Genomic DNA, 144,179 nt, shown 5'->3' with positions numbered 1-144,179 from the left:
CACGCTGTCTTAATCAACTTCCCAAACTGATAGCTGTTTCTCAGTTATTTTCCTCTGTAGTTTGATCTTAAAAACTGGCAACCGAGTCCAAAAGTTAAGAGGGTTATGCAGGCAGGGGCTTTCTTCTGAAGACAGTGGCCCGCCGTCCAAGGGTGAAGAGGAAAAAAGAACACAAATAGACCCCCATCAAAAAAACTTCATGTTGCATCCAACTGGGGACCCTTCTGTAGCTTAGTCAATGTAGAAAGTGATTACTTAGTCATGGGCAGACATTTGAATTCCGAAATACTCGTCTTAAACTTGGGTCATTTGGGAGAGTTCTGTTTCTTGATGAAAAGCTGCAAATTTCTAGGAAAAGAAAAATATGTTTTATGGGGTTTTTTTAGACAAAAGTAGATTTCTACCAAAACACACTTTCAATAAAATGCCCTAATAATGGAAAGATTAGTAACATATACTTTTCTGGACAGAGTTTAAAACATATTTTTTTAATATATAGACAAGAATATAATATTAAGGAAGTGGATAAACTTTGGTATGAAGCAGGGTAACATAAATTTTGAGAAAGCTTGTGGAGAAATTATAAGGAAACTGGGGAAAACTGAGTAACGGAGTCAAAGTAATACCACTTGCAGAGTAGTGGGGCTAGGAAACCTGATAAGATGTAAGATTTATTATTTAATAATTGGGATAAAAATATTGAAGAGTACAAAATAAGAATGGTGAGTTGTAAACTGTGCTGAGTGATTAATGCCACTCATGGAAGGATTTAAAAGGTGAAAATAGTAAGTTTTGAAAATAACATTAATAGTATTTTGAACAGATTTATATAAGGCCAAGAGGCAACTGCAGTGATAACAGTGCATAAGGATCAGAATAAGAGTCAGGCAATTAGGTAAATTTAGATACTGGAAATAAATTATTGGAAAAGTCCCTAAGTTTTCTATAAAACCTAGTTCTATAGCAAAGAAAAAAAATTGCTTAAATAAAGATATGTGTGAATCCAAGAACAGCAGTATTGCCAACAGCTACAGAGAAAAAGAAGTGAAAAAGGGCTTAGAAAGACACATAAACATATAGCTTTGCCTATGTTACTTTAAAACTGAGCATGTGGACATTAAACAAGAGAAGAAATCAGCATTATTGCTGATAGAACAGAGATCACAGAACAATAAAGAGGAATTCAAGGGTGTGTTCATATTGAACTAGGAAGGAAAAGTGAGGAGAGGAAATCTTGCAAATTAAAAATAATGAAAAGTGTTATCTGTGGTTGATCAGATTTATTTTTTTTTTTAATCCACGATAAACTGCTTTGGTTTTGAAAGTTTTTTTCACTTCCTCCCCCCCCAACCCCCCCCAATCCTTAAAACACTTTAGTGATTCTTCCTTAGAGGAGGTCAGTTTTGAAATGAAAACCACTATTTAGCACAGATATGTAAGTTCTCCGCCTGTAGATTTCCTATCACATTTCTGTTTTCTCTTGCTATGAGTTAGACTTAGGTGCCACCCAATTTTCCTTATCAGGTCAAAATGGGTACAATACACCCTTTTTTTGGTGAGCTACATCTAGTTAACATGTAAACTGGTATAATTGCCACAATAATCCAGAAGATGTTTGCTGAGTTCTTGATACTGGAGTGGAAAGATTTTCCTTCCAAGTTACCTTTAGCATATCACACTATACTTATAATTTTTTTTTTTTTTTAAGTTATGCAAGAATTTTATTCTTTCCATTTGTCTACATAAATACATTTCAAAAAGCCAATTAAAGATATAGCCTAGATAGGTGCAATATGTTCTTTATTACATTTTTAAAAGGTATTCACTACCTCTTAACATTTTGTTTGTATTCACTTCACAGATGTGTAAAGTCACATTTGTACCAGCTGATGGCTGCAGTTGTTAGCAGTAGGTGCTCGCGTACGAGGGATGAGGATGGGATACCTATTGGAGTTGATGGGATAAGATTTATTACTGGTACAGCAGAAAATAATTTAAAGGCAGAGGTTTGAAAAATACTTTCCAAATCGGTTTGCAAAATGCATTGCAAGACACGGCATCTAAGTCAAATAAGAACACAGAAGAGGCGTTGCTGGATGGGAATGTAATGACGGTGTTTCTAGCATGCGTGGGAATGCAGACACGGGACTATTGGCCAAGAGAAATATTTTAATGTCCTTTGATCAAAATGAAAAAGGAAAACAGTTAAATAAAATTTGAATTTAAAATACTAATAAAGCTAAAGTGTCACGAAGATGTGGGGTGAGAATTCCCTGTGCTACAAATGGATTACCTTGTTATCCATAATCATAGGCAACTCTTCATTACTTTGCCAGTCTGCACTCTTAATTTGGTTGAAAGAGTCTGAGATTTTGCATTTATACCCTGGAGAGCTAATTTTCTCTGCAGGATGCCCCAAAAGTTTTGGCAGTTGCTAGTGCTTTTCCTGCCCCTCCAGGAAATGAACGAGTTGATGAGGACTGATAAGAACAACTCTGTGCTGTTCCCTTGAAGACTGACTGGGCTGAAAGCTGGTTGTTTTCCTGGATGGGACAGGAAGATGCGCCATCCTATGGTACCAGCGCCTGTCCCACAGCCAGCTCGTTAGAGCTCAGCAGCTCAATCTTTCTGGAGAAGCTTTCAACTCCCTTTCTAACTTCACATCCAGGCCAGAGCTAGCACGCCTCCTTTAACGTGACAAAACGTCCCCAAATGCAAGGCATTGCTCGTCAAGTCTTTCCTCAAGTATCTTCAATCCAGCCATTTCTACCGACAAGAAAATGAATACTGTATGGAGTTTGCCTTAGTGACTCATCTTGATCTTGGGAGACAGATCTGGCAGTTGAGATTCACAAGTGGGGCTCTTAAACAAGACACCTTACGTGTTCAGCCATTATAATCCTCTGTACAGATATCTAAAGGTCAGTTGATTCCCATTGCTACATTAGAAAAAATGCTGCTTACACAGCAATGCTGTAAGTATTAGACTATTTGCATATGATCCTCTTGAAAACTGACATTAAAAAACAAGCTTATATCCTTTCACACGTTTAAACAATTAACGCTAAAAGGCTTACATTTGAAAACAGATTTGCTAACTAAATGCAAAAAAGTAAATTAGAAAGTAAAGAAAACTTAGACGATATCCATTTTGGCAAGTGAAGTTTTAGACTGCATTGCTAGAAATCATTTTCAACACTAATACTTCTAAAATAGTCCATAAGAGCTCAACAGAGGCTTTATTTCTTTTCTTAATGAGAAAAGCTAGGCTTGGATGGCCTTGACTAACCAGGTGTTGCCTTTCAGATTACAGAAAAATATTCTCAGTGGTTTTTAACAAACCCTCCTGATGATTTAAAACAATTGCTAAAATTACAATTTACTTTCATTCCTTATCTATAAATAGCAATTCAAACGACAACAAAACACTTTATCAAACACCAAATTGTTAAAAAAGTAGCAACTATCTAGATATTTCTTACACAGTATACGGTTACACAGATTATTAAAGCAAAACATCTGTTCAGTGGAGCCTTGACAAAAACTGGCCTGCGAGATATTCCTTATATTACTGCCTCCCTTGAAGCATCAAACCAGTAAACTTTTTTCCCTACCGATTACAAACTAGGTCCATTAAACCAAATAAACCCATAAGCGCTCAACTCTTGCAACTTTCGTAGAATTTCCCCAGGAACTTTTTTACATTTCAAAGGATATTATTACACTAGAAAATGATCTGAAGCAAGGTCACAGAAGTATGGTCTTCCAATTTAGACCTTTGCTGCACCCCTTCTTAACACTATTGAAGTTCCACTAGCATTAGGGATAACAACAGTATTATCGTATTATGCTGAAAACTGTGGGATCAGTGTGGTATTTTAAAATCAGTTTTAGAAAATTATGTTTTCTAAATTATATTATCTACTTAAATGCCTAAAACCCCTAAGCTATAGGTCTTCTGTGCAAGCGAATCTACATTAGAGGTCATAATTTTAGAGATAAGAATTCTACAACAGACAAGACTGGAAAGAATATCTCCTGGATGGTAATTAATGAAAACATTTAATTGAATGATATAAGCAACTTCAATGAAGACCTTAATGCTACCTTGCATTAAGGCACAATCTTGAGCAAACACCAACCACCCTTTTAAAATAAAGATTCACTTAACATCCTGAATCTGTAGTACATGAGTCCATTAAAAGGGAAAAACGCCTAAAGGAAATTGCTTAGCACTAACAGAAGGACGTAAGATACTCTGGCTCAGAAAATCACAAATCAAAAGGAGTTAATTAGGCAGACAGATGAAGTATTTACAACTGAGTACTACAGGTGCCCAAACAGGAGGTATTTTTCAAAAACAAAAAAATCAAGGAAATTTACACAACTCTGATTTCAAGGTGAATAGCTGATCATTAGTTGCACTGCAAGATAGCAGCACAAATTTTAAATTCATAAGTGGAAACGAAGCTGCTTCTGTTTACCAGAAACACCATAGGAGCAACAGGAGGTTGAAGAGCAAATCTTGCTCTCACACCTGCTTTTGCATTGATTTTATGAGGTTTACATGGGAGTAAGGAGAAAGTTGCTTTCTTTTGCTTTTCTGTTTTGCAAAAAAATTGAAGTCTTAGGTTACTTGATACAGACTCATGAAAAGGTACTAATTGCTCTCTCATTTAATCAAAAATATTTTTCATCTTACATGACTTCATACTACTACATACTTCAAATTCAAGTGTAGTAGCCATCATATTGTGAACAAATGCATTAGAAAACTAGAAAATTAAAGACATGAGCAGACAATCAGGTTCTCCCAGGGTACACCAATGTTCAAATCTTTGCTACTTCAGTTTCTACTCATATGCAATTTTCTTACCCTGAGGCACATGCTGGTAAATGCTAGGGATGTTACTCCTCTCTCTCCAATGGATATGCTCTCTCAAGTTTCCACAGAGTGAGAATATGCAGACTGTTTCTGTGGAGAGGCCCTGTTGTAAATTAGAATATAACTTCACTTGAAAAAAAAAAAAAAAAAAAGCCCACCCATGTTCTTAGAATTAAAGTATCAAATAGACTTTTCCCAGTAGAGAAGAGAACTGATATAGAAAACCACAAGTATTGCAGATGAATTCATGTCTGTCTGCTAAAAGAATGATACCTCGATCATCGTGTCATATGGAAATGACTGGGTCACGTAGAAAACTGCAGTGATCAGCAATAAATACTTGAGATCATTGTACGTTTCCTACAGAAATATTTACTTCAGTTACAAAAAGAAACGAAATGCTACAATCTTATTAGATCAATGAGTCCTACCTCCTGTATAATACAGACTGCAGAACTTAATCTAGTCATTCCATTACAGATATCATAACTGGCATTTATCCTGACTATAATCAATAAAGGCATTCAGTTTTTGTAATAAAAACTCTAAGAGCGGAAGGATTTTTAATGGTTCATTGCACTATATTTTAAAAACATAAGCCTTATTCTTACTTAGAAAATATATCACTTCAAGTTTCAGTAAGAGGCATAGTATGAACCAGTCTCTCCCATGTGAGGGAAGTCTTATCAAGTCATTGCTTGATCTCATTTTTAATAATGTGAACAGACTAAGCTTCTCGGTATAGGATGGTTTTCTGATAGTAGAATATTTTTTGTGTTTTGCTTCTATGCCTTCTCTAATTTTTACAGTATATTAAAATTATTTTTTTAAATATATAACAAGACCTAATATGCTACTCCATTATGGGGCACAACTCTTCTGTAAACATAATTTCTTCTTCAACTCATTACTGCTTTATTTATATAGTCTTTACATCTAGCTATAGACTTTTTCCCCTAACATTCATGCTGGCAACTCATTCCAGAATGTCTGTCTAGCCTTTTTTTTGCATACAGCAAAAGAGAATTTGGAGGAGAACTGAGAAGAGGAAGAATTAGTTGGATATTCAGAAATTTCAGAGAAGCAATTCATGTGTGTGTGACCGGCCAAGAAAAATAGAAGTACTTCTTCAAAAATTAGCAACTGCCGTGGAGGCTGGCAGCATGAACTGATCAGAGTGAAGAACCAGGTTTTCAGGACTAAATGAGATATGACAGACAAAGTGAGGGTAGCCCATGCAGAGCTTTGGCCAGCATTTGGGCCTTCTTCTATGCCATATTGATAACCATCTATCAATATGATGCAGGACAAGAAAGCTGTAAAATGTACAAAGACGAAATATAAATATGATCAGAGTGGCTAGGAAAATATTCTTTACATGTGCTTAGAGCAAAAAAAAAAGGGTTCCACAAAGACTAAGCTGGGAGAAGATGGGAGGATAGAAAGACATATGGGGGAGAATACACAAGTAGCATCAATGGGCTGTACAGAAATGAGTTGTTGGCGTTTGTCCAGTTTCCCATTCCACAGCAGAAAAGTGTCAGAACTTCAACCTTGTTTGAGCAACACTTTCATGGTTTCACAGGAAAAGATCAGCTGGGTAGATGTGGAGCAGGCACTACGACTCTCTTATAAGGATGAAGGATTTGTGGAACTTTAATAACAAGTTCAAACTACTTGTACCATCATACATGCCATCTTCTCTCCAGAGGTATCAAGCCTTTCATCTACAAGGTTATTAAGCTTTCCGACACACTTAAGATCCAGTCAAAGGTGAAAAAGAAGTTTCATCCTGAATAATAAAAATAAAGTTAGACATCCTGCAAAGTAATTAATACCTTCCCATTAGGCCTCTGTGGTGGTTTAACCCCAGCCGGCAACTCAGCCCCACGCAGCCGCTCGCTCACTTCTCCCCGGTGGGATGGGGGAGAGAATCGGAAGGGTAAATGTGAGAAAACTCCTGGGTTGAGATAAGAACACTTTAATAATTGAAATATCATAATAATAACAGCAACAATAATAACAACAACAGCAACAATATTACAAATAAATTGTAATGAAAAGGAAAATAACAGAGAAAGAAAACCCAAGAAAGGCAAGTGATGCAGATGAAAAAAAATTGCTCACTCCCAACTGACCGATGCGCAGTCAGTCCCCAAGCAGTGGTCCCCCGGCCAACCTTCCCTTTAGTTTTATTGCTGAGCGTGACGTCCCATGGGCTGGAATATCCCTGGGGTCAGCTGGGGTCAGCTGTCCCGGCTCTGTCCCCTCCCGACTCCTCGTGCCCCCCTCGCCGGTGGGGGGAGAAGCAGAAAAGCCCTCGACGCTGTGTGAGCACGGCTCAGCAGGAACGAAAACATCCCTGGGTTATCAGCACTGCTTCCAGCACGAAGCCAAACACAGCCCCGTACCGGCTGCTGTGGAGAAAATTAACTCTACCCCAGCCAGAACCAGCACAAGCCTCCCACCTCACAGAGAGCATGTTATTGCCCAGAAGGTGGATTTGTGTGTTTAACTCATTATTTTTATGAGGAAGACTGATGGCAGAGCCTTTGTTGCTTAGATTATTATGTACTCATAGACTTACACTTTTGATTAAGTTAAAATAGGTAAGACAACTATGGGAATTATATTCTTCAAATACCAAAGATATTTTCACTTTATTTTTCTGTAAAAATACTTTTGATCTGTTTCATGAAAATCACACTATACACAGCAAGTTGAGACATATTGTAGACTTCATGTAGCTCAGTCTACAGTGAACTCTCTAGGTTTAATTTAACATATTTCCACCATAGCAGAATTTTCAGTATAATGCTTACTTGCTATAAAACAAATCAATTACCTTTTTATATGTGTTTGTTATTAGCACAGGTAGATTTTTTTTAAAAGATCACGTTGACAATCTTTTAATAGTCATTGCTTAACGCTGTTCTACATTTACTTATGCAGTGATTTCTGTAACCTATTTATTTTTTCAGCCTATATTTAATTGTGTTCCCTTCATGAATTTAGGTCAGTCTAGAGCCTCTGTAGCTATGAGACGATCTCAGTTAGAAAGTTGACAATGTACTTAGATTTCCATTGTAACTATACAGAAATATCATTTTCTACAGGGATGAGAGTCTGGCAGTCACTAATGTATTTCAGAATTGACTAGGTCATTTGTTCTATCCATCTAAAAGCATTGGAATACAGGGCTAAGCATTTAGTGAGAGGAAACCATTAAAATGAATGGGAAATCTTATTTTACAAAAACAATAAGGAGATGCTTTCCAGATTCCTACTGCAATTCCTTTCATTTCATTCTAAGACAAAACCTTTAATAAATTATTTAACTATTAATCTTAGCATTTTCTTTTCTGGGCTTTTTTTTTTTTTTTTTTTTTTCTTCTTTAAATACATGCATGCAACTGTTCTAGCATAAAAGGAGAGACAAAAAATCAATGAAAACATGCATCAGATATTTTTAGATTTTCTTCTGTGGGGTAAGAGTTCTAATCTGTGGCGTTTGAATAAAAAAATGGGGGGGGCTGAACCAGTGTTTTTCTTTTAAACAAAAGAATATATTTCCTGTTTCCTTTTTAAAATCAAATTATCAAAAGACAGAAAATGTAATTCACTGAACATCTGCTGTTCTTCTCTTAGATCAAATTGTTTAAATAGAGAAAGTGATTCTGTATGAGGCAAAGCAGGGGGAGCAGGTGCTGATCAGCAGGAATGGTTTTTCAAGAAAAATGTATTTCAAGATAGGCAACACTTCTTGCCTCACTCTCCTCTGTTTGTCACCTTCGATAGGAGAGCAGATTATTTGCTGGACTCAACCTTGTACCAAATTTGGGCTGGATTGGGCTTTAAAGCATAGGCCAGGACTCTGCACTTCAGAAATTCCTTGCTTAAGGACAATGCCAGTGCTCTTTACTCAATAGTCGTTGTAACTAGAAACTCATTTAACACATTCTAAACCAAATATATGGGAATTATACTTCATGTATACTCATTCACAAATATGAAAACAACTAATTTTACAGGCCTGCTTATGTTTTCTTTTTTACAGCAGTTTATAATGGAAATATTTACGCTGCTGACCTTTAAATACCTAACCCTGGTACCTAATTTCATAGGCTAATCTCCCTGGGGTATCTGTCCAGCAAACCAAAAGAATTTGTGTGGAAACCTTAGCTTAAAGCTCCCTAACTTAATCCAGCCGCAAAAGGGGCAGGTGTTGCAGTCCCTGCTTTGGGGATGTTACTGCAGTCCAGACATACCGTGGACGATGAAGGGGATGCCACCCCAGGCCAACAGCATTGCTCTACAGTGCCCAGCGTGACATGAGAAAAAGCCACATGTACCGGAGTTTCAAGGTCACTCTGTCTCCGTGTCTCTCTCAGCGTTTGTATTTGGAGTGTTCTGATTTAGTCTGTTCCTACCAGAAGGAGAACCATCTACTTTCCATCATGATAATATTCCTTGGCAGAGTAGTAGACAACACATTAGTGCATTAATATTTATATTTGAGGGTCTCATTTAAAGTAAATCTCTGTGAATGCTGTTCAGACTTGCATCCAGAAAATATTTTTAATTTAAATCTAGTTCTTTCTTAGAATATAAAACACTTCTCTTCCTGCAATGCCCATAAGCTACATAAATACAAGACCTTTTTCACCTCTGACATTTCTTGTTTTAATGCCTTTCTCATCATTATTAAAGAAAATTAAATATGGCTTAGTATATGCTAGCTGCTAGCTATAGACTGAGAAATGCCCTCATGTCCCGCACAGACATACTTAAAAAAGATGGGAGAACCTTGCAGGCTGTAGACCCGAGGCTCACCGTGTTCATCACTGACCCTCCCAGCTGAAAGCTAGCCCTGTCTTTACTGAACACCACGAATGAGGCCCTGGTGTTGCTTTATATCACCTTTGTCCAGTTCGCAAAACTATATGCCTGATTTTCACGATGAGCTTTTTCTCCTCAAATAAGCAAGAACTAGTTAAAAATGAAAGCAGGGTTGCTGCAGGGCAGGATAGAGACTGTTGTATCAAACAAGTGAGATGAGGCTTTAGCTGTGCCTATTCATATCATACTTTAATGAAATTTATGTCACAAGTCTTCTACTTCTTCAGATATTAAAGCCAAAGAAGTTGAAAAAATGATTTTTCAAATAAAAATAATTTTTAGTTTATGTGCTCCTTACTCCAGATACTACATACAGAGGCTAATAAATGCTGTTGTGTTTTAATATTTTCTTCTTGGGAAAGTGTTAGATATATGATAACAGTAATAGTTAGCATCAAAAGTATATGCTTAATAAACACTGAGCTAATTTTCAAACACATAAAAATCCTTGCAGTGTTTTGTCCCTCGTTAGTTATTTCATCTTCTTCAGTTTAGCTAATTGTAGATGTCCAGAGGCTTATACAAGCTTATTGACTTCTTTATCAAAGGTTCTGCAAGAACTTGTTTAAACGGGGTGTTGGTATTATACACTTTAAAGCTTTTTCTCATTTAATAATCCTGAACAAGACAGCCGGCTTTGGTTATGCAAACAAAACTCAGAGCTTTGTTTCGTAATATTTTACTCTGGTTATTATTGATAGCAAATAGTAACTGCTTCTCAAATAATTTTTCTACCCTTTATTTTGCTACGTGTTTCACTGCTAAATGACTTTATTACCTTTTGCCTCTTTTCATGTTGCAGTGACACAAGGACTTGGTCTTTCTGGAAGGAATCAGTGTTCTTAGCTGCTCCCTGCTAGTACCGTTTAATCCTGTGTAAATAAAATAATGCTAAAATAAAGACCAAAACTATGTTTTTTCTTGCGTACATTGTATTTAGAATAGGAAGACAGATATAAAAGAAACAAGAGCAAGGACCCCTGAAGCATCATCTAATTCAGTCCCCTATCCCACGGCTGAACCAACCATGCTTAAAAACATTCTTGACGTATATTCTTCTAAGCTGTTGGGGGGGAATTGCAAATGACATAAATTTTACCTTTGCTAGCAAACAGTCCCATTTTTTAGGTATTTCTAACAATTAACGAATCACCCTGCTTCCCGACTTGTTGCTCTTTAATTCTTGTACACTCCCAGCTGGTCTCTGGGATTGAGTAAGGACTGTAATTTGTTCATGGTGGAAGTGCAGATGGAGTAGGGAACGTCACTACTCTTTTAGAAAACCAGACATAAACCCTGAACGCTTGCACCGGGGCAGCCCGCACCACCACCCCTGTCCCTTTACTGACAACTTGCTAAAATCCTGTTTGTCCTCTTCCCACCCGCTCTGCAGTAAGACCAGTGGATGTGACGTGAGAAAGGATTAAGGACACCAGGGATGGGCTTTCCTCACCGCCTGCACGCTGGGATGACCGAAGGGGTCGAGCCCTTCCACTACTCCGTTCTCAAGAACGCGTTGAGGTTAAGTAGGACAGTGCAGATACATGGGACTCTGGCAAAACAAGTTTTGGTGAGTGCATTGCAGTAAGTACTCTTGTACTGGGGCAAAAAGGTATTAGGAGCTGTAAAAGCTGATGGCGTGAAAAGCTTTCCTCGGGGGACACCCACTGAATGAGTCATTGGACAGGTCTGGCAGCCGGGAGATGAAAAACAGCAACGTTCTGGCAGAGGGAGAAAGCTTCAGGTTAGACCTCGCTCCCCTCCGCCTCTCCGCACCGCTCCCTCCTTCCCACCAGCTCCAAAGGGGAAATCCAGGCCCGGCCCGAGAGGGACCGGGGCACAGGCACCGCCTGGCTCTTCCTCCCGGTAGCTCAACACACCGCAACCCCAACCGCCGCGGGCCACGCCGTCCACACACCAGGGACGCTGGCGAAGGGTGCTCGGGCAGCGGTCGGCCGCTCGCCCCCTCAACGGCCGCCCACGTCCACGCCACGTCCCGTTGGCACTGGGTGTAACCACACTGTGTGTTCTCCAAACCGGCAAATTCTCCAAATTGCTGTTTATTACGATGATGCTACACCCTGGTGATAGTAAACCCCGTCCTTTCCCAGCACGGTCCTCGTGCGTGTCCGTCTCTCCCTCTTCTCAGAAAAGCAAGCGGCTGACTGAAGCGCGCGACCTCCCTTCCCTCACCAGGAAATATTTGCCCATAGTCCTGGACACGCTCTGGAATTTTTCCCCACTCCACAGCAGTCTGTTTACAGGATTCAGGACAGGGGTGACTTGGATCACCAAATGGCTGCCACTCCAATGGGCAGCAAGAGCACTTCCAGCCACGCTCTGGACCAAAACCATGCCAAGGACCTTCCAAATTTCACAGAGGAGGCGACTGGGTCCCTGTGTCCCGGAGCACCCCGGCACTGTTCAGTTTACTAATAATGGCACAGGCTGATTTTCTAGGAAGTACCCCTTCCACAGCAAATGTCTTGAAGTTATACACAAACACCAAGTCTTAGGTTTGCTACACAGAGACACACAAAGACCTTCTGAAATTGGGGATGTGTGGTAGAAGTTCTGAGCATGAGTATGCCTGTTTTCCTCTCCATTGACCAATATCCAGAGATTTTCAACAATCTATTTCTCAATATATACAAGCTCTAGAATGGGCCCACGTCCACCTCATGAGGTTCAATAAGGCCAAGTGCAAGGTCCTGCGCCTGGGTCAGGGCAACCCCCAATATCAGTACAGGCTGGGGGATGAAGCAGCCCTGCGGATGAAAGCAGCCCTGCGGACAAAGACCTGGGGGTACTGGTGGTGAAAAGCTGGACGTGAGCCGGCAACGTGTGCGCTCACAGCCCAGAAAGCCAACCGTATCCTGGGCTGCGTCAAAAGGAGCGTGACCAGCAGGTCGAGGGAGGGGATTCTGCCCCTCTGGTGAGTCCCCCCCTGCAGTACTGCCTCCAGATCTGGGGTCCCCAACGTAAGAAGGACATGGACCTGTTGGAGCGGGTCCCTAAAAATGATCAGAGGGATGGAACACCTCTCCTGTGAGGACAGGCTGAGAGAGTTGGGGCTGGTCAGCCTGGAGAAGAGAAGGCTCTGGTGACACCTTATTGTGGCTGTCAAGTACTTAAAGGGGGGCTTGTAAGAAAGATGGGAACAGACTTTTTAGTAGGGCCTAAGATAAGACAAAGGTTAATAGTTTTAAATTAAAAGAGGGTAGATTTAGACTAGATATAAGGAAGAAATTTTTTACGATGAGGGTGGTGAAGCACTGGCACAGGTTGCCCAGAGAGGTTGTAGATGCCCCATCCCTGGAAACACTCAAGTCAGATTGGATGGTGCTCCAAGCAACCTGATCCAGTTGCAGGGGGGTTGGACTAGATGACCTTTAAAGGTCCCTTCCAGTGCAAACTGTCCTATGATTCTGTGTTTCTATATTTCACGCCTCAGAGAAAATAGTTCAGAAGTGACATATCTCCCCTCTGTTTCCTTGTAAAGAGTCCTTATACAAGCTGTACTCATATTTATATTATTGTAGTCATGTAAGACATTCCAACTGTCTTTTTTCTTGGTCAATTAAATAATAAAAAGCCTAATGTATCAAGCTCCCCAAACCCTCTTGTTTACTGCCTGTGCTGCTTGAACACTGAGGATATTTCAGATTCTCATGCCGTTTCCCTCTTTGTGTCTTCTATGACCTTACTATGAGTATCCACAGGTCCCCTCCTTCTTAGTCCTGTTTACACATTTGCCTAGTTAATATTGACTGATGTGGTGTTATTGGAAACCACTAATCTTAGCTTAAAGCCATCCTCACAAGTTTACCTGATCTGTGTTCAAAGGTGTTCTTCCTCTTCTTCATGGCATGACCTCCGTCTCTGCTCCTTTTTTTAGAATTTCACTCTTGACTGAGAAAACCAAAATGTCTCCCAGTACCATAATCTAAGAAGTCATACATTCACGGTTTAGGTTGTGCTTGTCTGCTGCTGGGCCTTTTTCACCTGTCACCAGGGATGGTGACTAGTAAATGGTGACCAGTAACTAGTCCCTCCCTGTCAAGAAGCTGGTTCACCTTCTGAGGTTGTGCAGCAATGGTCCTTCTCACCATTTATCCTCGTTACCGCTTTGCCATCATTTATACTTTGTTGATTATGTCACATACTCTTGAATGCTTTCCAGTCTAACTTATGCTATTGGTATTTTTACCCCTGCTTCCTGAGATATTTGAGTAGGAGGCATGCTAGACAGCTTTCTATTCCCAGCTTTCACTGAGAGAAACCTTTGGTTACAGGGTCCAAAAGCAGATGGAAGACCAGGATTGGGAATGGATGGGGAGAAAGAGGGAGGAAGCACTCAGGATCTTTGTGTGGATGCAGTATTCATGCTAGGAAAATCTTTTTTCACCACTGGCTGTGATGCTAAACATGTGGTTTGGCTTTTTTTCATCTCTGCAGACTTTTTTTACACTCTTCCCAAAAGCTCCCTTGTTGCTCATAGTTTATCTCCCACTGTCCGCTAATCTGGTAATTTTTAAGCTCATTTTTGCTTATATCAAGCCCTGTCCTTTTGTTAGGTATCACCAGTAACCAAAACCAGTGATGACAGGACAACCAGTTACACCTTCTCCTTCTCCATCTCCCTGTGACACCCACTCCAGCAGCTGGCCTGGCACTGCCGATCACCCCCACTCTTCAATAGCTTTTTGTCCTCAACTAATTTTGCAGCACAAATTACAAATTTCTTACACTATTCCAAGAAATTTTAGGCATGCTAATACTGCTTTAGTTTTTCATTCCCTCAGTAAAGGACTGTTTTCTGCCTCGCTAAAATTCCAGAAATCCTTACATCTGGCTAACAAGCAGCAGCAGAAGAAAAAAGGCGTGCTGTTCTACAAGTGAATCTTATGTCATAACATGCAGTCATAAGGGGAGAGAAGGGTGAATTAAATTTCACAGGAATGCTTGCATCTATAATTTCATAACTTTTGAGCACTGACTTTGTCACCTTAGCTCTTCTTAAAACAAAATTTTTAACAAATTTTATTAGTCCAACTGAAACCACTGCTCTCTTAAAAAAGTCGTGCTCTTTTACTGCACAGTGGCTTCAATTACCTTAGAGAAGAAAGTTTTTATTTATTCTTGAATGCACAGAGATTTGTTCAAATCTTCATCTCTGAACTTGTTTACTCAAACACGCATCCTTTCCTTTTGAATTTTCTGACACCTACCCTGCTCAGTCGACTCTAAACACAGACACATATTTTTTTCTACCATTCTGACCTTCCTATGCCTACTCTGAATTCTCCGTTGAAGACAATTCAAGCTACTGCTTCTCAGCATCAAGGGGTTTACTCTCTGTCTTGAAAGTTATTCAGCCATACCTTAAGACACCTCCTGCTCTTCCAGAAATGCAACACTTGATTATAGGCATCTTTCTGTTTTCTACCATTCCAGTTTAAAAAAAAAAGAATTCTTTTAAATTCATTTAACTCATTACAACACCCAAATATGCTTTAAAGTATCCATCAACAGTTTCCTTGAGACTCCTCATGATATATTTAATAAAATGGACAACTTAGAAGTGCTTAAAGGGCATATAATTATTTTGTCATGTACTCATAAAGACAACATATAAGAATATATAATCATACATCTATTAATTTATCTGTATTCTCTAGCTTTTGTGTATTACATCCTCCTCAGTCTTTTGAGCTCTCTGCAAATATAATTTACTGGAATATCAGAAATATATAAAAGCTAAAATACAAGAGTCACAGGTTTTACTCACTTAGGAATTCCAACACATTTGAGAATAACGGATAACTATAAAGTCCTGAGTAAGGGTAAAACCATGGATAGAGCATATCAAGAAACAGACTTAGACTTTCTTACATTGAATATCATCTTACATTACTGCCAAACTTGCTGAAATAAAATGCCAATTGTTTCAGCTTTGTTAGAACTATCAGAATCTGATCCAAATGCAAATAACTACAATAAATTTTGGAGAAGAAAATATAAAGACAAGATACTTGTCGAGATGTGGTATATGTCTGAAAGTCACCATGTTCAACAAATTAAATGTGAGAGATTTGGCAGCAAAAATGCTAGCACAATTTAGGTTTTACATAGAGAAGAATCAAATCACATTACAGGGAAATAAAAGTTACTTTCTCTATTACTGTGGTGACATGACATGTGGAATAAAATGTATGTCAGAAAAATAAAAACATGGACAAACTGGAAAGTGTTCAGAGAACCACAAATTTTTCAAGTGCTTAAAGGAGAAAGACTTGCAAGAAGAAATTAATGGAGCTTTTTTTATTATTATTAATATATGGTTAGAGAAAAACACTATTATTCACAGTTACTATTTATGTCCAAATGCTTGGAAACAAAACCTCACCTAGTATAAATCTGTGCAGTTTATCTGAGAACAGAATAGCTATGATGATTTACATTAGTGGAGGATAAGGCACTAAGAACAGAAGAAAAAATTAAGTTGATAGGAGGATGTAATAAGAGAATTTTAGTCGAGTATAATGAAAAAACCCCTGTAAAGCACCGTTACATATTAGAGCAGACTCCCCAAAGGACTGGAACAACAGAGACCACTATGACCAAGAAAGTGAAAAGTGTTATAAATTGTAATTCTTAATGGCACAGATGAAGACCACCATCGATATGACTGTGGCTTTTTCTTTTCCTGTTTCAGACTTGTGGGATCAAACAAAAAGACTGAATTAGAAGATTTTAAGGCTGTGATGTGTTTTTCTTACTTTTACACACATTTTTAGATGGCAATAAACACCACGGATTTGTGGTCTCTGGAGTTATTATTCTGACATTTATACAAACAATAGCAGATGATCATGCTTTAGAAAACCACAGTGAAAATATTGTAAAAGCTCACTAGACTGCATTGTCTGATACCTGAAAGAAGTGTTCTGCAGCGGCACTGTCATTTGCAACCATCTGAATTCTGACACGTACTAAAAGGAGGGCATTCTCCCCTTGTGACAGTCATGTCATTTAGTCATTTTTATTGTGTTGCATATGTATTATGTTCTTTTTGATATGCTGCCACTCCAGCTGGCAGACTCACAAGTTTGGAACACATTCTCTCTTTCCCTTTCTTCCCTCTCTGCCCTTGTAAAATATAACTGTTCCCTACAAAATGGAACAAGACACAAGAGGAGAGACTGAGAGGGTACCTGTATGCTGTCATGCTAGCACAGGCTTCCAGCTCGCATTTGCGTTCAAGTTCTCCCATCGTGCTCACTGTTCATGCGTTGAATCAAACCATGAGCTCGAGGCTAGCGTTAGCCAACTGGAGGAGAGCCTGACCCAAAATTTTTAACCGGCGGGTGATGCTTGTTATGTGACTACTGGGAGAGCATCTGGGCAAGTACTCACGTTTTTTGTGAGCCTCTAGGTGAGTAAAAGAGGGAAAACTGGAAGCAGGACCTACGGAGTGTTGGAAGTCTGGCACTGGGACAGGTTGGGATCTACAGTTGCCGTCGGGGGAGTGTGGCACGGAGAGAGGGGAAGGTTTGAGAGCCTGGAAATGAGAGAAAGACACCTCTCTCAAAGCAGCGGGGACAAGGCAAGGTCATCTGAGGAGTTGAAGAAGGGTTGGTGGGGAGGAATGTGGAGTGCAGAAAGAGTATAAGCAGAAGACAATTGTAAGCAAGAGATATGTAGACGAGAAGAAAGCCAGAAAGAAGGAAATAGAGCTGTCTGTGCCAGAAAAATGGGACTAGGAAGAGAAATCAAGGGTGGGAAAGAGATAGGAACAGCCCTGGGTTCAAGTTAGAGAACATACAAAAAAGAAAAGAGACCGTGCTTTGAATGAATGGGCAGAAACATAGGTACTCACAAGAGACATCTTTTCTGAAAGCCTGCAGTGGAGCTGGCACGGCCTGAGTCTCACTCAACTTAATCCTGGTAATGTTTAGAATTAGAATGTTTAGGTTTAATCTTTCAAGTTTCCCATAATCAGAATTCCTAAAAGTCACTAACGAAACAGATGTATAAATTCTTGTTTGTTATTAATAAATGAGTGTATCGTGAAGTTCTTATTAAAAATCTATTTAATATGTTTACACAGAAACCGTAAAAACAGAATGTTGCACAATCTGCTTTGCTATACTCTTGGCCAGAGTTAAATAAAATCCCATAATGAAATGGTTCATTTCTACCAACACAGCTCTGGTGGCTATACAATAAATGCTAGTGTACATCTTGAAGGTTTCCTTTAGTTTTGCTACAAAATGCAAGGCTCTGTGTGAGGAGCATGGTAACAGAGGCAGAACTAAACATTGTTTTAATGTCTCAGATGGCCAAAGGAGAGATCCGCAGAGTCATAAGTACTTTTACAGTTTTCTGTCCCTGAAGTCATTTCCAGGGAGGAAAAGCCAAGGATGATTTTGTTATTCTTCACACTAGTAATAGGTGTAACTTCCTCCTCCTCTGATATCTGGAGGTTATATATAATATTTTTGTCATTCCTGTCTTAGGAGGAAGGAACTGAAGTAATTCCCTACACTGACAACATCAGGAATCTTAGTCTACCCTCCCCAAAAGAAAGTTAAGGGCAGAAGCTGTTAAAATGCACCTCAGACATCTGCACATATCTGAAAGGACAGACCTATTTTTATTCCTACCTATTCATTAAGGTGGATCTTTGGATCTTAAAAGTATGAGTCTGTTCTTAAAAAATAAATTGTGGAACTGGCATTATGCTTCTAATTTTTTGTGTTGTATCTGTTCAGTTTACAAATAATAAATGTTCTTGTAATTGTGCCAGCCCTGCATACTAATTCTGAAATGTCACACTGTGGGCTTTCTCATGTGTATGTCAAAGAACTGGCGCAAACGTGATTTGAAGTTAGTAGAAATATATACACCGAAATATATCCAACAGGCTTAAGACTATCAGATCGTTTCCAATAATAAAATTTACATCTAAATCCCAGTGTTTTCAGTGGAATATATAGGTTTAAATAATCCCAGAATTTCACAGTGGAACATGAATTAATTTTTGTTGTCATGATGCACAAGATAAATATTAAATGTGTGTGTGTGTATCCCCTTAGGACCCAATTAGACCTCAACAAGCTGTCCAAGTGTCCAGAATAAACACAGAAAAATAGCCTGACGTACAACACAGATGGCAGCGTATTGGTGTGATCCATGAGCTAGCTGTAAACAAGAAGCAGAACATACCTCGCCACAGTCACAAGATCGAGGGCAAACCGCTGTACTTTGTATGTCAGAGATTTAACCACCCTGAGTGCCACGCCAGATTGCCGCTGGTGTTCGTTAGAGCTGTCTGGGCTGTCCTCACACAGCGCTGCAGCGTGGGGTGCAATCCAATCCGTAGCCCCTCTGCAGAAGTGCTTACAGTCATAGGAAAACAATATGGGAAGGGTAGAGGAAATGACAAAATGCTAGTATAATGTATGATTTTATCTTCAGAAATTTCCATCACTGAATTTACCAACCAGAAACTTAATTTGCACGGCAACAGTTATAAAAAAAACGTAAAAAATTGGCTTTGACATTAAAATAAACATTAGCTCCTAATATGCAGAGGTCAGATGCATGGAGTAAGTGTGCTGTTTTTACAGCCTAATTTTCATTACAAATCTCTCCAGCACCAGTCTCCAGGACTCGGTATTCCCGTGAGTTACACAAAATAGTAAAATATACAATTATGAATATCATAGATATTGTTACGTAAAACAACATAACCAATGTCAGTGTAATTCTACAGTACCATTAGGAAATCCAGAACCGAAATTTAAGAACAAGCTTTTAAGCTTCATCAGAAACCCCCTCCCCACGATGATCAGTTTGGAATGCCGCACCTCATTAGTTATGGTCACAGCGCCATTCATTTTTAATTAAATTTTCAGTGCTCTCTATCCCTCTCTGTCTATGACGATAGAGATGGATCGCTAGCTATGACATCATCAAACTAAAAACCAAGCCCAGCTCACTGGCAAGATCGGTCTTACAGGTAGGTGGCTGTACAAATGCTTCTCACAAGAACTGAGCTCTCCTCTTTCGTCCCTTTCTCACTCCCCGCGGTGTCGGGAGTCACTCTTCTAATCTACCGGGCTCCCACCTCTCAGGTCTGCCCCAGGCTCTGTCTGCAGCCCCCTTCTTCTCAAGCTCTTCCCTCCAAATCCCCATGCCGCTTCCTCGATTCCTCCTGCCTGCCGCCTAAATCCCACTCGCCGTGCCCTTCCTGGGAAGGTCTCCACTTGTCCTCACCTCCAGCAGAGATGTGTCCCATGAAACCTCTGAAACCAAGCGTGCAGCTCCCAGCGGCGGAGGAGAAGGGCTTCTTAGGAGAGCACCAAGGACCTGCTCCCTCCTGCAGGGTGCTTGGCCAGGCCAGGGAATCGCAGGATGCGAAAAGATTCGTTCTTCTCAGGGGAAACAGACAAAGAAATTCCTTGTGAGGTCACTGGTATTAATGCAACAACATGAGAGAAATGTGATCACTGCCTAGTATCTCATGTAAAAAAAAAAAAAAATAAAATAAAAAAAAAAAAATTAGTCCTTTTTTTAACTGATTGAAATGTAAGAAAACTTAGTGTTCATTAGAATTCAGAATTCCTTTGTGTGTTTTGTAAAATACTGTTCCTCTTTCTGTCAGTTTTGCCCCGCTTCCAAAATGAAACTAAATCTAATCATGCTAAGAGATTTGAAGTTTTTTAATGTATCTCCTCATTAGCTTCTTTCATTTCACATCGTCAGACTCCGTGCATTGCAGTCATTAAAGAAGTACCAGGAAGGTAGCTTAGCTGAAAACTAAAGAGCTTTCATTTCTGGCACCATGCCGCAAACTAAAGTTGTAGAACACTACGATATATTTGGGGGAAGCAATCAAGCTAATCAAACTAAAATGTTTCAGATGTTTCTCACAGACATCTTGACAGCAAACTGATCTCTTCTGTGAATTTCAAATCCTAAAAACAAGAGGCTAAAGCAAGCTGGTTTATTATACAGAAGACGAGAAGGAAGGAAGATACCAGTGGAACCAAAGTTCTATATTCTCTTTTCACCGCACACAAAGATCCAACCCAAAATGTTCGAGAGTGGGAGCAGCCAAAATCAAAGAGCAGTCATCGAGACACACACATTACAAACCAGCAGTTAATGAGCTTGTACATAGCCTTATTATTTAACGGCTCCATAATTCAGCGAGGGACACTGTACAGCGAACAGCGCTTTGAATGCAACCAGCTTACGTCCTTTTCTTCAGTCGCTGGAGTGTTCTTCAGCTGAAGCCCCGTTCATCAAGAAAGTCAAAGGAATCGTCCACTAAGAGCAGGGCAACGTGTGCTACTACTCCTTAAGTGTTGAGGGAATAGTAGGAAGAAGGAAGTTTGGGTAAATTCTTCTCTCAAACCCTGCTCTGCTGTTGGTAAGTAGCTGCAGCTGCAGAAGGCTCTGATCCAATGTGGTCCAGCCACTGAAACTGGGAACATAAAAAAATTAACCAGGTTTGGGTTTGGTTTTGGTTTTTTCTGAAAGGAGAAGGGAGAGATTCAATAGGCAATAAGTTGAAGTAAAACTCAGAGAATTGTCATACGCAATTACGAAGATAGTACATGACGGGAAATAAGAGAGATTTGATATTTACTTGCTGAGCGTCCCATCTTGGCTAGCAGCATTTGTAGACCATACAATCTTGCTTTGGCTCCATTTTCTGAAGTAACTTGCGGGAGAGACTCTGTGGTAAACAGGGAGTTAGCCTACTGTGACACAAAAAGACATGACTTCCAGACTTGGCAGCTAGATACATCACATCCTGGGCAAAAATGTGAAGATTTCATAATCATCTGAATTGCACAACTTCTGGTGGTTTTCTCATAGCTTGCCCTTTCATTGAAAGAAAATGTTTTTATTTTTTCTTTCCTAAAAACATAATACTCAGTGTAAACACTGTAGTGCCAATCCCTTCACCCAGATTTATTTTAAAATGTCTTCTGCCAACTGCAGATACAGGGAAAATAACTGTGGCGTCCCAGCGAATATATCAATTCCAGCAAGGTTGTGAGAGAATGTGGAAACTGGGGAAAATTCCAGTTTTATTAAGAGGTAGGAAAAACCGTAACTGAAGGCAAGGTGCTTTTGAAAACTCTTGCTTAGTCCTCTCCCTTTTTTGCAAAAAAAGCTCTTTCTCCACCCTTCAAACCACAATTTTCTACCACGGTCACTACAGCAAATACTTCTCCTGTTCACCCCAGCTATTTTTTATTGTTTCAGGTTCTCTTCCTTTGCAGCAATTGCCATTAAAGATGGGTAGATGGTGCCTTGGAAGATGGCAGTAAGCAATCTGAAAGGTTTTACTAATTCCCGTTGTCACAAGGATCTAGTGAAGGGTGAAGTCAAAGTCTATATATGTCAGATATAGCTTCAGAAACTTCTGCTTTTGCTGTTTCCTCCTCCGCCCTTACCACCAGTTTCCACTCTTTTCTAACTCCATGGTGATCTGAAAGCCAGCCCGGAAGAAAATTAACTCATTTTAAAAAAAAAAAAGAAAAGTGAAATATCCTCTCATCAGTGTAGCTTTTTGAAGTGACTCTTTTTTTCCAGAGTCAGATGACTGCAGGTGCTGATGTGAGGGATGTGGACTATGGAGCTGGAGAGGATGAACAGCAAGATTCTGGCAATCCCAGTAAAAATTAGCTTAAAAGTTACATTGCAGCCTTATGCTCCTGCTTGAAGTCTTCTGAATGAAATATCTGAAACAGCTTAACTTAGACTAAACACTCTATCTTTTTTCCCTTTCTGGGGCTATACAGCATTATCTAAGCAAGGGCTCCAGCTGGGCTGAAGAAGACTTGTTAAAAATGTGCAGTCATATTTTGATTAGCTGAAGAAGCAGCTTTTTAGAGCAACAGGACTAGGGGAGTATTAACATACCTATGTGGATTTATTTTACTGTGCTATGCACTTGGAATGTATTTGGGAAAAAGATGAAGCTGTGCAGCTTATTTTTAAAGAAAAATAACAGAGGTTGTTAGTTCTATAAGAAACATCAAGCAAAATGAGTTGATGTAGTCTGTACCTTATGTTCAGTCACCATGAATCACATCCCATATTAATAAAAATAGTCAGAGGTGGCCAGCACCACTAACACAACTGTTCTCTGGTTAATTAGAGACAATGGTGAAAATTGCTATTTTGGCAGATATCACAGTGCTTCCCAGAGTAAATTCAGCAGGTTATTTCACCAAGACTATTATGAAAGATAAGAGAAAATTTATAGAGAGGGTGAAGGTAGATATAATGAATCCATTTGAAAAATCTACACTCTATTTTATATATTTTGAATATACATTACTAATTATATTAAAATAAAATTAGTCAGATTGAATGCAGTGAAACAAAAGGGCTATAATTGTGTTTTAAAGAGTCTCATGAAGATTCCTCCAGGTTAGGTGAATCCCTAGGGTCCAAGCAGCCTGTTTTATTCTGCTCTTCTGACATTTATTAGCATGTGACTGTGCCAAGACATAGGCGGGATGCTTCTGCAACAGAGTCTAACCAGATATACTAAAGCATATTTAAAATAATTGCCTGTATGCTTCACTCCCACTCTTAAACAGATAGACACTGATGCAGTAGATTGCACTGCACAGAATTATTTAGCCTGTCTTCAGCCTGGAGCTTAGAGGGAAGCTCGATTCCAAAATGAAGAACACTAGGAAAGCATTTAGGGGAAATAATGGTACTTAAGAAACTGGACAAAAATTGTGTGTTTTTGCACTCTGGATATATGTTCTATTTTAATTCAACTCTGTTGTCTTCATCATGATTTACCAGCAAAGAACAACTCTGTGAAAGTGACCGCAATATACTTTAAACATTGGCGGCAGCAACAACAACGACAAAAAAACATTAAAAAGTAATTATGATTGCAGTCAACTCCTTGAAGAACTACCTAAGAATAATGCAGCTTGTTAAAAATATGCTAAAAAGGGTAGCTAAAAGATGATTAAATGCTGACTAAAAGAGTTAAATCTCCGCCAGCAGCATGAGCACAATTTAGAGACTATACAGAAGGTAAAAAGGATGTGCATGCTTCCTGTCATGAAAGATTTGAGAAAAGCAAAAGGAAGCCAGCATGGCTAAACAACAGTGCAAGAAAGATTAGTAAATGCAAGAAGGCAAGTTTGAAAACGTTGAAGTGGTGTCCAAATATGGAAACTAGAGAGGATGAAACTTTGGCAGGTTAAATATAAAAACACAGTAAGGCAAACGAGAAGACCACTTGAAGAAAGTTTGCAAAAACCAACAATAAATAATTTTTCAAAGGTATCGGGCACAGGAAGTCTGTCAGGGAGTCCAGAGAGCCAGCAGATATTCAGAGGATAAAAGGAGCACTCAGGGAAGACATGGCCATAAAAAAGAAACAAAATTAATTCTCTATTTTGGCGTTCACTGTGATACATGTGAAAAGAGTCTCAGGCCAGAAACCTTCTTTAGTGGGAACTCGTTACAGGAGCTGTAATTTAAACGTTGGTAGAAGAGGCTATGGAAGAAATAGATAAAATTAATGATAATAGCCAGGACCAGATGTCATTCACCAAAAAACTCAAGGACAAAACAGCTTAGCTAGTAAGTGTGATGTGCAACCTTTGAATTAGAAGTGCCTAAGCACCTGTGGACTGGGAGGGGGCAGTTGTGATGCCTGTTTTTAAAAATGGGTTCCAGGACAGACCCAATGAGCTAGAGACTAGTAAGCTTACCGTCTGCACTGGACAAATGGCTGGTAATTACAGCAAAGACCAGAATCAGGAGACACACAAACAAATACAATATACTGCAGAAGAGCTCAAGGCGTTATTGGGAAGGGAGGCTTTGCCTTACCGGCCTCCTGGCATTCTTCGAAGGAGGCAACAAGCTTGTTCTTATCTCAACCCAGGAGTTTTCTCACTTTTACCCCTCCAATTCTCTTTTCCTCCTATCCTGCTGGAGGCAGGCAGTGAGCGAGCGGCTGCGTGGGGCTCAGTTGCTGGCTGGGGTTAAACCACGACACAGCTGCTGCAGTCCACCCGGATTTCCAAAAAGCATCCAACGAGGTGTTTCCTCAAAAGCTCTTGTGGGGACTTAGAATAAGAGCAAATATTTGCTCATGTAATAAAGACAGGATAAAGAGAGGAAACACCAGGTAGGATTAATTTGATCCCTGGAAGAAGGTCTACATGTTTGCATGCTGGGACTGTGCTGCTCAAAATTTCAGAAAATAGCAAGGTGACAGTGCTTCCTGTGACTATTACATTATTCAAGGATAGTAAAGAGAAGCATCAGCTATGAAAGCATAGAAGGAAAGCATGAGACGTAGTGACTGGATGTAAAATGGCAGATATGATTCAGTGAAGATAAAGTGCTGCACAAGAGAAAACAAAAAATGCTAATGGACCTGTACCCCACAGGAATGAGTTCAAGGATTATAGTAGAAGTTTCTATGCTCAGTATTCAGTAACTATCAGAAAAACAATGTTGAAAGTATTAAGAAGAAAACATTATGCCACTGAATAGACTGTACCCTCTTTCTTCGAATAGAAGAAGTTGGATTCATCAAATAAAACTAGTGATTGGCTGCTCAAAACAAGGTAAGATAGCTGAGCTATGAAGCTTTTTGCCACAAAATTTTCAAAGAGTTAATGAAAGACAAGATGATCAAAGGCTATTAAAATGATTATCATCCCTGACACAGAAATTTAGGAACCAAGCCACAAATTCTTGGAAGTCAGGAAAGTATTCTGGGGAAGTAATACTGTGGGTAGTCTCTACTTCTGTATTTGTTGTCCTGGAGAAGAGAAGACGTAGGACGGACCTAATAGTTGTCTTCCAAAACCTAAGAAGAGGCTACTGAGAAGATGGAATAAAGATCTTCTGATGTTCCCTCCAACCTGAATGATTTTGTAATTCTATGATTCATTAAGTTTCAGCACTGCTGGAGACAGGCTGCCAGGCTAGCTGGGCTTTGGTTCAATCCAGTATACCAATTCTCACCTTATACACATGTATGCATTAGAACACTGTTAGAAACTCAAGGTCAAGCTCAAGGTCAGTAGCAATTCACCATCTCTGCAAGCTGAATGATGCCAAGTGTCACTTATATTTGCAGCTTCAAGAAATAAAACTGGCTTTCTGAGTTTTACCTTCATGCTTTCAAAAAGAAAAAAATATTGAAGTTCTCACAAATAATATAGATTTGAATATAATATTTGAGTCCTCTAAGAGAAAATCAGTATCAGAGAGAAACTCATGGATAAAATGAACGTTTATCCATTTTTGGTAAATAATGAAGATAGCAGCTTAATTGGCAATTTAAAAGCTAGGCACAGGACTGACATATTGCTGCCAAAAATGTGACGTTCAGGAAGAACAAGCAAGGAAAAACGGGAGAAGGCACTCTACTGTAAATTAAGACTGATATATGTTGTAATGGATGTACAACATACTAGATGTATAAAATATATTACCTGATATACAGGAAGAGCTGAGAAGCTCAATGGAAGACTGTCCACAAATGAAAGTAAAAGTGAAAAAAGAATATGTATTTTGTCAGGACATGAGACTGCTATGGTTATGTCCATTTGAAATAAGTTTTTTTCCCCAGACTCCCCAGTAACATATTGCAGTACACTCAGGCTCACTGTTTTATCCTAGAGGTAGAGGGAATTATTAGGGGGCTACTGATTTAGAAGACTCTAACAGATAGAGGAAGCAGTTGAGAAGAGGAAAATGGACAATCATTTGTCCGCAACTCATCAGAAATACGGCAGTACCACTCTAAAAAGAGCAAGGAAGGGAAGGAGTGAAAGCAAGAGAATAATGACAATAAAACAGATGTGTTAAAATCCAATTCCGGAATGTGTGGTTTTGATCTCCTGGGAAGGTACCGGAAGGGAAAAGAAAAGTAGGAAAGCAAGAACTTACTGAAAGAAATCTTATCAAACACACAATTAGTCTGAGACACAAAGAAGAGAGGAGGAATGGCTTTTGCTTCATTAGGCACAACTGAAGCAGAAACGAATCACGCAAGAGGTGGAACGCGACAAAAGGCGCATCAGAAAGAATCGGTATAAAGGAACAGCAGAAGTGCACAGGGTAAATCAAGTGATATTGTTAAGACATTTAGAAGTAGCAAGTGAAGAGAGCTGGATGAGAACAGAAAGCAGTTAGCAGGAGTGCTAAAACACAAAGCAGCCTGGCGTCAAAGGGAGGCCAACAGGGGACTGTCCGGGTTTGAAACCCATAACTCCCAACCTACAGAAATTTGGCTGTGCAGAATAAGAGCTGGGATGGGCAAATACTCAGGAGCTGTGTAGAAACTGCAGGCCTGGGCTATACTAAGGATATGACATTTTCCTGCCATTTCAGGATTTCTGCCATTTTGTGCAGAAAGAGAATCCAGTCAGACTTGACAGCTGTAAGGCACAGTAAATTAAATAATCTGGCTTGGGTTCTCTTGAATAGTGTGCTGGTTTTGGCTGGGGTAGAGTTAATTTTCTCCACAGTAGCTGGTATGGGGCTGTGTTTGGCTTCGTGCTGGAAGCAGTGCTGATAACCCAGGGATGTTTTCGTTCCTGCTGAGCAGTGCTCACACAGCGTCGAGGGCTTTTCTGCTTCTCCCCCCACCGGCGAGGGGGGCACGAGGAGTCGGGAGGGGACAGAGCCGGGACAGCTGACCCCAGCTGACCCCAGGGATATTCCAGCCCATTCCAGGGACGTCCCGGGGGAAGACGAAGGAAGGGGGGACGTTGGGAGTGATGGCGTTTGTCTGCCCAAGTGACCGCTTTGCGTGCTGGAGCCCCGCTGTCCTGGAGATGGCCGAACGCCGGCCTGCCCGTGGGAAGGGGTGGACGGATTCCTTGCTTTTCTTCTGCGCACGGCTTTTGCTTTCCCTGTTCAACTGTCTTTATCTCAACCCATGAGTTTTCTCACTTTTACCCTTTTGATTCTCTCCCCCATCCCACTGGGGGGGAACGAGTGGCTGCGTGGGGCTGAGTTGCCGACTGGGGTTAAATCATGACAAATAGTCACTGCTCAAAGTAGCCGGGGCTGGTGAGTGCCTAGAAGGACATGTTTGTCACAGAAATTATTGCACTGACTGATGAGCCTTTTGGACCTCTCCTGGCTGAAGGCTGGAGCACCAGGAATGACAGCAGCATAGCTTGGGTACTCTGCGGTAGGGGCGATAACGTGATTTGCACTGACATCTTGAACATATGTACTGTCACATCGCAGCAGAAAGTAGACATTTCTGTACACATATATGGCTTCTATGCGAAGGCAACGCAACAGAGTTACTCAGAAGTATTGCATCCAGAGTTACCAATACAGGAATGACTCAATGAAAATCCAATTTTGTTTGTATCTGCAGTGCTATTAATTAGGGGACTTTTTTTGTAGACTGATAGTCATATCCATGAATATGATTCAGTGATCTGTGGCTCACTTCATGGGCACATACAAGTCTTTCGTTCACATTTGTTTTACAGAAGTTAAGTGTTTTCTGAAATCTTGAATACCTCCTTCATATGTATGAAACTAGCTATTAAAATGTTTCAGAGTGCAAAATCTTAACGTATTTTGTAAAGACTGCCTTATAGGGTCTCATTTAAATATAAAATATGCAGTACTGTAAACAGCAGTACCATATACACTTGTTTAGGAAAAGAAAGGCTTCTGGTCTTGTCAGTAAACACAGCACTCTTACTCCTTGCTCTTTATAAGCCCTTTAATGACATTTAAAAATGCAGGAATCAGTGCCTTGTCAAAAACTTAGGTCAACATTTACGTCCCAAGTTTGTAGCTATTTCTCCTTTTTCTCTATGCTAATTATGAGTAATTATCCTGATTCAATGCTTTTTAAAAAAAAAACATGAAGCTTTTACAAAATCTATCAAATCTAAGTTCATGTAAAAAACCAATTCTACATAAAGGAAAATCAAAGTATTAAGCTATTCCATTTAGTTTTTTAAAGGAAAGCTCTATAGTACCTTTTCTATAATATAATTTCTCTGCAGTCTTTCTAATAGTCTAGTGATAGTTTAAAAATTTAAAAAGTTGTCTTAGCTCTCAGCTAGAACTCTATTGAGAATGAAAATGTGCAACAAGTAAGACTCCAGCAGGCTCACCCTCCTTCTTAATGTGGCCCTCATGACTGCATATCCAGTTCTGGGAGATACTGGTACCACTCTTACTAATATATGCATGTCTCCAACATCAAAGAGTGCTTCCCTTCAAATAGGGAAGGGAAAGTATTCACCATGACTGAAAACCAAAGCTTTATCCATAAGGAGTTTACATTGAGGCTCATGCTTGCACTGAGTGGACAAGTGATGGGGAATGTTACCAGTAAATTGATCAGCTTCTTCATGAACTCAAAAATTACATTACTTGGGATAAATCTGCACAATTAAGGTTCAAACAGGCAAAGCAATAATGCATTGGAATACATCTCTCTCACTTCCAGTAAGTTAGTTAGGTGTTCGTAGATAACATTCATGTTCTCTTGTGCGTTTTATAAAAAACGCAGGATGCCAAGTCAAACACTATGAAGAACATGCAAGAGCAAAATCTCTTTCCCCCAAATGATAGACTGTTCTGGGGACACAGTGTGATTTTTCTACTGAAATAGATTACAAAAGGCTTCTGATTCTCTGATTTTCAAATCACTATGAAGTTGTTATTGAAAAGATCCATTTAGATGAAACAGAATTTGCTGGGCTATAGTCATGTCACCGGTTGAAATTTTATACCATATGTGTTACATGACATTACAGTATGAGATTCCCTTCTCATGTGTGCAGACTGTAATGATGAAAATTATATAAAATATTGTCTATATAAAATAAATATAAAATATATAATGTATAACATATACAACCTATAACATATAATATGCAATATTTAATATGTACTATGATATGTATTTATATAATCATATGATATCTATCATATAATCAAAAAACAGATCCAAAAGGAGAAAACCTTTCAAACACAGCAAACATTGCCTAATTAAATACTTAGCATAGTATGAGAAATAAGTGGGAAGACTATGAAAACATCTGGAATTCATTCACTGGATACAACAGAAAATCAAAACAAACACACATACACACACAAAAAAGTTAAAAAGTAAGAATAAGTTTATTCTTTCCCTATCTGGGTTTTTGGGTTTGGGGTTGGGATTTTTTTGGTCTTATATGGGCTATGTTATCAGAATTTTTAAAAAGAATTACATTATAACAGAAATAATGTAAGCAAAAAATTCTGTTTGTTCAGCATATGTTTAATACATTTGTATAACATTAAATATAATTACTTTCTAGATAAGAATAGATAGATGGCATTATTCATACAACTATTCAGGAGTGCAGCACCAGAGCTGTTCAGGAACCGAGCAGCAGAGCTTAATTATCCAGTCAATAAAGATACTGTCTTAGAACTTAATGCCTTTTATATTCTGCGACATGGATTTTTTCACTTTCATCCCTTTGAACTCAACCAATAAACAAGATCCAAAGGGTACATAAACTCTATACCTCTGAGCTTTTTATGCCCACTGGCAAGTTCAAGAACTGATCAAAGTTAGAGCTCCAATCGTGCAATGAAGCAAGAGTGTCTAAAAATGCATGTTTTGTGGAGTGCTTTTTGCTTCCCAGGAAATGATGGCACGAAGCATGCGTTCCCACCAAACAACTCTATAAAATATAAGCCTCTAGGTGTTCCCAGAGACATCATCTGCCACAGACTATTTACCCTTTCCTCCTTCTAGCTGTGGGCTAGTTCCATGGAAAGTCTTAAGAGCCTATAAATCTCTCTTCGGGCAGCTAAGGCTACATCTACGTTATCACGTAATTCGGCAAACAAAAGCAGATTGGCAGACTGAAGCTGCTGATGCCCCTACACCCACCTCATGTATGTTCCACGGCTTGTCCTCCAGACTAGATCTGCTCTGATGCCTTGTGAACGTCCCCATCACGGACATGATTCACAGCTGCGCCAAGGACAGGTCAGTGGTTCGGACCACCCCTAAGGGTTAGAGCACATCTGTAAGTTCCTGGAGAAAAGCTTCTTGTTTAATTTCACACAGATGGAAAGGAGCATGCATGCACAAAACTTGCTCTAGAAACCAAGCCAAGGTGCCTTAAGTGGGGATGACTAAGAGTTAGTTTCAAAACAACACCACTGCACTGAATCAACACATCCGTGCACACGAAGCCTATATCCAATACAGGAGCGTCAATGGTCTTTTCATCTGACTGCATACAGTATAATTTCTGTCGGCAAAAACCTAGTTTAAAACTTTAGTTGTGCAAGCAAAACCGAATTCTACCTTCATCCTCAGAGCAGCAAAATTTGCCTTCCTATGAGAAATGGACATACTCCATTGACACCACCCTCCTGGAGGGTGAAGGTAAAGCCCTGCCGAGAGGGCTGGTGTGGCTGCAGCACAGCCATCTGCAGGGGAGGAGGAGAGGAGAGGGCTTATGGCCAGGAATCACCTGCCCTGCCGTGCCTCCCGTTCCTCCTCCCGTTGCCGGAGCTCCCCACTATTTGCACGGCCTCCCCTCCAGCCCAGAGGGGACAGGGCAGAAGTGAGTGATCAGAGAAGCGCGGAATCATCCCTGCAACAGCAGGGCTATGGCTGCCTGTTACTGGAACCAGAAAAGTCGACCGGTGCTGTCTAAGGAGGATAATGTCTGGAGAATCACTCCACTGTAGCAAGCCATGATAGTTTTGCTCCTGTTAGCTCCAGGCACCTACCCCTAAAACAACTGGAAGGGTGTTACCTGTTCTCCTTAACTTACTGTGTGGTATAATTCTGTGCTTCTTGGACTGCAGAAGTCACCCTGCAGAGAGCCGCCTGTGCTGTGGAAACAAGGCACCGGCAGAACTAACGCGAGGTGCGCCTGATCCTGGCCAAGCAGGGTTGACTTGGAAACCGGGTGGACACTTTAAATGCTGTACAAGGTAATGAAGTGAAAGCCCCAAATCTCCAAGTCACGCAACTCAATTTGTGTTAACGGGCAATAAAAATTGTCGGATGCGTATCGCTGTCACCATCAAGGAAGACAGGCGAGTGCTAAAGGCCAGCTGGGTGATAAAATGATTGTAACTGGAAGACTTGGTGGAATGAAAGCTAGGAGAGGGAAAGACAGCCTGGTTGTAGAGCAGTTTCGCTTCTCAGGTTGAGTGCAATGATTAGATAAATCTACAGTTTATCTGTGAATCTTTTTCCAGGTCAACTGCTGTAATGTTTCTTTCACTCACAGCCTTATTTAGACAGTAATACGGCAAACACCAAAATGCCTCTCAGTATTTAACTTCCTCTATTCCCCAGTGCAAAGTTAGCTTAGCACTTACAGGTCTAACCTTGGCCAAAATTAAATTGGAGAAGGTTTCAGAAAAAAAAAGAAAAAAAGTGAGAATGTTGTTAGTCCCATCAAAGTGCTTAATGTTGGCCTAAACTATTTTTAAAGCACTTGTTTAAATTTTAAAGCAGTAAGGGATTAAGAACAAACACAGGCATTTCTGTCTCCCTTGTGTGTAAGTAATTTTAAAGGTCAAGCAGAGCTTTTTTGTTCCCTGAAAAAGCCTTCTGCATTTTTGAAAGTTAAAAACCATAGGCCAGATAATCAGCTAATCTAAATTAGCAGAGCTCTGTCATGGTCAATATAGGAGGCCAGTTTACACTGGCTGAGGTTCTGGCTGCTGTTTTGTAAAATTCCAGGAAAAAAGGATTACAGTATTTTTAAAGAAATACATCTTGAAAGAGGAGATGCAGATTTCCCTGTCTGAGTCTCTGCCAGGGGGAATGAACTTCTAAGTACCGTAAATCAAGACCATGAAAACAGGCAGTTAAAGTCCAGTTCTTATGATAACAGGTATACTGGTTCTTTAGATTTGCAATAGAAAACCAGGCTGTGCATGCATCTGGGTAGGAGCCTTCTATGGAGGCAAAAAAAAAAAAAAAAAAAGCACCATAGCTGGAGGATGCCATTCCGTTAATTCCAAAAAGCGTCCTGATTTAACAATCATTAGAAAAGAATTACATGTGCGTCTGACACAATAGTTCTCTCAAAGGACTTCTGAAGCCCCGTTGGTGTCCCTTGGACAGAAGCAGCAAGTCAGCAGCTTGGAGTTCTGCAGAACTGAATCAGGAGTTTCCTAAAGCTGACTTTAAATTATGACACTAATTACACTGTTTTCATCGTAACGTGTACAAAGTGTTTCTCTTGGGGTATCAGAGAGGAATTTTGTCAGCTTTTAAAAAGAGTTATAATTCACCTCTGAAATGTCTTTTTGCTGATTCTTGTCATAATGACGAAAAAAGAACATAGTGGTATTCCAGAGCTCTCCTTCAGATCTGCAGCTAGTGCAGATCTGAAAGCTGTTTGAGACCTGATACAAAGGCCAATTAAATCAATGACATACCTGATCACTAGAGGAAACAAAATCGTCACTATCAATCTAAACCTGCTTCCATGGAAGTCAAGGAAGTAAATTTTCAATGGGAACAGCAACAAATATTTAGGCTTCTTTTTAGTCCTTAACTGAATATTTTTAAGTAATTTCAGTAGGTACTATTTAACTTAAAATTCCTCATGAATAAAGCATCTTGAAAGACTTAGTATGAACAAATGAGTAGCTCCTTATTATAAAATTTTGCTATTAAAATCAGGCTCTTAAACATTTTCCCAGTGCTTCACAAGAAGATGTTTGCAGATCTAGGAGAAGGATTTCTGAATCTGCCTTTTCTTCTCCGTTCCCATGCTGTCTGTAATCACTGCACAGTTTAAAGAGCATATTCATGTGAGAACACTTTATTTTCCAAGTATGACAACTGGTATGTTCAGGTGATTATTTTTCCGAGTGAATTTCTGAAAAGACACAATTCTTCTCAGAAGGCCTGGTATTCTAGGCTTAAGTCACAAGAAACATGCTTTCCTTCACTTTTACTTTCCTATTTCAGTGTATGTAAATAATAGCTAGGTTGTAGTAAGTTTTTAACTTACTTCTATACCAGAACTGACTTGTTATCACAATACAAGGATTTAACACAATAAACGCTTATGTGATTACTCCTAACAGAAGCTGAATAGTTAACAGAATAGTTACATAAGGATTATTCCCAATGAATACAAGTTGAAAAGTGTAGGGACAAATTCCCACACCCCATTCCTGGCTGTCTAAGAGGTTTCTAATTCCAAGTTTAACAGCAAGCAGGGCCAAACATTAAGCTGGTCTATACTCCACATGTAATGAATCTTTCCTAGTAGATAAGCACTCTGAGATAAGCATGAGGCTGGGTGCTGGAATTTAGGCCACCTGAATGTAAGCCCTTAATAGAAGTCTTTAAAATGTCACTTTTTTATTATTTTGCATTTTAAAAATTCAAATAATTTCTACACCAGGATCAAAGTATAGGATTCAAAACCAAAGATACAAATATCGACATACAAGCAAGACTTAAAATGCATTGGTTTAATGACCTTTTGCAAAAGAGCACTCTTTCCGTGCACAGGAGGCATTTTAAACTGTATTTGACACACAAGGCAATTAATTCCTTTTGGTGCATTTATGTTATCATATTCTGTTCTTTCACACCCAATGTTGTAAAAATGCTGCTTGTTTCAAAATTTGGAAAATGATTGGGTTTAGCTTTGCTTCCTGGGGATTCCTATTCTAAGGTGACTATTTTCCTCTTCTCCTCTGTTTTTACTCTGTTCAAAAACACTAATAAATCTGTGTGATAATTAACATACTTTAACTTTTTTGTTTGTAGTGAGTGATACATACTTAGAGACTGGATTAAATATTCTAAATACACATACAGGAAGGGAAACTATGCTCTGGACGAAGCATCTTTATTATCTCTGCTCACTCAAAAAACACTAGTAATACAAATTGTCACTATATAAGGAACCTCCAGAATTACAAAGCTTGAGTTATCTTTTTAAACCGTATGCAGAGATTACAGCTGTTCTGGCATGCATTTTTCAGCCTATGAAATACAAAAGCCAATGCTATGCTGCTTTTATTAAAATATTTTTAGGGGGCAAAAGCAAGGACTAAGAATCTGAGGAAATTACAAATTAATGTTTAGTTGTGCATTGGATAGTCAGGACATTTTATCTCTTTATGCATCTGTCCCACACATTAAATGAAAGGAAAAAACAGTAGATGGACATATAATTAGACATTCAGTACAACTAATTCATCAAAGACATGCAAGTGTAGTTTCAACACACACAGTATATTTACCATTTGTTAAATTCTGGAACATTCATACAGTACAGTCTAATGGTCGCACTTTCTATAGAGAATTTCCTATCTTTTTCAAAAAGGGGGAGGGGATGGAGAATATTCTGATTTTAAATTAAGTGACATATCCAGGGAAAAGCCCTAAACTCAATTCTTCAGCATACAAGAAGACCTGAGCCTGAGCTGCCAGTCTCATCTGAATAGCTAGCAGCCAAGGCCGGCTTCTATTCCACAGGGGAAAATGAGCCACCACCACCACCACCATACCAGAAAGCCAAGTCCATCCTGTTTCTTTTCCTTTCCCATCATTAGAAGCTTGCACTTTGCTGAGTCTGGAAAGCAGAAACAGTATACCCATCTTTCTGCTTCACCTTCCACTTCCACTATCATGGCACCGAAAGCTTTAGGGAACTTGCAGTTCTGCATGTACCTCTACAGAGCAGAACAGATTCACTCTCAGGTTGTTCATGTCCAGCTAGTATTTTAGCACATTGCTACGGTTTTCCTGGGGAATACAAGTCCCAGCAAAGAAACTGCATTTTTTGCAGTTTCTAATTTAGACAAACTCAAAGAGAGTTTCATGAGACAAAGGAAAACATGTTTTTTCTGGGCTAAATTGTTGATTTGTAGCAGCCTTAGAGGAGATACTAGAGCATTTAACACAGATACAAGAAAAATGTAAAATGAAAATGGAACATATTAGGCAACCAGGCTGTTTCCAGCTCCCTGTATAATTATTATAAACCTGTTTCCACTCATCCTGTAGATACTCTCTATGTCTGGAGACAGAGTGGAGCCTCCTTCCAGTACGCAAGTTCCCCTTGTATATAATTCCTTTTCTGCCAAGTAAGAAACCTAAAGACCTAAAGTGGTTACTGGATGCTTACGTGGGCCCAGAATTCCAGAAGTGAATGCTGTCATTTGTCTCTTCCTAATTACCATTAATTCTTCCTTTGTGCATTCAATGGAGATTGGATTAATGCAGCTATTCTGTTTAAAAATCAAACTGCGTCGTAGTCACTTGCAGTGCTCTAGTAGCTAAATTTATAGTATCTTATCTTGCTGAGGAATCTTTGCTGTGTTCCAGGACCATTTATTAATGTCACTGCAGCCATTGAAATGGCACAAGTTCATTATATTGTTATTGTACATACAGCATAACAAAAAACTAAACAGAAGGTCAAATTCTGATCATGTGACTATGTATATAAATCAAGAATATTTCCACTGAGTAAAATGAAATTGTTGGAATAGCTGGCCAAAGACCTAATTTATCATTGTGTCACCCACAGAAATAGCAATTAGAAATAAATACATAGACACACATACAGCAAATGGAATATATAATATTTTATCTCTGAACATTTAGATTTCTTTTAAAAAGCAAGTGGGAAAAGATGAAGAATATGAAGGGATTTGCCATTAGTTTACCATACAAGAAAATCCAACATGGAGCCTAAACTGCTTGAAATAAAAACTTCAGTTGGCTAAAGGAATTTTTCAATAGGATGAATATATTTTGCTTTAACCCATTTAGTTTTGCAGCCTTTTTTCACTACTCCACTTACCCCAGGAAAACTGGCAATTGTGAAAACAGATTTCTTAAAATTGAGTGCAGTTTTTTTTAATCCCATGCTTTGGCCAACAGTTAGTGCAGTTTTTGTAAAATGGACGGAGGTGAGACCCATTACTAAATCTGTCCCATAACATTTCCCACTGGGGTGAGAAAGAGGATCAGTTTTCAAGACCATTTTTAGTTCTTCTGTTTCTAGCACCCTTCCACCCTCTCAGGGCATTGAATTAGGCAGGCCTCCTTGAGGATATCTGAACATGCCTGAAACATCCAAAGCCTGACACCCATCATATCTCCCCTAGACAAAAGGAAAGCACAGAGAGAAGGGGTTTAGACTGCTGAGGATCTAGTTTAAATCACAGCACTAGCAGAGGATCAATCTCTCTTATTATAAATGTATGGACACAATCATACATGTTTTGAAAGATCACTTCTTTTTGGCATTATTGTCTTATAAAAAGACAAGTTTAAGATATTCCCAACTCCTTCCAACATAATATATTCCATTTGTAGCTTACTATTACGATGTAATGAAGTCTTTTTCCTGATTCACAACATGGTAACGTATGACTTATGAAGAACTTACTACACCTACTGATCCTTACAGTAATGAAGAGATGTGCCACTACCTTGTGCAGGCTAGGGAAAACTCGCTTTGTCCTCATCTCCTTTGTATCACCCACTACACCCCATATAAAAATCACGCCATGTGTTTCTACTGCTGAAAGAACAAACAGGAGATTATAAAGGACATCGGTGACAACGCCTGAGAGGGAAACGTTCCTCATCATTGCAGAGAGGCATCACATACCTGTCTATAGGGGCATACTTGGATATTAATTTGTTGGGAAAACCAGAGATTAAAGAATTTCATGCACTAAGGATTACTATCCCCCTTCTGACAGGACAGCAAGAGACAGCCTTGGTCTCCAGCTCCTGTCCACTGCTGTGCTCTCCTACAAGCACAACGTATCATCCCCTTCATACACTGACTAAACTGAGTCCTGTGTGGTTTGCTTGTTTCTAGGCTAAGCTGGCTCCTGACCAGTTTCTATCCACACAGCCTTGTGTGAATATTATTACCTTATTGTTCTTGCTTTACCTCTTTATTTCCTTGACCTCCACAGAAAAGTATGTCTTTGCCTTTGGCCTATCAGACCAAGCAAATCAAGATCTTCTTATCGTTTTCCACAAAACAGACTCTCCATTCTCCAAAATAAGCTTTCTTTACTGGTGTTCAAACCTTTTCTTAAGCCAGGGTTAACAGAACTTTTCATACATTATTAAAGGTGAGAGCTTAGGAGGGCCTCATGCCTCGACACTTCTCTAATGCTGCAAGGTATATGATGGACCAACTACCACATCTACCTTTTCCACAGCTACGAATATCTGTGAAATATTAAAAAGCACAGCCAATTTTGCTTTATTTCATTCACAAAGCTTCTTTTCACTGAAAACCTGTTATTTCAAGCACTAAAGAAAACCACTGGTTTCCACATTTGTGATTTCTGCCTTTTAGAACTGGATTTAATATTTCATTTTACAAAGGAAACAAATGTGTTGAGAAAGTAAATGTGTTAGAAAAGATGAAGCAGGCAGCTCGAAGCTGTCTATTTGTCACTAGCTGCAGAGTACAGCTGTAGAGCTCCAGGATCACGCGCTGCCAAGGGAACAGCAACCAATTTCAGGGCCAGGGCCAGGAGGCAAGAAGTTGGCAAGGATACACTCCTCCTCCTCCTCTACAGACAAACGGACATACAGGGAAGGGGGGATGGCTGGGGCTCAGTCGAAGAGAAGAGGAAGAGGGGCCATTCAAGCACAGCGAGCCAAAGCTCCTGGGGAAAGGCTGCCATTAGGGGCAGCAGAATTTGTTGATGGCAATTTTTTTGCAGCTGGCTCCTGTCAGATTTAAGCACATCATTTCCAGTACTGGCCTGAAGTGTGCTGTCCGTATCACTACATAAGCTCAGCTCCTGTCCATCAGAACAAACACACCTTCTTTCAGCCTCTTTTTAACAGGTTAAGCTATGATAAAAGATAGAGAGTCATGGTATGATTTTCCTATAAAAAGGCACTAAAAAGGTTAAATTATTAGCCTAGAGAAAACATAAGCAGATATGTGTTAGATATGTAACGAATAATGAAGCACCAAAAATATACTAAGTGCTCTTTTGTAAATTCTACAATAAATAAAGAACACAAGGTAATTAAATGATATTGAAAGGCAGTTTGTTTAAAATAAAAAAAGTACTTGTATTTTACAAGATGCATAGTTAGCTTGTGAAATTGACAGCAATACCATAATGAGGAATAAGTTCAGAAAATTTCAATAAGACTAAAATTAAATGGATAACAAAAATATCTGCATTACATTTTCTCTCTCTTTCTCTCTCTCACTCACTTTCCTAATGCTTTCTGAAATGAACATTCACTAAATCTAAGACTAAGGGAAAAAATATGGCAAATCACCCTTCTCAAACAGCTGAGGATGATGACTGTTAGACAGTATTGCACAATGCAGAGAAAAAGAAAGAAAATGAAAGTCATTAAGCACAGTCCTCCAGAGCTGGACACTCTGGGGAAAGAGTTGTCACATCAGTCTGTCCTTCTAAAAACAATACTTTGAATTACTTCATAAATGGAAGCAGATTGAACTAAATTTCCTTTTTATAAATACTCTTTAAAATTAGTGAATGACTTCATAGACTGAATATATTAAATGAAAATTGCTACTGTTTACAAAATCTTAAGAAAAAAGAACAGGAAAATACATCATCCTTTCACCATACAGGTGGCACTTTTTTCACATTCAGTAGAAGAGCAATGTAGTGGCTAACCCCACATGAAACATGTCTGAGGAATGACTCAATCTTATGTATGTGTCACAGCTCTCCATTTTGGATTATTTCCAAAACTGTGAAGTGGGGGAAATCTCATCTTCACATTTCTTGATTATCTATCCTGTCAGAGCTCAGGGCTTATGGTGGATTAGTACTGCCATCTTAATGAAACTGAAAATCAAAGCAAAATAGTTTAACTGTATTTTCTTACACAAGTAAACACATAGTAAAGTAAACTGGTCAGTTTGCGGGATTTAAACTATTGTACAAAACTAATTTCAAACATTTCTCATCATTCTAACTGTGTCTCCAGTTCTGAACAGGGCCTCTCTCTACAGCTGCACCAAAACCACCCTAGTCACACTGAGTCCTTTTAAATGGGGAAAAATCATTAACTTTCTACCTTTCCATGGCAAATCCATACCTATTCCAAGCAAATCCATGGTCTCCTCCAAAAGGTCTGGACTCACTGCCTGGTTCTCCCCATCTTCCTTTCTTCAGCAGTTCAAAAGCTTTAGCTGAGTGTTTCCCTGCAGTAATACATAGGGATAACAAGAACAGACAGTTTCTCAGTGCACCACAACCTCTTGTTGGCACAGTGAGATCTCACTCCTTCGGTGAGCTCCAACAGCAGAGGACCTTCTAGTCAAGGAAAGAATACTTCAGCATGAGGTCATTTCTGCATTCTCCCTTTTTTCATGTTAATAGAATGCTTTGATTGCATTTCCAAACTTCAAAAGGGAGGAAATTCCAGAATTAAGGTTGACTTTTACTGCACAGGTGCTGCGGTTGGGAATTTCCTGAACACCTGTTTTACCAAACTTTTTTTTTCCCCCAATATAATTTGCAAATACTATTTTTAGTGCGTGTGTTAAAAGAGGCAATCCAAACCACAGCTTTAGACCTGGACCCATTCTCTGGCCCCAGGGTAAGTGGCACAGAATGGTTTGCATCCATGCAGCAAAACTCTCTTCCTTCCCCAGAACAGGGGGGAACTGCCTGCTGGAAACAGGTCCTGGCTTGTACTCTTCCTCTGGCTGAGCTCAGGCCTGGAGAACACCAGTTGGCTGGACAAAAACCGTGCCAAAGTGAGTACTAAAAATTAAACTCCAGAGACCATTGCATGCCAGTACTTGAGCCCATGCTTCGTCTCTGTTTTGCTTATTAGTGTACACATTGCCAGTAGGTTGGGCAGGAGGATCAAAAAGCAGTAGGGAAAGGAAAGACCTATTTATGGTAAAGGATAACTTTGGCCCAAGAACAAACATGTATAAATTAACAATTAATATATTAAGCTTCAAATTACAAGAAGGTTTCCAACCATGAGGTGAGTCAAATTCTAAAACAACATTCCCATAGAGGAGCTGAGCAAGAAACTTAGCTCTTTTTTTTCTGGAAACAGATGAACTTCCAAAAGGACTGAATTATACAGTTTCTCTTGATGGCAGGGGGCTCAGCCTAGCAAGTCCTTTTACTCCTATCTATGCTATAGTCCTTCCTACACTCATAATACAATCATACTTCATCAAAGAGAAAAGGCATGACATAATATGGCTCTGAAGTCACTGTACCTGATGCTGTACCTCTCTCTTTCTTTAGACTAAATACACTACAAAAAAAACCATAAAAATTCACAAGTTTCCATTGAACAGGAATAGTCTCAGCTTTCCCTGTAAACAGTGACTATTTATATCCAATCCCACTTACACAGCGTTTTGTTTTCAAATGAACCCATTTTATCATGAAACTCCCTAGGGTTGTAATTACTGTGAACAGGATGACATAGACTAATGCAAATTGAGAGATGTAGGCAACAAATCTGGGAACAGAGATATTTATTTCTCATACATGTATCACCTCTAAATTACTGGAATCAAAATACGAATATAACAAGGAGCTACTTAAGTATGGTAAAAATGATAAATTATGTTGTGGGTTTTTTTTTTCCCCTTGGAAATAGAATTGTACAAGCAAAATAACATGGGTTTTTTTGAGCTTGCATAACTATAATTAATGCATTAGGCTACACAAACTGATCTCATGACAGGCAAACAACTGAATTCTAGATACAATAAGCAGCGGTTGTCTTGTCCTGTAATAAACATCTAGTTGCACTGTAGATGTCCAAGATGAGGTATCAGCTTGAGTCTGCCTACGTCCAACACTGCCTGGCTTGGCGACTGCAGCATATAATTGTCTTCTTTTTCTCCCAAAGTGGAAAATAGGGCAAAACGTGAGGAAAGTTAAAAATCCTATGAATGTTGCGGAAATATGATTATTTAATACAGTAACTATAATTCCTTGTAATGCTGTAGGCAGTGTGTTTTACACTGTCCATGAATACGCTCCTTGGAAGCATGAGCTCCAGTACTTTTGAGTAGTCATGCCAATGCCTCCGGTATTCCTGTTTAAGAAGCAATGACAAATCTCCCCGTTCCTTCATGACTGGAAGCCTGTGGATACTGAAATATTCCCTAGTATAAACATGGGGATAGAATTTCATCCCTAGAAGTTGTATCAACTACAGCATCTTGAAGAAATCAGTATCTGTAAGATAAACGACTTCTCTTTTTTTCACCCAACATGTCAGAAGGCATGCCACAGAAGATGGATGGTGGACTTCAGGAAGAGAGTTTTCTTCATAGTTAGGACTACTAACTGCATCTGCCGAGCAGAATTTAGCACTTCTCTCCAATCCTCCAACCAAACCCAGTACAGAAACATCTGCAAATAAGAGAAAATTGTCCTCTTGGGCTGGGTATTCCATCATTTCAGAAACAGGGTGAAGGTGGTGTTTGGACTCTGGTAAATTGAGCCATGCTGAACACTGTTGAACATAACCACTAGCAACTACCACAGCATGATGTACTATGATTACATGCAAACTCGAGGCTTGGAAAACAGCCGATTTGTCTGTCCCAATATATACTCTGGTCTCTTTCTGACTGAGTGCCAAGACAGAGTTGGATGGGCACCATTCATCCCTGCAACCTCCCTCACCATAGAAGGAAACAGAGGCATGCCATCAGAGTAATCACAGTGCACTCCAGCAGGTCTCCCTGATCTGGACAACTGAATAACTTTCAAGATCATGCATGTAATTCCTCAAAAGTAGATGTAGTAGTTGTGAGTGCAATCTGAGATGAAGCAGACTCCTCTTAGCACACATGTGAAAAAAACCGCCATGAGTTAAGACCAAAAAAAAAAAAATCTTCAAATTGCTGTTGTCCTCTGTTCTTCTTGGAACCTAAGTGAATGCAAAACTTTACAAGAGTTTCAAGGAGCTTCACACTTCTATTAATGTCTATTAACATCTAGAGGGCCATCAGAAGCCAAAGGGTGATTGCGAAGGATCACAGAAGTCCCGCAGCATCAGTTTTTCCCAAGTTATGTTCTCCATGTACCAGTTTTTTCTAGCTGAGAATTCCCCCATGCCAGTGAGATCTTCAGATGCTCATTTCGGACTGCTTTAAAACTGCAGTATATTGAAAGAATAGTAAAAAGAAGCTTTCATGTAAATCAGGAAATGGGCATTTACTTTTTAGTAGCTACATTTTTACAGGCTCTAATTGAGTTTTAACAGCATCAGTGCAACTTCCTATTTTGGGCTTGTCTTCCTTGCCAAAAACTTTTCTTAGTAAAACAGGGTATCTTTTGCATGCTAATTATCCTGCTGTAAGATCCTAATGGAAATAAAACTGTCATTTTACTGCAAAGTAAACCACCAAAGACACTAATAGACAGAAGTTCTAGGCTTTCAGTAAAAATCTGTCATTCCTTCTCTCCATCAGTATTTCAGACCAGGATGGTGGTCAGATGAACAAAGCCCACTTTCTTTCCAGTGAAAACAAAGACTACACTCTAGCTTTGTCTACCTGCTTGTCTCCGTAGCTCTTTCTGGGCAAACGAATCTCACACACAACCATATAACTGTAGCTTCCTTCACTGGCACTTCTTGAACAGATTTCCAATAGTCTGCATCCACTGCTTGCTGCTTCTTTTTCCTGTATCTAGATGGCTTTTGGAGTGTACATGTTTTTTTAAAGAAGCATCATAATGATGTACTGAGCTACTCATGCTGTCATTTCAATAAATAATTGAATTTCAATTCAATAAATATTTTTTTTTTTTAATTTGGAGATATCTCTATTCACCCAGAATATTGCATTTACCCCCAGCTGGTCTGAATTGAACTGGCCAGTTTGTAATTTTACCATATAGTAATATCATTATCCCTAAAATCCCAGTCTGTACTAATACATTATGGAGAATCAAACAGTTACATGGGAACTGCTTTTTGAAAATTAGAGACAGATCATGTGAATGAAAAAACTGCACCTGAATCCTGTGCTCTTGTGATGCTCAATGAAATAAAAGCGGCTCCATAGTGGTGTAGGTGTCCCCATGGACCTTAGTCTTGATTAACTCACTTACTTGCTGATTAGTAATATTGAATAACCACAAAAATTCTCCCTGTCATTTGTATAAAGCATAAAGGCTGTATGGTGCTTAAAAGAAACCAACAGTCACTTTGGTAACTGTTAAGCATAAGAAGGCTCAATTAAAAATTCAAAATATGTACTTTGATCCAATATTAAAGTATTAATACTCAGTTGTGGTTGTGCTCTGAGATTAGAATATATGAGTTCTCAATCACAGAATAACACCTAGTATATTTTGTGGTATGAAAGATAGGGAAGGTCTCTTAAGGAGATAGTTATCTCAGTGTACTTCCTCTATATCAAAGTAATTCATATAATTTTCTGTAGATCTTGCAAGTTTGCAACATTTTTCTGTTCTGTAGAGAAGTCATTCCTCTATGATCAAGTACTTCTGTAAATAAAACCTGAAGAAGCTTGAGGGCACCTTTTGAATTTCTTGGCTCTATATACCTCAATTTTAACTCTTATTTTTTATTTCTATGTGCCTGAAGTAGATTAAGAAAGCTTGTACTTATTACTTTATGTCCTTAAAAAAGACCCGGGGGAGAGGAGTTAACTGAACCAACGCTACAGACTCTGTGTCCCCAAAGGCCTTCATATGCTCAGAGTCTGTAACAGATTAGATGGGATTAGTGTGTTATCTTTCTAATACGTACTGGTGTTTGGCTTCACAGCTTAGATGGTTTCATAGGAGAATTTTTTCAATTTTTCAGGCTGGTGCAGAGCACTTTTTAACCCAGCAACCTCAGTGGCTGAGGCTGGATCTGATTCTGCATATTCCTGAATTCCATTCCAGCCAGAAGTCAAGCTGTCAAGACACTGAGTGGGGTCATTCTTCTCACGGCTGGAGCTATAGAAAGCACAGCAGATATTCCAAAAAATTCCAGAATAAACAGCACTTAGCAGCCATTTCTCACCTGCAGAAGATGCTGAGACTCCTCCATTCACACTAGACTGGAAAGGCATCATTTATGCTTCAATTGTTGCTATTTAATATACACAGAACAGTATTCCTAGATGAAGGATAATCCTGCTGAGTGGGTGGAACCAAATCCTGTGAAGAGCTGGGATGACCAACACTATTTTCCATAGCTTCCCTGTGAAGAAACAGGTTTTCACAGAACTATGACAGGAGCCTGTGTTCACCCTCAAGCATTTAGAAATGTAAATGAGGTACGCCATAAAAGACTGAATGCGGTTTGCAGTTGTGCTTTGGAAACCTACCACTCAATGTGCTAACGGTCCATGGCTAATGAGTTCGCAACTGGTAAATCGAAAGTTGGTACTATGTTGGAAATGGGCAAGACTAATAAAGACATGCTTTCTTATGGGTTATGGACACACGTTATTAATGAGTTTAAACTATTAAACTCTGAATTTCATAGAAAAGACTTCTCAAACCGTAATGAGGTCAATGTCATCAGCAATACACTTGCAAATTGCCAGCGTAAAGGAAGAGATGAAAAGGGCATTGTTCCACTATAGCTGGGCTTAGTTAAACACAAGGGCAGGTTCAAGAACTCAGATCAGGCATAGAGAGAAAAGGTGCATGATGCCAGGGTGGTAAAGAAACTTAATTAGTCCCAAAAGTCTTATCCTCTCTGCACGACTATCGGTAAGGTAACTGGACGCAGGGCATCCACTAAAGCTTTCCTGTCAAGACTGTGGACTGTGCAGAGCTCAAGGCGGAGAAAGACCAGAAGTGTTTTCCATAAGGTAGGTAACTGCTATGACAGACTGCTCTTTCACACTTTCCAGGGCTTCTCCCCAGGAGACTAAACCTGTCATCTGTTCTAAGGAGGAAATATGCCATAACATTTTAATTTCCTGGCCCTATTTGCTAAACGCTTAGACTGTGGAAGCAGTATTGGTTGATCACCGCTAGGTGATATACAAAATATCCTTTGAGTGAGTGCAGTCCCTGATTTTTTTTTGTTGTTACAGGCTTCCATGCTTTCACTGCTTGTCTGTTGCTTGAATCGCAACCTTTTAGAGGAAAAGACTATTACAATATGCATATAAAACAGTCTGACAAAGCTAACACAAGAATGCCGAGGTAATTCAGCACGGTAATAACCAAGAAATGCAAAAAACTGTAATGGATTCATCAGCAGCGTCATGCTGTAAAAGAAAATTATCAGCCAATTTTTCTGGATTGAAGCTCAAAGAGATTCGATGTTTATCTGCCCTGCCCTGAAACCCAAATACATAGTGGCGTTGGGGATGGGTTCAAAATCTTTTCTATACCTGAACAGCTCACCTTTACTTTGGCAGAAACCTAGTCGTTTGAAAACTTACCATTTAATTTAGGTTAAAACCAGGCAAGCTTTCCTAATGTAATGTCTTACTGTGTACTCCGAGCATATCCCACCTCCCTTAGGAAATGACCATTGACTTGGGCAGACTAATCTTTCTTCATTCCGTGTTAGTGCGGTTTTTAATTTCCACCAAAGATTGCGGTCTCAGGAAATGCTAGTTCCATAAACCGCTCTTCCTTCCATTTAACGCACGCTCGACGTTTAGTCCGTGTTAACCTGCCAGCCGCCTTCTCTGAAGACGACTCAAATTCTGCCGCTACTGCTGGGATGGATTCGCCAGCAGGACTCCACGCAAGTCAAAAAATCAGATGTCGTTTTTCCACACCCAACACCAACCCATTACTGACACAGGATGCGAACTGCAATCGCATGTCAAAAAGACCTGCAAGGATCACCTTGACGCAAGCATTAGGAGGCACTGCTCAACAACTTTTCTCTGGCTGGAGCAGGTAAAAGGAGTTTCCGAGCCCCAGCTGAACTGCTCACCCCAGTGCCCACCTCGTGTCGCCGGTGATGGACAGGCAGAGCAGCACCGACACGGCAATCGCAGACCGGGAGCCGCCTTCTGCCCGGGCGCTGCTCTGAAAACACCGGGCGCTCGCTGCCGGCTCCGCCAGCCCTCCCAGCCCGCTGCCCCGCGGCGGGACCCGGCGGCAGGGAGGGATCCCCCTCTCCTCGGGCTCCTCACGGCCGGGGGTGGTGGGGGGGGGGGGGGGGGGGGAGGAACGGGACCCACGCCAGGGCCCTGGGCTCGGCGCCGGCCGCCGAATCGACCTCGAGTGCCGCGGGCGGCGGGACGCTGCCCTGCCGGAGGAGGCCGGAGCCCTCCCCCCGGCCCCGCTCCGCCGCGGCCGGCCGGGCTCAGCGCCGAGCCGCCGGCATGGGGCGGGAGAAGCCCTCTGCCACCCTGCCCACCCCGGGGGCCCGAGGCCGCGCTCCCCCCCTCCTCACACACACACACACACACACACAAACACCCCACCGCTCTCCCGCGGCGGCCAGCCCGGGCCCCGCCGGCCACGCTCGCTCCCCTGCCGCTCTGGGAAGGGGGGCAAGCTCGGCTTCGCCTCCAGCCTCCACAACTTCCCCGAAGTTACCTCAGGTTTCCCCCCCCCCCCGCGCCGGGTCCGCCCGGGCTCCACCGTCCCTCAGGAGGGAGAGGGCGGGAGAAGGCGGGGAAAGGCGTGTCTTGCTTGGGCTGCCGCCGCCGCCGCTGAGAGGAGGCAGATCGGAGATATAAAAGACCCGGCCGGGGGCCGGCGGTGGTTCCAGTCAGAGCGGGGCGTTCACGCCGTGGGGGGGCGGTAAAAAAAAAAAAAAAAAAAAAAAAAAAAAAAAAAGGGGGCTGGAGCGGGGGGGGGCTGGCCGTGGGCAACCCCAATGCGTGGACTATCCGCCGCTGCGTTATGCTGGAGCTACGGTTCCGCTGAAGGGAGTTTGCACACGGCCGGCTGGGCTGGACTGCAGCGCTGCCGTTCCTTATGAAGAAGGCACAAGTGAGTGAGGGCGGCGGGGGGCTGCCCGGTGGGGAAGGTCGAGCTGCGGACCGGGGAGGGGGTGTTTGTTTGTGTGTGGGGTGGGGGGCTGCTGGGGTCGGGGAGGGGAGTTGCGTGTCCGCGGAGGTTGGTGTAGGGGGGTGGTTGTGGCGGCTGGCGGGCTGCCTCAGAGGTGAGGTGAGGGAGGCGGGGGTGGAAGCTGGTGCCGTTGATGAGGGGAAAAAAATAAAATTAAAAATAAATAAAATTACCGCCCGGTCTTGCCCTCGGCGCCCCGCAGCCCCTTGGAAAAGTTGCAGCAGGCGGCCGGATCGGCGGGTGATCCGAGGGGGGGGATCTAGGGGAGGCTGTGGGGAAAAGCGCCGGAGTGAATCGGTTGCCTGTGTCGGGCTGACGAGCTTGAGTGGGAAAACCTGAACTCGCGGGAGGGAGGACGGGGCGGCGGTGCCGTGGCCGCTGCCCCTCCGCGGCCCCGGGGTCGGCGTGGCGGGGGGTCCCCGGCGTTCCGCCGCGGAGAGCCGCTCGGTACCGGTGGCCGGGGGCGGGGGGGGTCCCCTGCCATCGTTTCTCCGAGTTCTTCAGGGATTGCAATCGCTGTGCTGTGCGTTTGGTAAAAGGCTGGGGACAGACGCGCGTGGGAAGAAGGGTCTCGTAAGAAGAAGCGGCTCGGGGAAGCTCTGAGGAGGAAAAGTTGAAGGCTTGGCTTCGCAAGGTGCCGCCGGGACCCGCCGTCCTGGCTGACCTCGGCGGGAGCCGGGGCTGCTCCTCCGCGCCGCGACCGAGCTCCGGGAGGGAGCGATGCGGGACGCGCACACCGCTCGTCCTGCGCTGGGGGCTTTTGCCTTCCCCCGCCGCTTCTTGGTTCGAAGGTGCTTTTTTTTGCCTTTGTCTGTTTCTTGGCGATTGCGGGGTCGTCCGCACACCAGCAGCCTGAAGACGCTTCAGCATACGGTCATTGGAAAAGATGTAAACTGTGGGTTTTTTTTTTAAAAAAGGGAAGGTCCTTACTCAAGTCTTCGGGGCAGTTAAATAGTTTTTCCAGAGGTGACAGGAATTAGAAATACTTGCTTTTTGAAATATTTAAATCTCAGCTGGCCAAAGCACTGGAGAATGTACCCATGCTTAAGGAGTTATAACTTGGCGACTTAATTTCTGTGATGCTGAAGTACAGTGAGGTGTTATCTTAAATGATCAGTTCTGAACTCTAACAGCACATATTCATTGCTGTTATTCCCTCTAGATGACTAAAGATGCCTTGAACTTCAAGGCTGCTCTTTCAGACCCTATATACAAACTTGGTCAAATACGCTGAATAGATTATTAGTTGGGAAGGGTCTCTTAAAGTGTAAGAGCCATATTTAAGTGTGCTTAGTTTTATGCATTCGTTTAATATTGGAGTGGATAGCAATAAAGTCGCAAGGTGTTGTCCTAGCCCCCAGAAGCATATATGTAGGGCTGTTTCTTCAGAGAAGAAAAAACCGTTTGTCAAACAAACGAGGATTTATGAGTGCAAGCAGTCAAGTGTTTCATTTCATAGGAACTGTAAACTTATAAAACCAACAAAGAACTCTTGCAAATTCAGAGCAAAGCAGGAGCAATCCCTCTCTCCCAATAAACTGGGAAAGACAGGCAGTCTTGGCATTCAGGACCATATGGCTTGACTCAGGGGCTCGTGAGCTGTAGCCTGTGGAACAGCTTCTTGTCATGGTGGTGAAGCATCTGTCAGCCTTCAAGCAGTTATGCTTCCTGCTTTTTGGAGGCAGTGACAGACTCCTAGCTCTCCAAAGGATTGTTTCCTTCATTTTAAGGATTAGCAAACAAATATGATACCAAACCATTAATCATTCTGAGCGGATCGGAGCAGGAGATACTTTGAGAAATACTGTCCACTAAAACCGTGATGACCCTTGTGCAAAGAGAGAGCGAGTGAAGCGGATATGAGAAGGAGGACTTAAGCACATTGGGGCACTCAGCACATTAAAGGAAATTTTAACCTTTATGCTTTCCTGTGGCTACTTTTGCCATTGTCTAGACTGGTAACTGGCATAGTGGAAAAACCAGGATTGGGAAGTCAGGAGAGAAGTTAGCATTTCTTATAATAAAATACTCTGCAATAGACATAGTACAGAAAGTGAGAACCACTACATCACTGAGCCTTGAAAACACTTAGTAATACCTGGATAGTGCTTAAAATAAATCGGGGATCTTGAAGTTTGAGGTAATGTTACACAGGGATAATATATAACTAGTGCAGCTGAAGGAGTAGCTGAGTCATACATCAGTGCAAGGGAAGTGCTGAAAGAGAAGAGTCGTGCTGAATGCTAGACTTGAAGTGAGCAGGTTGGTCAGTTTCTTAAAATCAGTCTTAACCTGAGAAACCACAGGAACTACAGTGTCAGTCCTAGAAGGATTGTTTCTGAAACTATACAGTTAGATAAATATATAACTCCCTGTCTTACACGTACCAACGCCTCCTGGATATCTTTTTTTTTTTTTTTTTTAAGTAATAATGCCTTTAGAAATGTGATTAAGCATTTAGGGTCCAGTCATACAAATCCTTTTTCAATGGGACTACTTCCATGAATTAATCTTATTGAAGGATTACTTGTATGAGAGGATTTGCAGGCTTATATACTTAGTAATTAAAACTATTATCAGAAGTGAGTTTATGTCATTTTGCATGCTAATATTACAACAAATAAAATATCACTGATGTTTGGACAGCCTTTTACATTTTCAGTAAAACAGGATCAGTGGTGCTAGTGTGATACAGTCTTGCAAAAACATGTGGCAGATTTCTGATTTGTTTGTTCTTTGTTTGATTTGAAGACAGTGTAAATAGGATTAAGTTACTAAGAAATGTGCTGCAAGGAGGGGGTCACCCATGGGGCTAGCTCAGAAGGCTGCTGATGTTAAGGTTTCACAGATACTTTGTTCAGGCGCTTCATCTTCAGCAGTGGGTTAGATGCACAACCTCTTAGAAACCTCAGTGTTAGAAGTGTCTGATACCTCAGCTCGGCTTTTTACCTCTGAATGTGCACATTACTGCTGTAGTTAAATGACCTTCTTAGGTTGTCCTGTCTGTAGTGCGTTTGTGTCACTGAAGTGGGAGCCTCTGTAGAAATTATTATGGAGTCATACCTGGAAAGAGGATTAGTACACAAATTGCCTGCTCCAGTCTCATGTTAGCAGGCTAAGTCAGAAACACAAAGCAGGTATCTGGTACCTTGGTGCAAGCTTGCAGAGTCATTATTTTAGGGGAAATAGCTCTGATCTCCAATCTTTCTTGCTCGTTCTGCAAAAAAAATTAACACTAGGCACTGGAAGACATTTGGAGCTCACGGTAGGTATAGGTCTGCTGCTCATCAGATAGAAAAAGAGAACTTGCTGGAGCCAGAAAGATGTTGTGCTATTCACATTGAGAAATGGACTAAGGTATCTTTCTCTTTTCCCCTGGTTTTGAATCTGCTTCAGGGAGGTCAGTTTGTGAGTACTGCAGCTGGAAAGAACAACCTAGAATAAAGTGTTATATGGAGGATAAACAGCAGATGAACTGGAAGACTCTAGGGTGGGGGAGTGTTTTGTAAGGCGTGTTTAGTGATCTTTTTAGTTATTTATTTTTTCTTCGCCTGCTTGTATTGCGTGCCTGTAAGTTTTTATCTCCGCGAACTGTGCAGCACTTCGCTTTGTAGTTTAGACTGAGGCCACTAACCCAGTCTGCTTCTGACCCAGTTCTGCCATCGCACTGAAATCTAGCTTCTCCTTTTGTGCACTGCATGTCAGTCGTTCAGGTACAGTTCTGCAAGCTGACAGTGCCATTCTCCAAGTTTTGTTATGTGACTTAATGGTATGCTGGCTCATGTAATCGCCATATTGTACGAAAGTTAAAGAGTTGGCAAGATGCAGCCCTTGGCTTCGGGTGGGCAATGCTCAGTATGCAGTATGTAAACACAACACCCATTTATTTGAAGGAAGGCAGGAAAAATCTCCCTACGCAATTCCATTTGAGTGGTGTGGGAGCTGGCAGATGAAAACGAAAGCATTTGTTCTTGCCCTGGTCTTTGGTATGCCAAACCTGAGGTTGGTCAGCCTTTTAAACACACTGCAAATCTGCTTGGGTTTTGTTTTGTTGGGTTTTTTTTGTTTGTTTGTGTTCCGTGCACTTGTGGAAAAAGGAGATGGACCAATGTAAGGTGAGTGGAGAGGGGTGCCGCTCCTCTTTATTGTTGTTGATGGGCCCGTGTTTGCATTGTGTACTGAGTCCTATGTAAACCTGCAAAACTGACATTTGTAAATATTACCGATGCTGAAATAGCTGACTGCGGGGAGCATGTAAAATATAGATTTCTTTGCTGGATGGTTTTAGCTATTGACAAATGTAAACAGTATCAGACATTTATGAGAATGAAAATATGTTACAGTTACAGAGAAAACAAAAACAGTGTTAAGTATTTTATTTGAATAAAGCTGGTAGGAGGCATAATAGCTGAGGTCAGTGAAAGTAAATATGCTACTGAAGGCATTCTTTCTACTGTATGTCTAAATAAAAGGCAGTTTAGGAGTTCAGATTAATGAACACTTTGGATCACAATAACGTAGGAAATAAATTATCCTCTAATTTCCTATTGTTATCTAATAACCACTGGGCAAATGACTGGTTGTTGTTTCTGTTTAAATAATGTTTAAATTATACAATGTAGATGGATGCGATAATCATTTTAAATCTGATTAGGAATTTTCTGCTTTATACATATTTTTGTGTTATCGCTACTGCGTGGAGCAGACTTAAGTTTTGGTGCAAGGCGAAAATAGTGTCAGGTCTAAGATGTCACTGCAGGCATGGCCTGAAGGAGGCCCCTGTGGTACTAGCTGCCTTGCAGTCATGCTTTGGAGCCCACAGTTTTGCAAAGTGGGTAAGTCCTGAGCCTCCAGCTCCTCCATCACCACTTGAACCAATGCTAGAAGTGAGACCAGGTGGAGCAGGCTGGGGGGGCTGAGTGCGGGTTTCCCCCCTGCAGGGCCAGCAGTGCTCGTTGGCAGTGGTCAGGGCTCCTGGAAGGCTCTCGCAAGCAGGTCTGCTGGACACCCGCCTTTCAGATCCCTGGTAGCCCTAAACCTTCACTGCTGTTAAAGAGCACTTGTAAGCATGCAGCGACTGCAGCATTTGGGTATTTTTCTTCATTTTTGCTGCCAAACCTACTGGATGGCAAAGATCAGGTTCAGGAATGACACTCAAGGTCACATATAGCCCAAACCTCAAGAGCTACCTCCTCTCCCATCTGTGATTTTGTGCCTCTTTATAACAGCCGTTCACATGGTATTGCTTAATGTTCCAGTGAAGAGTTTCTAGAAGTCAGGCTGAGTATCTTGGTGCTCCTCCACCTTCACTGGCTTCTGACTGATTTTGGGCAGCAGAGCGGGGAAGCCAGAGAGGGGGGTGTGGGGCTGGGCAGCAGAGGTGGGTTGCACACTGCAGCTCAGACTGGTGTTCTGCAAAGCCTGCAGGTTTAGGCTGGGCTGTCACGAGAAGAGCGTATGCTCTACAGAGATGACCTCTGGGTTTGCAAACCGCTTTGATTCGATCCAGATAGAAAAAGGCTAATCTAAAAGAATTTACCTGAGCATACTCAACTGGCATGAAACACAGCTTCACATCTTTTCTTGGGTAGGGACTTAGGTCTCCAGGAAGGGTCTAACCATCTAGTCTGTCTTGTTGAAGCTGTTCTACTTTGCGTGAGTAATTACGCACTGTGCCAGAGGGAAGAAAAGCAAAAAATAAATAAAAAAAAAAATCCAGACTCTGAATCTGAAGTGTAACTTCAGTGTTGCTCCAAATCTGAATCTGGGTCCATGCAGATTAAGAGTTAAGTCATCCTTTAAGACCAAATTAACTGAGCTGCTATGTTTATTTGCTCAGTCTTGAGGGTGGCTGATGCATGAACTAAGAATGTAGAGGGGACTGTATTTCAGGCCACAAGTCCAAATTCACAAATTGCGAATCATGCGAACCTCTGAACCTCCACTCAGAAAGACTTAGGCATCTGCAAATCAGAGTCTGAAAAATCAGTCTGCCAGTCCTATCTATTCATGTAGGTTGGCATTTCCAAGCGTGGCCATCCCATGTGACTGAACCTGGCCTCAGTGTAATTACATTAACTGTCTCAGTGACAGTAAACTCTCATCCAGTGTTTTATTCAGCTGGTCTTCTGCTTTTTGTTTGTTATGCTGCCATCAGCTCTAGGGACATCAGTTCACTGACAGTTAAGGCCAAGGACAAGCATAGTTCACTTCGCTCTACCATCTCTTCTTTAGAAGTACCTTAAGAAGTTTTTAGAAGCACTCTAAAATACAGCTTTAGGAATATGTTAAGTATATGCAGTCTATTGTATGATAAGACCTACATACTGTATTTGCTTTGGCTGGAATCTCTTGACTTGATGTAGGCAGGATCACTTGTACTGACAGTTTTCCAGTGTCTTCTCCTAAACGTACAACACTTATTTATTTATTTTTAGCTTGCAACTAAATGAAAGGTAGGAGGGAATCCAAGTATCTCACCCCATTGAACCAGTGTCCACATACATACAGAGGAACACACACCATGCAAAAACAGCTGTACATATCCAGTATTCTTTATATGGACGCCAGCCTATGTTTGTACACAAACTTGCATGCAGTGAAGGTCGTTAAGTGTGGTGTGCAAGCACTCTGCCCAAGAGATTTGAAAATCTGTATGTAATGTGGGCACAGCTGAGCCCTGGGAATGTCCCATTCCAGCCTAGAATAACGCATGCACAGAAATATGTGCCAATGGTGTATATTTCCTTTACAGGAGAGTCATAATCTGTGTGTGAATTCACACCATGCTTTATCATGACATAAGTAAGGCAGAGGATAGCACAATAGAACCTCCTCGGACTAAAGGCTAATCTGAGTCCTGTACAGGATAATCTTAAACTGCTCTTGTCAAGTAGATCTATAGCTTTTTCTTTGTGTATTTTTGTTCTTTGCTCTGAAACTCAGGATTCAGTGATAGGTAAAGTTAAATTTCTCATTTTTTGAGGAAGAACTTAATAATGCTCAATTATTTTTTTTGAAAGGAGTTTTATGATGATATGTGATAGGCATATACATTTTATATGAATTTGGAAGTATGAGGAAAAACCACAAAATATTCCTTGCTACCATGTGCTTGTTTGGTAGCAGTGGATGAATATGTCTTCCATTTACGTTTGCAGTATGATACATCATGGCTGCATGGATTCTTCAGTCTGTTTAGTAACACATGACCTTTAATTATGTTTGGAAAAAAGTTATTCTGGCAATGTAAGTCAGGCTGTAAAACTAAGTTGTGCATGTCCTGACAATCTATTTCCGTTTAGAACAGAAAATGAACTCTGCAAGTCATACAGCAACTCTTTTTGTAAGAGCTGCTCCTGGACAAAAGAATGAACTTAATGTCTATAGCACATACTGAAAGCTTGGAGCAATACAGTGATATACAAGGTTCATTATTTTAAAGTGGTATTTTTTGGGGACAGTGCCTGTAAATGTGGAGGTTTTCAAGTGTGTAGGGAAGTTTGTTCCTCCATTTCACGTTGATCCAAAAAATTCCTCTCTGTTTATGGAGATTTCAGAATTGTGTCTAAAATGGGAGTAGGATATCAAAGTGTTGACTTTTGTGGTCTAACTGAAGTAATGGACTGAAGTAAGGTAGTGAGGAGTCAGCCATGATACATTTAAATTGATAATATGCTGCATATATGCAAAATAACTAACTAAATTAAAATAAATGCTTAGAAATTTAGGGAGGTTGTAATTTAAACATGGTAATGGTTTATTGTAAAGAAGTCCTAAGTTCCAGCCCTCTAATTTCCAGCCTCTGTTTGCTTGTTTTAAGTGAACTCAGCAAAATTTGTCTTTTACATTAAATGGCAAGCAGACAATATTATGCATTATGCTTTAAACTGATACAGATCTGAATGTCAGTTCTTCCTGAGATTTGTTTTTCTTTTACTACTTTGAAGCATGCAGGAATAGGAACATTAGTCAGCCAAATGAATTTAGGAAGCTTGTATAACACAGCTTGGCACCCTCTTTCATTTGGATTTAAAAATATGCTCCTGAATAAACAGAGCTTTTTTGTGGTTATTTTAAAAAGGAGGGGGGAAAAAAATATATCTCCAATATTCATAATTGCTGTCTTTTTCAAATTAATGTGGTTCTGCAACGTGTGGATTGCATTTCTATTCTAATAGCAAAAACTATCAGCGCTGTATTTGACACCAGTTTAAATGGTTCTGAAGTGTATTGCATTCTTTATTTTCAAGGAAATATGAACCTTATTTATAAACGGTAAGTTTAAACACTGTCACTGAGCTGCTTTGATCTTCTGTATTATAATCCCTGGCAAAAAATGTGCCCTAGATTTACCATGCATTCTCTAAATCCGTGTCCTTTAAAACTTCTGGCCATAATCATAGTCTGTTCCAAATGGTTTTGATAAATTTCTTCAGTATTTGTTCCTTTAATAGTGTAAAGCTGGGCAGTGAAAGCCCTCTTTTCAGGCTACTAAATCCAGTGAAAAATCTTGCTATTTTTTAAAATTAGACTCCATTCCCAAGCAGGGTGGTATTCATAATCCCCATCAATTTTCTTCTGCCATGGATGCAGGAAGATTTTGTTCCTGAAAATTTCTGGATTTTTTTTTCTATCATCACATCTCAAGCCCACATCCAAAAATTATTCTTTGTCCTTTGAGTTTCAATCTCCTCTCCCCATTCAGACAGAAAACTTAACAGTGCTACCCTCATTTCTTTGTGCACATTCCATGGCCTCGGTTGCATTTAAGTCAGCATCCTCACCTCTGACAATAAAACTTAAGTGCTTCTGGCCGCCAAAACACTGAAGGTGTTTCTGTCACCGTACTGTTTCCTTCCACATAGTCTAAGCTTCATCTCTGGTGAGTGTTGTCTACAATTTTTGTAGTAGTCTGTCCAGTGGCCGTTTTATTTCCCACAATTTTTTTGAGGCCTAATTCAAATATTAATCCTCTGAATAACCTGTTTTTGCTGTATTTTCTCTTGTCTGTAAAAACTAGGCATCTCAGAATTAGAATGAATCCACTGTTCTGTGGAATATGTTGTTTATTTATATGATGACACTGGTAAGCTATTAATACAGTTATGAAGAGCCCTCTGAAATATTGGCCTGCCATTTCTAGAAGCAACAATACCTTTTCCTCTGTAACATCAGTAATTTTCTTAATACATATTTAGAAAATACTTGCCTTTTTTCTTTAAGGGTCACATACTTATTGAGACCAAAGGAAATCCTTTTAGAAGTAATTGTTATTGCTTTCTCCTGTATCTCAGCTTTGTTACCTAACCATATTAGAAATATCTGACTTGGTGTTTTTGTTTGGCCTTCAAAAAATTCTGGCCTAAAACCTTTAAATCATCTGGAGTGAATTTCCTGTCTTCCCTTTCTCCTCAGCACATTTTAAAAATCTCTTCTCACACACAGGTTTTAGTGATCAACTAGACATTTGCCAGTAATAGTCAGATTGTCTATAGTGCTTTTGGTCATTTCCCACTGTAACAGAATGTTGTTGACATTTAAAAATGATCTGAGACATATGTGAAGTTAATCTGATTTTAGCCTACTGGTTTATTTCTATTGAAATGAATCCCTCTTGCTTTGCATCCAAGAACATTATTTCAGTTACTGTTGAATTTGTACCTGTTTAAAGTGCTAATTGTCAAACTATGATATGCTTTTTGGCTTTATGCACTGTGGTAGATTCTTCTTCTTAACATACACACTCCATTACTTATTTCAAAGTAAATGGCACAATTCCTGCGAAACTCGGAAGAATTTTTTTTCTGTACAAGTTGACAAGTATCACTTTAGTAAACTTGCTAAGAAACTGCATCGCTTATGAAAATACCTAACTAGTCTTACTGGAGTTTCAGAATGTAGACATTGAAAAGTACATGCTCTGAGGAGATTTGTGCTAATCTTCTCAATGATGGGATATATTTTCTGTGAGATTATTTACAGAAGCCAGAGAAATTTCACGATAGGCCAGGCAACTTAATGTGTCTTCTTTAAGAATAGCAATCCTAGGAAACTTGTGAGAACTAGGTGTATAAATCATCTAAGAAATCATATTATATTGTGTGAGTACTTGCATGAGTTTATCAGCACATCTGTGACAAGGATGCTGATGATGCTGTATCAGAAAAATAGTTTCACTACTGACAACTGGTTCTTTCTAATTCGCATGAATAATTTTCACCAAATGTAGAGTTCTATAGGATGTAAATGCACTACACACAATTTACAACTGCACTTTTTTAGAAGTAACCCCTGTGAAAATAATCAGTAAAATTAAAGTAAAATAGCTGGTTTTTTCCAAGGGTTGTGTTCTGTTGCATTGTTGCAAATGTTGTGAGGATACCTAGTGTTTCTTATCAGTTATGTACTAAAATCAAAGTACTATATTATTGGTGTCGTTAGAATTATATTTTATAGGCATCTGTATTTAATAGGCATTTATATTTCTTCAAATTGTACAGATTTAGGGAGCTTTTTTCTCAGATTATTTTTCTACCAGTTGTATCTGCATCTCGATACCAAGCTGCAAACTGACTGATTCAGCTTCTTTCGGTATGTTTACCCCACAATTTCTGCAATTTTTAAGGAAAGCCGCAAGTGGAGCTTTAGGGTGAAGTTTAGATATTTACAGTTCTCTCCAGTTAACATAACTCAAGCAAAAACATTGAGGCAGCATTTGAATGATATTCGTATTAACTCTCAGTCACAATTCTGTGACAACGAAGTTAGTTGGGATATATCCTGTGTCTCTTTGCTCTAAGCTGAGAGCACTTCCACGTTGATAGAGATTATGGAAATGTGCCTGTTCTTCCTGGAAACACAGGGGAATTGTGGGGAAACACTGAAGTACTAGAAACACTTTGATGGAGTTTGTAGTCGTTAGCCTGTACAAATGCCAATCAAAACCAACTGAAAAATCAAAACAAAAACCCTAAACCCACCCACAAGCCAGCAGGGTATTAGAATTACAGTTTGTGTGGACAGGTCTAAAGTTTGGGGCAGGATATAAATTATAACTCGGGTTAATTTTACGGTAAAAGCATGGTAGAAATGGGTGATCATGGTGTTCCCTCCGTTTTTTTAAATATATAGGAACTCTTAACACATTAACTCTTAATTCTGGTCTTTAGAGTTAATGAGTATGTCCAGCGTTTAAAAAAGATTTTTTCTTAACAGCTTGCCCCTATTGTGTTGTCAGCAGATCTTGGTGTATTTAAATCAGCCAGTAGAAGGAAGGTGGGAACTCTGTATTAATAGATTTCAATGAAAGGAATAGAAAAGCCCAGCTCCTGTAAAAGAAATCCTTTCAATGTACTAAAATTCTTTGTGTGCCAAAATGGGTAAATAAATAGAAAGTATTGAAATTACTTATTTAGATTAAAAAAAAAAAAAAAAACTAAGAAAAAACCCCTAAGTAGCCCTACATTGTTTCCCTTATTGTAACAGTTGAAGGAAAAAATTATTTAGGGACAGAAAGCAAAGTGTAAGAATAAGTCATTAATTTGTAACATGGCAAAAACCTAAGAGGTAATGTTCTTTAATTGTCAGCAACCTCCTATAGTTCAATCTGGTAAGAGGGTTCACAGATTGATGACAACATGTGCAAGCTACATAAATTACTCAGGTTAATTGAAATTAAAAGAGATTCTGAGGAACTTTGTAAAGGTTTAGAGAAGATAGGAGAACAGATGGCATGATGGCAAGTGGAGTTTGTGGTGTTGAAGAGCAAGGGGGATGCATTTTGGAAGGAATGTTTTGAACTAATTGTAACTACATTAATACAGCATTTTTCATTAGTTGTAAAAACTACTTACAAGCTCTTTTTTAATGTTCTTGTAGCAATACTTGGTCAGGAAAAATGGATGAAAAATCCCTGTATTTTACCTGAGATAGAACAAATCAACCAACATACTGGGACACAGTAAGAGCAGGATGAGAAACATAAACTCTAATGCTTTTATGCTAGTGATAGTCAGGTGTCTTGAAAAAAAGTCCTGGTTGCCCTGTCAGAAAAAAAGAATATCACAGAAATAGTGGTCCTAAAATAGGCAAAAGCGTTATTTTCAAACAATGTGCATATGAAGGGAGACTGAAAGCTGAGAGCGAGAAACTACTGAGTGATATGCAAGTAGCAGAGAGAATGATTACTGGACATTACTGATCCTTTCTTGGTACAAGAGCAAAGAAATATTTAACACAATTGAAACTCAGAAGATGCTAAAGCAGGCAGTGCTACCTTCACACATAATTACCAGTCTGGAAAGCTTTTTGACACTAGATATAATATGGCTCGAAATGCAGCTTGATAAATGTCAGAGTGAGCCCAAGAGGTCACTTCCACCAAAGGGGGTAGTCCTGGTCTTCTCATCCTTGCACATCTCTTCTCCTCCTCCACTCATTCCTCAGGGATTAGTTTTCTGTCTCTGAGCTGAATTGGCTAGTCACTGTCTGGATTTACTGATTGCGGAGGGGTCGGGTGAATGTCAGAGCGAGGGAAGCTGGGGAGGAGATGCTGAGAGCCCTCTCTCAGCAGCAGGGAGCTGTTAGATTGCTTCAGACCATCTCATTAACCTCAAGTGAAGGAAAAAAGGATTATACACTTAAGTAGGTAAAAAGCTGTGGTTACTTTAGTTTACACTTTGAGCATGAAAGTTTGCTTATTTTCTAATTCATGCAATTAAGAAGAAATTTGCAAATAGGCAATATATTCTGTAAGTGTGAATGATCAGGCTTCTTCGGTTTTCTGTGGCTACCAGACTGATCATGTACTGATCTGACACTTCATATTTCCCAAATCTTCATTGCCTTAATTGCACAAGTCAGATTTGGCCTAATTATAAACTTAGTTTCATATACAACCATCTGCCAAAATTACCATCTGTAACAATTCAGCCTTTAGTTTTGGGAAAAGGAAAACCCTTTGAAATATATTGTAGCTGAACTCCAATTACATGTGGAAGCAATGACAGCTGAGACGTTTATACTGAAAGATCTTTCTTTTAGCACATGAGTATGAATGGTTAGAACTTGTAAAATTTTATGCAGTGCTGACATGTTGCATAACTCTAACCATTGAAAGACAGTGGAGTTTCCATGGACCATGCCTGAAAGATGCTCTTGTCCAGTACTTCAGCATGAACAGGAAAAGGCACTTAAAAGTATGTCCTCCCCTTTTAGGGGTGCATAGGAATTCAAAATATACTTCAGTTTCTGATGCAGTAATGCAGTCACTGGCTTTTTATGTTACAGGAAACATTTTGATCAGTCCCATCCCATTTTTGCCATCTTCAGCTTGCATTGTCCTGGAACAACCTTATCTATTGCTTCAAAGCTCTAACATGGTCATTCTGGCAATTTGCTTTCTTAAAAAAAAAAAAAAAAAAGGCATAATCATTTCAGAAAGAACTTCTAAAATTAACGATGGCATGAAGCATTTTGGTAAATCATGAAAAAGGAACTGATGTTCATTTTCTGTGGTAAAGATGTGCAGTTGGAATAATAATCACTTAGGTATTTTTGACATATGGAAATGTTTTCAATTTAGATCAAAAACTTTAAAAAATAGTTGATTTGTTCTTAGTAATATACCAACGTAATTGCTTTAAGACAAGGCATAATGTATTTGTAATTCCATCTTGCTGAGGTAAATGGCTTATTGCCTGCCCAGTGCTTATGTTGTCTTGCAAGCATACTTAAATGTTTTGAAGATTAGTTGCTAATTTGATGTGTCAGTTACCTGATTTGTCTGCAGTCCCACAAGCTGTAACTTCTAGGCATTTGAGATTAATCTCATCCATCAGCGTATCACTTTAGATAAATATTCTTTTCACAAAATATATAGATTTGTTCTTAATGTACTTATATTTTAGTAACAGTGTAAATGTAAGATTGTGTTATTCTTTCACAGATCATTACCTTAAAGCTAAATTGTTCACTTTGGGTTTGAGTATGTATAGGAAAGAATCTGATTCAAATTATATAGGAAATTAAATGCTGTCTAAGAGCTTAGATCATTTTTTGGAAGTAAAATTATTTACTGGGTAGCTTACATAAATACATATGAGACAACTGGGGTGAAATCAGGATCTGAAGTGAAAAATTTTTTTTCCAGTCAGAAAATTATTTAAATCTGGCTTTGTTTTACTCTATTATTTGGAAACAGCTGAGAGAAACTAGCATGATTCTCACAAACATTTCTTAGTGCACTACTAATACATACAGCTCAGCATGTCAGGTATAGTGATGAGAAGTACAAGATCTGATGAAATATTGAAAATGAATAGTTTTAAATAGGTCTAGGGAGAATGTAAACCTAGCAATGTTGTTTCTGATGGGCTTATTTGATCATTGACATCAAAAGCCTCATTTGATTATTGACAAATGTGCAGTCATATGCTCCAAGTTTTTGAATGGTAAGATTTAAACTTACACATTTCCCAGGGAAATATCACAACAGACCTTCTGGTTAACTAACTACTGTATCAAGAAATGCTATATAAATGAACAAAGAACAATAGGATTTTTATTGTGACAAATAAGTTCAACATGCTCAAAGTCCTCAGGGTTTTTCCTGCATCTCTGGATAAAGGAAGATGAAAACTTAGCACCAAAGCTAGGAGATGCAGGTTTCATTTTTCACTTTTGTTGTTTTTTTTAGTGTGCTGGCTTTTCAATGGCTTGCCTGTAGGTGCTTTTAATCTTTCCCCCTGAAAAATTATCTTCCAGAAACCTCCTGCAGTTTTTGTAAAAAAAAAAAAAAAAAAAAAAAAAAAAAAAAAAAAGACTATAGATTATTGTTAAAATGTCTGCGGTGGCTCTTCATGGGGCCAGAAGCCAACTTCATTGCCTAACAACATGTGTTTTGTTGGAAACAGAATATGGTGTGGAAAGGGTTATGTATTTGTTTTAAAACTCAAACTGTTTCTAACAAACTAGGCACTGTTATGTTATATTTTCCTCTGAATATTCACTTATGGTACATACTAGGTCTTCTATTGACTTAGCATAGGGTTTTGTATGCAAGATGCTTTTAAAGCACTGCATTAAATCTGTAAAGCCACATTTCTAAATCATGAACGGTATACAGGCACATCATTAATAGACATTATGTCCAATATAGTAAATTTCTTGATGAAATGAGAAATAGTGAGAAGGAGCAGAAACTCAAGCTTCACTATGGAAGACCATGACCCGTCCCCGTTTCTGCAGTTGTGTAATCACACTCTTTCATCCTACAGTAGAGCAGTGTGTGAAGAATACTTTTCATCCTTGTTACTTGCTCCAAGGGAATCATGTAGGTTTAGAATAATGCTTAGAAAAGTATCTTTTGAATTCCAAAAGACTGAGTAACAGCTTTTATGATTATGTTCAAAATTTTAGGTGTCACTACTGATGATGGAAGGAAACCCTTAAGTATTTCCCAAAAGATCTGAGATTTAAAGCAGCTGAAAAGGAGAATTACCTTCTTTCATCAATGTAGCTGGTGTTGAAAACTTTGACCAAAGGTTTCGCTAAATATCTGGTTGGTTTGGGTTTTTTTAATCTCTTCAAAATACAAAATTGCTTTCCTCACCAACATTTTACAAGAGAAAAATACATGTTACATCATAATTTGCAAAGTTACCAACTGAGTTTTTGGGGGATCAAAGTAAAAACTTCTCAGTTCTGATGCACTGAAATGTCCTGTTCCAAGCCTTTTTAAGCTGATGCAGGTGCTACTGTCTGGAATGTATGCAGAGAAGCCAGCTTTTATGTGAGTAAATTGGGAATACCTGTTATGTCAACTGGTATTTATCACTGGGAGAAACTGCTCTGACCAATGAGGACTGATCCATTTAGAAGTTGCATGACTTAATGTCACTCCACTTTAGAAGCAGCCACCTGGCTGGACACTGCATCCATTGCAAAAGCCAAAAGAATGTGCAGTAAGAGGTAGGGTAATCCTCCATTGACATTTGCTGGAGAGGAGAGCCTGTAAAAGCTGAGCTGCTATAGAGAGTAAATAGATGCAGTTTCTAATCTGACAGGAGGTAAGACGGAATGCTTTGTTTGTTTTCCATGAGTCTTTGGTTTTTTATGTTGCTTCTGTGTCATGGAGCACTGGAAGTCAGAAGGGCTTTTTAATTAGGCCTAATGAAGACTCAGATAGCAGGCTTGATCTCCATAAATACAGTAAGAGAACAAATGGGAAAGTTGGGAGTATAAATTCAGAAGCAAAGGAGCAGTGTTGCCATGAGAACACATTGATGTAAACTACTATCAGTAGACTTAAACTGGACAGTACGAGGCAGCATTTAACCATTGGAACATGAAGGTCTGGAACAATTTCCCAAAATTCACTTTGAATACGGTGTTCAGTTTTGGGCCCCTCACTACAAGAAAGACATTGAGGTGCTGGAGCGTGTCCAGAGAAGGGCAACAAAGCTGGCGAAGGGTCGGGAACACAAGTCTGATGAGGAGCGGCTGAGGGAATGGGGCTTGTGTAGTCTGGGGAACAGGAGGCTGAGGGGAGACCTGATCACTTTCTACAACTACCTGAAAGGAGACTGTAGTGAGGTGGGTGCTGGTCTCTTCTCCCCAGTAACAAGTGACAGGACAAGAGGAAACAGCCTCAAGTTGCACCAGGGGAGGTTTAGGTTGGATATTAAGAAAAATTTCTTCACTGAAAGGGTTATCAAGCATTGGAATTGGACGTCCAGGGAAGTGCTTGAGTCACGATCCCTGGAGGTATTTAGAAGACGTGTAGACGTGGTGCTTACGGACATGGTTTAGTGGAGGACTTGGCAGTGTTAGGTTTATGGTTGGGCTCGATGATCTTAAGGGTCTTTTCCAGCCTAAATGACTCTATGATTCAATGATTATTCCCTCCACTCCCACTTGACTCCTCCACTCCTATTTGCTTTTATCCAGTCCTATTACAAATGTAACCTGTCTGCGGTGTCAAAGGTGTGGGATATAACACAACTGTTATCTGGAGCCTACCTACCCCAGGAGTTACCTGAAGCCCCCCAGTGACTTTGAAAACTGATACTTGCTGTGGAATGGGGCAAGTAAGGTCAATCAGGAGATTTATTTTCCAGGAATACCAGTTTTTTCATTGCCTGTTGAGGAGGACTGCCTAGACCTACCCCTGTATGATGGAATTCAGGTTACTGGTATCATTTGCCTTAGTAGTGAATGATACTAGAGCTTTTCTGGATGGACTGCAGAGTACCACATTTGCCTGATATTGGTCATGAGATCTTCACAATGGCAGAGGGACTAGAGAAACCTGCTGGAGCTCGCTCCTGTGATCATGATACAAACCATATCATTTATGCAACCTCTGTTTCTCACCTTACCCTGAGTGCTCTTGTAGACCACCAATACAGACAGCAGCTGTAAAATGTCAGAAAATGAATAGTCTCATGATCTATAGTACAGTACTGATGTGAAAAAATATCATCCTTCAGTGCTGTCAAAGCTTACACTGGTGTTGGCATATCTGAGAGATCCAAACAGTGTTGTTTAATCGCATCTAAGCTCATAATTGTGAGGATGTAATACGATTAAGGTAGGTGGATGAAACACACTTAATCTCGACTGCACTGGCATCCAATTTTAGTCTGTGTTCAGCAATTATCCTTTTGTAATGAGGTCTCTCATATTGAGCAGGTCAGAGAACTTAGTTCTGAATTTATATCCCTATAAAGATCCAGGCCCTATCAGGGATGATACCAAAGAAATTCAGAGTTCGGAAACAGAACAGTGTCTTTCTGAGGACATGTCTTTGGTTTACAACCAAGTGGACCAGTCTGTGATTTGTATTTCAAAAGTCATCCTCTACTTATACAAGAAAGTATAAAAGGATTGAAAAGAAAAAAAATGCCTAAAAACCTTTTAATTTTGTATAAGAATATTTTTTTTCCCTGATGTTCTCTTTCCACAGGCTAAAGCATGAACTGAAAACTCTTCAGATTTATAATACAGTTTACTTTCTAGCAAAGTTTATGTGCATGACAGAAAGAATACACTTAATCTGTTTTAATTCATACTACAAATAAAATACTAGGGAGGACAGAGACATTTTCATCATGTGCATGAGTTTTGTATGCCATTGTATGCCAAGTATCAAAATAGCTGACGATTTCACTGTTCTTGATTTTTTAAAAAAAAAAAATAATAATTTTTTATTTGTCAGCGTAGTAGTTCTCCTAACCCAAATTCCATGTACTTTGTAGCAGATGGTAAGAATTAAAGATCCAGTACAGAATTTCTGTAATTCTTATTCCATTTCCTTTACTGGTGCTTGAAGGTTGATGATTAAGAAGGGTGGCTCTGTATAAATTTTCATTATAACTCAAAAGAATATTCAAGATAGTAGATTTTTTTTTCCCACAAACTTGGCAAACAAGCAAGACCTCTGAAATAGATCTTTAAAAACAATCTTTAATTAAGTATTTTACTTAAGAGAATGTCTTTTCATTCCCTGAGGAAGACAGATCATCCACCTCCATACAGTGTGAGAATCTTGTCCTCCCTGCCAAGATAAACTTGTATCTTACTTTGCCTTCCCCTTTCAATTACTTAAAAATACCTTTGGATTTCTGCTAGAAAACTCTTGTAAGTTCCCAGGAAGATGGGGGGGGGGGGGGGAAGACAACTTCCTATTTGGAGTTTGTGGGAGGTTTTGTTGAGTCAACTGAAGTCTGTACTTCTGCTTATTTCTGTTTTGATTGTGTAGGTATTTTGAATCTCAATGTCTCCATTAAGAGAACAAGTAATATTGGTCTTTATCACTCTAACATGGGATAGAAAAATGTAAAATTTCAGTACCAATCCTGGATGATTGTAATGGAACTTTAAAAGGAGGGGGAAAAAGTATCTCTTGCCAGTACATGCATCCTAAAAAGACTGTGCTAAATGCAGAACCTCTGAAGATCTTCATAATCTCTGATGACTTGAAAGGAAGATGTCTTTCAAAATATATGGGTATTTTTATTTTTAATGTTTCTTCCAATTGGAAACAGTTTTGTCCATAAAACTCCTGGTTCTTTGCAGAACTAGAATGCCACCTGATGGATGATTATCAGTAAATATTTATTTGGCCACTGTTAACACAAGCTCCAGAGGCAACATCCATATGTAATTACCTGTCTCTTGGTAACTCCCCTTCCTGGTGTTTGGGAACTAGACAAACTGGCTGTCATCCAGGACAGATTTAGGACACATGGAAACTGCTTGGATCCTTGATTGTCAAGTGAGATTAAAAAGTGGACAAAATTTATTATGGAACAGATAACATTTTTAGAACAGCCAAATATTTTAAGTTGGTATCCTTACAGTGATGGAAAATAAATACATTAATTTACACATTAAAACCACTGTTTTGTAGTTTACTGAATGTAATGACAAAATACCTGGATTACATTGATTTGCAAGGCAAATCTATATCAATTTATACTTTGTCTTGCTTATCTTGGTCGTTTTGGTTCCAGTTGAAACACACAAACCAAACACACCAGGAGTTTGGTTGCACCTTACTAAGTGCAACAGTAGCATGTTGTCTGGAGCAGCCTGCTGCTTCTGCCTCTGTCAAGGATTGCTGGAAGGGCTAGAGGATGATGGCAATTGGCCTGAGGTTGCATGAACTGAAGTTGGCGTATCTTCTAAGCAGCTTCTAACTTTTCCCAAGATCTGGATGGTGGGAAAGAATACTGTGATTCATCATTTTCTCAGCACAGTAAGACCATATATCTTAAATTTGTATGTCTCAGGAAAAAGATGTGCATAACTTGACAGAACTGGAGAATGGTTTCTCCTTCCAGCTGAAGAAAAAGTAATGAAGAAAAAGGAGCTTGGCATTAGCATTTAACAGATTTGGGGCTATTTTTATCCACTGACCTGAATAGAATTATTTCTGATAGATTAACAGTGTACCTTAGAAGCGAACAAGGTCTGCAAGCATCTGGATACAGCAATTGGCTTTTCTTTTGCACATGAGGCTGGTGGAGTCCAGGAAGTGCCACTTTAGCATTCTACCACCAAATGAGCAATTAGCTGAAAAATCCTGTTCTTGTCAGCTGTCATTAGGCATTCCAGAAGTCCCCCATGGGAAAGCAAGTGAGCATGCAAAGGTTAGGGGGAAGAGGTTTTATGGTTGGGAACATCATGGAAAGGCAAATACAGAATTGTCACAAGATCAAACAGCTGTGAAAGCAGGTTGGCCATTGAACTCATTTGAATGTAGGGAGCAATGACACCTTTCCCTGCTTATGTTTGTAACAATAACTCATTAATTTCCTTCCCGTTTACTCCATGAAGTACCCTTGTATTGTGTATTTTAGATATTATATGCAGAACTGGGTAGAAGAGTATTCTGCAATTTAAATTCTGTGTTTAGTAAAACTGAATATGTGTTCAACTATTTCATGTCTAAAACACTCCAAAACTTAGTCTGAAAAAGTGACCAGCATTTCTGTAGTCTGTGTTTAAATCAGAATCCAAATAAATTACTCTGATACTCCGTGATGAATTTTGTTTACTTTTATCATCATTCTCTGTACTACTCATCATTGTTAAAAAAGTGAAGAATAATATCAGTCACTAGAAGAGCATGCATCTGCTTTTTGTAATCATAACAAAGGATGTAGTTTGCTCCAGAGATTTTTAGGTGTCTCACCCCAGCAGGGTGACTCACTGAGCTGGAGTTAGCCGCTGTTTTGTTCAATGGACTGCCAAAAGGTTGCTCAACAAAACTCACATGTTGACTGGGGAGCTTCCCAGAAGTTAAGGTGCCCAGATGGAGGAGCATGTGTGAGACGAGGATACACACAAACGTTCTGATGCCTGTGTAGTGAACATGTCTTTTTATTTTTTTCTTCTTTTTCTTACATAATGGCTTGCCAGTGTAAAATGCATAAATGCTCTGAAAAATAAGGGTCAGGAATACCAGTGTAGCCCCATGTTGCCCCTTCTGGCCAGGAAGGCATCATAAGTGGAAAAGTACCACCAGTGGTAATTACAAGGTAGATATCAGAGGAACAGATCCCAACTCCCATGAGTTGGAATTACCTTGGTTAAGAGGAAATTTAACCGAGGTCTGTCACTCATTAGTGAGCACCCTAGCTGATAGGTTATTATGTTCGGTAAGACTAGTGCCAGTCTGTTGAAGGACAGTGATGGGTGTACGCTGGACTTAATGCTTCAACTACACATTATTCAGGGTTCTTGCAGTGGTTTCTCCAACTGCACTGAAGTTATCTCTTAGGTGCCTGAGAGCGTGTAGGGACCTTTCCAGTTCCAAATGTGCTTGCCAGAATACTTCACTGATTCCAGAGCTAGGTGGTCACGGGTGCATGACTTTTTTTTCACACTTAACTCACTTCTTTGGGGCCTGAGCAATATTTAGCATTTCAGTAGTATTTAGGCACAGCCATTTAGAGTAGTAAAGTTAGCGCTGTCATTTGCATGGGTGAAGGTATCGCTGAATACCATGAAAATGGGAATTGGATTACATTCTGTGTAAATGCTCTTCAATTTTAAGATTTTTCCACACTGACATTAAATTTCTTAACTGATTAAAGACAGTTCTTCCATGACTTTAATTATCTCTATCACAGCTAAATAACTAAATAGATAGTAGACATATGAAAGAATTATTGTGCTTTTATGCTTCTGGATGCTTTGTGGTTAAAAAAAAAAGGCAATAAATATCTCTTCTTGCCATTTTCATTTTCTCTGAATGTTCTTACAAAAGGCTTTTTTAAGGCATAAGTGTGAACATGAAGTTAGCTATCTGTGACTGACCAACCAGTATTGTCTATGGCAGAAGTTTACAAGCTGTGCCTCAGCAAAGTAGCATGCAAACACTGCCTGAGGAGCTAATATCGAGAGATGTTCCTACCCCAGCATTAGCAGAAGTAAAAAATAAATTTGGGAAGCCTGGCCCAGGGTGAATATTGTTCCACATTGGCAGCTAACCCTACTGTAGCTGTGGCTTAGTTGTGGTTAATTGGACTATTTGCTCAAGAAACTGGGCTAAAAAATTCTGTGGCTAACATGATTTGCATGCAAGAAATTTTATAATGAAAAACCCATTCATCTGTGTAGTTATTACCTGTCTCTGTACTTAATGGGGTTTTTTGTGTTTATTATTTGCCTTTTTTTTTTTTTGGTTGATTTTTCCCTATTTACAACTACAATTGTTATCAGTACAAACTAGATATTTGGAAATGTCCAGACTTTCCAATGTTTGTATTATTTAGCAATGTGGTATTCCCCTTGCTGCTTTCCACTTAGGGAACTAGCTGAACATTAACCAGTGTGATTGAGTATCTTTGATAGCATACTGTGAAAAAGATGCTAAAGCACTCATTCAGCAGCCTTTGTCAATACTCCAGATCATAAATGAGGAACATAAATGAAAAAGTTGTTGATTTACAACTGAAAGGGTGGCCTTCAACACATTGGATCACTAGCTAAGCCTCTAAAATGCTGTTAACTGAAATTACAGATTGTGGCTTGTAAGTAATAGTAAAAATTATTTGCAGAATGATTGAAAGTGTATACTTGAAATATTTGACTTATTCTTTCCAGTCTAATCATTATTTTTTTCCCTTTCAGAACAGCAACTTAAATATTCAGTACTTAAGATCTTGATTTCGGAGTATAAAAACTACTGAATAATATTTGAGCCAAAAATAGGAAGAGGCCCTTTGGTATACAGGTCTGCCTTCTGTCTGCCATATATCTTCAACTTAATGCTAGTAGGTGATGTGTGATTAAATCCTGTGGCCAGCTTTGAAAATCCCGTTTTAGCTTAGAAGTAATTATATATGGAAATCTGTTATGAGTGCTATGTGGATAACTTTCATTTACGCTTAGTAAAGTGTAAAACTGGAATCTCTATTTATAAAGCTGTTGTTTAAGGTTCCCTTTTGTTCTGTCCTTGATTTAATTCAGTCTATTCAAGTTTTGCTCAAACAGCAGGTTTGGTCATTAGTAAATAACAAAAATAGCTTAGCTCTTTGATCTCTACAGTCCTTACATACAATGTGCCTGTAGGCATGTGTAATATAAATATTTGGTAAGTGCAAATAATTAAAAGATTTTGGATAATAGGCATGTTGAAACTAGCAGTATTTTGCAGATTTTCAGTTCCTTTTGGATGGCTCAGGGACCAAATAAGCAAGAAAAACCTCAAATAATTTAAAAATTTACAAAGCATTTGTTTTTAATAGCAGTTATAAAAATTACTATGCCTTTAAATCCCATTATTTACATAGGAAAAAAATGTATTCTTATTGATTTGCATAATTATAAAATGTGTAGTGATTTTAAGCTTCATGTATGGGTCATCTTTAGATCCAGAAGCATGAAAATTGGCAAGATGCATCAGAGTTCTGGTTTTTACTCAGAGTGTGTTGCTGCTTTTATTAATATTACTCAGTTGATGTGGCAAAAAAGTAATTCCAGTTAAAGAGTTTTTTGTCTTTTTTGATTCTTAGACTGTTAGGTTAAACATTGTCCTATGACAGTCACACAAGTCAGTGAACAAATCCCATCTTCCTTTACATACTAGTCAATATTGAGGAACCCAGTGAAGAAATCAGCGGTTTCTGGTGTGGACTCCATCTCCAAAGAACATGTCAGGGAAACGTCCCTGAAACTCAGCAAGTATAACTTCTAGTGTACTCTTTAACTCTGAAGGTAGAACTACTCTTTCTTTAATTCTTGAAAGCAGTATAATTAGTCCATTTTGGAGCTGGCTGTCACTAAGTTCTCGCCTTTTTTATAAAAATTTTGTTCCAAAAATCGCAGTGGGGTAGTAGTCTGAAGTTGAGCACCCCTTTGGTTTCCTCTGTGATTCTAGACAATATGTGAGGAGAGGGAGATGTTTCTCTGACCACTTAAAGCTAGTTCTTAAACAACAGTGAGCTCTTATACACTGCAAGGAACTCTCAAAGGTCCTTTCAGTAGCAGCATCTTTGTTGCATCTTCCCACAGCTTGAGTTGTTCATATATATATAACTGCAAAGCTTTGTATAGCATAAGATACAGAGGTTTTGTAAGAGTAAGTACCTAAATTCAAGTTAGGTGTTTATTCTCAATTCTTCACATATGTAATTACTCTCAATAATTATTTGTACAAACATTCAATTAAAAGTATTTCTAAATGCTAGTTATGCTGAAGCGAGAGGCATTCTCAAAACACATGCTGCATATTGCTTGTGTACTTTGCTTAGAATATTTTCGATTTCTTTGTGTGTAAGTCTACCCATCATCATGGGTTTGAAGGTACAGTTTAGGAAAAGCTGAATACAAGCTCCACCAAAACGGGCAGTCCTGGATTGTCCTATCTGTAACAGAGCATTTCTGCTGTCTTGGTTACTTGGATCAGAAAGCTGATCTGTGTGAAAAATAGCACAGGAAAACAAAATGGAAATTGTCTGCCTGGTACAGCTGGCTAAACTATCTCACCAGTGCCAGTGCAAGAGGTGGGGGGAGGAGGCTGGATTGTTTTTTTCCAGTAGCAACCCACGCTGGTTTTACCTAAATTAATCAGGAAGCCATATTCTAAGAAAGCAAATGACCAGTTTTACTTGAGCTGTAAGGTACATACAAGATTTAAGAGATATAAGATACAATAAAGGTATTTACTTGTCATTTAAGAGCTCTAGGTAAAGTGCTTGGCACTGTTCCATCATGCTTATGTAGCTCCCAAGCGATGTTTATCATCATGCTTTCTTAAACCCCTGAGGTTACTATAATGATACTTAATCTTTTAAATCTGTGATTTTCTTTCCCTGCTTTCCTAGAGAGCTTCGTCTGTGTTGTTTGATTTGCCTTGGTCTTAAACTGAAAGGTTGGATAGCATTTGAAGGCAAGGCTGGAGACAGGAGCTCTCTACATGTCACAGGCAGGCTGGGAGGCATCTTGGTTCGTGCAAAAGCAAATTCTGGTCTCAGTCCTTCCCTCTTGGAGGCTCAGGAGCCTGCACAGGCAAATTCCATACTTGCAGTAAATGTACACCATCATTGGCTCTTGCTGACAGCTTCAGTCAGCTGGCACAAGAAGCTTCACAACCCGAGGCAACTTTTGATTATCCATAACTTAAATGCTTTAACATTCTGGAAATAAAGATCTGCAGCTTAAACTTGGCACGGGGCTCTGTGGGAAACCAGCGAAGCACAAGGAACAACAGAAGGCGAGGAAGTTCAGGCAGTGTAGCCAAGGAGACACCCAGGTGCATCGCAGCTAGTTATCTGGTGCTTTTCTGGCTGAGTCTCACAAGCCCGTGTGAGTACATTGCATTGCTGTTCCTAATAGGATTTAGGAGGGGAATGTAGTGCCAAAGCCAAGCTGCTGCTCCTGAGAGGCCAGGGCATGTCACTTAGAGAAAATGTATTGGATTGCTGCTGGAGGTCTCAGTATTTGGGCAGAGGCCAGTTGTGGTTTTGCTTGCAGTTTAAGTACCCAAATGTAATGGCTGTGATTATGAACTTTCTCCTTTTATTTTGCTGTGGTCTGATAAAATTTTGTTCCTTATCAACCACTATCACATTAGAGGCAAAGGTTTATCAAATACCTTATCAGGTGAATGACAAGCATTTAGCTAGCTTTATGCTGCTGATGAGGAATATTGCAAAGTTTGTCTCTTTCTCTTCTTTGGTATCTGTAAACTTTGCAGAAACCCACCTCAGCAGGATCCCGTGGAAGTAATCTGATGGCTCAATACCAGGTTTTCCATTATTACTCTAAAGGTACTTTCTTCTAGAAAAGATCAATTAAGTGCATTTCTGTGGACTCCTGCCATGAAGGTTATACTATAGTGGTACAAGTATGTCCTCATGAAAGATGGAAAAGTATTGTTGCAGCTAGATTTTGTATATGAAAAACATTACTACAATCTCGTTATTTCACGTTTGGAGATTGCTTACTTGGGGTTTCTTGTTTCTTTTTTGTTTTTACTAAATAGACTTGGATTATCACTTGCTTTTGTCTTCAACTACTCCTGCTTAATCCTCTTGTCAAAGCCCAGAGTTCCTGCGGGAATCCAGTGACAGATGATGTGAATGACATTGCAAAATTGGTAAGTAGCTTTTTAAAAAATTATTCTTTATGTTAAACAATAATCAGTGACTAATGGCACTTACATTTTTAAGCAAAGTTAGCAAATCTATATCAGAACCAGGGGAATATTAAAAAAAAAAAATAAATCCATTGACATCTGTGACTTGATCAAAACCTTTACTGTAGAGACTGGAGAATAGTTTCAGAGTTCATTCAAGAGGTGATCTTCTTGACCAAGCTGGACTGTATGTACACATGTGTTTTCCTCCCTCCAAACTTCCATAAAAACTGTAAAAAGTCTTGATTCCTCAAACATTGTCTGGGATCAGATAGCTTCCCATGCAGAAGAAATATTATTGGCTTTGTGTTACTGATTACTGTGGAGCAGACTGGCAGCAAACACAACTGAAATGAACCAGAAGGCTTTACCTTAGGTTGTATAGGAAACTTGTGCCATATATAAAAATAGTATGATATTAGACGTCATTGTAGCAGTCAAGGCACTAATGATTGTACAGCTCTTACAGTCTTTAGGTGTGAATAAGCTACACTCATTATGTGTTTCCGTCCCTACTTGCTGTACCTAGTTTAAGTCTGAAGGACTTGCAGCTTCATATAAGAACTGAATTCATTTAAGTACATTTTAACTGTTACTTAATTGAACACTGCATTAACCTGAAAAACTGCATCTCCTTGTGTGAAGTCAGTTGGTATTTAACTCCAGTGAAGTCCGTGATTATGCTAACATGCAGTAGTGCAGGATCTAACACCAAAGCTTTTAAGAAATAATATATGCTGAACACTTAACAAGCATCCCTTCATCTACCCACTGACTTCAGCTGAAAATTATGGCTTCATTATGGAAAAAAAGTTTGCAATACTAGCGTTAATATTATCAAACGCTTAATTTGGAGTCCCTTGCATTTGCTGCCAGTGCAGTGTTCTTAAGCTGTTTTCTTTGGGCATTGTTATATACATTGGCACATAGTGTAAGTCTCTGGGGATGCTATATAGTCCTACTCAGATGCTTAATGCTTCACATTAGTCCCTTTAGGCAGAATTCTGAAGTATCAGCATGTTTATTCAAGATAATATTTCATCTCTTAAAAGAGTATTAAGCTTTGATTTAAACCTGTTGAAAGCATGACAGAACAGCAGAACTCCTGTGAGGGCTGGTGAAACTGTCTAGTACAGGGTTAGCAATAACTTTTTGTCAATTATGCATCCTCAGAACAAATGCTTTAACTTTCCCCTTAGTACAATTTAAACTTCAAGAATGTATAAACACAGGTTACAAAAATTTGCATGCAGCTTGAGCAATCACGCTTTGCTTTTGAGATAAATTATGAAAGAAACCTAATATCATAAAAATTAGGTTAGTCTTTAATTTGGCTGTGACTTTCCCTGTCGTGTTCCTAGATCTTCCTCCAGACTAGTCCAGCAACTGCAGTTCTTGCACATACCCCTGCAGCACTGTGTTTCCATACCCAGACCCTCCTCCACAACCCCTCTTAGTTCTCCACATGCAGTGTGGTTGCTGGTTCCCTCCCATGCGCCCTAGGCATGATGCCTACCTGAGCGATGTTTTGAACGCTTGCCGGATTTATATCCCCTTTTGCTTGGGCTGCTGGCTTGGCAGGAAGGACTTTGTGTGGCGACTGTTCTGTTGTATGTGCTGCTCGTCCTGGAAGAAAACCTCTGCCAACTGCCGGGGTTGCACTGTGCTTCTGCTGCTGCCAAGCCTGAGCAGAGTGGGGTAGGGCTGAGCTCCGGCCATTCCTCAGTGAGGATGCTGTACGGTCCTTCTCCTGAGTTACACCCATACCTTTCGGATCTCTCTACCAAATGCAAAATTTGGGTGAAGTTAACTAGCAAGTTATGATTGTTCAATTGTTCTTTGCATCTTAAAATCATTTTACAAAAGCAAAAGATATTTTATGCAAAAGCAAAGATATTTTGGGTTGGAGAAATAAGAGAGAGATGCAGAAAATACAAAGACCAGACACCTGGATTCTCTCTGGTTTGAGTTGTGCGTCTGAGAATGTTCTGAGGAAAGTCTGTATCCATGTTTTGTCTGTCTGTTAAATATTTGCATAGATTTTTTTCATGCAGAAATAACTTCTGTAAAGCCACTTGAGAACTGAAAGGATAACAGGGAAATAAGTTTGGTATCTTCAATTTAGTATCAGAACTCTTGTTTTCAATTAAACTGACTATATTTCAAGTTGGTCATTCTCTTTTGAAATGCTGCAGCATGACAACTTGACATTGAGAACAAAATTTAAAAATACATATATAATAAGGTTTAAAGTACTTTTTTTAAACAAAATATCATTAGCTGACAGTGTGAATACAAGAAGGGAGAAATTCAGAGAACACTGACTGATCACATTACTTTGCTAAAAAGTACAGTTTTCTTATGCTATATGGAGTGTATCCTTAGTACCTATAATATGGACCCCAACATGATGTTGCTTAAAAATATAGTTCAGGAAACCATAGAACTCTTAAATTACTATAAATGTTTTTATACCACTTCTGCTTTTTGAAACAAAATACAGTAATTGCATTAAGGAATGATATTCTGATGACTTACATCTTCAAAATTAGACATAGCACCCATAGGTGGTTGGGTTCTTTATCGATCCTATTGGTCTTTAACAGTCTTATTTCTCCACTGATCTAAAGAGTTTGTGCCAGTAGGACATAGTGTTTTTCAATAAATGTCTTCCCCTTTCACACTGAGAACAAATTGTAGCACCAGCGATTTTGCAGAAGCTAATGTTATGTGTACAGTTATTGCCCATCGTTATTGTGATATTATCCACAAGCTCTATCACACTTGCTGAGAGTGGTATGACAATTGTTTCCAAAGGCTTTATTCTTAGCCACACTGTCATGTTCTTTAAACCCCTTTGTCCACAGTCGTGAGTATAGTCCTGTATCTGCGTGTGCAATAAACTAGCTGTTCAGCGGTAGTACGCAAGTCCCATCATTTAGCTTAGGATATTGGCCCCTCTTTCTCCTGACTCATGACAAATGCTCAGACATCAGCTTAGATTCAGTATGGCCTGAATCCTCCACTAAGGTGGATTATGATCTCTTCATCTCCCCAAAATGTTAGTCTTCCGTAGGCCTTTTCTCCTCACTGTAAAGGTGTATCACTATCTCTCCCCAGCCATTCAGGTCTATAACAAAGGTGTCCATTTTGGCTCTTGATACTTCACAGATCCTTGTAAGTTCATTTTTAAAATCTCCATTGTTTTTCTTGTCATAACAGGAAAAAATGTTTTTTAGTTCTCTGTCTATACAAATTCACTTTTCTTCCAAATTCTTGGTGGATACAAATCCAGTCTACTGAAAAGATTTCTCCTGGCTTCGACTTCTGTAATTTTGCCCTTCTGTGTATTAATTTGCTGCTCTGACCCTGGATCTTCTACTTATTTCCTTCAAGCTGTTCTTCCTTTTTTTCATTATCAACAGCAAGCTTTTTGGTTTTGTCTTCAAAAGCACTATTAACACTGCCTGTGAAGTCTTAACACATGCTGAGTTTGCCCTCTTGTCCTAGCTTCTCCTCATTATTTCCATGGTGTCTGTTATGCTGTTCATGGCCACAGGAAGGATGCTCCTTGATGAAATCCAAGCAGATTCTCATCTTCTTCCTATCTCACACTAAAATTCTTTGCAGCATGAATCCTTGTCCATCTTCTTTCTTTTCTCCTACTCTATTCTTCCCCTACCTCTACTGCAGTTCAGTTACAGCTTGCAAAATGGTGCCATAATTTGCTACCAAACTCTTTTGCCTGTAGCTTGATACAACCTAGTCTTTAGTTGGTTCTGGGCTTCTTGTTCCGAATACTGTAAACCACCAATATCACTGGTAGAAAACTGCTGAGCATGGCTGTGGCTGTGTTCTGCTCAACTCTATTGTAGTCTAGAAATACGAGAAGAACATTCCTCAGTCAACGCTTTCTGTGAATAAGAATCAGGGATGTCTGCTAAGCCTAAGCTATTGGAGAATAAATAAGGCACACTGTGCGGTGCCTGAAAATGTGGGTCATTTGCCTAATCAACTTTGTGTTGAGTAATAAATTGAGGCCAGATGTATGGTGTAACTTGTTTTCAGTGGTGTTAATCTGGATTTTCACTAGCATCATATTAGACTCATACCAGAAGCTAGAATCAGAAAGAAAGAGCAGATTCAATAACAATAAGGTTTCTGAGCATTAATCAACCTAAGACCAAACCAGACTGGTATCTCTTCATACAAAAATGACTTGTATTTTCTGCAAGATTAAATTTATTCAAATCTTAGTAATATAATTTTGTCATATGAAGAATGTGTCCTAAGTAAAATGATTTTAAGACACAAAGAACAATTGAACAATCATTTCTGTTTTTTTTTTTTTTAAATAGTGAGAACTTTAAAAGAGCATAATTTCATACCTATAGACAACAAAAGTATTTAGAGAGTATTCATTCTGCATTACTAATCACTTGAACTCCTGCTTCTTTTTTAATGAAGATGTCTGGAGGGAAACACATTACTTGATGAACAAATGTTCCGTATTATGAAACTGTAATTGCAGCACCTGTCAATAAAGCCTGTTGCCATTGTTCTTTTCAGCACAGTAAGTCAGTATAAAGCTGCATTGCTGTAATTGTGACTCTGATTTTGCATAAGTTAGGAATCTGTTTGATATATTTTTGTTAAATATGAATATCAAATCTAAGTATAAGTAGAATTTTCACTGAGCTGTGCACTGTATATAGAGTGTACCTACATATTTTGGTTTCATCCATTAACAAAAATCTAAGATATTCACCTCTTCCTCCATGATCTAAAGCAATTTTTTTCTTCTGAATATTGGAAGCCTAACCAATAGTCAGCATTTACTGACCAGGTTGCTTGGTCGAAACATGCTGTTTCAAACACTTTGCCTTCACTTTGCATCTTTGCTGTAAATGTGTACTTTACAATCTCTGCAACATTTGAGATTTATTTTTAAATGGATCTAACTCTCCTGAGTGAAGGGGTTGTAAAAAATGATCCAGTGTTGTTATCCTGCAAATAATCTGCCACTATGGCTGCAAGAAGTGTGAACGGAAATTGTTAACATGTTGTCTTAAGCCAAATGAAGAGGATTTTATTAACTGCTTCATTAGCAGATGAGATGGAGTAGATTGCAGAGATGATAGACAGAAAGTGGAAGCTCCTGCAGGAAAAGAAAAACCAAGGATGCAAAGAAGGGAGATGCAGAGGTATTAAACAGTAGGAAAAGGAAATGATGGAGAGAAGTGGGAGGTAGAAATGGTAACCAAAAGGAAAGTATGGTTTTCCCATCACATCTGTCAGAGTAAAAAAGAAATCACTGACAATGATAAATGGTAATTCTTACGTTATTAACTTACTTTATCTTGGATTTGTGTATAAAAAAAAAAAAAGCCCTAATTTCAAAGCACTTGACTGCAGAGACAGGTCATCTCTCATGTTCTGCTGTTGCAATGAAAGAGTAGTTTATGGAACTCAAATCGCTTTTACAACATCCCTTTTTCATTTCCCTATCTATGTGACCATGAGCATATTTTAAAAGTATATTTGGGTTATGCAATGTTAACAGTGCTGTATTAAATATTCAGACCTCTGTATGTCAAAAGGAATCTTACATTCCCCAGTTTGAGATTTTGTTACAACTGGGAATATAGCACTTAATGTTGGGTTTACATGGATTTAAAGACATAAGTCTAGATTCCCTCTTCTTCACCTCTTCTCACAGCCTGATAGGATATCTACAACCACACACACCCACTATATGAGAGAAACTTTTTGTGGCATTTTAATCGCAGTACAGGGTTCTTTTAGTTCTATACATTACTTTCCAAGATTATCAGTTGACATTCTCTGTAATCATCAAAACTGTTACTTTTGTCTAAACCAAGGTAAGTCATGCAGGCAGGTATTTCGTTGCCCCCAAATTTGTCACTGTACTTAGGAGTTGAGTTGAGTACAGGGACCAAAAAAGGTGTTCCAGGACTTGGAGTTTCAAGGGACAGTCCCTTTCCCTTTCCATCCTTCTTGTTGTCTGCTCGTTGTTGGGAGCTGCAGCAGTCAGGGCATCCCGCACAGAGTGGGTGTGCAGAGACCTTTCTTTCCTTTCAGGATTATTTCAGCAGTTGAAAATCAAGTGGTTGGTTTTAGATCATAGTCTTGGTGGTTAGTCTTCAACGAAATTTCAAGATTCATTTTGGGAAAGCAAGAGAGTACAAAACTCACAGATATAGTACAAACATATCCTTCACTCTTACATCAGGGGCTCTACCCTATTTTCTCTGCATGAGTTGGGAAGTCCAACTGGGTCACAAATATAAGTCCTTTGCTTTGACTGAGCTCCATCATTTACCATCAGCAGAGCATCTGGCATGTGGAGTTGAATCAATAAAACTTTAACAAGTTGTTTCGTCTTGAGGCAGGGCATATATTTTGTTTGACACCCTCCCTCCCAGTGATAATCATTTTTAGTAGTAAATGCAAAAATATCTTTTCTGATTCATGGTCTGTCAAGGAGAAAAATATCTGAAGCTGAGCTGTATTCTCTGGCTTTGTTTGAGAAGCTGTAAGAGCTCTTGGGCAGTTACATTTTTTTTTTTTTTAAACTGTGCATGAAAAGTGCTTGACAGGCTCTGATGCCAGTAAAGTAGATTGTATACATAATGCATATCAATTCTTGTAGTGTTCATTGATTTGGAACAAATTTAATCTTCCAGTGACCTTTCTTAAAGAACGGTGCTTTTGCTGACATTGCTAAGTATCGAATCCCTCTAGAGTGAGTATGGGAAACTTTGCACATACAGTAGCATCTTCACTATCTTTGCTGCTTGAAGTGCTGCTAATCCTACCTCTCTAGGCACGCAAAGGAAGCTGGAAAAGAAACTGGATTACCTATTAATTTGTCATGACGTCAGGGTGGTTTTAGAGGAAGGAAAAATATGCAAAAAAATGTGGATGGGGATTTAGAATAAATCAGATGCTTTAAAGAAAGAACAAAGGTATTGCAATTTTTTTTTCAGTATTTATAGCATCTTGAATCAACTCCCCAAAATGCCAGGTAAATAGAAATTGATATAGAGAATTTTAGTGGCACTTCTGCAACTGCTGCTTTGGGAATGTGTAGGTATAAAAATAAAATAATAATAATAAAAAAAAAATGATCTATGGAAAGGAATTTACCAGGATCATTTGTATGAAACTTGTTTTTTAAAGCTGTGGGAGAAAGCTAGGTGTCATTGAACTGAAAGATTGTGTCTTAGCCCACGTTGTAAATAAAAAAATGTTTGGAATTCACTAGTGACTGACTATGCATAAGTATTGTCCTTGGTCATTTCTAGAACAATAACATTTTGAAATTGCTTTTTTAATTTTTAATTGAAACTAAATTTTAATTGAAAAATAAAACATTCTGTTGTGTCAAACAAAATACTACCTAAAAACTGCACAGGGGAAAAAAATAATCCCTGTGCTGGTTGCTATAGCAGCAGAATCAAAAGCAGCCATAACAGAATGATCTTTAACCTGAAGAAGTAGAAATGCTTTGCTGAACAAAGTACAGATTCTGGTTCACCAAAGGAATTACGTATGTGCTTATTGTCTTTTGATTAAATGGATTTCAACCAGGATGAGAAATATCAATTGAATCTTTCACTGACACTGAAGAAAACAGATTTGCTGTATCACTAAGCATCATAGTATTGGTAAATCTTTTGAAAAAAAAAGTACTTCAAGAGCTTGTGGATCGTGGCAGCATCTCCCTTTTCATCTCCCCACTCAGCACGTTCCCCAGATGATCAATCACTTCTCACGGTAGTGTTGGATTCCATCTGTGGTAGATTGCATTGTATAATTCAATGAGAACCCTTCTTCCACTCCTTGTCCTTGCTTCAGCACACCTCATGCTCACCTGCATCTGCAAAGCCATGCTCAGCTTACGTGTGCTGAAGCTCTCCTTTGCTCCAGAACACTGCTATGATTTAATTGTATTGCTTACCATTAGTAAGAGGCACAGCTTCAAAGTTAAAGTTGTGCGCAAGTGTTTTTCTGACCTGGTACATAACTAAGCATAAGGCAGGCAAGTATTTTTTTAGGTTCAGATTGGAAATTATTTGAAGGAAAAAGGCTTAGAGACTACTGGGTACTCTACTGTTTGGAGTGGTTGGGGTTATACAGAAATTGTCACATAAACACTTCAAGACATGCCATTAAAAGATGAAAACACAGTGGAGCTTCTGCAGTAATTAATAACCTCAGATCACTTCTCACCACATTACTGACTTTAATTCTGCTGGGAAGTGGTAGCATTGAACATGGTCAGATTGGATCTGGGAATGTTACAGAGGTGTGGAAAGATGCTTCACTTCCGAGCAAATAAGAGACAGTAGCAGTTCCACAGGAAACTGAGTATGTAAACTTTTGCACCTGGTAGGTTACTGAAAATTTGTTGAATATCTGATAGATTTTATTGAAGATGGTGATGGAAATTAAGTCTTACTTTGTGTAGTCAGTAATAACGTTTTTATTATCTGTTTATTGTAGGTTGGAAATCTCCCAAATGATTATATGATAACCCTTAAATATGTCCCGAAGATGGATAGTCTGGTATGTACAACCACTTCAAGTTAATCCCAATAAAATAGCCCACTGGAACCAGTGATGGCCGTAACATTTTGTACCTAGTCCTGTGGCTTAGAAAGTTAGAGTTAAATGGTTATTTCACTTCTCATACGCTTCACGATTATTCATTTAAAAGAAATGTAGAGAGATTCCTGCAGTCACTTAAAACCTTTTTAGTTGCAGGAATATTAGAAAAATGTTTCTTCATATGAATTTTTTTAACATTTTATCTGGAAAAAGTCGAACTACGGTATTATTTCATCTTGTCAATTGAAAATTGTTGCTTTCTTAAAGAAGTAGTTTCTTTGTAATTATACTTTGAAATATTCTGTAGAATGTCCTTCTCATTTCAGCCAGTGGAAATGCCATTAAAGCACAACAAATACTGAGCAGCCAATAAAGAGAACCCTAAGTTCAGCAAAGAGTAGCATCGGTAACTAAACAAACTGGTAGAAAGTGAGGACATGATTTCATTCAAATACGCTTTGTATTATTCTTTCTATATAATCCCATACTTAGTGATAGTTTCAAATAAGCATCATCTACCTTCTTTAAAATTTTATAACATTTTTGTATTAAGAACTTTTTCATATTATCTTATTTCTTATTCTACTAAATATTTTTGATGTTTTTCCTTAATTTTAAAAAAATATTTTTAGAATGATGCATTGAAAATGCTCTGTTGGTTGTTGCATACACTGCAAGAAAAAGGAGAGGAGGAAACAAGTTGAAAGTAGAAATTATGCTGAATGCTGTACTGTACTATATTGTTTTAAGGAAAGAAAAAAAGGAAGAAAAAGACTATTTTGTCAGTTAAACTGAACAATGTTGAGCCTGTCTTAAGAATGAATCATTGTACACATACATCAGTAGTTGGAAATCATCTGGTAGATGCAAGAAGGTGGTTTTGTGTCTGTACAAAGTTTTCGTTGTGAAAATCCAATTTGTGTGCGATACACATCCTATCCTACAACATTGTAGCAAATCTAGCAATATTCCTTATTGATATTGGAGAACAATGCCAGAAGCAACATCCTCTCAGTCATGAATAACTGGAAGATGGCTGGAGGAAAAGGAGGCTGTGAGGTAGCGAAAGGCCCCAAGCTGTGAGGTTACGAGGTATTATGGCAGATCTGACAGTGTTCTTGTGAGTTTTGTTGGAAGCTCAAGGCTTTTACTAAAACTTAGAGTACTTTAAAAAAACCAGTTTAAACTTGATTCCTTAGACAGAAAAACCCCGCAGAACAAATGCTACAGAAGTCAGGTACTAGATCCTGTACGATATAATTAAAACTAACAGAAAAATTTCCGTTTCTGAAAATAGCCAATACCCAGAGGAAAAGGAAGTAAGCCTGGCTGCCACCATCCACTGGCTGCAGTGCTTTTTGAAATTCAATGATCTGGGGAGGACAGCTGTAGGCCGAGCGCTGCTCCCCAGCCGCGGGGATGAGCACGGCAGCTGATAGGCAAGAGCCAGGCTGGATCGGGGCTGTTCCCTCCACTGTGCTCCTGGGGAGGTTGGCACTGCGGGTGAAGAAGGCCAGGGAGCCTGCTTGAGCGATGAGTCCTGGTTGTTCTCATTGCTTAACTCTTGCCTTGCTTCATGGTTGAGTTTTGGCTGCCAGTACGCAGTTTCTTTTCTATAGTTTAAATGCCATGTCATCTTGCTGCATCCTATCCAGAAACTTGGATCCAGTTTACATTTACGACAGGCAGCCAAGAAATAAATAAGGAAGAAGAGAAGTTCAGAGCCGGGATTTCCATATTCCCTTTGCTCGTATGCCACTTTCAGTCATGGTGATGAAAGGTGCAGCTCTTGGCCACGTGCCTTCACAGGAGGAAGTATTCAGCGGTATTCACATCCCACTTTGCCAAATTCCTCTCTGGGGATTTCAGGTTGTGTTACACATACCACACCAAAGGCTGGCTGAATAAGTCGGGTTTGCTCTGTGTTCTGCAAGGTCCCTGCAAGCTGGGAAACCCACAGCTTTGCATGAGGTGAATGCCCTTTGTTCAGCTCTGAAAGGATTGAAACGGTGCTCTGCAATTTTTTTTCCAATAGATTTCAATCTTCAGTGTGTGCATAAAGTGGGAAATGTACCCAAGGTTAACAAGTCTGAAATGTAGATGACTAAAGGTAGGAAAGCAGGGTGAATGCAAAGCAGATGGGAAGCCAGTGTAGTGCATGTAACAGGAACAGACTGACCCGATCCATTAAACAGAAGGGTTGTTGCATTATGTACTAGCTCAAGGCATCTGAGTGGCTTTAAAAGTAGTCTCGCTTAGACTGAACTTTGGAGTCTAACCTGAAGGCTAAAAGGCAAAGATGACAGGCGCAGGGGCTGAACTCAGAAGAGGAGATAAACTTCAAACTTTTAGATAGGTGTAGAAAGGAAAAGCTAAATGAGGACTACCTGGAAGTATGAGGGAAGTCAGTTTTGCAATTGCCCTAAAATGTAAATCTTGGCCAAAGTTTACACAAAAAAGCAGAAGAAACCCTCTGTTTCTCCTTGCAAAGAATGTCACATTTCTCAATTTCGGCAGTTTCATCCCTGTGTTTGGTAGATATTGATATAGCAAGTGATTGCACAGCTTGATATTACTGAAAAGAAAACTTAAAGCTCTCGTGAAATACAGCTTTGTAGGTCAGAACGGTTCAGTCAGAGGAGACTCCCACACACATGCTAAACTGCGGGAGCAACAAAATAGATTCCCTGCTGGAATCACCAAATGCTCACTAGGACAAGCGGCAAGCTTTTGCTAGTCCTTGCCAGAGGAGAATGCACACCCACGAAACCTCAGAGGAAAAGGGTTTCCAGGTTTTGCAGTTCAGCAAAGCACGGAAGTTCTGTGTCCGTGTTCCGACACCAAAGCAGAGGAAAATGTGGTGTCTGTCTCATGAGGGCAATGGGACGTGGCATAACACATGCTGCTTGAACGGAGTACATTTCAACAAGCTTTCTTCTATGTATTTGCTTCTGCCTCTCCCCTCCCATTGTTGTGGTTGAAGGAAAAAAGGGAAGCAGAATCAAGCCAGATACCATCCATTTCACATTTTGTTTCTTTTTTTTTTTTTTTAAAGTCATTGTTGAGATAACTACAGAAGGTTTTAATAATGACTTGCCACTTGCTATCAGTGTGTGAGAGAGTTGTACACAAAAGTGAAAAGTCAGGTACAGCTGAACAATGTATTTACATTTTGTTCTCTAAGTCTGGAAGCCTAATAGTCTGGAATAGTCTTTGAAAGCGTGAAGTGTGTTTTTCCTCATCAAAAACATTTATACATCATGGCAGAACACCACCTGTGTTACTGAGAAAGTAATTTGTCACCAAGTGATGATATCTATAGTAGTGCATAAAGTTTTTTGAATAAAGAATCTGTATGCAGGTTTATTGCAGAAATTTGAGTAAAATGAGATTAAGTCTAGAAGCAGTTACATTGCCAAACATGTACTGTGCGTTGCAGAAGGTGAAGCGGATGGATTCAGTGGATGCTGCCCATCCACTGGGCAGCAGTTGGAAACTGTTTTAGTGATACTGAGAGTACTTAGAGGTTGCTGGGCCAAGATCTTCATGTCTGGCAAGCTTTAATGATCCTGAGACATTTTCAACCATTGAAAAAATAGCTTCACATATGGAATGAATTCCCATAACATTTACCATTAAAAATTCAGCATTTATTGGAAAGGGATTTCCACACACATCTTGCAGTGTGACTAATGCATTACCTGTATTTTTGTTGACTGTATTGAGTTAGGGTTTTTTCTGGGCTGGGTGGCTTTTTTATTTACTCGACTACTGTTATGTAAATCTAAGTAAAAGAAGTTAATGACTCCCTCTGAGGCAGCAAGATGAATGACCAGGTTTCAATCCCATGAACAGCTGTACAAACTTTATCTGCAAACTAATTGCATAGGTGGCAGTGAAAGGATTTGAACTCTGTTCCAGTGGCACAGATGGGGCAGATACCACGACATGGTGTGCAGAGCCCTTTTGTCAGTGAAAACTCAGGAAAAGAAAGACATTTAGATCTAGAAACTGTTCTCAGGAATGGCATTTAGTGAAAAAGCTGAAGAGAAGGAGTTAACTAAGCTAACTAGTATAAAGGAGGATAAAAGCACACATGGATTTAATGCAAAATGTTTATGGAAACTTTCTTCAGAAGATATTTAAATCAAGGATCTTTGGGGTTAACTGAGTCATGTAGGGTAACAATAATAAAATGAAAACTGAGATTGGTTTAAAGAAAGTCTGGAGAAAATTGTTTAAGCAGTAGTTATTTAAAAAAAAATAAATAGGTTAATGAAAGCATGAACTAGGGTTCATAGTAGTGTGTCCCAAGGCTCAAATTCTCAACAGACTGATGCTTAGCATTCATTAAGAATTTAATGAAGGGTTGGCACTTAACAGACAACCATAAATATGTCAGTATCAGTGAGAATAGAAATCTTACTAAAAGGACTGAAGAGAAAGTTGGCCATAGTAAAGAACACGAATTTTAATTTAGACTTTCAAGATAATTTAAATTGGAAAGAACAGTCTAATCTACTTTTGCACATTGAGCTGATCAACCAGTTTTTACAAAAGTCTGATATTTAATCTACCTCTCTGTTTCTCTTTTTGTCCCTTGACAGCCTAATCATTGTTGGTTGCATTTGATGGTGCCTGAATTTTCAAGGAGTCTACATAATCTTCTCCAGAAATTTTCAGATATTTCAGATATGTCTGATGTTTTAAGCAACTATTCAATCATCAATAATCTCACAAGGATAATTAATGATCTTATGGCATGCCTAGCTTTTGATAAAAATAAGGTAATCTTATACAGAGTTTATAATTTTATGCTGGATATTTTTATTTGAACTTTCTGTTGCACAGTATTTGGTAATAGTTTAAAAATGTCTAAAGCTTCATTAGATTTGTTCTCGTTTTTATTTCTGTACATCTGAAATCCTACCTTGTTTAGTAGAAGTGCACTGAGTACACTGTGCTAATGTTGGCTAGTCGTTATCTCCTGTTTCAAAGAAAAATGGCTTACAAGGAATTACAGTATATACAATGACCTGTATACAGTTAAGTAGTCAAAAATGTAACCAGCATCTTTAAGATAATTAATTCATTCTGGTCTGTTTGAAACTGGCAGAAATCTTCCTTGTGCATTTAGCTGAAATTATTCATTTTGCTAGTGATCCTAATGTAAAGATGATGTCGTTGAAGTTATTAATATACTCTCAGTATATATCGCAGTGTGTGAAGCTCTGAAAGCTTCACCATGGTTTAATGAACTTTTTTATACAAAGGCACAGCAAAGACTAGAGGATATCGGCCCATTTCCATGTGTTTCTGGATTCCAACAGCAGCTGGAAGGATTCCAGGAGTCTCACTCAGGAGACATCTGATTCTCTTGTGTGAAAATGATGGGGGAAAAAAAAAAAATTAACTTTCTAATCCCTTACTCAGCTCTAACCAGTCTATCAGTAATTAAAAATAAGTTCTGTAGTCGAAGCTTTTGTCTCACTAAACAAAATGGGCAAAATCCGTCATGTTCTTTAAGGCAAGGATTTAATCTTCTCTATACGTTTATTTTTGTCAAGTCCTTAGCTGTTGTAATTGCACCTGTTTAACATCCAGAATGAATCAAATGGACTAAAACACTCAATCTCGTTTAGAGTGGCATAACTTTGTAACCTTGTCATGTATTGGCATTATATTGCTGAGAGTATTTGACATTCCTTGCCTTTCTATTTCAAACTGAATTCTGTCCAATCTTCAATGTATCTCTTTTTTTTTTTTTTTTTTTTTTTTCTTTTCTCTATTCTTGTCCTGATGATTCAAAGCACTCAGCTAGGATGTGGTTGGGGAAGAGGAATTTCATTTTGTAGAATGAAGAAGTAAATATCCTGTAATTCAGATAAACAACTAGCTATTGATTTCCTCAAGGAAGAATGATCTTAAGTCTAGTACTTTCAGCATTAAACTTAAAATAATTTTGGAGCCAAAAATAGGAAGTTTTCTGTAGTACATATTTAACCCGTGTTCTTACCACTGTTCTCTGTGGGAGTACAGAGTAACCCCAGGCCAAGTTCAACCTGCTAGCATTGAGAAACAGTTGTTATAAAAGCCAGAGTCAGGTAGAAATAAAAAAGAAGATAACCATCAATGATTTTAACATGGACCTCAAACTTGTTGTTTAGTCTGGCATAACACACTTGTCTATTAGACCTCAGAGTGATTGGGCTTCCTTGTTTATAGTCTTGCTCTTATTTTTAGATATATTATCAGGGTTCTCAGCCTGTTTCTTTGCAGTAATGTATCCCAGCTATTGTATTCTGTTCCCTGTACTCTAATGACAATAGCTATGATTGTGTTGTGTTCCTGTGTTCTGATTAAAAGGATCATGTGGAACATTGCAAAGTAATGTGAAGTCAAGGTAATTTTTTTTAATAAGGGGAAATAAAAAAAAAGTCTCTTCATTTTCAGCGTAGGATGGGAGACTGCTTTTCATTCCTTGGCAATTTTGCAACACTGGATTAATAATTTATTTCTATTTGCAAAGCTGATTTGAAATCCTCAGATCAGAAGGCTTGTATGTTTTATGAAGATTGCATACAACAAATTTGGTCTTCTGCAGCTTAAAAATTTAAACTATTTTGTGTCATCTTTGGATATTTATATCATCTGTTGAGGTGCTGAAATGAGCAGCTCTCTTGACCTTCTTTCAAGCTGAATTCTATATTTTACCCTAGGATTTTGTAAAAGAAAATGGTCACCTTTATGAAGAAGGTCACTTCATTCCTGAGGACTTTTTTAGGCACTTTAATAGCACCATTGAGGTCTACAAGGAGTTTGCAGACATGTTGGATAAGAACGACTGTGTTCTGCCTTCAACAGTAGAAACACCAGAGAACGGTAAGATGGCTGTTATTTTGGGGAACAGAATCTAAGTAGATATAAATGGGTGATTTTCCTTTGATTTCAGAGATGCTAAGGATCTGATGCTGTACCTCCGTGTCTCCTTTTTACTGCCAGTTAAAATTACTACCAACACTGAAGCTTGTATTTCTGTTCTAAGTCAAGTTCTATCTGGCAGTAAAACTAGTGACATCGTTCCTTAATATAATCCAAATAACCTCACAATACTCTGCTCTGTTTCTTTTCATCCCAAATATATCCTGGATCGACTTTTCACATTATTCTTCTTATCTTCTATTAATGTTCTGTTTAATCTTTATAAGGCAGTAAAGGAGCCTAAGATTGCACTACTGAAAGGCTAGGAAGCTAGGACAAGTTGTAAACTGCAGCAGCCTCAAGTCACCTCTATATTCATCCCACCCCTCCTGAAAAGGGTCATGTTTACTTCATTTAAAAATTTTAACAAGCCTAAGTCAGGCTCCTGCAGTTCATTCTCATCCTTCCAGTAAATGGATGTTTTGTATTTTCTTTTCTTTCTCTCTAGTGACAGCTATTAGCTTTTTAAATAGGGCAACGTATCCAGTTGCACAGTTACACCAGTAGTAACTAGAAGTAGATCAGTGCCATAACCTAAGAACTTGTTTAAAGCCATTGCTTCTCCAGAATAGCTATTCAGCAGCAGCTCAGTGTGTAGACACATCTGCCTCATAATAAGACTGCCTTTTTTGGCTTAATCTACTTTATAAACAGCCCTGTAGCCAGATTTTTAAAACAGCCCTATAGCCACATCAGAGTAGCCCTATAGCCCATCATCTTATATAGAGGGAACTGTATTTTAAGTTACATAATGCTGACACACTCATTTTCTATTTAGATTCCAGAGTCGCTGTCACAAAAACATTTTTGTTTCCTCCTGTTGCTGCCAGCTCCCTTAGGAATGACAGCATTGGCAGTAACACTAGCAGTAACAGTAAGTACAAGTGATTGAATTAATATATGTGTCTCCATTTTGTTCTGGTAGCTGGTTGTTACAAGAGCTCAGAGGAAAAGAATGTCATTAATTGTGCAAATTAATGGCAAGTTACTTGTGCCTGATGGTGTACCATGTGTTTCTCAGCTGTCATACTGAAATGTAATAAACTTATCTAATCAAAATTTAGAGATGCTATCAAGTTACAATGATGTGACAGCTCTCTACAACTTGGAGAGGGCAGGTCTCTTCGTTTTGGCTGTCGCGAGGTCTCACTAGTCATATGGCCTCAGCAAACTTGTCTGTCCCAGACACCTGATTTTAACTCTCAGAAAAGGAAGTTGCTCTGAACGAACAGAATAGCGGACCTAAATTGGGCTCAGGGTACTCACGTGGACAAAGAGGTTGCCTGTACGTTGCATTTTGAGAGTACTGTCAATCCCAAGCTTGACACCAATCCTGAAGACAGTCCCCATGTTTGCTTGCTGTAGTCGGAGTAGGGCCAGCTCCACAGTCAGTGTGCTTTCGGTTGAAGTCAAGGACAAAGTCACTACACTTTTGGCAGGCTGTAATCTTCTCTCCAGCATGGCCATCTCTGTGTTTCTCATCTGTCTGGCTCGGTGTGTTACATGACTGGTCGCTGACAGATGAGAGCGCCCGGAATTGTTGCTGTAAGAACCTCCGTCATGAGGTCAGAAGGGATATAGGAATCTGAGGTGAAGAGAAACAGCGAAGTTTCAGGGGCTTTTAGTGACATCATGTACAACAAGGTGAATGTTCCCTGGAGCTTTCCGTGTGAACAAAAGGGGATTTTCCTTAGAAGTTCTTGAAATGGTGGTTAAAGCTTATCCATGTTGTTTCCCTTGTTCCTGTTTCCCAATGCATCAGGATGAAAATGTGTCTCTCTTACAATTTCCCCTTGTCACTTCACAAGCATCCATGTTGTCTAAATGTGTGATGATGAAGCGTGTGGCTGGTGCTCCTTGTGCTTAAGAAAACACGGGCAAGGAGGCAGCCTGATGTAGCCTGATGGGCACAATGGTAGCTCCTGACGGTGGGACAGATATTACTAAGTTTGAGTTTCTTCTCATGCTGCTTCTCTTGGGAATGTGTAATCTAGTTGTTCTCTGGGTTCTTATCACCATGCATGCTGCCTCTTAGTTGGCTCACAGCTGCTGTCAGATTTGAAGCCCTTTCCTGATTGCTTTCTAATTAAGAGAAGGCCTTAAGTCATTTCGCAGAACCCTCTCAGTAGAAGGTTGGAACAAAAACCACCTTTGACTCCTGGCTGCCAGCCTGCCTCTCTGGAAAGGAGTAAGTCTTGCTGCCATAAATTTCTTGCCAAAAGGTCACAGAGCTGGCTGCACATAACCTGATGAGCCCAGGGCCAATTATGAGGCACCAGGAGGGGGCTAAAGAGCACATACCTGTCCCTCTCAGGTCTGAACATGTGAGAATTTTTGCTGTTGCTGCTAGAGGAAGAATATTCAGCTGCAGCCTGAAGCAATGGAAATGGATCAAGGAGCCAAAAGAAAGACAGATACTTTATAGGAGCAGTTCCGATGAAAGGAGTTTGACCCAGTACAGTAACAGGAGGGATGCTGGGCAGTGTGGTGGAGTGCAGCACCTGAGTCTGTACTGTGGAGAGGAGTACAGAAGCAGGTTTATTAATCTTGTTTTATAAGTGGAACAGATAATCAAGTAGGGAAAAAGCCTAATTAAAATAATGCAGTAAGTCAAAGAAATTGCTTGGCTGACCATATGCTGTACAGGTGTGTTTTAACTGATTATCATTCTCTTAAGCAATTTATTGGAAAATTGGATATCAGTTAACAGCCTTATTTAGAAATGACATGAGGACTGCATGTCTGTGGCTGGGGACAGTTTGAACTCTTAATCAGATTAAATTCCATTAACTTGGACATTGGATTCTGACTGGTTATACTTTAGTTACTTGTTTGGAGTTTTTTGCAGGGAGGGACCTGTGACATCTTTATTGGCATCTCTGTCTTACTCCCTGAAAATGGTCTTCAGAACTGATTTTAGTTTTGTCTTGGCTTTATTGCTGAGTAAGTTTTCTTTTTTACTTAATACCTGCCTTCTTGGGAGGAACAACAATGAACAAACCTTATTACTTCCCATCAATACACCCCAGCACAGAGGACCCTGTCTGCTGGCTTCAGTCCTGTTCTCAGAACAGCACGACTAGATACAAATTTCAAAAAGGAAAACATTTGGAGAAGAGGGGAGACGTGAAAAAAGCATCTCCAGACACAAACTACTGCATTTTTATTTTTTTAAATGACCCTCGTTAATTTTAAACAGTTTTAAATTGAGCTATTTAAAATTAATGGTTTCTAGACCATTTAGAAGCACTCACTGTTTGCAAAAGAACCCCTCTAGATTAATAATAAATTTTGAATCTATTAATAAAGTCTGTGCAGTCAGATGACTTGAACTGCTCTTAATTCTAAAGTCAACTTAGACAAACATGAAGTGCATCATCTAATAAAATAATTTCAGATAATTATCATAGAAATTGTATATAATATAAATTAGCTAAATTACATTTTTTCATGTTGTTGCTACACTCGTTGAAAGAGTCATATTTCATTAATTCATTGTTATTACACAACAATAAAATTAAACTACTATAATAGAGTAGAATCTTGACTAAATCTACACCAGAAGTCTTACCCCAACTACGTGTAAAATGGAGAAATTATCCTGTTCTAATTTTTTTTTTTTGAATGGCAGTAATGCTGTTTTCATCCTTGTAATATTGAATGTAGATCTGTGGCATGTTCCCACTCCATCTTTTCCCCCATAAAATTCTCAAAATACCACCACCACCCTCAATTTATTTAGGCTGGTTTGTTTTCTTCTCTTTGTGTTACATGACTGTAGTCCAATTTAAATTCCAATTAACTGTTTAAGTCCCAGTCTCATTGATATTTCTCTGGATCATTATACCATGCATAGTTTAGAGAATTCAGATGAGATGGTTCCTATGTAAAGAACAAGTGTGAGGGTAAGAACTCTGTAGTCCTGATCTCTTTTTCAGTGGTTGGACCAAACAATAAATAGTAGGGGGGGGTTGTTGTTTGGGTTTGGTTTTTTTTGCCATCAGATGAATCTCATGTTGCTCTGACTAAAGCTTGAACTTACTAGCTGTTACTAACACTTCTCGCTCAATTTAGTGCCATGGTATTACTTATATTTTCATGGAAAGTTCAGCGTTGCTTTCTTCCATTTTTGCTTGTAATTTCCTCACAATAATTTGGCTGTATTATTCAGTACTGAACAGTTCAAAGAATGTGTAAACAGAGAACTCTGTAACTGTTTTTTAGGAAGAAGGTCTACTTTTATAGTTAAGCAAAGAATACCATAGTTTAATTCAGTAATTGCACAACAATTTGAAAATGTTCACCCATGGCTTAATGCAATTGGTGTTGCCTTCAGTGTCTTTGTTCCTTTGTTCCAAATTTATAGTTAATGGAAAACCCTAATGAACAGGTGAGAGCTGCTCTGTATTTTTATAGATAAGATCTTGTGGTAATTGTGTTGGAGCTGAGCAGAGGTAAACCGAAAATTCCTTTGAGAAATACATGGCCAAAAAAAATCAAGCCAGTGCTTTGAATCTTAATTGGTTGCTAAACCTACACACATGGCTCAAGGTGGAGAGCAGCTCAATAACTTCATTGTGCAGTTTAGTGGCTTTTCATGTAAATATATTTTGTTCACAGGTTAATATCCCAATGTCCATGAAGACTATACATAAATCTACATCAGATGAGTTTGCTTCCTAAGGGTTTCTTCCATAAGGTGCAGAGTGAGGGTTCTGAGAGGTGCTGGCCTTCTTCCACTCCCCTTTTGTACCTTGCTAGGTAGCATCTATTTTAAGTGAATGATATACTAACTGCAAAACCAACAGTTCCTCTGGCATTGCCCAAGGAGTTCACAAAGTTGCTGATACACCCGATTCCTCCTATTCCTTCTCCTACTCTGCCTTTATGACTGCTGGGAGTGGGAATCTTTCTGTGTAGAGCTCTAAAGCTTCTAACAGAGAAAAAGTTCCCTGCGGAAGGAATAAAAACCTATTGGCAGCCACCTTGCTTTCCTTATCTCCCTTTTCTTCATTAGGACACAGGTCCCCAGGAGGTTCTCCAGACTTGAAAATTCTCCAACTTGTTCTGTTTTAGATGTTACTATAAATAAAAGGCACATGAAGAAACTTGCTGTGGCTCATTTCATTCTCTCCAGATCTTTCAAGAGACTTTTTTCTGGACTTGAAAGTGAAATTAAATAATCTGTTGTTTGGTTTTTAAGGTAGTTATGGGTTACTTAACTTTCAAATTAATTCATAAACTATCAAGTTATGAAAAAAAATCTGTTGTCATTTTTAAAACACAGGCTGGGGAGGGTGTCACAATTTGAGCGTATCTGTCCCTGGGTTGCAGATCCCCCTGTGGAAAGCTAATTATGAATTCCTTTTGGTTTTCCATAGATGCTGAAGAAAGCATCTGCATTGGAGATATCTTCTCAGAAATCAAATTTTTCCACTTTTAGATACCTCATTGTAAAGGGAGCTCTTCTGTTGTCTAGGACTCTCTAAAGTTGTGAAAAATAGTGGTAAAAATGCGGGTGCTCGACTATCGCTGATTGCCCTGCACACAGAACATTTCTCTAGAAGTCCATGTAAAAACAGAATGCTTACATGCTGCCCAGCATTGCAGAGTAGGCAGAGGATTTTCGAGGTTATATACTCTACCATAACATGTTATCAAATAAATTATGCTCTGTATGTCCTGAAAAGTTTTTCCTTTTGATTTTTATTTCACTTTTCCTTTTTTTCTGAAGTTTGAAGAGCAGAATCCAGAGAACATGACCATCCCCATAGGATTTACATAATTCAGTTGTATAACTCAGCAGTCTCTCACTGGGGAGAATGGCTAATAGTATTAGGCAAATCAGTGTTACAATTTTCTTGACTAGAGCACAAGAGCAATATAGGAATTTTCTTCTGAGAATATGCTGAGAATACAATCCAGATGAAGTAATGACAGGAATTTTTTTTTTTTTTTTGAGATGTTCAGGCTGGCTCTGCCCCACTTGAGTTTTGTCCAGATTTCTTGAAGGTCAGTTCTGCAAGCAAACCTCCTCTATGCCTTATCTGGGACGGACAGTTTGAGAACAGATATGCCGCTCCGGTTAATTTCTGCTGCTGGTTTTAATGTCTGAGGAGACAGAGGCAGACTAATCGATAGCCTCTCTTTTTCAGCTGATGTTCACCTCTGTAGAACTTTGTTGCTATCTTTCCCTTCTCCTCTGTAGACAGATTTCTTCCGCAGTAAGCTAGCATCGGTTCTGCTTGACTGATGTTTTCTTTTAGTGTGCCAAGTCTACCAAATGTAAGTAAAATTCAAGCCCCTATAGTCAGAACCTAGAGTTTGTAAACAGTGTATGAGATACAGAGCTTCATGTAGTATATACGATACAGACTTTTTGGTTTTTTACTTTTTAATTCTGTCTATCATGACTCTAGAAAACACAGCTGAATTTCAGAGATAAAAAGAACATTTGTGTAAAAACTTGCAAAATGTCAACCAGAAAATCTCAGAGGCTTGAAAATGAGTTGCTATTTAATTATGAGAACGCTCCTTTCTAAACTAAAGAGGCTGTTTAATAATGTACTAAATGCACTTTGCTTGACCCAGTATATCATACCATACGTGCTTAGACATTTGCTGTTTGCATGAATCACACAAACTTCTAGTGCTACCAGTCCATTTTCATTTCTGTATCTAATCACCTACACTTTTCCAGTGCTTACGGTTTGGTTCTTTTCCTGTAATCTGACAATACACCCACTATTCGAGCTGCAGACACCAAATCTTGAAATTAACTAAAACTAGGTGGATGGTGTCTAAACTAGCAGTCTCCTGTGGCTCACTTTGCATTTCAGAGGGTGGATCCCAGGGTGACTCTGCAGGACTTTTCACATCCTGCTCTTGATTAAATAATTGGAGGGCCACACTTTAGTCTCAGCATGCATACAGCTCCCTGTGAGGGGAATGGGATTGCTTGTGTACATAAAAGCCTAGAATTTAGGCTCTTCCATATAAAATGTAAAAAGCTATCAAGAAATGGTTACACCAAATAACACAGCTAGACTTCAAGGTACAAGGGTTTGATCTTCCTGAAGCTAGTGGGACCTTTCCAGACAGACATTAGAAGTGAAGTCGGGCTTATTTTGTTAAATTAACCTCCCTCAAGAGGCCTCGTATTGGTCATTCATTAGTGGCAAGGCAAAATGTCTATCTGTGGTCAGTGGGATGTGTCTTACGGAACTTAAGCAAATGCATGAAGTGACACATATATTCTCTTCCAAAGAATTTCTTTGTGTTACAAAATAAGACCTCTAAAAATTGATAAACCCAAAACTTTGAAGTGCGGGAAAGAGCAAATTCTCTACAAATGCCGAAAAGAGAATTAGTGTTGGAACTTTTCAACACAGCTTTCAGAAATGGGAGGAGCATCCTTGTGGTCAAAAATTTCCTGTGAGATTTTGTATGAAGTGCACCTCGTGTACACAGCACTTTGAAGTATCTGTTCTGCTGTTTAAGGTGCTGTTATGTAGGTGGTGCATAAAAGCGCTCTTGGTAATAGTGTTGCCCTGAAGATAGTTTTCTGCTATAAATCTGTCTTCACTAACGAGAACATCTGTAATTACAGAAGAGGCACTTGGCTTCATTAGCAGCTCCAGCCTGCAAGGGATCAGCATAGCACTGACATCATTGCTGTCTCTTCTTATTGGCTTTATTTTGGGAGCCATATACTGGAAGGTAAGAAATACTGCATTTAATTGTTTACATAGTGATACTACATTTTGTAGCTATGGGGAGGCAGGAAGAACAGAACCATTCTGCATTTGAAAGCAGGAGACATCTCTTTTGATCTTCGCTGAACTGTGTGACATGCCAATGTAAATCTGTGTTATCAAATTCTTGAATTCCACCACCAAAGTGCAAATCCTGTCTTATCAGCATGATAACTGTCTAATTGGAAATTAAAAACAAGGGATTACCTCAATTTCCCAGTTCTCCTATTATATCTCGAAGAGGATTCTTTTGCTTTTGCCCCTTGTGCCTCTGCCTACCATACAAAGGCTTTGATAGTAAAATTATACCAGTAGAAGATGTATGTTAGAGGTCAAGATTTGGCCACAATTTGCAAGATGTCCTTGGTAATGAAAATCTGAAGCAAACTGAAACATACAACAATTGTTTAGACTGTTGTTAAAGAAAGCTTTAGAATATTTATATTTAATGCACTTTCTCCCTAGAAAACACATCCCAAATCCAGACCAGAAAGTGATGAAACTACACAGTGTCATGTCTGTCAAGAGGAAAATGAGATAAGGTATATTGTTTCACTTTATATACATATATAGAAGTGTAAGTTTATCTTTGGGAGCTACATCCTGAAGGTTTCTCTCTATCTCTAAGACAAACACCAAAAAAACCAAACACAAGTTCTTGCTGTAGAGGCAATATGTGTGCTTAGGGTGTGTCCATTAAAGAAGCTTGTAGTTTGAATATCAAAATTGATATGGAGAAGATTTCTGCATAGAAAATTTTATTAAGGGCACATTACCTTTACTTTATCTGTCCTTATTCCCGCTGTGAGAAAGGATTGCTGAGACCCATAGGGGAAGCAACAAAAAAAAAAAAAAAAAAAAAGTTTTTATTTGCTGTGTGGTGTAAAGCTAGGTTGATATTATGTAAAAAAATAGGAAACAATGTCTTCCTGGCTGTGCTTCTAAATATTTTTTACATTAATATTTTTATGTTCTTTCACTTTTTTACATTCCCCAGGGTATGTGTATATAAGCAGCTATGGTTTCCGGGTCTTTTTTTAATGTTCGTAGAAAGTTAATGAGAACTCATTCAAATCCTAATAACTTCCTAAGGTCATCCTGGAATGATTCACGGCTCTATTCATACTTAAAATCTTCTTTATCTGATTTTAAAGCAGAAAAATTTCTGTGTAACTCAGTCAATCAAATATATCTTAGAAATAACAGTTGAAGACATTCAAAGTTGCTCAGGCATGACTTGGGCAAAGAAGTCTGTGAAATTTAGAGAAGGACTTAGGGATATTTCAAGTTAGAATAGTTCATGATAAAGCACTTTGAGAATATGATCTAACCTCATATTTCAGGGTGCGTGTTTGGTCAAATTTTAACTGAGAGATTAAAGGGAAGATCTGATGCAGATGGCTGAAGGTCACATCTTATCCCGTAGGCTTCTCGCACTGTGCAAAATGCCTGGTGCTGCCCGCTGTTAAAGGCAGAAATAGGCAAGGTTCTGATCTAGCAGTTTGATCACAGGAGCTGAAATTTTCAGTGTTTAAACTTTATAGAATAATACATTCTTAAATTTTCTTCATGTACAGTACATAGAATGGAAGACTCTGTATTCACCACATATATTAGTTGCTACAAATAACTCATCCTGCACCTCATCCTCACAGGTGTTAAAACTTGTGAAATGGAACATGCATCTTCCTTTTAACTTCACAGGAAATATAAAACATTGTTTTATAGGAAGACAAGAGGAAAGAGGAAACAATTAGTTAAATGCAGGAGATGGCCTTAACAGGAACTATAAACAGGTTACATTTTCCATCAGATGTCATCTTAAATATACGGCATATGTTTTTTTCTCCTTCCTCCCTGAGAAATTTGTAATATTCATATGTAACTAGGAAGACCTAATAGCAAACATAAATTCAAATACATTGGGTTCCCTTTTATTGCAACTAATGGATAAACCCTTCCATTCTATTTCCTTGAAACACTAGCATTGTAGTAATAAAGTACCTTTTTTTTTCCTAGTATGTTGCAGCAAAAAGAAAAGGAACATCTACAAGTGTAGCTGTTGCTTTTTCTCCCTCAACACTGTTACTGTTTCGTGTACTGGTAAGTTGTTACTGTTGAGAGTCTTACCATAGGCTTAACTTTTGACTGCTGAAATATAAAGTGATTCAGAGTCCATTTTGGGGGAAAAAAATAAAACAAAACTTGTTATCAGTAGGCTTCACTTCTACCTAAGATCTCTAGCAGCTAATGTAATTAATCCTGTAGCGTTAATTTAGGCATTCAATTTTTAAACTGAATGTTACAAAATGAAATATGCTGGAATTCCAAAATGAAGAGCAGCTACTGCTTCTCCTTTTTGGCACGAGAGCCGATATGGAGAAGTCGTCAGCTGTTGTCCTACAGCTGTTTCAAAGCAGCATGACCTAAAAAACACAGTCCTTAAACTAGCAGGTGAGTGTAGGAAAACAGGCCAAGTAGAGCTGAGCTTCTATTAATTGTTGCTTACTTGGCACATTTTGCAGTCTCTGCAGCCTTATCAGATACATCATCCTTGCTTTAGTATATAAAAGTAAGCAGCAAAGCTGAGCGAGCTTTCTCAGTCTCAGCTGTCCTCTGCAGAGCGGTGCATGTCTTTGGCAAGGGGCTTCTTCCCGCGGGAGTTGTGCTGTACGTAACCCACAGCATCTCTGGCAAGGGTCTGGAAGATTCAAGTAGCGCTGAATGCTTCATTTTATGTTGTGAGTGGAAAGAGCAACGTAAGAGCGTAACAGTCAGTCCAGGTCTTGCAGTTCATCCTGGAGTGGTCATTCTCAGGTATATTCTAGAGTGTTTGTTGTGATCAAGATAGCTACAGCTCGAGAGATTTCCAGTCTCCTTAACTGCTTTGTTCTAACATCTGCTTACTGGGAAGGGAAGCCATCACTGCATTGGACAATTAATTTGATTTTTCCAAAGATGTAAACTCAGTTTGATATTGGCTTGTCCAGATGACTTCAATGGGAAGTTTTCTGTCGGGGATTGCCAGATACCAAAATGCACAAACATAACAGTTCTGTAAAACCATCAGAGTTGTTTCATCACCATAGCTGACATCAGTGAGCTTTTGCAGGCAAGCGTGTTGTTGGCCCAGGGAAGTACATCTTACAACAATAATTTTTCATGCAGAATAAAGGAATGTCTATGAAAGTGTCGTCGAATTTATCTATTTCCAAAACTATAAGAAAAAAATATCTATGTTGTAAGTCTGTGAAAAGCTCTACTGTTTAGTAATACAGAGAGGAAAATTAATCAGCAAAATTGTAATTTGTTTTTCTCTTCAGGCAGGTAACAGTTCCATGTTCGCTTCATAAATGAAGCAGCTTTAAGCACATTCGTATTCCTTCTGGAGTGACAGACTGAGTCTGCATCTGTTGTTGCTGCCCATGACTCCATAGACATGATATAGAAATGAGGACAATTTGTGTTTGTTACTGTGAAACCAACACTGAATTGAACAACGACAAGAAGAGTGTGCACTTAGCAGGACTGTATCTTATGTGAATATCTACCTTGTGTGGCATTTGGGGATTTGAAATGCATTAATACTTGCAGCTGACTCTGGCAAACATGTCCTGAACAAAAAGCATCTTTCAAATGCCTCCAACTATGTGTAATCATTGAAAGTCATAAATACCTTTGCATCCTTAATTTAAGTTCTGTGTCCTTTACCTTACCTTGGTGTCTTCAGGTGGAGTTCTCTGATCTGACAGAAAACGCAGAAATGGATACAGATAATATACTCTTCAATATTGTATATAAAACTTGAAAGCAAAGTCATGCCATGGACCCATGTTCTAGCCTTTTACTTACAAGAAGCTGTGTTTATGCCTGGCAAAGGCTGTGTGTACAGCAACACGTGGTCTCTGTCAGGTGCCAGGTGGCTGGTCGCCCACCCCAGAAAGCCTCAAGAATTCGTCGGTGTTGGTGGTCTCTGTTCAGGAGGAGCAAATACTGGATGAAGACACAGTAAACAGGAGGTGAATGTACCTCATGGAGCCTCGAACCATTAAGAGTAACTGCTGGGTATGTGAACACTGGTGAAATTTCTAGCCATGCCAAGGGAAGGGAAAGTAAAGAGTCTGAATTGCGTTCAAACATCAGAATAAAGACAAACCCATGAAATGCATTTTAAATGCTGAAGATGCATGCCATCGATACTTTGTCTTTAAATGTATAGCATAGAAAATCTGAAAAATCCTGAGAGTGTATTTAGCTTTTACTTACATCAGCTGTAATTAATGTTTGCATTGTGTTTTAAGTGATTAGTAAGCTTTAATATCCTGGCATTCTCCACTCTTAAAGTTAATTCTCTTGAAACAGAAGAAAAAGGCTTTTTTCCCCAGCTGTCTTCTGCATCTATTGCTGTTCTAGCAGCCATGGAATCTGTACAGGACTGATGTACAGACATGCATTGTCAAGTAAGTCCTAAAAATACTATGGTAAAAGTTAGAAGTGTAGTTGTACATCTTTTCATCTTGGCTCTTTCCAGATAAGGGGTATGAATTATTTATCTGTATTAGGGGTTTGCACTTCAGAAGGTAAAGGTGGCTCACTTCAGATGACAAACTGTCAACTTTCATTAAACTGACCAGGTCAGCAAGAGTTTTAGTTTAAGTAACTTGAAAACTTTAAAAAAAAAAAAAAAAAAAAAAAACAAAACCAAAACAAAACAAACCACCACCCTTTTAATGTTTTGCATAAAGTTGGAGTTCTTTTTAAAGTATATAGTTACTTAATTTTTTAAGAATTCTTGTGGAAATTTTAATCATTTGCTGAATTTTCTGAGAACCATGCATAAAAAGAATATGACATACATATAATATATACGTGTGCGTGCGTGTGTGTATTGTTGGTAAAACTGATTCATCTTTCATACTTACCAAAAAGAAAAAACCTCAAAACCTTACTACATTTGATAATAGAGCTTATGTGTGCATGTAGCCACTCTGCGTGGAATTTTGACCTTACTGAGGTCAATGTTGAAACTTCTTGTGAATTCATTGATACAAGGATTTGATTATGTGGAACAATTTTTTATTTATACTGAGGCCATTTTGTACTTCCTGGTGTCAGAAAAGGGTCCTCAAGTCCTGCTCAGCTGGTATAAATTAGCATAGTTCCATCAACATGAACAGAGCTTTGAGGTTTGCATCACCTGAGGAACTTCTCTTAGACTAGATCAAAAGAAGCTTAGTGTGAGAAGTAGGCCTTCATTTTTATTCAGAAGATGCTGGAGCTCACCACTTAATAAGAAATAATTTAAGAGTAAGAAATAATCAAGGTTGCTTATCACTTCTAAAAAGCAAGTACATTCCAAATTTTAGCTCTGCAAAAATCAAACAGAATTCCCCGTCTGCAGCTCAGTCTCGCTTGATGTTGTGTAGTTCTTTAGTCACAAGGCCCTCAGACTTTGTGTTTCAAACTTATTTAAGAGTCACCCTGAAAGAAATGTCAACATGACCTAACTGATGGGAAATTTGCACCTTATTGGTAATGCGGAGAATACCTGCATATTGATTTTGACAGAGTGGAAAAGTATCCATAGTAAATGGAAGCAATTATCCTCACACATTTTACAAAAACCTTAAATACTTTATGTTGCTATACAGGATGTTCTCAAAGCAAGCTTATGCATTTAAAATTTTCCAGTATTTTTCTTGGATTCAGTTAAATAAAAATCTTGTATTTATTAATGTTCTTTGTTCATAAGAATGTTAGTTTTCCTAAATGCGTTTTTTTCCGGAAAATCAAATACACGGTAATGTTGCACATTGGTGTGCCCCAAATTATACTTTGATATTCAAAATGCACAATGTTTAGGCTCCTTAGTCTACCGTTCAATACTATAAAAAATATCAGTTGTAAATTGAAACATACATTAAATCCAGATAGACCTTCCAAGAGTAACATCTTAAAATAGTAGCTAAGTCGCTTTCAAATAATGTCAGATACTTTAATCTCTTCCAAGGAGCAAGGCAAATTTAAGGCTACATGAGAACAGAAAGAAAATGCATGTATAAACCTTCCCACTTCACATCACAAACGTTGTTCTTTGAATATGCACCAAAGTAGTACAACACATGGTGTAGCAGAACTGTTGTTGGAGCTCATGGTTTTCCTGTTCCGTGCACCCCCTTTTGAGAGATCTGAACAAAACATTGGGTGTTCTCAATCATTTTGCAAAGCAGAAGATGCTTCTAGACATTCATGGATACAGTGGATGGCATGGCACTTGGAAATGTGATTGTGAGATTATTTGAAAATTTCTGTGCCCAATTTGTCTGCCCACTGAGGAGGCCCTTGTTTTGAAAGACTACTGACTTGTGGGACATCTTTGAAATAAATGGAAATAGAATAAGTTACTGTTCAGTGGGAGTAGGGATGGCAGAAATAGTCCTTCAATTACTTCTTTATCCAGCTGTAAGTTATTTAACTTCTGAAGAGTGATCAGGTTTTCAGCCGCCTTTGGTAGACAGAGCCCACGTATTAACACAGTTAGAAAATGAACACCCTTTCTCTAAAATGAAACTGGGGAGAAGCGAGTGTTGTATTTTTTATACAAAAGTCAACCAAATCTGTTTTTCAGGTATCTGTGGTTTTGTGAGAAACTAACATTTTTAGGTTTCCTTTGGAGTAGTTGAACTTTGCATGCAATTAATAGTGGCCTTGTGAGAATAAAAAGCAGATAGTTATATACTGAGTAACAAAATGTGCTACTTTAGATGTGTGTTTACTTGAATAAATTAATGGTACTTATTTCATCACAAGGTCATTTTATAAGTAAGCTTATAAAATGTGCTACACTATGGAGTATGTGTACAACCTGCACATTTTTTAAATTCTGATCTTCACCAGCTCTGTTTTCTCTGTTGCTCTCTCTTTGTAATATGCTGAAACTGTTCAGTACTAACAATACAACTATTAAATTGAAAAGCTAACTGTATATATAAAATACAGATATTTTGAGTTAGATTTACATTTAAGAATTATCCAACATTCTTCAATTCAGGAATCTGATTCAACTGTCTATTAAATGCAGATCTACAGGAATGGTGGCATGTTGCTATTATGTTATCAAATTGATGGAACGCGGAAACTTCAGACTCTTCAGTGATAGAGACACAGACGTTTGCTGGTTGTATCATGGGCAAATTCATTTATTTCAGTGTAAATGTCAGCACAGTCTTGCATAGTTACATTCTGACTGAAGGTAATCAACAAAGTTTATAAAATGTGATGTGTATGTATATATGTGTCCTCTTAAAGATAGATGTTTTCCCAAATCCTTTTTTATACCAGTTCAAATTTGGAATTTACATTATATACATATACTTTATTGTTCTAAATAAAGATATTATGCACTGCCAAATAATCAGTATATTGCGTTGTGTCAGTCCCGCGAAAGACCTTTTTTTTTTTTTTAAGTCCTGTCATCTCCTGGAAGAATTTTCTGCCAGAATGTATGCTATGAGATGCAGACTCCTTCATAAAACATTTCTTTTCTTAATCATGCATTTTGAAGTCTTGTGCTACCAAAGTATATGTCCTCATTATCAGCCTTCAGTGCTGATCCGTAATGCATCTGTGATTATGAAAATTATTCAACTTCAGAATTAAAGGCTTCTTGTAGCTCCTTAATGAGCTTAAATTCGTTTGTGCCCTGCTTTAGGCAGTTTTTCACATCCCATTCTTGCTATTAGCCACATATTGGGATTTGAATTTATTTTACCACTAAAAAGTCTGAATGTTGTTGATGCACTTCTTTTGCAGGAAGTGGCATTCACCAACTCAAAAATGCTAGTACAAATAACAGAGCCCAGAGTTTATCCCATAAGGATGGCATCCTTCCTTTCAGGTTTGAACAGTTTATTGTGGCTTTTCAGTAAGCAGCCCAGAACAGGGAATGAGGTTGGCAGGAAAACCTGCTCAGGGATCTCTGGCATCTCTCCGCTCCCGAGAGAGAATGAAAGGATGCCAACTTACGAGGAAGAAAGAAACCTGCTGAGGCTTTCAGCCTACCTCAGAGGTAGGAAACTTAGAAGAAAGAGAGGCGAAGCTGCAGTAGGCAGATATAGGGGTTTACAAACGGGAGTGATGTACAGATAGGACTGATAAGAAGGAGCAGAGAGCACAGTTAGTGGGCTGGGAGATGGGAATGGGATTTGGGGATGGCAGAATTTCAGGCATGGACAAGAATGAGAGATGCGGCTGTTGGTGTGGATGCAGTAAGAAATGCAGAGCTGACGGGCTTCTCAGGTGGGTCGGAGGTACGGTGGGCACTCGGGTCAGCCGGGGCTAGGTGAGCACCACGTAGCTGCAGAGGTTGGAGACGAGCATACTTCGTGTGGGAAGCAGCGTTCATGTAACAAAAAGGAGGCAGGCTTGACCTGGAAATTCAGGAAGGCAGAATTAACAGCAGGGTACCTGGAAAGGAGATGTGAGAGCTCTTCGCTAACAAAACAACTCTCGCTGAAGGCAGGAGCTGGTAATTGGTAATCTGGTTCAATGCCCACATGGAGATCGGTGATGAGTGGTGTCCCTCAGCGGTCTGTACTGGGACCAGTACTGTTTAATATCTTCATCAATAGCATAGACAGTGGGATCGAGTGCATCCTCAGCACGTTTGCAGATGACACCAAGCCGAGCGGTGCGGTTGACATGGCTGAGGGATGGGATGCCATCCAGAGGGACGTGGACAAGCTTGAGAAGTGGGTCCATATGAACCTCATGAGGTTCAACAGGGCCAAGTGCAAGGTCCTGCACCTGGGTCAGGGCAACCCTTGGTATCAATACGGGCTGGGGGATGAAGGGGTTGAGAGCAGCCCTGCTCTCTGAGGGCTGAGGAGGACTTGGGAATACTGGTGGATGAAAAGCTGGACGTGAGCCGGCAATGTGCACTCGCAGCCCAGAAATCCAACCGTATCCTGGGCTGGATCAAAAGGAGCGTGACCAGCAGGTGGAGGGAGGGGATTCTGCCCCTCCGCTCTGGTGAGACCCCCCCTGCAGTACTGCGGCCAGATCTGGGGTCCTCAGCACGGGAAAGAAACGGACCTGTTGGAGCAGGTCCAGAGGAGTGCCGCAGAAATGATCAGAGGACGGGAGCATCTCTCCTTTGAAGACAGGCTGAGAGAGTTGGGGTAGTTCAGCCTGGAGAAGAGAAGGCTCCGGGGAGACCTTACTGTGGCCTTCAAGTGTTGAAGGGGGCTTACAAGAAAGCTCGGAACAGACTTTTTAGTAGGGCCTGTTGCGTTAGGACAAGGGGTAATGGTTTAAAGTAAAAGAGGGTAGATTTAGACTAGATACAAGGAAGACATTTTTTATGATGAGGGTGGTGAAACCCTGGCCCAGGTTGCCCAGAGAGGCAGTAGATGCCCCATCCCTGGATATATTCCAGGTCAGGTTGAACGTGGCTCTGAGCAACCTGATCCAGTTGAAGATGTCTCTGCTCGTTGCAGGGGAGGTTGGACTAGATGATCTTTGAAGGTCCCTTCCAACCCCAACTACTCTATGGTGCTATGATTCTATGAATTGTAACACTCAGATGGAGTAAAGGGTAAGAGCGAAAGTCCGGGAATAGAGATGTATCTCTTCAGCTGAAGAGGCATCACCATAATGTTGCTGGTAGTCTGACTTATAATTTTTGGTGCCTTACATAATGCTGACTAGCTACTCCCCACCACCACCACTTAATCTGAACCCTTGAGACTTAAATGTGCTAAAGGATCATGAGCAATATTTAGCTTCAGATTTCGAATTTCATTGTCTTCAAAACAATGAATATAACTATCTTGTTCAGTGGATGAAAACAAAGGCAATCTTTGTCCAAGCCATGGAGAGCATTAATAATGGCATTTTCCTACTTCTGTCATGCAGAAAAACAATGCTTATTATAATAAACTGCTCTTTCCTGATAGAAATATGTTTGAATAGCCTAACGCTTCCGTGAAATGACAGTATTTTAGATCAGCTAGATATATACCCACTCCACGTAGTTACTACCCAGTGTAATTGTATTCCATGTTAACAAATGTGTGTTACTAAACATATTTTTTCCCCAAGTTTCTGAATGGTGATACGTAAGATGTTTTCAGTTTTAACGAGATGAGTTGTTTCAGGATTTCACACTACAGTAACAATTTCTAGAACCACTTCCTTACTACTCTTCATGTAGCCGTTGATGATAAATCTCCTTCCAAAGTTCCAACATTTCTAAATTGGATTAAGTTTCCCAATAACTACACTGAAGCATGTGCTAACACAATCGAGTTTCGTGTTGTTATACGCTTAAAGAAAATTACTATGTGCTGGTGCATAGTAGAAAATAAGACTAAATTAAAGCAGACTGCCAAAATTATGAAGAGTGAGGGAATGGAAGTTTAGCCCTCTTTTTCCTCCGCCATATCCCGAGGAAAGTTGTTTCAACACATAACAGGAAAAATCCCAAATGTGATTACAGTTCCCCTGACTTGTGGCCCTTTCTGCAAGATCCCACGATAAGCAAGCAGGAACTAAAAATACAGATTAGACTTTTTCCAGACAGACGTGAGCCTTGGGCTTCTGGCCAGTCACAAAATACAGGGACAATTTTCATTCTTTTTTGGCAAAGAAGATATTTTCTTGAGCTCATGGAAAAAAAATCGACTGAGATCACAAAAGCCTCTTTGTTTGTCACCAGTTCTGCTGTGCAGGATAATAGCATGATAGTAAAATTGGCCCAATTAGAGTAAAGAAGCTGCAGAGCAGAATGTATAGCTTTTGTCAGTTTAAGTGACTACCCCAAGTGACAAAATGTCATCTTAGAAATTTCACCTTGTCATCTCCTACATTGTGATTGATGATTATTAGGACCCCACAGGTTATTTAATCTGTCATGTTCTTAAAGTTAAATATTTTAGACCTTCCTTTTTCTCAGCAATGCTGTCATCATTAACAAAACACAGAACAGCCTTCACCTTTAGAAATGACAAAATGGGGATGTGTCTCTAAACCAATTAATAGCATCAGTGAAGGCAAAGAAATAGCATCTAAATCTTTTGAATCGCATCCCCAAGAATAATGCAATGAGTTCTTTGGGACAATGACTCCTTTGAGTTGAGTAGGAAGTAGAGAAGTTGAGAAGAAAGTATCTCATGGACACGGTGGTACCGCTCAGCAGTGGGGTGTTAAGTCTTGTTTCACACTATTCCAGAGGAATCCAACCGCCTCAGTCAGTAAGCGCTGTGTTTTCTTGACTTTTGTTTTAAATGCTTTAACCCTTGGATCAAACAAAGACTTGTACAAATGAAGGATGCTGTTAGGTGCTATAACGGGGGGTACTCGCTGCATTTCGAATAGAATCCCTGACACACAGCAAAGTTTCAAGCGGGCGTACTGACGTACCTGTAAGGCCGTGCGTGCATGTGTGTGGGATGGAGGGTGCTGGAGGGGGGGGCGGAGGAGGAGCCGGCCTTTGGATTTAGCAGACTTTACAGGTAACTACCATGAACTTCAATCACACACCCTGAAGGAACGGGTTGCACGTTACAGAATCTCTTCGCAAATCCAGCACTTGGCAAGAGCGAGCCTCGGGATTGCCAAGCCCGGTCGCTGATCAAAAGCCTCGCTGGGCACCCGCCCCGCGCTGCGCTCCCCAGACGTCGGCCCCTCAGCACCGTCACCCTTCCCGCTCCGTGGCTGCACGTGCCAGAACCGCGCGCACCTACCACGTCCCTGGGGGCACCTAGAACGAATCCGTCTATATTTCCATATAGGCCACCAAGGTTATTTCGTTGAGAGTCAAGGTCTGGCTCCGGGTTGCATGACTCAAACAGGTCTTCTGCATTTCAACCTGGATCGTAACTCCCCAAAGCCCCAGGTTTCCTCTCTTGCACACATCAACCTTTGTGTCCTGTCGCGATCCAGTCCCTCCTTCAGCCCCTACCCCGGCTCCCCATGCTCTCCTCTTGAGTCACGTTCTGTAATTAAAGCCTCACGTGTCCCAGTCGTGCTTAGCAGCCCTACCGTTAGCAGTTTATGTATAGGCAGTAAACATTTGAGTTAGTATTTAGGAAGAAAGCTCTTCAAATTTTTAGCAAAGGATTAGACTTCTGAAATTGTCCCAGGAGGTTTAATCTCAAAAGTTGCTGCCTTTGTAACTGGGATGAAGGACCACCAGCTGTGGACATGGTACAGCTATAACTGAGGGACTGCAAAGTGTGCTGCACAGCTGCACTCATGCAGGCTGCAAGCATGGAAAATCCCTGCGAGACTTTCCTCAGAGAAAAAAAAAAAAAAAAAAGGTTATGTTGCATAGATATGTTAAGCCTGTTTTCCCCTAAAAATATCTGCCCATCAGATTTAAGATAGCAACAGCTGGTCAAGTTAATCAGCTGCTTGTTTGTGCAATCGGTTCTCATAGGGTTCCTGTTGATAAAACTGCCTGGACAGACCGGCTGAAGTCGAACCTCTCCCTCTGGTGACCCTCTCGCTGGTCTTGCTCAGACCCGTTACCGCCTGAGCTCATTTTGCTGCGTTTCTTCTTGCTGCACCCCCACCGCCTCCTGCATCCCTCGCCTCTCCAACCATGACTCAACTCCACCCCTGCGCTCTTCCCACTCCTCGCTCCGTGTTCGTCACCCAACCTTGCCGTGTTGACCAAGGCTGAGGAGCAGCGTGTCTTTCCCACCCGAGACACGTCCTGCACCCTGCCCAGCACCGCCTGCACCTTCTTATGGCCAACCAGTAGCCAAGCTTGCATGCTCTGACCAGTCAGACACCAAGAGGGAAGCCCTTTGATTTAATTTTTCCTCCTTCCCAGGCAAATGATTCAACGATTAAGCTATTAGGTAGCCAGAGGAATATCCGTCGTTCTCCTTGTGTGCAGTGATGGGAAGGTGGGTGCCTGATCCCCGATATTAAAAAAAAAAAAAAAAGAAGCATAAGAAAAGCAACATTTCTACAGAAAATGTAAAGTTAAGCAAAAATGCAGGAAGTCAGGCCAACTGAATGCAGCCCGAGATTGTTGTCAACTTTCCTGATGGGTTTGCCGTGTCTAAATATCACGACAGTGACTTAAAAATAAACCGCAAAATTTTACTTTTCTACAGTTTTGACATCAGAAGAATGTAGTAACTCTGAAAAGCTGTACAGCAGCAGAAAAGTTACATAGCCTTCACAAAAGTGGTAAAGTTTTAAATTCTACTAAATCTGCCTAGCTCTGTATATATGACAGCAAACAACCCCAAAATTAAGGAAGTAACATCAAAGCAACAAGTCATGTACAGCAGCTCTGCACTCAAGAGATCAGGTTTTGGAGTTTTACAGGTTATTTATTTTTTAGGTACATGCAGTCTGGTGAATGATGTAATTAAGAAATTCTTATTTACAGGTCCTGGAATTCTGTAACTTCTTTGGAAGGACAGAAGAAGCACAAAAGAAGAGGGCAAGGTTGCAAATTATTAATCCATATTAACTGGTTAATTATATGAAACTCTTGCTTATAAAACATAGAATTCCACACAGGGATTCCTGAATTCAATCTGCCAATTTATAACAGACCTTGTACGTTGCAAATACTCTTTTATTTAAACTGATAGAGATATGGAAGCAAATTTACAACGCAGAAAACTATGTAAAAAAATTAATTTCATTTCCACTTCAAGCTTTTCTGTGTGGTTTTATAAAGTGATAACAGTGCTCTTATAAGGGCAGAGTTCAACTTCAGGAGACAGAGGCAGCCATCATATGGTTTTGGCAATTAAATAAAGCATTTGAAATATCAAAACATGCCATCTACTTGATAAGCTGCTACTCTTCTTGAAAATGTAAAAATATTTTTAAGGAGGAAGCAGCAAAACAAGAAAACACAAGGTTTTTTTCATTGAAGACTGTAAGATATCCTTTCTGTTCACAACCATTTTTCTGACCTTAAAAACTTCTCTGCTGTATCAGTAAGGTATTTGACTTGTTTTCAAATCCACCAAATACATTTCTGAACAGAGCTTAATTTGTGACTGATTCTTCATAAATTGTTTCCAGTCTCATTACAAGTTTCTTTCTGTTTCAACACATGTTTTGAAGCTTAGCACTTCTGGAAATCAACCAAAGCTACAGCTCTAGTAAAAAATTATCTGCAGAGGAGTGTCTAGAGGCTGTGTATGTTAACAGTTTCCCACCATTTATCACAGCTTCTCTCTGCCTGAGGTTACTGCTTTCAGAGCAAAGCTGGCAGAACAGCTCAGGTAAGCATTTCTTGCCCGTTTCGATACAAAATCAACCAGGCCAACTTTAAACGCTTTCAAAACCACTGCTATTTAATAAACGAAGCTGAAGGAGGTGATACAGCACTGCAAGAGTTGAGGCCCTCTCTCATCATACCTCCTGCCAGCTCTGGAGGGAGAGATGGTGTCGGGCAAAGGGCTGCTCATGGACACCTGAATGTGTGAAAAATTACATCACGGCCTGTGGCAATCATCCGCCTGCAGTCAGCTACTAAGAATAAACAAACATGCCAACAGAGTGAGCTTGCAAATCACCCATCCAAAGCAGCAGCCTGTTAACTGAGCATTGCAACACAAACCCCGATACTTGGTGGTACCATGTGATCTTCAGAAACATCAAGGCACAACCTCCAGTTCTGAAGTTATTCCCTAGAAACCAGATTTACCATAATCAGGAAGATGAAACCCTCCCTTCTTGCCTAATTTCCAGTTATATGAGGTGCACTTTGTTCATTCCAGGCAGCGTTTCCCAATGACAGCCAGGACCTCGGAACACCAGTGGGGCAAAAATAACCAAATCCACTGGCTGCTGCAGCTGGAAACAGATGCAAAAGAGAAAGGAGTTTTAAAGCGCTTCTTCTAAAACACTGCCTCTCTGGGTTCAAAAAAAGCTTTTAAGTCAGCCGGTTTGTTTGCTGCAAGTACTGATGTGCAGAATTTCTTTCCCACTGTAACTTTGAGGACAAAGATTCAAGTTTTTGCCCTAGAAAAATAACACCAGTTACATTTTATCCCTCTATTGGGAATATTTACTTTACCGTGTACAAAACTGATTAGCATCTACAAAAATTTTCCATTTAGAGTTCAGCCAAGTGTAGTATCTGCATTCTTTATTCCAAGGACTATTGTACTTTTCCTTTTTCTTTTTTCTTCGCAATCTTTTGCAGTTTTTTTCTCTTAAACTTAAGCCACCTCTGGTTGTTTCTCTCTTCAACTCTTGCTTGACTTTTTCAGCCTACCTTTAGAAATAGCAAACTAGAACATTTTGTCAAATGGAGGTTTTACAAAAATAGTAAAGCCTTTTCAGCAAAAAAAACCCTTTTAACCAATTTTTTGAAAGACCTAGCATTTAATGTAACATGGATTTAACTCAGGTTTAGCATGTTAAGGTGGGTCTAGATAAACCTCATTATATTAATTAGGTAGCGTAACAAAGATACAAAAGATGAATAAGCCTCACAGAAATCAGTCAGGCATTTCAGCTTGTGAGAGATCGCCTGTTTTCTTCCCCTACTTACAACTATCTCTGAGTTCTCCTCTCCCATGCGTCTAGAAAGATGATCTGAAGTGTTTTATCAGAAGCTCCTACTAGGTTGTAAAGCTTTAAAATTGATCAGTTTCCTACTCTGGTATTTTAGGAAAATAGGCTAGAATAATAGCCCATCTTCCTATCCAGCACAGTCGGTGGTATCTTTGTCAGTCCTGAAGCAAGCAGTAATGAAGAGCCCATGGTCTCCCTCGGTCTACTCATCTGAACATCAACCTTTACTCTTCAATAATGTCCTTTAGTGTCTCACTTACAGCTCCCTTGCTGCACTGTGTTACTTACTCCCCTAAAGGATGGAGAACAGACTATTCCCTTTCTTTCTTCAGAAGCCTTCTATACATTTAAAGTCTGTTAACTTGTGTCTTTTCAGCCTTTTCCATATTAAACAACCCCGCTTACTTCAGTCCTTCACAGGCCATGTTTCCAGCAAGCTCCACTTGCTGCTGTCCTCTGGACTCTCCAACTTACTCAAATATATCCATAAGGTGTTGTCTGTAAATTAGCAGTATATTCTTGAAGCGGCTGCTATTCAAAATAGGATGAAAGTATTTACTTATTTCTCTGGACTCGATCAGTAGATGCCAAAACACTAGAACAGGATCCCTCAGAGATTTTATTTTTCTTTGATACAATATAGATATGAGTTAGCTACTTTTGCTTATATATTTTCTGGGTCAGAGTACTTTCTGTGAACTCTATCACCTTGTGAAGAACACAGCAGTAGGTATGCTGTTTATTTTTATTATTTAAAGTACTGTTATCCAAAATATTGAAACATTATTTAGAACTAGCAGTGGTCCAGAACAAAACAAGGTGGGATCTTTGCAAATGAGAAAATACTAAAAATAATCAACTATCAGCAAGTAAGTTCAGCCGTATAGTGGTTTTGATCAACAAAATTATGTTGTATATTGAGAGGCTCTCTTTTTTGAGTGTGTTATGATGAAATTAGACATAGCCATTTCAGATTTTTTTTCCAGCTAGGAAGTCACTGTGAGCCTCAGCAGCCATTCCACAGCTTCTCCAAACATCGAATTGTTGATGTGCTACTGAAGTGCTACTGAAGTTTTCTGTTAAGAACCCACCATATATATTGAACAGAAATGTTCACAAGATGTTTTTCTGACGCTTTCTGGAAAATGGTCATTGTATGTGACTTTAAAACATAAGTGTTTTTTCAGATAGTACAGCATTTTCCTAAAGAAGGAAATTCCAGCTCTGTCTCTGAAGGAAGATAAAAGTTTGCCTACATGGGAGTTGTTCCAGAATAGCTACTTCTGATTAAATACAGGAATGTGCCTTCTAAATCTGAGCTAATACTGTCTGCTTCCAAATAAGTTAACCCGTTTTGAAAAGGGATTAAGTTCATTTGGTACAAAGAGCCTCATTTTCAGTCAGGATGTCCAACACTTTGTACGAATTAACTGCATAAAGTAGATAAAGAAGAAAAGGGGGTTTTGCTTTAATTTAATCCTTGCTTTAATAGAAATTAATTTTGCTGATAAACAAGTCAGCAGCCCAACCATATTTCTGGTGCAATATAAATGCCAGCAATGGAAAAGTGTCAAAAGCCGTTAGACGAAATGTTGTACAAAGCTGGAAAATTTACTTTATCTGAGAACTAATTATTCATCCAGCTTTGTAATATATTTGATTATTACAGGACTTTCTCAAAATATTAGTATCTATTATTCCACTTCCTTCAATAAATGCACATTATATAAGTTATATAGCAATTATGTCTCTAAATATCAGTTCATTTAAGTAAAAAAGCTATTAACTCTTGGGCTCCAGTCATTACAGCCAGTCTAAGTCATCAAGTTTTATATTTTAGGGCAAAAAACCCAAAACCATAAAGAGCTCTCTGGGTCGTATTGGAATGAGATCAGTAAGTACTGGTGTTTCAGCAGCAGACAACTGCAGTGAAACCTGTTTATAGACATAGGCTTTAAACGAGGGTTCTCTCTTGCTTAGAGAGATATCAAGTGATAGCATCATAACACCCTTTGGAGCACTATCCTATTCGAAGTATATTAGAACTGTCTGTAGAAACACGGCTGGTATTACCAGTGGACTTGTATACGATAAGGTTTGCTTTTCAGAGAAAATCCCTCTAGCCAATTCTGTGTCACAGGCCAAAAGCCCCAAAGAAGCTCCTTTTGAGCAGTTTAAATCACACCTAAGTATCGTTACGTATTCGAATGGTCTCCTTTTCTCTGGGAAGCCGCTGAAGTTCAAGGGGGGATGCAATGTTTCAGACGGACTATTTTGTATTTGCGGGTCCGGCAGCAGGCACCCGAAGCTGAGTCAAGACAAGGGATGGGAGCGGGGAGGCAACAGCAGGTTTGGCAGACCGGGAGGTGACGTCTCCAGCTTATGAAGTTCTTCACTGCCAGTCGCAAGGGGTGGACACCACACTTTTCCCTCAAAGGGTACGGAAAATTGCTGCGGACACTGAGCAGGTCTGCGCTCCCCTCTTCCCTATGACTTCTCCTCAAGAATCCGGCTCTCCTCTTTTTGTTTGCCAGGAAAGGTTGAGAAACAAGCGAACACATCGAATGATAAGACCTAGTGAAGCACAGACTACCTTAGCACGGATCAACACCTTCACCGTGAAGACCCACCTGGGGGTCTCGTGGAAGGGCACCCCCAGGGGTGACGTATTTGCCCTTGTGCGCGGTGGGGAGGTTTTGGGAGGAATACTTCATCCTTCCCACCACCGCGTTAACCCCAGCTTTCTCTGAATTCGTTTGCAACCTGCTCGATCTCTTTCTTTTTCATCTCACCTGGCACGGAGCTTCTCTCTGTAGCAGTGACAGGGAGAACAATACTTTATGTAAATAACTTCCAAGTGGAGGTAGTCATTAATGCAGACAGTTCTGAAGACAAGTGAAACAGCGTTTGGCAGCGAGCACTGTTAATGAGACTGTCCCTTAGGATTGTAGTCTGATTCAGAACCTTTCTGACTTCCTTCTTTTTCACTTCTTTTTTTGCAGGAATACAATCCCCCCTCCCCCCCCCCCCCCCCCCCCCCCAACTATAGGGCTTTCTCCCATTGCAGCGGAGATTATTTGGGAAGCTCTTGTTAGCTCCAGTGCGGAGAGAAGATATGGAGCAAGTGCAGGGTTGGATGACAGCACTGGAAGGAGGGATGTGTTCAGTATCCATCATTAATCTGTAGTCCGTAGGTTGCCAACCTATGCAAACTCAAACTCAAGCTTAAAGCTATATCCACAGCCACAGGGATATACCTCCCAGCGTTCAAAATTCAGATGGTGTTAGGTAAGTGCCAGCTTGCTCTTTGTGAGTGGCCGGCTCCTCTCCTCCTGCCCCGGCACACAAACACAGCAGAGCACGTGAGCGTATTTCATCTGAACATGCAGAGCCCCATAAAACGTTCTTGTGCAGATGCCAGTTTGCAGTGGCTGGACACGACAGGCTGGTCTCAACTGAAGGCAAGAAAAAGCAGAGCTAAGTGTCTCATGTAAAGGGTTTTTAGGGGAGGATGAAAGAACAAGCTCTGCATTGTCGACAGAGACACTGCAGAACGCTTGCGGGTTGTGGATTATCTTGCTTTTGATTTTTTTTCCGACAGCACATTAGGAAAGCTGAAAGATTAGCAGGGAAATAAATGAACATCTGTTTTCTCGGGCGTGTCTTACCACACATAAACCCAGAGGCAGTAGCTGACCCACAAAATGTGCAGTTCAGTCCCCAAAGTGGGACAACTGGCAGGTACATGCTCCCTTGTCCTTGCTTAAACTACAGAAACAAATCAAAATCGTAGGATAAGAATGCAGGTTGGAAGCGATGCCTAGAGATTGTCCAGTCCAACCCCCACCAACGTTTAGCAGCTCTATCACCAAAGTGATAGACGGTATTCTAACCTTTCAGAGAAGGTTAGATTGCTTTTTGTTGTGGGAAGTGGGAGTTTTAAGTGTAGCACCTAAGTTATATAGACAAGATAACTATAAGGAGAAGGCACACTTCAATGATGTGAAGAAGAACAAATGAAAAACACAGTAGAGAAAGGAAATCGGAAATGGAACAAGATGTAGGAAAAACCATAGAACAATACACTTTCTGAAGGGTACCGTACCCACACTATGTCTTTTCTTTAGGACCTGCTTCTCTCTCCCTCAGACTCTGTGGCCCTGTGACCTTCATTAAACGTGGGCTAATGAAATTCACTCTGTAGTTACATTCATCCCATTTCATAGGAAATTTGTTGGAATACGGTGCAGTAAATAAATAGCTTTGCCTCACCCTGCAGAGGAATGGCTGGAAAGTTCAGAGCCAGTGCACAATCTGTTTTACCCTGAGTTTTCTGTGGGGTTAAGGGTTTTGTTTTTGCATAAGCACCGAGACATAAGATAATTTTCTGTAATTTCCTAGGGAGACTGAGAAAAGAAAGGAATCTCAATCTTTTCAGAGAGTGAGTTAACGTGGCATTGTGGCAGAGCATTATGCTGTTTGTATGACCAGTGAGTGGGCATGCAATGAATCAGAAACCTGAGCCTGGATAGATAGCCTGTACTTTTTTCCAGATATTACCTTTATTTTCCCAAGGAGCAAATGTTCCTTTCTGACCCATCACAGTAGAAAGCATAGAAAAGTTTAACTCTGTATCCTTACAACAAAAATATATGGTTTTGCCTCACTCCAAAACTACTCATATACTATGCTCTCAATGTTTGCATTTAACCTGTGGCACTTGGTTTCCATTCTTTACTAGTTACTGGACAGTGAAAAAAGACTACAAAACCACATGAAAATTGAAAACAAATACTATGCTAGGTGATGTGGAAGGAAAAGGAGGCACTAAGTGAAATTGTTTACTGATTTCCAAGTAGCAAAAAAGATTAAAATTGCCTGGGCTGAGTGATCCCTAATGAAGAAAGCATGAGAAAATGTATAGTTTATGTGATGTGGAATTTTCCTAGAATATTCACTGAAAATTGTCTTTTATATACCAGCAATTCTATATATTCCATATAAAAGTGAATTTCCTGCCTCCTCAGTGGAAACTACTGGAGTTTCCAATATTAAAAGAGAGTCTCTCTATATAAAGCCACTTTAGGACAGCCACCATGTAAGAGCTCTACCAAAGTTTATATTCTGATTAATTTTCTGACATTATACAACATTCAGAGTAGTATTTCTAAGTCTATGTTTATTTACAACATCTTGTTTTGCAGAAGGGACCAAATGGCTGCAATATGACACAAGTCTTGAACTAAAAGGAACAACTCATACAGCCAGTGAGTTTCCCAGCCACACATTGTCAGGCTCAACAAAAGACCAACTAAGCTCTCTTGGATATTAAAACAACAACTAATTTGGAAGGAAATGCCAGAGTACTGAGATGTTAGACACTAACATTCAGATGAGGATTTTCATAAGTCTCCATTTAGTTTCGTATTCCATCATGACTGCACAACAAGCCCAGAATGCAAAAGACCTCAGATAGAAAGGGCTACTGTTCCAGCATCTAATCATGAGATTTCTCCAAATTTAATCCAGGACCCAGTGTAGGGGTGACGGTATCAGCACCAGCTGTGGGTTTCTGAGAGGGCAAAGTGGCAGATGGTGTTAAAACATAATGTTAGGAAGAAGGAAAGAAGCCAAAGCTGTTTCAGCAAGAAGCTTACTCAGGTGACATACCTGAGTATTTCTGAGCAAGAAAAATGCTTGCTTGCTGGTTTTTTATTTCTCTGGTTAGGCAAGCAAGACACGGTGTTTATATTGTGAACAAAGATTTTACTAAAGACATAGCTGTTCCATGTAATAAACTTTTCATCCTAATTGAAAAAAAGTAGCAAGGCCTTATTTTGGGCTTTAATAATGCAGACATATTTAAAACATTAACTTGTTATTAGTATCAACGTTTCAGCAAAATTTTCAGGTGCAATGTTATTTTACAAAATATTTAATGAACCTATTTTATTTTGTACTAAAATAAACTAGAAGCACATTTATAGATACAGTTTATCCATAGATAGAGACAGAGGAAATTACAATATCTGGGTTAAAAGGTGATTAAACTTGCCACATCCTAACTGCCAGACTCGACTGCAAGACCCGTCCTCTACATACTTAAAACCTCACTTCGTTACTGAGCATCAGAAACACACACTGAAGACGGTAGGTAGCATTCTTCTCCATAATTTTTGAAAAGCAGACCCTGGCACAAGGCAGAGGTTAGAGATTTTGAGCTGTGTACCTTAAGTCCTTCTATACACATTTCAAAGTATTTGTAAGCATGTAAGTCATCTGTCACTTAAAGCTTGAAACTTTTCAGGCAAGAAGTGTATTTTGACTGAAATAAAAAAATACATACAGATCACCTATTGCTAGAAGCCACAACAAGCACTGAAGTAGGGCAAACTCTGAAATGGCAGTACATTTATAGGTGAGAGATGTTGTAGACTGGGGAGCCTACCAATTAGCAATCTACTTAGTGAGGTAACACCCAGGTATCAAGAGAAAATCAAGGCCTTTCTGTAATCCTGCCCTGTCTTCTGCCTTCACTGAGCTTACAGGATCAAAAGTACATTTCAGGGCAGCTTAACAGTTAGCAGACTTCAAACAGAAAGAGAGAAATATCCACTGAGCTGATGTTCAGGCTGTCATTGATCTCAGTGAAAGCTAGGAGAACATGAAACCTTTCCCTGGCCATCAGGTCACAGCAGTGGGTAGAAGAGAGCCGGCACAGCTGATGGGGACGCCCGGCAGCCTACGGCGTGCCCCAGGCACCCCGCTTTGCTCCTTCCACAAGCAATACTGAAAGAGTCACGACAAGCAATATTGAAAGAGTCTCCACAAGCAATGTTGAAAGAGTCTCCACAAGCAATACTGAAAGAGTCTCCACGAGCAATGTTGAGTCTCCACAAGCAATATTGAAAGAGTCTCCATGAGCAATGTTGAAAGAGTCTCCACGAGCAATATTGAAAGAGTCTCCACGAACAATGTTGAGTCTCCACGAGCAATATTGAGTCTCCATGAGCAATGTTGAAAGAGTCTCCACGAGCAATATTGAAAGAGTCTCAACGAGCAATATTGAAAGAGTCTCCACGAGCAATGTTGAAAGAGTCACCACAAGCAATGTTGAAAGAGTCTCCATGAGCAATATTGAAAGAGTCTCCACGAGCAATGTTGAAAGAGTCTCCATGAGCAATATTGAAAGAGTCTCCATGAGCAATACTGAAAGAGTCTCCACAAGCAATACTGAAAGAGTGTCCAAAAGCTTCTGGCTGGCTTCCAGTGCCCATCCTCTGCCCCGTCGCCGATGGTGGTGTGCGCAGCCCTCACCCCTCAGCCCTCTCTCCCACTGCCCCGATCCTCATGGTCCTGCACGTCTCCACTCCTCCTCCTCTTACCCTCCTCTCCTTTCCTCAGCCCCACCAAGCTGTTCAACATCCAACGCCTCCGCCATGTCCTTCCACTGAACTGTTTCTAGCCCCCAGAAGTCTTCTCCTCTCCACCGCAGAGGAGCAGCCAGGTCAGTAAGCAGAATGGTGCAGGGAGGACCCAGCGAGCCCCAGAGGCAGGAGCAGAAGGACCCATCCCAGGCAGGGCTAGGTGCGAGGGCTGGGGAGGAGGAGGAGGAGGAGGAGGAGGGCTGGCCGAGGCAGGAGACAACCTCCCTCTGCTCCGGCAGGCTGCTGGGTTCCCTCAGCTCCTTGCAGACATACAGCTTCAGCCTAAGGCGGTGCAGCTATAAGGTCTGGGTGTAGGTTTTTACAAGACTTCCTATGGACTGCAAGAGGGGTGTGACATCGACGGGTCAAGCAGGGAAAAAAATAGAGGAAAAGAGCCACGACAGGCTAGGTGGAAGAGGAATACCCAGGTGCATTAACTGAGACCATGACACACAGCCTTCTGTTCAAAATCAAACCCAATGGACTTGAAATTGGATTGAGATATGGTATTAATCCAAATGATGACAGTTATTTGTAGGAGACCATTCGTATATGGAATTACTCAGTTATGTAGAAACTCTGTATATAAATGTTAAATCTCCATCCTCCCTGTGGAGAAATACAACAGAATAAATTTAAAAAAAACATAATGAAGGCAAATAAAAACCCATAATCTTATTTATTCTTCAAAAACCTTAGTGTCAAAAACTGATTTCACATTTATTATTCTGACTGACAACCTTTTCTCATGTCTGAGATTGATAGTATTACTGTCATCTCTATTTCCTCCTTACTGTCCCTCCCTAGGAAACTGACTTTTTTTTCTCTTGTCATATTTAGTTCTCAGACCTTATGGACTAAATGCTTCTAATGATGACAGAAGATTCTCTGTCTATTTTCATCCCCTTATTTTTTGGTTCCCTCTTGAGAAAACGTATGAGATCTGCTTCCTTCCACATGGAACATTTCTGGAATACTGTGAGGAACAGCCAACAGTAGCCACTTCAGATATATTTAGCTTGTTAACTCTTCTTTTCCCTTGCTCAACTCAAGGATTAGGTATGTTAACACAATAAAAGTATTTTTATTTATAAAACTGTGATTTTGCCAGTTTTCATAATCGTATCTTTTGTAAATGAACAAAATTATTCTATGAATCCACAATGTGTTAAACTGACAACTACAGATAGACTGTATAAATATCTTACTCAGTAGGACAGGAAGCCCACAAATGACTAAGGAATTACTACTACACTGTTCCCACCCTCCCGTTCCCATCCCCCTCAGAAAAACCTTTAAGAAGTTCTCTTGAGTGAATGAAGCTCTATAAACTTAGACTAGATTGTGGGCAGACTAAAAATAACCAGCTCTCAAATAGAAGTAACTTTTTTTATTCAAGCGTTACTTGCTAGCAAGCTAGATCAGATCATTTTCATCAGAAAGATGAAGGAGTATAAGGATTGTGTTGAAGCTCTTAATTTTCACAGGGTCGTATCAGATTAAAAGAAAATCTCCACATCATACTAATCAAAAATGATACCCTCTTTCACTAAATGAGACTTAGTATTGAAACGTACAGAAGTATCATTTGGTATGAACTCAGCCTATGAAGTTAGCAGTGTTTCACTCATTGCTTGAGTAATTCTGCTTTTGAAATGTGAAATGTACTTCCTGTTAAAGTACATTGGCTATTTTTCTAAGAATGCCAGTCAGAAATAATTCCTTCATAATCTTAGGAAAACTCAGAACTCCCATCAGATATTCACATACACATTGAGTTAAATCTAGGAAACCGACATCCGTAGAAGTTTTATAAGATTAAATTTCACATCAGTGGTAATGAAGATGAGAGAGAAGGAGAGAACAGGCTGGCCCAAATCCATTTCATTAATGCCTGGGGAAGGGAGAATTAAATGCAATTATTCACCTTAGCCTACGGGCTATGTTTCACTGAACGAAATTGTCTCCCATGCCTTTATTTAGTTCAATCAGAATTAACTTTTCTTCCTCTTCCTGTCTGTTGTCCGTCTCTCTCCCCTTTGTGTGAGAGCAAGAGATTAATAAAATTTGTAGAAAAACATGGGCTTTTTTGTGGAATTTTCTGCTTTGCCTCAACTAATCCAGCCACACTTAATAGGGGATTTGTGCTTTCTAGAGGTTAGGTGGTCATAAAAATTAGCCACCCTAGGTTCAAACATCAAAGATCTATGTGTTTGAGGCAGAGGGGCTGTTCTCCAGTGCAGCAACCGGCTTCTGAAACCTCTGACTTTGACATTTTGAGCAGTGCTATAGCGTGCGTGTAGCCCCAACCCGCATCAGCCGAAACTCCGAAGCTGCCCACGAAACAGCACCCAACTTTTTTTCAGGAGCAGTTTTGACTGAGAGCACGCATTACTCTACTAGACGCATTACTCTACTAGATCGTAACTATGCCTACGCTGCCAGTGACACCGTTCCCGGGGACGATTCCCCGACGCCCAGGCCAAGTCGTGTGTCGTGGGTCACGTTCTCACTGCAGATGGAGACGCTCCTTGAATCTCACGTGGTAACTAGCTGAACCGTGAAAGTTGTATCATTTTGTTGTGATTTTTCTCTTGAAAGTACCTGAAATAACACAGTGAATGCCACAGAGCCCAACAGGGTGGTAGGATGTTGGTGGACGTTGCATACGTTGAGGTGTGGAGTAAAGGTGAGGAGACTTAGGTGAGGACTCCCATCCTGCTGAAGCAGAGCGCGGAGACTCGGATCTTGTCCAGAGTGATTCTGAGAAATCGTTACTGGAGCAATCATTAAATCACAGAGGGAAAACCAATCAGTTTGTTCCAACCCAGAATTTAGGAGAGAACTAACGTATTATGTGCCAAAGAAGATGGGAGCTGAGGAGAAACCAGAAAGTGAAGTTACTCTCAGCTTGCCTTCTCTGATGGCTGTCTGCTTGTTCTCAGCTGGAGGTAACATGTCCAGATTCCAAAGAGGATTTGTGAACCTGGCTCTCACCTTGCCAAAAAACCCTGGCTTTTTGTAATACAGTCCGCATCATTTGTCACAATTCCTGTTTACGTTTCCACTTTTAACATTATATTTATGTATAAAAACCAAACTTTGAAGAAAGGCTTCTGTTGTCTACTGTTTTGCTTCACCTGAGGGAACTTTTCATTAAGAGTAGTCTTCTGAGATTGCCCAAAGAGAATTTGAAATAGAGTTTTCCCTTTAAATAGAAAAACTGTTTTGAATGAATAATTATTGGGCAGACTTGGATAATGAAAAAAGTTGTTTTTATCAACTCAGTTTAGTCTTATTTAGCTATGGGTTTTACTGCCTAGTAAGGGAGTAAAAACTCTAAAAGAGGATTTGGGCAAAAAGGGGATGAAAAAAGCCACCATCATCCGTACCACAGCCTGGCTCGGTACCTTCAGAAGGTTTCTGCGGATGAGCCAAAGGCTCCCAAGCCAGCTGGCTTTCAGGAGAGCACTGGCATCGTTTATGGCTCAGGTCCCTAAATCACATTCCTGGACTAGATTTCTTATCTCAATTCTTGCATAAAGCAGGGGCGATGCTGTGCCCAGGCCCCTGAATTCCTCTAAATATCCTTTGATCTCAGCCTAGCCCTTCCTGTAAATGCTCAGATTGTCAGCGTTTGAGGCTGGGCAGAATCTTTCCTATTTGCACGAGCCCTTGGACTGTGTGGTAAAAGGCTCCACGGGAACGAACGGCCGTTTGTGCCTAGGACATCGCCTCACCTCTCCGTGGGCCATGTTTTCTGTCACTGTTTTCCCCAGCATAGACTGTGGGTTTGATGCCTTTTTAATAAGCTGGCGTTTCTCCTAGTGCAGCCAATCCTTCTCAGGAAGCAGCTTTGGGTCTTTCTAGGTTTCATACCTGCATGGGCTCTGGTGGTAGTGGTTTTATGCATTTATTTTAAAAAGCGAATAAGGAAAAAGATATAAAAAAGATGCAATATTTTTTCTTTATCTTTCTTCTTTTGCGTGATTTTCTAGTAAAGGAGATAATCTGCATTTTCAAACACCTTGTGTATGTATCCTGAAATAATCTAAAACCTTTAGAAAACAAATTTCTTCTCACCAGCCCTAACGATCACAACCCAAAGGTAGGGCAGGTCATGAGGTGGAGAATCTCTTTCAAAGTTCCTTTTTCTTCCATCCACAACCATTTAACATAGAATCTCTCAGTCTGCTTTAGCAAGTACTTGTAAGCTGATTCAAAATCCTGACGTGAAAAGTTCTACTGCAATACAAAATGTCATTAGCTTTGAACTAGAACTGCTTTATTAAAGAAGGCTGATGGTAAAAGAAGTACTAGAAGGCCACTCAAAAAGATTTTAAAGAGACTGAGGTTGTTGGCCTCTTCACAATGAATTGGGACAATGTTGTATCATTTGTCTTTGGAGAAAACAATCTCATTTTTGGCCGTGCTGCAACAGCCAGCAATAAGATTTGGATTTTTTTTGTTCATGTACATTACTTGTAATGCATAGAGATTAAACAACAGAATTACAATGATACATGTTTCTTTAAAAAGAAAGGAAGAGACTTATTTGTTTGCTTTTTTTGGTCTGCTGGACAATACAATGGTGGGAGCCAGTTTATTACAACTTTTCCCACAGGCCTGCCCTTGGGAATAGCTCTCTATAAAATCCCATTCTTGTGGCCCTACAGAAATAGAACATAGTGCCTTTTTTAACTTGAAAATTATTACACCAGGCACCCTACTGCAAATGAGCGAGAACAAAGCTGTGTCCTGTAGTATGACACTAATTTCTCTGGATGCGGCCATTTGCTTTGATAATAGAATATTTAGGGACAGTGGCAGAGGCGCAAAGCATATAAACAAAGAATAGGTAGATGTGGCATTCTCAGCAATTTTTTAGTGTTCTAAATGGAAGCGAATTTTAAAATATAAGCAGTCATTTTAACTTGGGCTTTCTGATAAGGTCTGTCACAATCACCCTAGCTGAGACATAGAATACCTATTCTCCACCTGTAATGTTTAATATAATGCAAAAAGTAAGAAAATATTTATATTGCATCACAAAACATCCATCAACACGCTGGCACAAAGCGTATACAATCCCCAGAGCAGTCTGCAAGGAGCACAAAACCTAGCCAAACCCCGGAGATGTTAATGCAGATTCCTTGGGATTCTGTGGATCGTCTCCTGAAGCTGCAGAAATGCTCGTGGCTTTAGATAACATAAAGAGCTTGCCAGAATTTAGCAGGGGGATGGGAGAGAAAAACATCTTTTCACACAGGAAGGTTAGATTCAAAGTGACTTTTAGCAGGGTAAGGTTTTTACAGCCTCCTAAGACATTCTGAGTAATCCCTGCAGATCACAGATTTTCTCAGCATTTAACTAAGAGAAATAATTGAATTGCAGCTCGCTCTCTCCAATGTCATTCTGTTTGCACTTGCGTATGCAAATTGCTTTCTGCCTGAAGTTCTGCAGAATCTGCTAGGACCTTGTAAGGAAGGAAAAAGACACAAAATAGAAGAAAAGCAGATGGAAAAGTAGATGCGATTTTTGCATAGGTTGCCACTTCTCATTTCTATGCAACATATATATGCATAAGCTGCTAAGCCCAGGGTTGTAGCCAAGTATTCAGGCACACTGTGATGGATGTGGGGATCAATTGTTTGTGAAGGCAGAAAGGGTTCTAACCCAAGCTGATACTTTTCAGTTAAACAAATTATGTCACCTTTTTTTTTTGCATAGCCACAATGTTTACAAATATTACCTGCTCATATGTTATGGTCCTTTCTTTTTCAGAGAGGCATAGTCTAAGCTAGGCTAATGTTGTTTGCTTTTTTAATTTGCTACAAGAAATCCAGGGCTGTAATCCACATATTTTATTGACACCTCTTTCAAAAATTCACTGAGAATGTTACAGAAAGTGTCTCCCATAGCCTACAAGGGCAATTGAGCCGTAACTTTAAAAGGCTCCAGATAGATAACCAGAAATGAAGAATGAGGCACAAATTATTTCTCAGTTAGAAACTCACTTCATTAACATAACTTGTCACTGTGTGTAGTTTTTTCTGGTGTTACGCTATTGCTCAAAGAAACTTGAAATCCACAACCATCCAAAGTGATCCATTAATGTCATGTCCTTTGAAACTGCCTTTCAAAACTCAGAAAGAAGCTGTAGTATTAGTGCAACGTATATGTCAGTGTAATGGGAGGTTGTCCAGTTGTATGCTTCTAGAAAATATCAGGGTCAATGTGAAAAGATACCATTCATCGACTTAGGAAGTAGGAAATGCTTTTGCCCTACAGTGAATGACTTAGCTACTCGCTCAGCTCACCTTGAAAATAATCCTTCATTTGCTGTATGGAAAAAGAAGGCTAGCCCTGGATCGTACCCAAGAGACATTAACTTTTCCAGGTTAGATAAAGCAGACACTTTTCTGGTGGCAGGGAAGTTGAAACTTTGCCCAAAATCCTCAGCCTTGCAGAGGCAACTTTCATTCTGTTAAACCTCGGCAGGAGAGTTATGATATTTGTGAAGCAGGAACAGCAAATCCAGGATCTACTCCCATGAAGGCAGTCGGACAAAGTCGGGTTGCTTACAAAACAGGCTTCAGAGGGGAAGGCTGTGAAGCATCTGTCAGCTTCCTAGCTGACCTCTGCAGGGTGGAAAGGACCTTGAAAGCTAAAATGCTGTGTAGATATATGTTACTTCTTTTTATTTCTGAATGTTTGCAAACAGTGTCATATATTTATATTTGGCAAATAAATACTTCTTTTGTTTGTTCTTATGTAGCCTGGCTTGAGATAAAAGCTGATTTAAGTGTGTTGCCTGACCTCACAGCATTCCATCCTTACTGACATTGAGAGCTTAAAAGCAGGTCCTGGTCCAGGCTGACAGCGCTCTGTTCCCAGTGCATTTCATTAAAGGAGCCAGGAGTAGTAAGAGCATGCTTCCGTTTAAGCTGAACAAACTGGTTTTAAAGATGCTAATGCAGACGTCTGGGGGAAAAAAAAAAAGAGACTCTTCTGGGCAGGTGCTAATACAGCTTGATTCCTACCAAAAGATAATTTCTTTCATGAATTACACCTCAGCTTTATAGTGATGAACACAAATATTATTGAGTGCAGTGTTAGTCTATCAATGCAAGTTAGTCCATCAATGCAATATAAGAAAAATGCCATCAATGGTACTTGCATTATCTTTAATTTCAATTTCCCTTTATCACTTGCATACTTTAGTATCCCATATTTTTATTACTATAAATAGAATTAATTTTAAAAAACCCGATACATTTTACTTCCATTATACACAGGTGAAGAAAGCCCCAGTTGGTATTGCTGGAATTTTCATAATCAGAAACAACCTATTACTTCTCATTTTGCAGATATATGGTCAAGAAAATATAGTAAGTTTAGGAAGTTGCTTTCTGAATTTATATACTTTATTGAGGAACCGCTCTGGGAATGTTCTTCAGTGACAATGGTCCTATGAAAGGGACTCTAGTTATCATCCCTGCTGCCCAACAAACATATACTGAGATAAAACCAGTACTTTAAAAATTTGTTTAAAGAGCTTGTAAGAATAGGACACACATGACACCTGCATGTATGGTTTGTAAAAAACAAAATAATTTGGGGTTTGATCAAACAGGAAAGACAAAGACTGGCACAGAACACCTGTCCAGCAATGAAATAATCACATACCAAAGACCTCCGTCCCTAATCTGAAGAAGTTTGTTCCAAACATAACTTTTTAAAAAGGTTTACAGAGTATCGTGGCTGAAAAAACGGATGCCACAAGTGTGACAAAAATGAACTACTTATTTTAACAGTCAATGCCATAAATAAACTTAAATAAATATGTGCAAAGATAGCATCTTCAAATTTAAAACTTGGTTTAAAAAGTTTAATGTAAATTTTTTATATCATCCTTGCTAAAAATTCTAGACATTGTAAAAAGATCCTAGATACAGGTCACTAGATAGCTCTGAAGCAAATATCCACCCTCCCTCACGTTAAAGTGCTTCCACGGCTAACAGGAGACAGCGGTTGTAGTCACGAAATAACTTAGCTTTCATGTGACACATTTAGTTACTTTTCCAGGTGAGCAACCAAAAGTATATCAGGAAAAGAAATTTACAATAAGGTTTTGCCCTTTACCCAAGGTGCAGAACCATGCGTGTCCCTCTCCCAGCAACCTCCCTCCTAACCATGTTCTCCTTGGGGCCTCTGTGAATTACGGTAGCATCCAGCACTCATCCCAGACCCTCCCGCGTGCCCGTGCACCGTACTCACCCCGTAAGCCTTCACACCTCTCCCAAACAACTCTGCTTTCTCCTTCTGACACAGTTTTTCCTTTCTCTGCCTCGTTTGCCTACGGAGGCTTTCCCTCTGTTGCCAACACAACTTTTGAAGGCTGCTCAGCCCACTCAGGTCTTCCCTGTTCTCTTTTATCAAAAAACATTTCTTGTTTGTAAGTAAGCGGCTAAAATATAGCATCCCACCTACTTTCTGCTGAATTTTTTACTATTTGGTTGCCATGGTACCGAAGGCTTGTGGGGGCTGGCCAGCCTTCTGTCCCTTGGTGCTCACTGCCCAGACTCACGTATCTCTCCACTGTCCTTGTTCTCCTGCGTACATGACTTGAGGGTCATATGAAACGCTTCCCAGCTGGAGCAGAACTCCTTCTTGCCCAGATCAAGGCACAGGTCAGCGGCTCTCGTGCTCCACCGAGACTGGGGAAGAGAGGTGGAAGTTAGGGAGCTAAGAGCTGTCTAAAGTCAAGAGAACAGACGCGACGTTTTAAAGTGCAGAAATATTTTCTTATTGTCAAATATGAAAATATTTTTCTTTTGGCAAGCACAAATTGCGTTGGCCTTGAAAACCAGTCCATACTTAACAGACTTCAGGAACTGACTGCCCTCTTGGAAAACTAACAGAAAACAACAGAGAGAATATTTACATCTAGGCTGGGCCTTCTTGCTGGCCAGGTCACATTAGTCAAAGTGCAATGAGAATACAAGAAAAGCCACCCTTTCCTACTAAGGCCATCTGGACTCTCTCAAAGCCTTTGAGATTTATGTGCCCGGAGGCCCTCTTCAGGCTGCGGTCTGCGGAGATTGCTCACAAGAAGTCGTGGCATACACATAGCGGCAAAGCTCCTGCTTTGCCTTTCAGAGAAGCTAAGGAATAAGTTTTCACCTACAACAGGAACCTGTGGCCAAAAAGCAGTTAATAAGAATAAGGGTTGTTCCTCCTCTGCTTTCATAATAATGGATTTTAATTATGAGTTTTAATAAGTGGGAACTGGGCTCTCTTTGAAAGCCATCAAGAAAAATTGTCCATTGGGAAAGGAAAGAAAAATATGATGGACCTTTACTGTCCTGTAGACTCATCCTGCCAGGCACCGTTCCCAAACGCTCCCTTGTCTCTTCCTGCCTCTTACAAAAGCCATTTCTTTAGATCAGGAAGCCTCTGCCAGCACCACTGCCATTCTGACTGCAGGCCAAGGCCCACACGGGCACGGACATGTGTGGAGTTACCCATTTAGTGGATCTGTGAGGATGCCTCCTGTACGTTAGGAGCAGGGAGAATAACTGCTCTGGTCTGGCTGGATTGCCAAGTATTTGAAACCTATGGAGTTCTGAAGCCCTCCAAATCCCAGCCCTGGTGCCCGTTGACAATGTGAGCCGAGGTTGTTCTTTCACCATGTCCTGTGGCATGATTTTTCATGCCCTGATCATAAGAAATGCTCCTGCGATGACGCCAAGTTATAAGCCTTTGGAAAGAGGCATCTTGTTGTTATCAAATGATGGGCCTGCTCAGGTTAGTGGATATTCCAGGTGGTTTGCTGTGACAAAAATATGAGGCCTCTGCATATTGTCCTTTTCCACGTCAGAGTCAGAACCTTAAGTGTTCTCCTCTTGCCTCATCCTTTCTACTTTGCGATGGGATGGATTTTCTTTTATCTTCCCAAACTTCTGAGGAGCATAAATGCATTGCTACAGACCTCCCTTCTATGGACCTTTTACCCTCAGGACTCCTGCTATAGGTCTACTTGACCTTGTCCTTTTTGAGACAGAATCGTTTTTTTCTTCGCTGTTCTTCCTTTGTCTCTGCTCTCTCACACCTCCAAGCAGTTATTCCCATCTTTGATCTTGCTGCAAAAGTGTTTTCACCTTCATCCACCACTGGTCTCCTACCCTCATATAACACAGCTCACCACTTGATCAAAGATGTAAATAGCTGTAAAGAGCCTTTCAGCCATTTATATCCTTCCTCTTCCATGGAAAGGAACATATGAGTCTCCTTGAGGATTCAGAGCAAACAACGTGTTCATTTGAGACAAGTGCTATTAGATTAAGTGGAGTCCAAACTGTTTCTAAAAATACTGTGGAGGCCATGGTAGCTAAGTGGTCCTGATATTTTACCCTTAGTGGTATTTTAGCCCTCAACGTATTACAAAGGGCATTCCAGGAGCTAGGAAGTGGGAATGGTCAAGGAGTTTAGCCTTTAGGATGACCATGCTGCTGTTGTATAAAACAACGTAGCACAAGCCACTAGTGCCTGGCTGATTTTTGTAAAATGTAGGATATAAATATGATGCTAATGTCAAGGGTTTAGAAGTCTGCAGCCTTCCGATTTGTGCTACTTATTAATCTGACAACATTCGTGCTGCCACACGGTTCTCAGTCTGGTAGCGTGTATCTCTCTCTCACACACATTCGCAGCTACTCTGTCACTTCCATGAGCCAGACAGTTTGATCTACAGGACTACGAGGTGCAGGAGAAATCAAGGCCTTGCGCTTCAGCACAGGAGCGTACTACGTATAGTGAATTTCTGAGCTTGTAACAGCCCTGCTAGAAGAGACCTGAGCAAAGCTCGGTGCCAGAACCTTCCTTCGTTACATAAATGGATCCAGCACATACTCCTGATCGTAGAGTGGAGAAGTGACAGCTCCCTATTTATGTTGCGATGGCAGCTAGTACTGCAATGTATACTGTAGCTAATGGCAGACTTCTTGAATAATACATTACAAAAAGCTGCACTTAGATTCTGTGTGCAATCCAGTGCTTTATGTCTAACTATTGAAATCAAGGGAGGTAAATAAGGTCGCTGTGTTGTTTTAATTTGAAGGTTAAAGAAATTATTTATAGATAAGGTCAATCCATATGCTTTTAATAGGGTAAGGCATCGTGAAGAGAAGGTGAAAGACCTCCATGTCTTTCAGTGCATCAGTATATCTAAACAGGAGCACTGTTTATACTGAAGGGCTATGTTTATGTTGTTATCAGATGCATAGAAGCCAGGATTTAAAAGATTGACTTGGTAATAAGCTTAGCTCCAAATGAATATGGCTAATCTTCTAAAACACCATTAAAGTATGTTCCTTTCCAAAATGCGTTAAAGAAAAAAATCATCTACTTTTCTTCTGTATAGAGCAGCCGAGTCATTAAAATATCATATAGCATTTTATTCCCCAATAGACTGGGTATGCAAATAATCTTATGGCTAACTGACAGCTTCAGTGTGTCAGGTCATATCCAGATCAATACCTAATACAACTATCAGATGTCCTGTTGACAAAGGCTGGTTATAATGGGAAGTAACAGTTATGTATCTAGTATTTACAAAAGCTATCCAAAATAATAAATACTCACTTACAGTATATGGTAAAATGTCATCTAAATGTACCTTGAGACTTTTCCAGTACCTGATTAGCTGGGCTAGAAGGTAAAAGATTTGCTTTCATTTCCAGTGGTGCTAGGTACCAACCAAAGTATCATCAATAGTTATTATAGAGAATGTATCAGCCTACATGTGAAATTCACAGTAGTTAGACTGATCAGAAGAGTTAGAAAGAATTTCCAGTGACTTAAATTGAAACTGAAGATAAAAGTGAGGGAAATTTTGGGTCAAAGGTGTTTAACTGAGAACGATAATGATGGAAATTCATTTTTTTAATGGGCTTCTTAGAGTAAAGAAGATAACAGTAGGACTTAATCTGATTAGAGTAAGTATGTTGTTAATAATCTTGTCTGATTACTCTGTAGTTAGTTAGAAATCTAAGAGTTAAAACTTTGACTAGAAATGTTAATAAGATTATCTCCTTGTAGCGCATATGATTCACCTAGAAAGAAAATTCTTTGTGCAAAACCAGAGATATTCACCTAAATTTCCTGGCAAACGTGCTGACTTTTTAACCACAGACCTGTGACTAGATCTGACTTACGCTCAGAGAATGGGGAAAGATGCTTCTTCTGGAAACTGAGAGAAGTGACCTCCCTCAAGTGGAAAAGAGAATTAAACCTCGACTTCTCACTTCCTCTGCAAGTCTTTTAATCAGATCAAAACCAAACTCTTTCCTACCATTGTATTTCTAGAGGGAGGGGAAGAAAAGAAGGAATCAATAAACTCATTTTGAGAATAATCCAAGATTAGCAAAGCACATTAGCTGCACAGACCTACTAGGTTGGTCGATCACTGTATTCCTTCTAACCAGTTTTTGGAAACCCATTCCAGGAAGCATCTGCTCAGTTGCCTTCGTAAAGACAATACAATATGTTCACAGCACAATACTGTTAAATATGCCTAGGGAATTGTCAGGTCAAAATGGGAGAGAGAGCATGGTTGGGTTGTTGCTGAGCATTTCAGAAGATAATTTGGGATTTGGGCACCTACAGCCTTTAGTTGATCTGTCTCATGATTTTGCTACTTCCTGAAATGCTACAGTCCTGAAATGGTGTGTCAATACGCTGGGTAATTTTAAAATATAATAGTAAAGGTACCCATTTTACAACACGGGGAATAAACTTGATGGGACAAGGATGAATGTCCCATACATTTAAGAAGCAGCAGGAGGGAGGAACACATCTTCAGCTGTGGGACAAAAGCCAAATGGCCTTTACGTTTGGGGATTCCTTTGGCGCACTCTCTTAACTGGACTGTGAATCAGATTAATACCAGACAGGCTAAGTTGTTACATTTCTGCCAAATCCGGCAGGGAATTCTCAGAATTCTTGTTTTTAGAAAATGTCTTGTTTTTAACAAATGAGTTTTGTAAATGTATTTATGAAGTGAGGGGCCTGATTCGTTGTTGTTATAACTTGTCACAGTTCCACTGATTTCAGAAGTGTATAGCTGATTTACACCAGATGACAGTGTGGACCAGTGCACAATGCCACAAATATGAGATCATCTTAAACAAAACAGGCTTGAGTCCACAACTAGGAAAGCCATTATCCCCATTTTTTCTTTGAAAAGCCTGCACTCGGGCCTTCCATAATATTTTGAAAGACTTCAAAGTGCCTGAAGCCTTCCTGCTGTTTTGAGTCCCGAGAGGGCTAGTTCCCAGGAACTCACAAAGAAGAAGACTACTGAAGCCAAGCCTGCTGAAAGTGGGAGAGCCTGTATTTTAGGCTTAGCCAAGCACTGGATGTTAGCCCAGATGAGTGGAGGCTGTGTCAGTGGTCCCATTGATGTAAGAGGTTGACCAGTCTCAAGTTCTAGCATCCTACTTATGGCTGAGACTACCTAGTTATTGTATTTGTAGAAGGGACGTGCTGCTGGGCTTCAGCCTTAAGCAACTGGATGAGATTTGACTACTGGGTTGTATTCTGTAGGAATACAACTTTGTCTTCTCAGACACTGTTACCTAGACATGCCAGGCTTCCAAATGAGTATTCTTCCTAAGTTAAGAGGAGGAGATAATAGCAGTGCATCAACAATAACCCTACTCAACCCCATAACGTGACAAAGAATAGGTGTATGTTATGTTATGTCATGTTATGTTATGTTTTATGTCACTGGGGATGTCATTAGCACTTCTTTGATAAATCTAAGTTTGCTTTTGCTGTCTAAATAGGTGAAAACACTAAACCAAGGAACTCATCCCTTCACTTCAGCACCCATGAGCCAACCCCAGAAGGAAGAATATTGCCATAGGGAGACATTCACCTGCCAGCTTTCCACATCAGCCCGCTAGCTTCTGGTCAGTTGGCCCTACAGAGCTCCAACAGAAAAGCTGCAAAACTGTGCATGTTTCCCACATGCGATCCTATAGCAGGCTGAGACTGCACTTCTTCCACACAATCTGTAAGCAACTGATTATATTTTGGAAGGGCAGTATTGTTTGAAGGAGAGTCTGAATATTTCTGTAGAAAACATTTTTTTTCCTGATCTCTGTGTCCTAGAAAGTGAATATAAAGTAAATCCCATCTTCTTCCTATAAAAACTTGGATCATTTTGAATGTGTGATGGGTTCCAGAAGTGAAAGAGACTGCATACAAATCTGTGCATTACTGCACTGCACAGAAGTGCTGAGGGAGTGTAGGCAGAGGTTAGTTTCAGACAAGTCTTGCTACATTCTTTCTCCAGTTAATGGAAAGACGAGCTACTCCAGGGGGCAATCCCAACCATCTTAGAGTTTCTGAATTGTCATCTGAAACAACCTCTTTCTATTCCTCTAAGAACCTCTTCTTTGCTGTAGGGAGAATCCACCAAAATATCATTAATCTTTGGGCCTGTTCCCTTTCTCCCTTGAAAAAAAAAAACATTCACAGTGAATGCAGATTCTTCCCTAGTCACTCCTCTTAGGAAATGAAATTTCAGCTTTACCTAGCAAGCCATACTTTTTCTAGAACTGATATCAGTGATACAAACTTCTGCATCATATTTCTTTTTCTCTCGTTTTTCTTATTTTTCTTTCTTTTTCTTTCTTTCTTCATATTTTCTTTCTTCTTCATTCCTTTCTTTCTTCCTTAGTTTTCTTTTTCTTTCTTTCTCCTTTCTCTATCTCCCTTTTCTTTATTCCTTCTTTTTCCTTCTTTCTTTCTATCTTCCTTTCTTTCTTTCTCTTCACTCTCTCCCTTCCTTGTCTTGGACTCTCATGTAACTTTGCCTAAACTTGCATAAACTTCCTGTAGCTTATTATCCTACACCTAATCACGGACAGAATCTGAAACTCTGCCAAACATCCTTATTTCACTTAGTCAACCAAACAAGTATCACATCTGAGCAGTCTTCATCTGTCATAATTAAAATTGATACAGGAATTTTCCTGTGAAATAACTTTTGTTGAAAGATGTTGATTGACTGAAGCCAAAATTTTTATGAAGTTACTCAGTTCTGGGATAAGATAGCTGATGACAGCTAGTCTAGCTAGAATAGATCAGGCCTGTAGCAGCCTTATAGGGACTATAGCAGCTCAGCATATACCTATGAAACTGTATGGACTCTAACAGCTCCTACATCTAGGCATTTGTTCTATCTGCATTTTCTACAAACTAAAACTGATAATTGGATCTGCTTCACTTTCATGACTGGTTGTTTCATATATACAAAATAAAAAGTTTCATTAACTAGTGGCAAGGCTCCTTCAGTCTGTGGGAGACTCAGCTTCAAGTTCTACCTCTAAATTAGACAGAGATGGGAATTAAACTTGGCCATAAGACAGTTTATATGAATGGTTTGGCTACTCAGTGGTTTTCCTTCTTGCGGAGGTGTGAGAAATTTCAGAAACATTAATTTCAGCTATACAGAATACAATCAAATTCCCTTAAGCCACATTTAAACATGACACAGCCTGACTTTCACCAAGCAACTTAAAATTGTAGGCTCTGATGCTCCAAAACCTCGACTGCATTTTCTTTCATGCAAAACAAGAATCAGATGTGCTTCCATTGCTTACTGGCCCTTTTCCCAAAGTAGATGATGAGAGGCAGGCCTAGAAGGAGAGAGAGATGTGGGCAAATTATTTCACATTATTCCTGTTTCTAAATTGTTATAAGTCAAAACCGTTGCCAACTGGCCCTCAAGTTAATATGAAACTTTTGTATCTTTATATTCTTTTTCCTTGTACTTTCACTTTATAGCAGAAGTGTTTGGGAGAAGAAAAAAAAAAAAAAAAAAGTTTCTTTGTGGAATAATGGTGTCTGTCTTATCAAAGCTTTCAAAATATTATGGTTGCTAATGATATTCAGTATGATCAGCACATGTCAGAACACAACTGTGTCAAAGCAAGTGATGTGTCCCTTTTTGGTATAACAATAATGTTTTTTGAAAGATTTTCAAGGTTCTGAATTTTCTATGCTATAAATAATTATATAACAAGTCAGATACGTTTCTTGTTTTCATTGTACTTTTGCCTTTCAAATGGTTTAATTAAATGCCATTTATCAAAAGCACTCATGAGCACGGTGTTTTAAACAGTTCTCATTTGGTGCTCCTCTTGAAAATATATTATAGGCATACAGACAGACCTGTTGATTCTCATGAGCTGGAGCAAAGCAAAACACACTTACAGTGTACCCCCAGGGTTATATCCACAAAAGATGTAAATAGCAAAGCTGGAAGTAAACACCCAGGTCAGAACCCTCTAAATCACTTTTCAGTTATTGCCCAATTCTCAAGGCACTAAAATACAGAGGGCAACTTAGTTTTTGCAAATAAGAAACCTGAAGTTCAGCCTTCGGATATGACCAGGATTGTTGTATCTCACCTTCTGCTAGACGTCTGTCTCATGTCTAAGCCTAGTCAGAATTCAGGGACTGGACATTTGTCTTCTCCCTTGTGCATCCTACAGGCAGTCTCACTACACCCCAGTACATCCAATGGGAGAAAGTACACCCAGCTGCTTCAGTAGTGCTTGGGATGCAAGAGATTAAAGGTCTGCTTCTTTCTCTGTTACGTGTCCATCACTATCTCCTGGAGAGATCGCCAAACAAGCAATTCTCAAGCCTTTTGTAGCCATGCCTCACATGAGAAAACTGGTGTTGCTCTATGTTCCACCTACTATCATCCCAGAGCAGCTATCTCCGCTTCCATACTCTCCTGTACCTGCCCAGGGCTGCTTCCTACTCCTTTCCCTCACTGCTCTGTAGATTTAACTATTACAATTTACATTTTCATCTTCTGCACTTACAGGACACCCACTTCTGAGAGAAATCATTTGCTTGGATTGTGTCTATCATCTTGGGTGAAAATCATGGTTATTATATGTTCAGGAATTAGGTTTCTCATGATCACCCCTTTAAGCTGCTCCACTTTACATAGCAGAATTAAATATTCATGAGACAAGAGAATGTAAGAAAGAGTGTGATCCTGAGGGCATTCACCTGGGAAGGAGAAGAACTGGACTCCAATGTCTCCTCCAATTAATTTTTTTTTTTTTTTCTTAAGTTTTCCCTGATTCAATGAATATTTCCCTGCAAAGCTGAACAGCTCCCTCAGATGTGTTTGAGAAAATCACAGCCAAGAGTACTTCCTAGCAAAGATGAGAAACCGTTCAACCAAGGTGTGCCGTGTCACTTACGTAGGAAATGGACAGTTGTTTCTGTCGCCCTACCCCTCTTCCCTTCTGTGACTGTGAGTGCACATGCCACAAGGCCAAAACCCACATAACAGTAAAAGAGACTACACAGAGCTCCAGGTGTTAAGGGTATGGACAGTAGGTCAGGAGAATTTGTCTCTCACCTTTGGTTTCCAAGCTATCCTGATTGCAGGATGTCCTGGGTTTCAATGACACAGTCAAATAAAATCTCCAATAATTTTTATTTTCAAGAAGCAGAATGTAGGTATTGATGAAAAATATGAGTATGAAAAAAAAGATGAAGGGATAGAACAGAAGAGAAAATTAAGGTATGAGATGTTATAAAGCTGTTTGTTAGTGATTTTGACTTCTCTCAGTGAAGCAGGTCAGGAAGCCTTTGCCTCCCAATCTGAGACTGTAATGTCATGCCAAAGCCAGCGATACTCTTCCTAATTTCTGCTGCAAAGTGAATTATTCCAAAATTGTATCAGACATGGGAACGTAACTAAGGCATAAGACCATCTCCACAAAGAATAATTTGCTTTCCGAAGGAAACAAAAGGGTAATTGTCTCTACTGGGAATCCAGTATGATGAATGCCTAGTAATATATTATTATTTAACAATCCCCATGTGTGCTTTTAAGTAGAAGAATGGTACATAGATTGCTTTGTAAGCAGTGTTCTTTTATTGCTTCCCTGATGTTACAAGAAGCTGTTCTATAAAATTTATGCTAAATATCACTTTTTCAGTTTTTATTGCACCCTAGAGAAGTTAAAGTTTAATCATTAATACATGAGGGAATTTTTAGAATGAAACTAGATCTTGTTTTTAGGGAAATATGAGATCAAAAGATATTCACTAGAGGCAGGTATGATATAATTAGCAATAAAACAATGACGCTTATGTCATATTGGCTTAATTAATTATATACTCCAGTAAAATTATTTACAAAAATAAATATTAATAACAAATTAGTAGGCTGTGAAGGGCTTCAATGTGATATTATAAAATGGAAAACTTGCTGGAATATGAGTCACTGTTCAACAGAAAAAAAATTTATTGCAAAGTTATTTATTAGAATGGCCAAAACTCATAAATGGAAGACAGCACAACCAGACCTGAATGGATGACCAACAACAATACATCTCTGATTCCTCCTGTTATGTTAAAACCCTTGTTTTCTAAAATCTAGTCTTTTTCATACACATTCATTATTTCCCCCCTATAAAATTATTATATTCTTTTCATTGCTAGATATTTTTTTGTTCAGCTTTAGCTAACTTACAGCACATGAGATTTTGAATCAAATCAGAAATCGTAACTTGCATATTTTGTTTGGCCTGTTCCAGCTGACCTAACTGTTTGGAAGTCTGCTTATCAAGTTAATTTAGTTAACTGCACCCAATTTATGTTAAAGGCAACTGGGGTTATAACAGCCCCAAAAAACTATCTTGAAGTTAAAACTATTATAAAATTGCCTGCTTGTTCAGCATTACTATTTGCTAGAGTGGTTAGCTGGATTCCAGTGACTTCAGAAAGTCTCCTTTGAGACTGACTTCCCATTTATTCCATGTTTATCTAGAAACATCTTTTAAGTAGTCAGATCAGAGCTCTGAGATCAAATATCAACTGTCACAAATTGGTAATTAGACATTACATTCTACTGTGTATATAAACCCTTCCAGATAGTAGGTGATACTCTATACTTAGAGAACTGCTTCCCCCTTCAATCTTCAAATTAAGTGTTTGCAGCCTATTTCAAAATAAGCTCTTAGGGGGGCGGGGGAAGACGTGCAATATTATTGCACAGAATGGATTCAATTAGTGAAAAGCCACAATATTTACAAACATTTTTTCCAACCCAAGTTTTTATTGACGGAGTGGGTGGGAAAATCAAGCAGTGCAGTTCTCTAATTATTCCCCATCTTCATGTAACTCTTCTTCCTCAGCCAAAGATAAAATCAGCTATGTCAAACACTTGTCTAATCTTTCTTTAATATCTTCCAACCATGTAAAATGAACAACCTGAGGTGAACTTTCCCACACCTCACTCTCTTTTTTATTGGACACTTTTTCTTGATTTCTATTCCTATTGTAGTTTACATTTTAAAAAAATCTTTTTAGTTTTGTTTTTTTTTTTACTGCTTCCTTCTACATATTTTTCTCTGGATTAAATATACCAATTTCTCTGGATTAAATGCATCATTTTCTTTCAAGAATTCGCTGTAGAACATTTTTCAAAACTTCCATCATACAGCACCAGATAGCACAGATTTAATTCATGCATTTCACAGAAAATACATTGATTTATTTATTAATGTATGACTTTTTGTCTTTTTTTATAACAAAATGAGACATTTACCTTATTTTTAGCATGTGATTTACTATAACATGCTGCTCTGAAGTATTTGTGCATCCTCCCCCAAGCTATATTTGTACAGCCAAATATTTCTGTGTAAAGATAGATTTTACATTTATCCTACTGTTTTTATCAGACCATTTCATTGAATTGTCAAGATGCTCTTGAATTCTAAATTTGCCTCAAAAGCGCATGCAGCCAGCCATCCAAGTCACTAACAGAAGTGTCAAACACTCATAGGTGCGGGAGAGAACCCACAGAAACCTACTTGATTTAGCTGCTCGTCTGACAGCGATGCATGAATGACTGTTCCTCCGGATATATGTTTCCAATCAGTTGTGCAACGGCTTCATCCCATCGTCATTTCCCTAGATGCCTCATGAGAGTGCCTTTATAGTAGTACCAGACAAGACAGATAATATCTGCCAATTCCCACCTTCCAAAAAAGGTTGCTACCTAGTCAAAGTAGAGGAGTAATTTTTTTTTTTAAAAGGTGGCATATTTGGAGAAGTCCATCTTGATTGTTACTTATCTCCTTGTTACGTTCTATGTGCTTAGAAAATATTTGCATTTTTTTGTTTCATCAGGCTTGTTTGGTGGGTTTGGAACTGAATTTAAATGGACTAGCCTAGAGATCACTAGTTCCTTGTTTTTATTAGTACATTTGGATGACTCTGTTATGCCTTCAAAGTATTTGCAACTCATCCAGCTATTCTATAACCCATTCTTCCCTTACTGAAACAGTGTAAACACTTTTTTCTCTGCTGCACCTGTACCAATTGGCCAACTACAGTCGACTTTTTAAGTGACAAAAAGAGAACATGAAACACACGGTCAAATCGAGATAATAGCTCTCTGTCCTGCCTCAGGAACAAAGTTTCTCCTGAGTCAATATTAACCCTTACATCTCTTGTTCATTCTGCACCTTGGACTTTTTGACTGCATCCCTTTATGTTGGTGCTAGCACTTTCTATTAATCTTTAGCAATACCAGTTAGAATCTACTTTCTGTGCTCTCCCTTCTTCTTTTCAGGCTGACTGAAGCCTGGTCCAACCACGATGATCTTCCAGCCTGTGTGTGACAACTGATGCAACCCTGTACCATATACATACAAATTGTGTGGTTTGTAACAAAACTGTGGGCAACAGAGAGAGGCTCCCTGACCTGGCTGCCGTGCTTTTGGTGCCACCTCTTCTAGAAGGGAAGAGGAAAAAGGAGTTTGTTCTTCCCCTGAGACCAGCTGAGCATATCCAAGTGCAGAGAAGCCCTTGGACAGCAGCATAGGGCAAGCAGCCAAGGACAGAGAGTAGAACGGAACATGAAGCATTGAGATAAACCAGTGGGTTTGCTCCTGAAAGGAGCAAGAGGCCTTTTTGAAGCAAGAAGTATGTCCAAAGCCAAGACTCAGAAGCAAAAGAAAGCAGGAGAGCCAGAAGGGACTGTGTGGAGTTTGTGGAAACCCAGGAAGCTACTGAAAGTTGCTGGAATGGACAGCAAGGCTGAAGAAAAGGATGTGTCCTTGCAAGGGCACAACTGGCAGGGTACTGGTTTCTTTCAAACATTTAATTTCCGTCACCTTTGCCCAGGACATCTGGGGTTTTCCTTTGTAAATATCTGCCTTGGGGAGGTTTCATATTTTGTGTTATAGTAAAACCAAACTTAAGACACTGGTTATGTTTTTTTTCTGTCCTTGTGTGAGGAATAGGCTAGACAATTCTACCTTAAAGTTTTGGCAAATTTAGGATTTTCTCACACTATATGTGGGGATCAAGTCCAAAAAAAAGAAAAGCTTAAGGATTCATCATCTGAATTCTTAGACTCCTAGAGCTGACTAAAGCCACAAGACAGTAAGTTCTCCGACACAATTAGTAAAGAGGGAAGGAAAGGGAGGAATCATCAAAGAGTTGAGACGCGTTTTGGTGCTCTATTTGCACTAAAAGCAAACTAGAAAACCTCCAGGTACGTCTTAGGAGTCAGACAGCCACAAAACAACATTGAAGTCAAAGTGCTGATGAGTTAGTACCTTAGTTCCCACGGATGAACTACAATCATAAGTGTCCCTAAACCAACGAACTTCCAAGCAACTAATCTCTCAAGCAATGGAACAAAGAACTACAGGGGAAACTGCAGGGTCAAGAAAGTTCCTCCGCTTATTGTTTGTGACTCCACATTAGGTGGTGTTTCTCTGGAATAAAGAGGAGGAGGCATCCTTATGAAATCCTTTGGCTTGTCTCCATTAATTAATACATTAGAATAAATACTATATGAAATTATCCAAGTATAAAGGTCAACATGAAAGAAAAATTCATCAAAATTTTTCTGGAGTTCCCCTTACTCTCTCCACCAGATGAAACATAAAAAAGCAGAAAGCACTGGAGATAAGCCAGCAGTTTCATCATTGGTGAGAAAGAAGTTTCCTGTTAGGTGGAACACTCAGCCTTATTTCTATGGGACGGGATGGGATGGGATGCTACATAAAGAGCTCTGCCTGCATTTCAGGCAAATCAGCCAAAGTATCACAATTACCTTTCCAACCATAAGCTTAAGATTAATCAGAGCTGTTCTAAGTGACCCACCTGTCTGCTAATCTCAATTGTATCTGTTCTTTCTTGGAAATGTAGCTTCCTGTAAACTTGCAAATCTCATTTTCAAGATATTTTGTTTTCACTGGTGGCTTTGGGTCTGTTGGCAGTCAAGAAAATCTCTTTCTCTTGACAGTTCCCCTTCCCCAGCCAATTCCATCCAGACATCAAAGCCTCAGGGTTCTACAGCATTCCCTGCGAGCTTTAGCTCTGTAAGGACTCTGCTGTTAGACCTCCTGTCTCAGTCCCAACAGTTATCTTTTCCGGTCCTCACTTCTTTCTCTAATTGCCATTTTTCTTACTTTACAGCATTTAGGTTACTTACGCTGGACTTCTAGATTTGTTATGATTGAATTCCAGAAAGCAGGTGGAGCCCATGAAGCAGAAGCGATTGTTCTGCCAAGTCTTTCTGTGTGACAGCCAGGCTTTGATTGATTCTTGCTGCTCATCTCGGAAAGACACTGTTACATCTTTCACAGTGTTATGAGCTCCTTGTGACGCTTAACGACCAATTCTTGAACTGCGGCTTGTGCTGTAAGAAAAAGGTCATCACAAATTGATTGCCTTCGATACAGCAAAACAGAAGCATCTCAACAAGTAATGCATACACATAGTTCTTCAAAAAGGTTAATTTCCCAAAGGTAAGAGAAATTGCAGATTAAACTGTCTTGAAGGAAAATGAAACAACCATTTTCTTTAGAGGCAGTTTGGTAGTTAGACAAACCCAGAGTTCATGTGATATCAGTAATGAAATGGGATATACCACAGCAGATTTGGGATTATAATAGTAATATTCTGCCCTCTAATTCCTGAAAGTCTCTCTGTACACTTTCATGGAAAATATGTCTTTATCATGCACTCCACCATAGCATAAATAAAGTGTACTTTACATCTGTATATATCCTTATTGAGGTGCTGAGATACTCTTTCTAGCTTTAGTATGTACTTTTAGGAGTTGTTAAAATGTCTCTTTTAGGGAAGATGCAGCCATAAAACCAATCCAAGTACTGAAAAAAAGTGTAATGGGAAGGGTAATAAAAAGCTCAGTCTGTCAAATCTTTCAAAAGATTAAGAGACTACTGTGTACAAATACATTCAGAGAGAGGAAAACAAACTACTAAAGTGGTTTTTATTTTAAGGAAGAAGACATAACAAAAGCCAGTGTTTGAAAGCTCGAGTCAGAAATCCAGATGAGAAACAAGACACATGTTTTCAGCAGTTTCATTAAAAATCATCCAAGAGGTGTCTTCAAATCAACATTGCATGACTTTCTGAAAAATCAATTCTACGTACGCTGGTATAGTGTAGTGAAATACAAATTACTGCATCGAAAGGGGGTTAACTAAATAAAATGTAACTGCATATGACATTCAAATTAGATTATGAATGTTTTCCTTTTAGCTTTTAATTCAGTAAATTATAAAGAAGTTTTTTGCCAAAATCTATATAGTTCAGTATCTTCTCTATAATTTGCATGTTCTTACAGACGTGTATGAAAATGGATGATAATAGAAAGTAAGACTCATTGGAAAATCTTTGCCCAAAGGTGGATCAACTTTGGAAACAGAAACAGCTACTGTTTACCC

General features: G+C 39.6%; 1 protein-coding gene across 5 annotated transcripts; it reads left to right on the top strand.

The window, feature by feature from the left end:
* The first annotated feature begins 47,633 nt into the window (after nt 1–47,633).
* On the top strand, nt 47,634–104,752 carry KITLG (KIT ligand). 5 transcript variants are annotated; one of them, XR_007504649.1, is made up of 11 exons: nt 47,634–47,770; nt 73,848–73,961; nt 82,530–82,592; nt 87,242–87,421; nt 89,354–89,516; nt 90,394–90,489; nt 97,225–97,334; nt 97,835–97,911; nt 99,389–99,472; nt 100,693–101,434; nt 104,451–104,752. XR_007504649.1 is itself a non-coding variant. In XM_049792369.1 (10 exons), the coding sequence occupies exons 1-9, from the start codon at nt 47,756–47,758 to the stop codon at nt 99,426–99,428; spliced, it is 858 nt and encodes a 285-aa protein (XP_049648326.1). In that variant the 5' UTR covers nt 47,634–47,755; the 3' UTR covers nt 99,429–99,472; nt 100,697–104,752. The 5 variants fall into 5 exon arrangements, 4 of the variants coding, with proteins under 4 accessions (XP_049648326.1, XP_049648325.1, XP_049648328.1 ...); XM_049792369.1 differs by having other exon boundaries at nt 100,697–104,752; XM_049792368.1 differs by having other exon boundaries at nt 100,693–104,752.
* Nucleotides 104,753–144,179: the final 39,427 nt, after the last annotated feature.

This window comes from Accipiter gentilis, chromosome 34 (genome assembly GCF_929443795.1).
Source record: "Accipiter gentilis chromosome 34, bAccGen1.1, whole genome shotgun sequence".
Lineage (NCBI taxonomy): Eukaryota > Metazoa > Chordata > Aves > Accipitriformes > Accipitridae > Astur > Astur gentilis.
The sequence above is the reverse complement of the archived record's forward strand: the minus strand, read 5'-3'. Positions and strand labels throughout refer to the sequence as shown.

Excerpts from the sequence above, each read along its gene's own strand:
- KITLG (XM_049792369.1), top strand. Across the intron at positions 73,962-82,529 it reads TGAATGACATTGCAAAATTG|GTTGGAAATCTCCCAAATGA; the intron begins GTAAGTAGCTTT and ends TGTTTATTGTAG. Across the intron at positions 89,517-90,393 it reads AGTAGAAACACCAGAGAACG|ATTCCAGAGTCGCTGTCACA; the intron begins GTAAGATGGCTG and ends TTTTCTATTTAG.